The 106,357-nt window shown below is 49.9% G+C and overlaps 2 protein-coding genes across 7 annotated transcripts; one reads left to right on the top strand and one right to left on the bottom strand.

Moving 5' to 3' along the window:
* Nucleotides 1–3,301: 3,301 nt before the first annotated feature.
* On the top strand, nt 3,302–39,877 carry ZXDC (ZXD family zinc finger C). Of its 5 annotated transcripts, XM_036911606.2 has the most exons (11): nt 3,302–4,341; nt 7,754–7,906; nt 8,005–8,083; nt 9,018–9,148; nt 12,881–13,051; nt 16,154–16,836; nt 17,886–17,948; nt 18,580–18,664; nt 35,589–35,758; nt 37,155–37,256; nt 38,366–39,877. In XM_036911606.2, the coding sequence occupies exons 1-11, from the start codon at nt 3,390–3,392 to the stop codon at nt 38,438–38,440; spliced, it is 2,664 nt and encodes an 887-aa protein (XP_036767501.2). In that variant the 5' UTR covers nt 3,302–3,389; the 3' UTR covers nt 38,441–39,877. The 5 variants fall into 5 exon arrangements, 4 of the variants coding, with proteins under 4 accessions (XP_036767501.2, XP_057361721.1, XP_036767502.2 ...); XM_057505738.1 differs by lacking the exons at nt 35,589–35,758; nt 37,155–37,256; nt 38,366–39,877 and adding an exon at nt 22,948–28,153 and having other exon boundaries at nt 3,303–4,341; XM_036911607.2 differs by lacking the exons at nt 17,886–17,948; nt 35,589–35,758; nt 37,155–37,256; nt 38,366–39,877 and having other exon boundaries at nt 3,303–4,341; nt 18,580–28,153.
* Nucleotides 39,878–40,016: 139 nt separating this feature from the next.
* Nucleotides 40,017–97,000, bottom strand: CFAP100 (cilia and flagella associated protein 100). Of its 2 annotated transcripts, XM_036911612.2 has the most exons (15): nt 96,895–97,000; nt 81,523–81,603; nt 75,018–75,118; nt 72,893–73,085; nt 72,247–72,314; nt 72,007–72,170; nt 71,697–71,777; nt 70,903–71,084; nt 70,345–70,471; nt 65,517–65,559; nt 65,277–65,428; nt 43,554–43,689; nt 42,313–42,518; nt 41,333–41,426; nt 40,017–40,381 (listed from the first exon to the last, which is right to left on the bottom strand). In XM_036911612.2, exons 1-15 carry the CDS (start codon nt 96,941–96,943, stop codon nt 40,262–40,264), a joined length of 1,797 nt encoding a protein of 598 aa, XP_036767507.2. In that variant the 5' UTR covers nt 96,944–97,000; the 3' UTR covers nt 40,017–40,261. The 2 variants fall into 2 exon arrangements, with proteins under 2 accessions (XP_036767507.2, XP_036767506.2); XM_036911611.2 differs by lacking the exon at nt 81,523–81,603.
* Between the last annotated feature and the right edge of the window lie 9,357 nt (nt 97,001–106,357).

Raw genomic sequence — 106,357 nt, 5'->3', positions numbered from 1 at the left:
GAAAGCACCCTGGTCTTCACTGTCCATCTCCAGAACTTTTCCATGTTCCCAAACTGAAACTCTGTCCTCATTATATACTAACTCCCCATCCCACTCCCTCGGTCCCTGGCAGCCTCCATGCTGCTTTCTGTCTCTGTGAATGTGACGACCCCAGGGACCTCACAGAAGTGGAATCCCACAGGATTTGCCCTCTGGGGACTGGCTTAGTTCAATGAGCCTAATGTCCTCAGTTTGCTCCATGTTGTAGCCTGTGTCAGGGTTTCCTTCCTTTTTAAGGCTGAATAATATTCCACTGTATGGAGAGACCACATTTTTCTTATCCATTCATCCATTGGTGGACACCAGGGTTGCTCCCACCTTTGGGCTATTGTGAATAATAGTGGTATGAATGTGTTGGTGCAAATATCTGTTTGAGTCCCTGCTTTTAATCCTTTTGAGGTAGAGACTCAGAATGGGAATTGCTGTATCATATGGTAAGTCTGTTTAGTTTTTTGAGGAACTGCCATACTGTTTTCCACAGGGGAAAAGAATATTTATAATTATAAAAATTACTTTAAAAACACTCATGATCTAAGCCAAAATGAAATAGCGCCAAAGGGGGTAAAGTGTAAAATGGAAGTGCCCCATCTCTACCTCACTTCAGAGGCAGTGACAGGTACCAACTAGCAGTATCTGGTGTATCTTTCTAGCAACTTCCTAAGGAAATGTAAACACCTGAATATACATATAGTTTTGCCTCTTATGCAAGTGGGAGTCTCCTAAACCATGTTCTGCACTGATTTTTCCTAACAATATATATTTAGTGGTGACATACAGAACATAAAGGTCAGTGTTTTAAAGTGTACAAGTCAGTGGTTTTTAGTACACTCACTGTGTGTGTCCTCATCACCACTGTCTAATTCCAGGACATTTCCATCACCCCAAAAAGAAACTGTAGCTAGTAGCAGTCAGTCAGCTAGCTGCCTGTTCCCTCCATCTGTGGGCAACCACCAATATACTTTCTGCCCCTATGGATCTGCCTATTCTGGATATTTTGGATGAATGGAGTCATACGACATGTGGTCTTTTGTGTCTGGCTTTTTTCCCTTAGCATATATTCAGGGTTCACCCATATTGTAGCCTGTGTCAGTACTTCCTTTTTATGGCTGAATAACGTTCCATTATATCGATACCATATTTTGTTTACCCTCATGTCTGTTGATAGATATTTGGTTGTTTCCACTTTTTATATCTCCAATTGTTCTTATAATTATTATTCCACTCTAACTATTCACAGATAAACTTTTGTGTGGATTTTCTTTTCATTTCTTTTGGGTATTTGCCTAGGAGTAGAATGGCTAGGTCCTATGGAAATTCTGTATTTAACTTTTTCCAGGAACTTCCAAAGTTTTTTTCCACAGTGGCTTCCCCACATTACATTCCCAGCAAAAAAAATGTATGAGGGATCCAATTTTTCCACACCCTCACTGACATTTGTTCTTTTCCATTAAAAAAATATATAGCTATCTTAGTGAGTATAAGGTGGTATCTCCTTGTGGTTTTGACCTGCAGTTCCCTAATGACTAAAGAATTCGAGCATGTTTCATGTAGAAATATCTATTCAGATCCTTTGTCTATTTGTCTTTTTGTTGTTGAGTTGTAAGGGTTTTTAAAATATAATCTGGATAATAGAGCCTTATCAGATAAATGATTTGCAAAATTTTATCCCATTCTGTGGGCTGTCTTTTCACTTTCTTGTCAGTGTTCTTTGATTTAATTTTGATGAAGCCCAATTCTTTTCTATTGCCTGTGCTTTTGGCATTATGTCTAAACCATTCCCTAATCCAAGGTCACACAGATTTACATCTAGGTTTTCTTCTAATAGTTTTAGCTCCTACATTTAGGTCTTTGATCCATTTTGAGTTATTTTTTGTGCCTGGTGTGAGATAGGGGGGTCCAAATTCATTCTTTTGTATGTGGGTGTCCAGTTGTCCCAGTGCTATTTCTTGAAAAGGAGAGTCTTCCCTCCACTGATGGTCCTGGAACAATATATTTTTGGCATAAATTCATACATATAAAGATGTTTCCTATTCTATTCAATATTATTAATGTACCTTATTTTTAAAGTATTTATAATAAAGCATTGATTTATTCAATACATATTTACTGAGAGTCTTCGCTGCTGGCCTCTGGGCATAGAGCTGTGAATAAGACCCACACAGTTCCTGTCCTCAAGAAGTCTACATTCTAAAGAGGGACACAATGAACTAGCCAGGAAAGGGACAAATAAAACAATTGCTGCAAGACATAGGAAGCAAGTAAAAAGGGAGGTGGAGAAAAAGGGGCTGGGTAAGGGTGCACTTTGGAAGTGGAATGTACTTTGATGAAGGCCACCTAAGTCTTCCCAGAGGAATCTAAGACCAGCTGTGCAGTCTCTGAGGCTGGAACTAGCTTGGCCTGCTGGAGGAACTGGGAAAAAGATGGGGACGGTGGGCTGGTAGAGTGAGGGGTAAAGTGGTGAGAAATGAGGACAGAGAGGTGTGCACTGAGAGGGAGACCAGCAATGCCGTAAGATCAACTGGGTGCATGGAGCGGGCACACTTGATTTGCGTTTTTGGAAGATCACAATATCTGTATTACTACAATTAGAGGGGTGGATGAAGGCAGAGGACCAGCTAGCTACCTAGTTATTTTCCAAAGAACCTAGGAGTAAATAGGGGTTTGGATCTGGGTAATGGTGATATGAAGGAAAGTGGAGGGGCTGCAGATTGAATCTGGAGATGCGGGGCTGGGGTGCGGGGAAGAGGGCAACGGCTAAGCTCAGGCAACAGCGAGTTACAGCTGCCGGGTGCGAGGTTGTGTGGTTTCGAACGAAATGCAGCTGGAGTCTAGGCCAGGGTCCCATCACGGAGGCCCGCGTACCTGGAAGCCTGGGGGCGCTGCAAGGGCCAGAGGCCAGCAGCGGGCAGGTGGCAGGTCCTGAGCTCCCGGGGACAGTGTACGGCCTGGCGGTCAGGAAGCCGGCTGCTGGAACCCGGAGTCCACCGGCTCCCGCTGTGGGACCCCGGGCCAGGGCCTCGAGCTCTCTGCGCCTCAGTTTCCTCAGTGGTGAGCGTGAAGACGGTGGACTGCTATTACTAACCCACCACCCAGAAGAAAGGCAGGCTTGCTAAGTCAGGGAAGCGTCCGACCCGCGCAAGGTAGCCAGCGGCGAGCAGGCCCGGCGCGCGGCCCCGCGGCTCCGCGCACGCGCGGCCCCGGGGCGGGACTCCGGCCGGAAATCCGCGCCGGGCCTTGGCGCCGACCGGCAAGGGGCGGCCGCACAGCGCGGTGCACGCCTGGGCGGGGAGGGGCGGGGCGGGCCGCGCTTCCTCTGAAGCGGCGGCTGCGACGCCGCTGCTGGGCCCAAAATGGACCTCCCGGAGCTGCCGGCCGCCCCAACTGCGCGCGGAGCCCAACATGGCGGAGGCCCCGGCCGTCTCCGCCGAGGCCCGCCGCCGCCCAGCTCGGGCCCTGCGCGCCGCCGTTTGCTGCTGCTGCGGAGCTCCGAAGATGGCGGGCCGGGGCCGCGGCGCGGGGAGGCCCGGGCGGCGGCGGTGGGCCCCGAGCCGAGCCCGTCGCCCCCCGAGGACGGCGGCGACTCCTTCGTGGTGCTGCTGGAAGTGGCGCGCGGCACCGCGGCCGACGACCCCGGGCTGCGGGAGGCCGAGTCCTACTCTGGCGCGAGCCCCGCCAGCCGCCCGCAGCAGGGCCCCAGCGGCGCGGCCGCCGCCCCCGGGCCCTGCGCCGCCCTTTCGGGCACCGTCACCGTCAACAGCCAGGACCTGCTGGTGCGCTTCGACCACGGCGTCTTCACGCTGGCCGCCGCGCCGCCGCCCCCGGGCCCGCCGCCCCGCGGCCCGCCCGCGCCGCCCGGCAACGAGACCGCGAGCCCGACCGAGGGCCGCCGCGCGTCCCCGGGCCAGGGTGCGCCGGCCTACCGCTGCCCCGAGCCGCAGTGCGCGCTCTCCTTCGCCAAGAAGCACCAGCTGAAGGTGCACCTGCTGACGCACGGCGGCAGCCAGGGCCGGCGGCCCTTCAAGTGCCCGCTGGACGGCTGCGGCTGGGCCTTCACCACCTCCTACAAGCTCAAGCGGCACTTACAGTCTCACGACAAGCTGCGGCCCTTCGCCTGCACCGTGGGCGGCTGCGGCAAGAAGTTCACCACCGTGTACAACCTCAAGGCGCACGTGAAGGGCCACGAGCAGGAGAACTTGTTCAAGTGCGAAGTGTGCGCTGAGCTCTTCCCCACGCACGCCAAACTCAGCTCGCACCAGCGCAGCCACTTCGAGCCCGAGCGGCCGTACAAGTGTGACTTCCCCGGTAACCGCACGCCGCGGGCTGCGGGCGGGCTGCGGGCGGGCCCGGGGTCCCAGGTCCCAGGTGGCTCTGCCGCCAGTGCTGCGGCGTCGCCCGGCCTCCAGCCGCCCTCTCGGGATTTAAACCTGCTAAGCCAATAGTGAGGGACGGGAGCGCAGCACTTTAGTGTCTGTGTTTTAGTTCTTTCCGGGTGATTCGATCCCACACCTGCGTTGCCGTAGGGATTTTGACAGGGAGGTAGCACAGATGATCACAGCTGTCCTCCACGGTGGAGACAACATCTGTTTAAGAAAGTGACAGACGGTTCCTGGGTCTCATAACTTAGCAGTACTCAGTCAGCAGGTATTTACCAGGTGCTCACTCCGTCCAGGAGGCACACACGAAGCTGGCCGGCCGTGAGCCCTTTGGGCTGGGGGATAATAGTAGGTGTGTGGTGCATCACAGCCGTGCCTTTTATGCTTTTATTTCCTTTGGACTAAACAGTTTTGTGAAGTTCTAAAAACTATCCTCATTTTGTAGATGAGACTGAGGCGAACGGCGAGGAAGAAACCCAGTAGAGAGCTCTTTCTCCACTGTGATTGCCTGCAGTGGCTGGGGATGTAAGGTTCCAACACAGGGAGCTTTTCACCAGCATAGGCAGGGTTAGGTGCTCAGAGAAGGAGCACATGCCTCCATGGAGGAGAGACGGTCCCTGCCCGGGAAGGAGTTGGCTTGAGGGGCAGTGCGGGGGGCCGGAACCGCACAGCCAAGGCAGGGACTGGGCTGTGGGGAGGGGCCGGGGCAGGCAGGGGTGGGAGGGCCAAGGACAGGGTGAAGGACCTTTTGTGTCCCCTTCTGAAACAAAACTCAGCCGTGTGCCTAGCAGGCACGCAGCATGGGCCTACCATGTGTATCGATGTATTGCACATGGGCAGTGCTCTCTTGATAGTTGTATCCAATATAAAATTTGCTCATATATGGGGATTTTGAAAGGGTAACGTGAAAAACAAATATTAACAGGTTCTAACATTTTCCCACGTGATCAGGGACTGTCATGTGCATCCCTCTTCGTGGAGAACATGCTTGTAGGACACTGATTTGAAACCTTTCTCCGTCATACACTCCAGGAATTGACAGAGGCTTATAGACTGCCTGATCCCTAATGAAATGTACGAAGGGCATCATTCTGAGTAAAGCCTAGGAAGACGTGGGATCCAGCCTGCTCTTGGGCATGAGGTCCCCCCTGAGGGTTTTCAGTTGAGCAGGTTTGAAATGAGTAGAAGCAGGAGAGGGAATGTTCCAGACCTGAGTTTCCTGAGGGTGCAGCGGCTGGAGGCGGTGGGGATGGTGAGCAGGCTCCATCCCCAGGTAGGAAAGACCACAGAGGCAGGATCAAAGGGGAGCAAATGATGGTCCGCTGAGGCAGAGATTTATTTAGCCCATTCGCATTTTCCTGCTCCGAGTGTGGAGTCCACCAAAGTGGACAGTAAGGATTTGGAGGTGGGGCGGGGTTGGGGGTGGGCAGATTTACACCAAGAGGAGGCATTAGGAAGATGTTCTGAGGGGAAAGCAAGGACCCTCGGGCTGGTACATCCTGAGTGCTGTGTTTATCTTGGCGGTGAGCAGGCATGATGGTAGTATGCTCAGGGCTCTGAGAAGAGCTGCAGCGAAGACATCTGATAAGCATCTTGCAGCCTGGCATTTTCCACCCTGTTTGAGCACTGAACCTTTTTGTCAAAGGAAAACTTGGTGTGGAAAGTCTGGCAATTGCTGAAGTAGGCTCCTTTCTGGTGGCTCAGCCGGGGGTTGAGGATGGACGGGATGGAAAAGGCCATGTGAGGGAAGATGACAGGATGACCTCCTTTCACAGAGCAGGGAACTCTGCCATGGGCAGAAGGGAAAAGAAAAGCCAGATGACAGAGGTGGGGCTCTGTTGCAGAGAAGGGCAGAGAGGCTAAGTAAAAGTGCAGCATCACCCGGGGGTAGGAATGTCTCAGGTACTGCAACTTTTGTGGCTCTTCCAATCTCAATCCCATCAGACAGAAGTCTTAGCTTTTAGTATCTAATTTCTTTTTTCTTTATTATTTTTATTTTGGAATTGTATCATTTAATATTGATCTCTCAAGTTCTAAGAGCAGTAACTTTACCTTGTGATTCAAATTTCCTGTATTTGTAAAGATAATTGCATTTGTTAAGAAGCTGCCTGAATATTTTCTTAACTGACAAAGATCTCTCAGATTCCTGCAGTGTGGATCAAAAGGATATGCTATTGACCTGTATAATGGTGATAGGAAAAATTAACCAATATTTACTCCCATTTCAATAAGATGGCATCTTTTTTTTTCCTACCAAAATAAATAATGAAGGAGCTCATAATTAAAAGAAATCTTTAAAAAGACATGTGCCTGAAATGTAAATCCTAATGCTGGCATACTTGACACTTAGTTCAGGAAATCTTAATGTATGTGTTCCCACATGCAGTATCACCCAAGAACGTCTCATTCTGCAAGATAAATGCAGCTAGGAACACAAAATAGCAATTAACTAGGTTTCTTGTTTTAAGATTAATAAAAAGGATTGAAAGTCCTGATAGTATCTGCGGGCATTTATTTACTTCTCATTCTGGATACTTTAAATGCTGCTGCCTATTTAACATCCTAAGTAGTTTTAACCTTAAGTATGGATGCAACAGACAAAATCTGACTTAGGGTTTATGCATATATTGGAAATAGTTGACTTTCAAAGGAAATATTAAATTATTGCTGTCTGTCCTGCCATAAATCTCCTTCATTTCTGCATTCTTAGATTCCTTTCAAACATTGCTTTTATTTTTGTGTGTTTCTCTACTCCCCTACTCAGAAGAGGGAGGGAAGATTTTGGACCTGGGTGTGGGTTGAAGAGTAATGCTGCATCACTTTGGATTTACATCCATGATTCTGGACATCTGGAAGCTTGTTAAAAGTGCAAAACTGCCATCCCCATCTCAGTCAGAACTACTGAATCAGAATCAGAATTTTTGCAAGTTCTCCAGATAATTAGTACGCACATTAAATTTTGAAAATTGTTGGCTTTAGATGGTCCTAATATCTAATTTTTTTGATTGGTAGCATTGACATTTGAAGTCACAAGATGTATGCAGATATGTGCTACAGGACTGGGAGGAGATGGCTGTGATGGTGGGACTTTCTCTTAATCACTTGCTTCATCTCAAAGTCGCATCACAACAGGTGGCCTGCGTGTGCCTTATTGGCTGCCCTTAGCCACCCCTGATGTGGCTGTAACAAAGCCAGACCGTGGTCATAACTTCCTGGAGGTGCCTCTGATCATTTTCTGCCTTGCCTGCTCCAGTGTGAGCAGTGCCTTGAGCTGGTGACTGGTTGAGCCATGTTAGGTTTTTGTCAGGCCAGTGAGCAGGTTTTGTGTTTGTTTTGTTCAGGCTGTGAGAAGACGTTCATCACAGTGAGTGCTCTGTTTTCCCATAACCGAGCCCACTTCAGGGAACAAGAGCTCTTTTCTTGCTCCTTTCCTGGATGCAGCAAACAATACGACAAAGCCTGTCGCCTGAAAATCCACCTGAGAAGCCACACAGGTACCAAGCTAGAGCATGCTACAAAGCTTGGCTTCAAGTCCTGTCTTCGTAGTGGCTTGCTTTTATGATTCTGTGGTGTAATTTTTTTCTTTTCTAAGGGGAACGACCTTTTATTTGTGACTCCGACAGTTGTGGCTGGACCTTCACCAGCATGTCTAAACTTCTAAGGCACAAAAGGTAATATTTATGTTTTGATTGAATTATCTTTTGAAAATTGATCTGAAAACATATTTGAAAAAGTTGAATTGTCAGTAGCAAAAGCCTATGGATGAAGTATCTGTAGATATTTTAAGTTACTAAAAAAAGGAGCCCAGTGTACATAATGTAAGAAAATTCAGAAAGCTGTAAGAGAAAATACTCAGAATCTGATCACCCAAAGTCTATGTATACTTGTTTTTAAGTTTAATAGGTATGCTTTAGATGCAATTCACTATTTAAAAAATATGGATGTTGTACAGTAAGCTTTCCTCTGGCAAGGAAAAGCTATAAACTTTCCATCTTGGAGGGCCAAGTGCAGGTGCTGCTCTGCAATTTACATGTGTAGCACGTTTAATATTCACAACTCTGACTCTGATGTTTGTGTTCTCCCTACTGTGCATTGGGACCCGGAGAGGCTGGGTGGTTTGTCCCTGCTTGCAGCTGGGATTTGAGGCGTTTGATATAGAAATGTTACTGAGGAAAAAGACACTATGCAAGGGCTTGAGAGGATCTTCCTAGCATTGCAGCCAGTTTTTTTTGTGCGCACTTGCCCCTCTGTAGCTTTGAAAACTTATTTACATCAGGATTTCTAAGCTATTGATGAAATAGCTTCTTCAGTTCCTTTGGGACTCAGCTGTTCCTAGAGTGAAGCAGCACTAACTGGCCTGTGTCTGACTCTGAGGTCAGCTTAGTCATTAAAGTAGAATTTCTAATGACAGGGTAGCTAAATGCAAATCTGCTCACGTGGTTTGGAGACAGAAATGAGACTTTCCGAAATGTATCGGTCATCTTTTTTAAATGCAAAGAGTTTGTAGTTTGTTATATTTTGCAGACTTCTAGACAAAGAATCGCCTCTGAGGCCTGGTGCCCCCAGGTTGGTGAGTAGTCAGTGTCCCTGTTTCTCTGCCTGCAGGAAGCACGATGACGACCGCAGATTCACCTGCCCTGTGGAAGGCTGTGGGAAGTCATTCACGAGAGCAGAGCATCTGAAAGGCCACAGCGTCACCCACCTGGGCACAAAGCCATTTGAGTGCCCTGTGGAAGGTAGATATGACACATGACTTTAAGCTGTAAACTAGCCCTACGTCCACAGTAATGTTGCGAGTTTAAGTTGTGTGAAAGTAAGTTTTAGTTGCTAAAAGACAAAGCGAGTATAAATTGAAGCATGACATTTACTTGGCTGGTTTTTAGTTAATTGCTGTATCTTGGGAGTAGTTTATCAATAAGAGCAGGCTTCAGATCAGACCGGGTTTGACTCTTGACCCCACCTACGTGCTCTCACCGGATCTGTGGGTCTAGTTACCTGTTTAATTTGGTGTGGCTGTGAGGATTGGGTGAAATAATAGGTGGAAAATGCCTGTTTGGGTACTTGGTATGTGTTACGGACTCAGTAAATGGCAGCTACTCATGCTGCGATTAGACAGTGAAACTAGGCTGTCTTTTTAAAAGGATGTTAGGTTTATTTTTCTCAAAAACATGGAAGGCATGCTGTATTCCTCTTGAGTCTGCATTTGTCCTGGCCCTGCTCCAGTGCTGCATGTGAGTTCAGGGCCGGCAGGGCCAGGGCCAGCTTGTGAACTGGAATCCTGGTTCCACCCCTCCCTAAGTCAGTGATGTCAGGAAAGCTTCTCTTGGCCTGTTTCCTTATCTGGAAAAGGGGATAGTAAAGACCCATTTGAAGCCAGACCAGCTTCCGGGATGTAATGAGTGTAGTGCAGATGCCACACCCAGTTCTTCCTCTCATCAGAGCTGTGGCCGGGCTGTGGCAGACAGGTTACATGCAGGCGCTGTGGGGCACAGAGGAGGTCACCCAAACGGTCCGGGGCTGCGGGGCCGCGGGAATGTCCTCCCACTCCGCTGAGAGTGAGGAAGAGCTCGCTCGGGGTGATGGAGGCAGAAAGGCCACGTGGGGCACCTCCCAGAGCTGCCAGATGAGTGGGCTGAGCCCTCGAGGTGGGGGCGGTGATGGGCTCGAATCTGAGGTTGGGCTCCGTCTGGCTTCCTAGGGAGAATGGGCTGGTGGCAGCATGGGTTTGCCAGTGGGAGGGGAGAGAAGGCACAGATGAAAAGAATGAGTTAGAACTCCATGGTGTCGTGACGGATTTGGAAGGTGGGGCTGTGGGAGAGGCAGTCATTGGGGTCAGTGTCTCAGCTGAGAAGGGATGCAGGGCAGGGGGTGGGAGGAAGAGCTACATTTTAGGAACCCACAGGCTTTCCAAGTTCAGATGCTCAGGGACGGGGAACTATTGTTGGGGGTGGGCGAGGCAGTGGGCAGCACCCCAGTCACCATTTAAGCCCTGGATGTGGATGCAGTTCTCAAGGAACGGTGTGAAACAGAGGGCAGCATACTGGAGTGATGCAGAGCAGAATGCTGGCATCAGACTGCCTGGGTTCAAATCCCACGGGGCCACTTGAGTAATGCTGTGACCTTGGACAAGCAGCTCAAGCTCTCTGTGCCTCTTTACTCGTCTTTAAGGTAATAGTAAAACCTCCTAGGGTTGTTGAGGGGGCTCACTTAGTAAGTTTAATAAAGGGAAACAGAACATCAGTAGATGTCACTTACTGTTGGTAGCATTGCTCTTAAAAATGAAAGGCCCTCAGACAGAACCCTGGGGACCGCTGCAGGTCCAGGTGGGAAAGCAGTGGGGGCACCCTGGGGGTGCCTGAGAAGGAACAGCAGGTGCGCAGCGCTGGGCACTGAGGCCAGGAGGGGGGTCAGGAGCAGAGTCGGTCCCCGGCGCGGGGCTGCTGTGGGGCCGGGAGGACTGGGTGGGCCCTCGCCTTCTGGGGGTGATGAAGGGCCAGGGAGGGGTGGCCATGGAGCGGGGCTTACCTTTGTCTTTTGGGAATTGCAGCCTTGAGAACTTTGAGCTAGTCTGGGCGCTGAGATGCCTGCGGGGAGAGATGCAGGAATTGGGGAATGGGGGACCCAGCAGTGGGTGGTGGGGGTGGGAGGGTAGTTTGGGAACTTCCATCTTGGGAGTGGGGGTGAAGGCAGGTGCCTGGGGGAGGGACCCAGAACCCTTTCTCAGATTGGCTGAGAGTCGGTAATTCTTGAGTCTGGGTGATTATACCATTTTTTTTCTGTTTGTGTAGGTGTTTAAAATAGTAAATAATAAAAAGTTAAAGTACATATTAAAAATTAAAAAACAACCACTCACCTTTGGCATAGTAGCAGGAGGAGAAGGAGAGGATGGGGTGAGGGGCGTTGGGTGTGTATGGGGACACGGGCTTCTGGCAGGAGTGTGGTGGCTGCCCTGCTCTCGTGGGCCCGTCGGCGCGTCTGCTCTGTGATCTGCCTCTGGAGTCCTGTGCCAAGTGCCAGCTGGGAAAGGGGGGTCGAGGCGTTGTGCGTCCCATGCTTCCCTTGCAAACAGTGCCCCCAGCGGGGACACTGGAGGCATCTGTTCTCTTTGTTGTGTTTTCCAAGTGAGCCTGACTTGTACACTAGTTGGAAGTTTTGTTTGAAAGTAAAGAAAGTTCGAAAGTCCTCTCAGAGGCAGCCGAAGCCCTCACTCACCTGGTTGTATCGTCTCTTTGCAGCCTCTTTTTCTAAGATAGCCCTCCTCCAGGCCCCAGTGTCCAGCAGTTCTGGATGAGCATTCCAGGAAGGTGCTGGTGGTGTCACGATGCCCACACCGCTTCCCTGGGCACTGTGCACGTGCTCCAGCACGGCACTGCTTGTTTAGTGCTGTGAGGCATGCATCGTTTCCAGTTCACGGGAAATAAAGGAGGCCCACAGAAGGCAAATAAATAAGGCCACCTGGCTCATGGGTCCAAGCTACATTTGGGATCCAGCCACACTAGCTCCAGAGTCCGGGCTATGTCCCGCTGCCCCTCGTGGCCTCTGTGCCTGTGCTGAGCGGCCCCTGGCCCAAGGGCCCTCCTGCTCTGCAGTGGGAGGCCCCTGCTGTTTGTCAGGGTTCGTTCCTCAAATGCCACCTGCCTCCCGAGACTCCTCCTGTCCTCTCCAGAGGTGCCAGCTTCCTCTCTTCTGGAACCACAGTGGCGTTTGTTCTGCCATGTGTTATGACAGCTGGCTGTTCCCACATCCCCACCAGCTCACAGTCTGGAACTGCCAAGAGCCCCCTCCCTCGTCAGCGTCCCTGAGGCATGAAGCGCCACCAGTAGGAAATGTGGGCATGAAGGAGTGCGGCTGTGGCTCGGGATTTGCCGCGTTTCCCTCTGATGCACACACAGGCTTGTGGTCCTGCTGACTCCGGCTAAGCCGTGCATTGTCAGCAGGGTAGCATCAACCCCAGCAGCTCTGTGCTCCTGTTTAGGGCTGTTTGCTTGGTCTCTCTGGGCATCAGTTTATTGGCAGTTAAATGAGAAGAATTGGCTTTGATGGTATGTTGAGATAGTTCTGAACAACAAATTTCATGGGATTATGGTTGTCTTTATAGCGGTAGCTTAATAGACGTGATTAGTATTGATCGTTAGCAGTGGAACGTTTGAGGAATAGTTTAACGCTTGGTCTGACATCCTCTTCCCAGCAGTCCTGTGTTGGTGGTGGACAAGTACTCCCAGAACTAACATGTGTGATGTCACGTGCCTTACCCAGAAATGGCGTGGGTCCTCAAATCTTTAAAACAGTTTGCCTCTGCATGTGATCCCTGGGGTGCTGCCCAAGGGGTTTTTGGTGTCTGTCCCTGCAGGTGGCCAAGGCATGGGCATGTACTGTCTCATGATTCTGATGTGACATGGGAATGTCAGTGCGGGTTCCTCAGGAATCTTGGGTTTAACTTTTAACACGTACCATCATTTTGGTTCCAGGGTGCTGTGCCCGGTTCTCCGCACGTAGCAGTCTCTACATCCACTCCAAGAAGCACCTGCAGGACGTGGGTGCGCCGAAGAGCCGATGCCCGGTCTCCAGCTGTAACAGACTCTTCACCTCCAAGCACAGCATGAAGGCCCACGTGGGCAGACAGCACAGTCAGCGCCCAGGTGTGCTCCATTTCCATCCCGTTAGGGTGCTGCCGGATGTGCGAGCTCAGACAAGCCAGAGCATGTCACACTGGCCTCAGCTCCTTTCAGGAGCTCCGCTTCTAGGTTAAGTTAATCGAGTACAGTGAAGCCTTATGAGCCCATGGCCCGAGGCTGCCGAGCTTGGTGGCCTCTTGGATCTCTGACCCTATCTCCTCCCCCTTTTTCTCAAGGCTTCCCTTGAAGAATGCTCGGTCTTCCACTGCGTTGGCTTCCCTGGTATGTGTCTCCTAATGGTCTCCATGTGGCCTTTGTTGTGGATTCTGAGGTGCCTCCCCACCTTGCCGTCCTCTCCAGGTCTTTCTAAGTGTTCTCTCTGGGCCTTCCCTTCTGTCTCCTCTCTTCCACCTCACTGCCAAGTTGCCTTCACGTGCTGAGGAAAGTCCTTGAAGACCAGAAAGAGTTGTGCTCTGGATGTGGATGGGGCGGGGGTGTGAGGGCCTGGAGAGGGTGGGCAGAGGGGAGCCGCCACAGCAGGCCACCAGGGCACCCCGGGCACATCGGAGTCCTGCCGCCTGTCCCTCAGAGCTCATAGCGCCCTGCTCTCAGGCGTGGTGGGGTTGCTGTTTCTGGCAGGCCCAGCCAGCTTCGTGTACTGAGTGCACTGCCGACCCCGCTCACTGTCCTGTGTGACAGGCCGCACCAGCCTCGGGGTGCAGCCGCGTCCCAGTGGTGTGATCCTGGTAGGGCATAGGTCTGCGAGCCCTGGCCTCCTCGTCTGTAACACACAGAAGAGAGTCTGAGCAGTCCTCAGGCTGAGCTGTCAAAGTGCCGAGAGCAGAGCTTGAGGCCCAGTGTAGTTCAGTGGGCATGTGCTCTGGCGTCTTCTGATCAGGCCCTTTTTAGATGTGGTCACTGCTTCACTCGTTTGGCTTTAGCAATAATCTCCATTCTGCTCTGTATTTAAAGAAGCTGTCCTTCAAAACTAGGGGTGTTGAGGACTCCACTCCCGTGAGAAGCTGTTACCTCGGCTCCCAGAGGCCAGTTACGGGCCTGGTGCTGGTGCTGAGAGGCCCTGAGCAGTGGGCCTCCTGCCTCTGTCTCTGCTCACACTCTCCTGTCCCCGCTCTGAGCTGGTGCCCTGTGCCACTGTGCCTGGGCCTCACCTCGCTCCTGCTCTTTTCCCTGGCCTGTCCTGGCTCACTGAGAGTCAGCAACGCTCCTTCCAGCTTTCCTCAGCCTCTGAGGCCAGGGGGGCTGTTTCCCAGGCTCCACTCTGCTGGTGTGGTGACATCGACTTACTTGTGTCATTTACCCTGCCTCATGTCAGGGCAGATGACCAGATGGCGTCTGTGCTCACTCAGGAGATGGCGGTGCTGGGAGCGTCTCTGTCGTGGACCAGCTGTGCCAGGGGCACTGGCAGGCCCTGGGTTGGCTGTTTGAGCCCCTCGCCGTGGTCCTGTGTAGGGGTCCTTACTCTGTGTCGCTGACAAGCCAGGGTGGACAGAGCTGGACTTGCCTGGGGTCACACAGGCAGGGGGTGCCGGAGCAGGGGCACAGTTGTAACCTTATGCTAGGTGGTCTCCTAATTAACATTTATTGAGTGATTTTTGAATCTGGCCCTGGCACAGGGCAGCTGTCCAATAAATGTGGAATTAACAAAATGCTAATTAGGAAATTTATGAACAAGTTGGCATCTATTTGCACTGAGCTTGTTATTCCTCATATTTTCACATGGCGCTGAATCCTCAAGATAATTGGGAATTTTGGGGAAGTTTTGAAAAGTTTTTCCAGTTTTTAATTTCTTTAAAGAATCACAGCCATTTTCTTTCAGAATGTTTCATTGAAAGTAGGAGATACTTCTCAGAGAAGATAGATTCTGAATTTGGTTATTTATCTGGGGAGTAGATTTCTCTCTTGGTTTACATTAGAAATATAATAGGCACTCTGGCCTGCTGTTCACAGTGGAAAGTATGAGTTGGGATCAGCCAGCAGTTGGTGTGGGAGGACTAGAGCCAGACTAGAGCCCTTGGCCAGGCACCGGCACACTCTGAAAGCCGCAGGTGGAAACTCCTGGGGGGCATGACGTCAGGCCTTGTCTGGCTCCTGTGCGGGCTCCCTGTGCTGCTTGTTCCATTTGCCTAGTGGTCGAAGAGTCCTAGGATTTGGGCTGGCTGGTGTACCTGTGTATAAACCCCCAATTAGATACTCATAGAAACTTTAAAAAAGTATGTCAATGTACTTTTTTCTCCCAAGGGTGTTCTGATTACTTAATTTACATAATTGCATCACAATCAAATTTTTGAAGACTGTTCGACCTATAATTAAATATAAGACTGAATGAAGAGGGATCTACGTGAATTATTTCTACTCTAATCATTAAGTGCTGCTTAAGGGCCATGCTCTGTGCCTGGTGCTGAAAGGACAAGGGTGGGTCAGACAGACTCCACTGTCAAGCTGACCATAGCCTGTGGGGTGGGAGGAGTATTAGAGGTTAGAAATAGGACAGCGGTGGGAAACGGGAGCCCCTCGGGGAAACAGCTCACCTGCCTGGTGTCTGCATTCTCTGCAGCTTCCTGGACAAGGCCCTTCATCCTAGCCCAGAGCCAGACCAGCCAGGCCGATCTGTGTACCCACTGATCACCCCCAAATGACTCAAATCCATTTTGGAGTAGTAGCTAGTTGTGGAGTGGGGTGTAGAGTTTAGTGAGACATGAGCTGACACAAACTGATTCCAAAAATATCCATAGAGCCAGAGTTCAGCTTGTGTCTGACTTCTGAAGATTTGAGTTCCATGGGAAGTTTTACAATCTTCTCGGGTAGCAGCTGTGGTATAGTGAGAAGGTAGTTAATGTGACCTTAGGAAATGATATTTAGACTCTCAAGTCATTTCCTGTGTCTGGAGGGCTCTTGTCAGCTCAAGGGTTGGAGACTGTACGGAGGATGCCTGACCTGTCATCAGGCAGTTCCTCCCAGCAGCACGTGGCCACCTTTGATGTGCCAGGCCGTGGGGACAGCGAAGGACAGCATGTCCTCCATGGGTCACTTGCTAACACCTTGAGCATGAACAAAACTTCTGGTCTGCCAAGGGTGTGAAGTAACTGGAGTGTATTCCCTTTTCAGATCTCTACCCTCAGCTCGGAGGTCCGAGTGCCCTCACGCCCAGCAGTGGACTCAGCAGCCCAGGCCAAAGTGAGCTTAACAACATAGACCTGGCTGCCCTCTTCTCTGGTGCACCTGGTGACAGTGGGGGTGTGGTGGGGGCCTCGGAGGAGGTGCTGGACTCCGGGGTCCTGACTATTGACGTTACTTCTGTGAGCTCCCTGGCAGGGAACCTCCCTGCTAATAATGGCTCCCTAGGGTCTGCGGACCCGCTGGTCTTGGTGACCCAGGGTGACATGCCTCCAAGCCTAGACAGCCCTCTTGTTTTTGGGACAGCAGCCACAGTTCTTCAGCAGAGCAGCTTCGGCATGGATGATGTGCAGACCGTAAGCGCAGGAGCATTGGGCTGTCTGGTGGCCCTGCCTGTGAAGAGCTTGAGTCAGGGTCTGCAGACTCTGGCCTCCAGCAGTAATTTAGCTGCAAACCCCACCATACTGACCCCTTCAAGCAGCCCCCCGGGCAGCACTAGTGCTCCAGAACTGCTGACTTCAATCAAAGTGGAACCGGACTCACCCCCCAGCCCCAAGACTGTCAGGCAGCAAGAGCAAAGCAGAGGGGTGCCCCCATCTGTGCTCTCCAGCCTCGAGAAGTACAGTCCCCAGGAGGACACCGGGCTCGGTGCCGGGACCGGCAGCTTCTATTTGGTATGAGGTGCTCTGTTCAGTCAACACACAGCTCACTTTTACACGCACTTCTGAGGGTGTTCTGGACCAATCACTTCTGTACAGACGTTTCCCACTGGCTTGTGAAGGGATGGAGCGCTGGACTTACAAGTCTAGAAATCTGAATTCCGATCTTGAGTTTGGAACTGACCTTGAACAAATCACTTAACCTGCCTGAGCCTTAAATTCTCACCTACGTCTAAAATGAGGGGGTTGGGCTAGATGATTTCTAAGGGACTTTTGAATTCTGTGGTAATGTGCTTCTTCTCTTGAAAAAAGTGGGGGTGTTTCCTAATGTTGGAATGTTCTGCTTTTGTGCTTTTCACGTAGTAAGTCCTTAGGCTTACTGGTGGCTGGAGGAAGCGGATTCGCAGCTTCAGCTGTCTGTAAAGGTTTAATGGAAACTTTAAAACCATTCAAAAAAATTTTTTTTAATTAGAATTAACAAGAAGAAAGGGAGTAGTAGCTTGTGAGCCTTTGTTTCTGGGGGAATTATAAGGGTATTTCTCAATTTTGAGGCTCAACAGTTAATATACTTTAATTATATTTATGTCAGTTTATACATTTAATATAACTTAAAATAATTTAAAGATTCTTGAGGGAGAGTCTGACTTTTTCCTCAGTGTCAGATGGGAATCAAATAGGTTTCTTCTTTGTGGCCCAGGTTAAGTTTGGTGGTGAAGTTCATCTTGTTCACACCATTAAATCTTAACTTTACTTTGGTTTTTTAAAAAACTTAAATCTTTTGAATTCAGGCTCGGTCATGAACGACACGATAACCAATCTGCCATGGAGCCAGCCATCACCTCTCTGAGCCTGAGGGAGCTCAGTCTCGGGCGCACCCCCCACCTGCTGGCGGCGCAGTGGCAGTGCCCAGGCGGCCCACGTGGTCGCTGAGTGGGCGGGTGGTGGGCAGGGGCGTGGGGGCTGGGGAGCAGGCCTCCCCCGGCACCCGCACATCTCCAGAGCAGCAGTGGGGTGGAGGCAGGAGGAGCACTGTGACCTTGACCCCTTGTCCGTTTTCTCACCAGCTGTGTGGTGCTGGGCTGCCTCAGTTCTCTGAGCACAGATGGTGTGTGGCGGATGGGTTACAGGTATGCCACGAGCTGTTGAGGGTCGTGCTTTTTTTTTCTGTATGATAATTATTGAACTGTTTTCTTACAAAACATTCTCCAGTTGACAGTCATGGGAGTCCTACTTGAGTACTGTCTGGCTCCCTCAGTAAACTTCCTGAGTTCAGTCACCTAATTATGATTTTGGTGTGTAAGACCTGAGTCGGCGTTTGCCGCCAGAGCGGTCTCTGCCATGGGCACGTGAACTCGGCCCTCCCAGCCCGGCCGTACAGTACCGTGGCATGTTCTAGAAATGTCGGCAAGCGCTGCAGCTAATTAAGCCTGAATCGCCAAGGGAAGGCTGGTCATTTGTTTTGGACAGCAGAGAAGTTTTTAACTCATTTTATAATTTGCTGTGTAAAATATTTTAATACATCTTAGACTTTGGAGGAATAAACTTTGCCTGTCTGGATAATAAAATTATGTGCATTGTTCCAACTTGGATTCTGTTCTGCTGTCACTATAACTGGATGTAGCATTTGATCTCTGAGCCTTTGCTGGAGACCCTCAGCTGCCTGTTGAGGAAGCAGACTTAATACCTCTCAGTAGTTCCCTTGCTATCCTTACTGTGCCATCTGGATCAAGTGACTGACACACTTTTCTTTGGTCTCAGGAAAGTGGGGGCTCAGCAAGAACTGATTCCCGAGCCATTCAACTAGCCAAGGAAAAAAAGCAGAGAGGAGCTGGGAGCGACGCAGGTGAGGCTGTGTGTGCCGCAGCGCGGGCAGTGCGGGCGAAGCCACTGGGGCCGCCCTGAGGCAGGAGGCACGCAGCATGGCTGTTATTTATGGTCTGAGTGCCCTTTCTGTCAACTCCTTAGCCTTACGTGAACTTAAGGGAAAAAAATTGCCAAATTCCCAGCATCCATGTGGACGTGACAGACTGACCTAAAAATGCTGCATGTAGGTTAGCTGTTACAGACTCCAGTGTCTGTTACCTGGTGGGCTGCTCAGGTAAAGAGCAAAGACAGGCATCAGAGAGGGGGAGAGGGGGCCCGGTGCTTCCTGGCTGCTGGCACCCGACCTTGGCTTTGGAAAGACCGTGAGGAGGGGGCTGCCGCAGAGCTAGCCCCTGGGTGGTGTGTGGCAGTTTAGATACCTAGTTCAAAGTTACATTGAAATCTCCTAATTTTAAAATATCAGCAACTCCTTTGATTTTTTACCAAACGTTTAAGTGGACTGAACAAGACCTGCTGGTTTGTGGCCTAGCGTATCTGTCCTTCCTGAAAATGGGATAGTGGGACACGGCACTTACGGGAAACAGCAGCAAATCCTTTTGTAAAGGTAACAGTGACTTCTTTTTAATTTATGTCTCATTTTTCTTATATTTATCTAAAATTTATTTTGAATGTATCAAGGGGTATGTGTAGGATTAGCAGTATCTTTTTATGTCTTTCTGTTCTTAATATTGTGGCTTCTCATTTAAAATAATAATTCCCTATTGTCTGTGAATCAGGTTTCTTAAAGCAACTGCTGCCCTGTAATGAATGTGTCCATGTCAGTGCTTATGGTGACTGAGGGAGGGTCACACCCCCATGTGTGATGTGGCCATGTGGACTCTAAAGAGACATAGAGCATGTGGTGGTGGCAGCAGTCTGCAGGGCGGAGGGAACCAAATGTTTTCATTTAACCCAATAGGTCATTTCCACTTGAGGAGAGGGAATACTGCAGACTTTCAGGTGTACCATGTGATACTGATTGCTTGCTTTGGGGTAGCATCTGTAGAGGTGGTTTTATATTTTTACTATTGCTTTTCTGAACATTTCAGCATTATCTTTAGAAAGAATAAGGACACTTAAAAAACATAACCAGGTAACTTGTCAACTCTTTAAAAATTAATGGTTTTCCTTAAAATCTAGCAAGCGTTTAAATATTCACTTATCTCAAATGCTATAAATGTTCTTTTGTAACTGTTTGAGTCAGTATCCAAATAAGGCTCATATATTACTATTGGTGGATATGTTTGTTAAGTCTGTTTCACATATACCGGTTTCTGCATTGCTGTCCTGTGATTTGTTGGGGAGTCTGGGTGGTTTGTCACGTTGGCCTGTCTGGACTTTGCTGGGTGCATCACTGGTGTCGTTGAACAAGTTCCTCTGTCTTCCATGTTTCCTGTAAATTAGTAATAACATCTAGAGACTTGATCTGACTGAAATTTGATTCTGTGTGGATGTGTGTGGGAGGTTAGCAAAAGTCATTTGCAGGTGGTGGGGGCTCTTTCAGAAGGTCCTGATGTCTCGTGGTCAGTCTGTCTGTCCTGTGTTGTTAGGAGCCGTTGATGACCAGTGACTTGATCTATAATTCCTTCGGGGTTGCAGAAGGATGATGTTCTGTCATTCCTTTCTCATCACTAGCTAGAAGATTTCTGTAAAGAGCAACTTCTCCATTCTCTACACTGCAACATAGTTCTTACAGGAAAGTCAGGATAAATGTCTGAGTCCTTTTCTTTATCAGTTTGCAAAATGAGGAGCCAGTTTCTTAGCAGCCTGCAATGACAGTCAAAATATATATATTTTTTATTTTGTTATTATTAATCTACAATTACATGAAGAACATTGTTTACTAGGTCCCCCCTTCACCTAGTCCCCCCACAAACCCCATTATAGTCACTGTCCATCAGCGTAGTAAGATGTTGTAGAATCACTACTTGTCTTCTCTGTGTTGCACAGCCCTCCCCGTGCCCCCCCCCACATTATACATGCTAATCGTAATACCCCCTTTCTTTTTCGCCGCCCTTATCCCTCACTTCTCTCCCATCCTCCCCAGTCCCCTTCCCTTTGGTAACCGTTAGTCCATTCTTGGGTTCTGTGATTCTGCTGCTGTTTTGGTTCCTTCAGTTTTTCTTTGTTCTTATACTCCACATATGAGTGAAATCATTTGGTATTTGTCTTTCTCTACCTGGCTTATTTCACTGAGCATAATACCCTCTAGCTCCATCCATGTTGTTGCAAATGGTAGGATTTGTTTTCTTCTTATGGCTGAGTAATATTCCCTTGTGTATATGTACCACATCTTCTTTATCCATTCACCTACTGATGGACACTTAGGTTGCTTCCATTTCTTGGGTATTGTAAATAGTGCTGTGATAAACATAGAGGTGCATCTGTCTTTTTCAAACTGGGCTGCTGCATTCTTAGGGTAAATTCCTAGAAGTGGAATTCCTGGGTCAAATGGTATGTCTATTTTGAGCTTTTTGAGGAACCTCCATAATTGTTGAACTAATTTACATTCCCACCAGCAGTATAGAAGGGTTCCCCTTTCTCCACATCCTCGCCAACATTTGTTTTTGTCTGTCCTTTGGATGGTGGCGATCCTTACTGGTGTGAGGTGATATCAAAGTATTTTTTATACACTCATTGATTTAAACATTTGAGAGACTTTTAATGGAAATAGAAATCTGGAGCCTGCCAAGTAGCCTTCCTATGTGAAGGCTGTAGAAGAATTTCCGTGTAGGTGCAGAGGCTAATGTCCTGCCCCCACATCTTCCTGGAAAAGCCCTCTGAAGTCCTGTAACAGGCCAAGAGATAGAGAAGTGTACATGTAGGCCCACTGTCCCTTTTCCAGAACCCTTGGGGCCACCTGTGCTTTTCCCCCTGACATTTCATTAGAATTTTAGGCTTGAAGAAAAAGTGTTTCCCTCACTGGCAGTGTTCTGTGGGTATTGGCACCCCTCTGTGTCCCCTAGTTGAGGCCCTTTGCCCAGCTCTCCCTCCTGCCAGCCTCTCCCGCCCTCAGAGCGCATTCACCCGAGCTGAGGGGGAGCCCTGCTGCCATCTGGTTAAGTGGTCCGCAGGCTTCTTCTGCATCTGATCAGTGTCCTGCTAGTGTCCATTTCCTGTTCTGGGATCCCGTCCGGGACCCCAGGTTGCATTTCGTTGTCAGAGTTCCTTCATCTCCTGCGGTCTGTGGTGTTGATCCGCCCTTCCTTGCCTCTTCAGTGCTTTTGTGAGTCCATCACCCCAAGGTGCTGGGATGTCCCTCCGCCTGCACCTGTCTGATGCTTTCTCTTGAGTAGGCTGTGGGAAGGAATTTTTGGAGCCAGAAGTAAGGTGCCCTTCCATGGCATCTTATAGGGGTGCATGCAATAAACATGACAGGTGATGCTAACCTTGATGGCTTAAGGTGCTGTCTGCCAGGTTTCTCCATTGTAAGTTTGTTTTTCCAGCCATAATTAAGAAATACTTATTTTGAGGTAGATAGTTTGAGATGGTGTGCACATCTCGGGTCTGCAAGACCATCCTCACTTCTGATACCAACTGCAAGTTAGAGGGTCTCCAGGACCACTCTTGGGTTCACTAACTCTCTAGAAGGGCTCAGAAGTCCCCGTTAGGGATTGTTGCAGTGAAGGGTACTGCGTAAAGCCAGCCAAGTAAAGGGGGCATGGGACAGGCTTCAGGAGAGTCCTGAGCTCTAAGTTCCTGGCTGGGGTTTCCCTGGAGCTGTGGACCGTGTTAACTTCTCCCAGTGTGTGACATCACGCAGTACTGCCACTCAGGGCGCTCCCCCAGGCCTTCCTGTGCCGACGTGTATCAGGGCAGGATTGCATAGAGGTGGCTGCCTGACCATGTGGCTGATTTAGTGTCCAGTGCTCAGAGGTCCTGCCGCCATGACCCAACGCCCCCGCTGTAAGTCGCATTATCAGACTCCCTGGGATGGCCCTAGGCCTGCGGGTAAACAGAGATACAGCTGCCAGGCAGGCTGTTCCAAGGACCTTGGGAGCAGGGGGTGGGGGGCAAAGGCCAGGCCAGGCCAGGCCATCCTTGGCAGGGTTATTCCATGTACCCTGTGGACACCCTTAAACCTCCCACGAAGTTATCACTGAGGGGTGGGTTAGCCTGTGGCAGTGTTACTGTGCTGTTTAATGGCAATTTCATTTTTCCTCATTCTTGTACATTTATTAATTAGAATTCTTCTGTAAGGAAGAGCTGCCCTCTATTCAGTTACAACAATACAAACTCAAAAATATTTGTTTCATCCTTTAGGTTATTATAATGAATACTGGATCATAATCAATATCATCAGTACTTATTTTGCTGCTTACGTTGTTCCAGCTTTGGGCCCTGGCAGCTCTTTTGCTTGGATTCTTGTGTCCTTTTGATGGGACCCCGTGTTTTCCTTTGTGGGGGGCATTTCCTTCCTTGTACTGCCAGGCTCATCTTGCGTCACCCCTGCTGCAGCCCTGCTCCTCCTATTGAAGGGTGGTGTTAGGAACTGAGGTCTGGGCGCTGGGGTGCACTTGCTGCCCATTGCTCCCGGGGCATCATGCCGTCTAGGCGCTGTCGGTGGGCAGCGCTAGGAAGTACAGTTCCATAAGGCACCCTTTGGAGAGTTTGCTGGTTTGTCTCCACACCGCTGCATAAAGTGAGTATCACTGTAAAGCGAGTTAAGTGAGCGTTTTGGCTCCTGAGCACGTGGGAAGGTTCGGTACGTGCTGTACTGTAGTCTGTCATGTGTGCAATAGCATTATGTCCAGAAGACAATGTGCACACCTCAATGAAAAACGCATTATTGCCAAGAATGCTGACCATCACCTGAGCATTCAGGGAGTCATCACTGATCATGGGTCACCATAACAAACAAGGTGAGGCAGTTTGAAATACTGTGAGAATTAACAAAATGTGACACAGAGACATGAAATGAGCAAATGCTGTTAGAAAAGTGGCACGGGTAGACTTGCCTGATGGAGGGTTGCCACAGACCTTCAGTCTGTAAACAAGTGGTACCTGCAGAGAAAATGAAGCACAAGCAAAGTGTGCCTGTGTATTAGCCGTGCTTGCTGTGTTTTGAATCACAGTATTTCACATTTTAGCATGGTTATGTGGTATGTATGTTCTGTCTTAACATGTCCAGTTACTATGTCAGTACTGTGTCAGTGGGATGTATTCACTTAACTGGGATCAGACAAGACTGTAAACAGCTTCACAGGAGCTTGGGTCAGGTGTTGCTGCTAAATTATTTTGGTTCCAACTGGGAAAAATGTGAGTTTTGGAACTCTGGGTTTTGAGATTGTGATTAAGGGATTGTGATTTAACAAGTCCAAGAATAGAAGGGTTATGGGCCTATTAGTGGAATTAAGTCATTTAAACATTCGGGACTTTATTGTGTGTGTAGTTAAGTGCAAAGTGTACATGTTGATTCTTAGAAAATTTGCAATCTGAGTGATTGGAAATAGAAGATATGGTCTAAAATCCATGACGTTTTCCATTGGGTCACTATTGAGTGTAGAAAAAATAATGTGCCAGTTTCTTTATCTTTGGTATCAAGGTTCTCCCCTCAAAAAAAACAAGAATACTTTTATGAATATAAAAAGTGAAGAGAAACTTCTATTTTTCAAGTTGAGAGTTAGCAAAATAAGCTTTTTAAAAAAATATAACAAACTTAAGAATTAAAAATGAGTGTGTACTTTTCTGCAAGGGGCAGGGGAAGGAAAGAAAGTAGAATGCTTACTGGAAGAGATAGTCGGCAGCAAAACATGGATCTGTGTGACAGTAAAAGTGGAAGTGAGCGTGACTCCCCCGACTTCCCTGAGTCAGAAAGCAGAACCCCAGCTACCATGTCTAGAAGAGGCACATCCTAGATGGAAATACTTAAGAAGCTTAAAATTAAGATAAAACAAGAAGCAAACAAAAATCCTACTCAAGGTGAATACTGATTCAGAAGTGCAGGATCTAGAGAAAACAGTAGGAGCAGAGAAGACCTCCCCTGTTTTTGGTTGTGTTTCACATGTACTCAGCAGAAGTGTAAGATGGGTTAACCTGTATGTGAATGTTCACATGGAACCTTGCAACTTTATACTGTATGTATAAAGTAAAAACTGATGGAAATCTAGGAGAATTGGATAAATAAAAATGTAGCAATATTGGAAGTAATTAAATAAACTCATTACTGCAGATCAAGCAGAAAAAATAACATATGAAGGATGTTTACAATGGGATTAATAAAAAGTTGACTTAATAGATTTGCCTGCATGATCGTGGAATGTTTTTATAGAAATGAGGCTGTCAGGAAAACCATAACAAAACCTCCAGGCAAAGAAAAACAAGCAACTTGGCAGTGCATGTTTTTTACTACAATGTAAAATAGAAGGTAAAAATTACTTGGAAAACAAAAGAGAACTCAAACTCCTGGGTGAAAGAAGAAATAAAAGCTAAATTATAAATTCTTGTAGAAAAAAATGGATAGTTGTGTGGTTCTGAGTTTGAACTCCTAGGCAAGCAGCTCTCTGCTTCAGTTTCTCCTGTAAGATGGCAATAAAGCACCTACTTGGGATTCTCATGGGGATTAAATGATACAATACAGTTAAAGTGCTTAAAAGCACTCCATGTCAGCCAGTTATTGTGTGTAAAGGGATGTGGCTGAAGCTAGATGCAAGTGTATGCTGTGAATGCCTTCTAATTCAATAAGAGAAAAGCTAATGGAATAAGTTGGTATTTCAAGATGGAAAAAGAACGATCTGAGAAGAGTCAGAAATCTGGATTTTGATACTTAAATGTGACAATGTGTTCAGTATTTTAAAATACACTGTGTGTGGGCCAAACAAAACATCCTTAGTGGATACAGCTCCTAGCCTGCCAGTTTCTACCCCTGTCTGAGAAATTTTACCAAGAAAAAAAGAAAAGCACAAGCAGATTCCACAGATTGATGTAAATTGTATGTTAATAAATTGGGAGTGCTTGCCACAAAATGCATAATTTTCCAGGAAAACAGAAATCACCATTATTCAAAAATAAGGTTAGAAACAATTCCACAGCCCTGCATGAAGTTAGTATTTCAGGGATTGCTCAGCGCTTATACAGGTTGTGCTCCATGCAGTGTGCACAGTAAATGGTGTTCCAGAGCTCTCTGGAAAATGGGGTGCTCCCCGTGGTCTAGGTACCAGAGGCTGACTAGGGTGCCCCAAACAGAGGGCTGTGAGTGATGATTTCTGAACACAGATGGGCAGTGTTCTCAGTAAAACACACTTAGTGCCTGGCAATGTGTATAATCTGATATTCTGACCAAATGAGTTTTTAATCAGAATGGTTTACTGTTAGGAAGTCTGTTACTCCACTTACCACAATAATAGGTCACGAAGGACTTTATATTTCTCAGTGGATTCTGTATTAATTTAAAAAGTTTATGTCTATCACTGCTGGAAATAGGAATGTAATAAACGTTTTGTAGCCCAAACTGAGCCAACATCATACATAGTGGTTGTACACGCACACCGGCTACTCTTGACACTGTTGCCATGGATGCTTAATGTTGCCCTGAGGTTCTTGCCATTGAAATAAACCAAATAAACCAAGAAAAGATAAGATGGACCTGTAGGAAGAGACAAGCAGTAGCTCAGATGATCTTGACTGTTTATTGGGAAACCCAAAAATCAACTAAACAGTGATTAGGACTTATGAGGTAGTTAAATGACCTTTTTATAAACTAAATATATGACCACCAGGAGTGTCCTCTGTGACATCAGTAGCTGGTTAGGAAATACACTGGAGAAAATACCTCATTCACAATAGCAACAAAAGTTATGAAATACCCAGGAGGAACGTTCACAAATGGGCAGGACCTGAAAACCCGACTGGGAGAGAAGAGCGAGTGCCCCTGAAGGGGTGACGCCCTCCCACGGTGCAGGGCCGGGCCCTGGGGGCCCTGCTCGTGTTCCGAGTAGAGGTGGGGCAAGAGCGTCCCACCAACAAGGAGAACGGTGGGGCGGATAGGAGAGGTGAGCAGGGGAAGAGTGTGGTGGCTTCCCGTGTCAGGCAGGCAGGCCGGCGGTGGCCGCACAGACAGGGTGGTGCTTGACGAGGTGGCCCGAGGGCAGAGGACAGGCCCGGGCCCCTGGGCGTGAGGGCCTGGGCTGAGGCGCTCAGCAGACGCTTGTGTTGCCCGAGTGACTCACCCCAGGCCGGCGTTTTCTGGAAGCATCAGAGCCAGTGAGAAGCTAGATGGTTCAGGGCCTTGAGGTCGTTGGTGGAACTTCGTCTTTCACTCAGGTGGGAGGAAATTAAAGGCATAATCAGGAGAGTGACATGATACTTTTAAAAGGATCATTCTAGCTGCTTCTCTGAAGAGAAAGCACAGGGGCAAGGAGAGCAGGTCAAGGTTTCTTGGTCCCCCAGCAGGAAGACGAGTGGCTGCGGTCTGTGGTGCCTGCGTGGTGGGGAGAGGTGGATGAACTCTGGGCCTGCCTAGACCTAGGCGACAGCCAGCGAGATGTACCGACAGCTGCGGGGCCACGAAAGGAGGAAGGCATCGCGGGCATGTGGGCTCTTCCCATTTAGACTCCCAGGAGGCTTCAGAGCATTTGTGTAAGAGCCTAGGGGCGAGGATTCCTAAGGAAGCGTGGAAAAACCAGCCTCAAGGATCTGCACGGCTCAGCAGGACATCTCACATATCCAGCTATTAAATCTGGTGGTACCAGTGCCTCACAGGCCGGCACACTGACAGCTGAGGCCACGCTCCTGTGTGTGTAAAGCTGTATCTTCAGGTTACTGGCAAATGAGTGATGGCCTTTCAGGGAAAAAGATTAAAATTCCAAAAGGTGAAAGATGTAAGGGTTTTTCTAAGCATAGAAAGCACGATAATAGCCAACACTTTGTCCTCTTCCCTGTGCCTTACTGTGTCAGCTCGCATGTAACCCTCGCGGTAATCCAACAATAGACGCTCGCTCCAGCCCCTCCTCTTCAGCTGCACTGCCGAGGCCGCCCGCCCCAGCTTGCACACCACTGGCACAGACGCCAGAGGGGCGCGCAGACCCGGCCTTGAAGGTCAGTGGGCACTACAAGGTTTCTAAATGAGCAGAAACAGTGTGAGACTGTAAGAAAGCTGAATAACCCTGGAGAAGAACGGATATGGGGCTTGAGCAAGTGCCGTGCAGAAGGTGGCTCCCCAACTAAGAGGAGGTGTCTTCCCCACCGTCAGAGCGCACTGGGTGCTCAGAGGAGGAAGTCGGCCGGCACAGGTGCGTGGCCTCGCGCTCTGCAGCTGAGCACCTCACTGGGGGCCGAGGGTCACTTGGTAATGTTTCCAAGAGCCAAAAAATATGTGTCGTGTTCAGTCTTGCTGTCACATTCATGGAATTTATCCCAAGAAAACGTTGCTATCTATGTAAAGGCACGTGCAGCTGCCGCTCAGTGCCCAAGTGTATTATTAAATGTTTATAACTCAGATGCGCACCAATAAAGCTGCATACTTTGTGCATATTTTTGGTGAGTCATGTTTGTAAGAAAAGCTGGTTGTGTTGATAGACATATTTGTGTCTGTATGTGCATGGGGACAAAAATGGTAGAACACATCAATTCATTAATAATTGTTTTTTTCTGAGTGTTAAGATTATGGATTTTTAAAATAAGTTTTCATTATTTTTATAGTTTGTGTTTGGGAATACATTAATTATAGAACTGAAAAATGCATGTTAATCCCCCCATTTAAACAGAGCTAGAGCAGGTGCCCCCCTGGGGTAGATCCAAGTGGAGGTATTTTGAGTTGCACCTGGGGCACTTGGTTGGGCTCCCCAGGTGCCACCTGTGAATGTGTGATCTAGATCCGTTCTCCTCCCCCAAGGACGGGGAGAAGAGAGCAGGAGGGAACAGGTCACGCCCGGCAGTGTGGGGCAAGTCCCTGCCGCTAGAGTATTTGAATGAATAACTGGATTGAATTGAGCTCTAAAATCAAACCAGTGATCCAATTTTTATTATATCTCTGTACGTATTTTTCATATTAAAATAAAAACCTCTGGGCTCCTCCTGTTCTTGCTGCTGCTGCAATGAGCTCACCACGCTGGGCGGGGGCAGGAGGAGGGCTTATCTCCGGGGAGTTAGAGCTTCGTGGCTCCTTCTAGGATGGAGTTCTAGTAACACTGACGTGGCTGTCGGGGCTGAGGGAGTCTGTGAAACCCCTCAGGTGGGCTTGGATGGGGGGGTCAGCTGCAGCTGCAGGGATGCTGCCCCGGTGCTGTCAGGAAAAAGGTGTCTGAATCACTCGGGCTTTCCGTGGGGCCATTTAAAGAGCGAGGGTTTGGTGACAGCAGGCTCCTGCGGCTGCGGTCACAGGTGTGCCCCACATCCGTGAACAGGCTGCACCTGTGCCGTGAGCGGGCAACGGGGATTCCTCAGTCCTGGTCACACAGGCCTGTGCCCTGCTTCCTGCCAGCTGTTAACTAGATTTCTTTCTGGTAACTTCCCCTTTTGTGGCTGCTTGTGCTGTTCGCTGCTGCAGGCCCACCCAGCTCCTCATCTGTCCCCTCAGTGGTCACCTGTTCTCCCTGCAGGTCGGCTTGTTCCCTGTTCACTCTTGCCCTCCCACCTTGCTGTGGAGTGGCAGCGTGGAGGGCCGATCTGGTGGCATGGCCGAGAGCCCTGTCTGGCCCATCCCTGGCCCTCGGGAGGAGGCCTGTGTTGGCCACGAAGAGCGATGGGCTCTGCCATTCCCGTGAGAACTGGCTGTCCTTCCGTGCTGGCCTAGCGAGCCAGTGCGCTGATGGCGCCAGTGGCGGTGTCTGGGGTTCAGAGCACCAGTTCTGAGGTCAGGAATGGGGGCTGGGGCCTGCTGCCCTGGTGGCAGTGGCCTTGAGCAAGGTCTGACCTCTGGCTGTTTACAGGGAGACAGTACAGGACCTGCCTTTCTAGGTGGCTGTGAGCATACATGCAGGGATTTTTGTAAAACAGCGCAGTACTGACTGAAAGACACAGAGATGGGTTTAATTAAACATGTTTTGCTCATTACAAAACAATAAAAAAATTTGCTCTACTTCTATATACATCATTTAACCTTTAGTTGGAACAAAATAGGGAAACAGTGGCAGGGCTCGGTATGTGGTTTAAGCCCCTGGCCCTTGGGGTCCAACGTAGGGACAGCACCCTGGGACTGGAGGCCCCCCTCCAGAGGCCTGCCCTCGCTGCCCCCTGGAGCCCGGGCTGCTGTCCTTTGCCAGACAGATGCTTGGCTGGTCCTGAGTGCGCCCGGGACATCCTCTGTCCTGCAGCCTGCCCTGGTTGCTCTCGCTCTGGGGGTTCTGTGCGGCCTTTGTATGGGAGCTGTTGGACTGCCCTTCCCAGAGCTGCCAGTCTGCAGGGCTCCCAGCCAGGATAGGCTGGTGGGAGCAGAGGGAGGAAGGAGGGCTGGGGCCTTGCTGTCTCTGCTCTGGGGGTTTCACAAGGATGGCCGTGTCTCCCCTGTAGTCCCGGCAAGAGCCTGGGTGGTAGTTCTGGCTCTGGTGATCAGTTCCTTTTCTGGGCTCTGGGTTGCTGGCATCTTCCTGCTGTGCTAGCCAGGCTGTTTGCCCATCGTGCACCATCACTCATGAATCCCATTCATGCAGTTGCTCTGTGTGCAATACCTAGAGAGTTCCCAGAGTCCTGTGGGATCCTGACTCAGTCCCCAACCACGAACGGTTTCTCAAGGGCGCTGACTGCATATTGGCCTCTTATGTTTCCTCAAACCTTGCTCAGGGCCTCATGCAGCGGCCTCCTTGATGGTGTTTCTAGGGTACCCTCTACTCCTGCATTGCATTTCGATTCTGGGTTTGCCCTTACATCCCCGAGAAACATACACACACCTGCTAGGAACACAGCAACCACAATCTCTGTGGTAAGGATGGCCAGCACAGCACCAGCCCCGTGGCCATTCCGTCTGTCTGCTGATGGCACATTCCAGATCAAAGCTGTCAGTCAGCACACATGGTGCTCCACCTGCCGGAGGCATGGCAGCTGACTGCACCTCACTGTGGACCCAGCATCCTTCCGTCTGCTGCTGCTTGTGGTCCTCACAGCAGTCCTGCAAGGTGCAGGTGCTGAACCCGTTTTCTAGACGAGGCTGTGGCACAGAGAGATAAACTAGACGAGGCTTCCACAGCCAGTGGGTGACAGGACCAGGAGTTGAGCCTGAGGCCGAAAGGCTCCAGAGCCTTCACTGAGCCTGTTGGCTGCACTGTACACAAGAAAACTGTCTCACCATGAGCAAGTGGAAACTCCCAAATTAAGTACGAACACTTGGACTTGATGGTTAGGTCTTGTCCAGGGGCCCATGTGGGCTGTGGGCAGGCAACTGTCAGCATGACCCACTGCATCAGACAACCAGAGAGCCACGGTATCTTCACTGAGGCCACACAAGGCACTTGATAAAACTCATCGTTCCTGATGTTTAAAAACCACACATCTGCATCAACTAGGAGCGAAAAACATTTCCCTAATAATAGGAAGTCAGACAGCATCATTTTCAAGGGGAAGATGCGTCCCCATTACAGCCAGGAGAGGGCAGAGAAGCCAGCCATGCAGTGATAGTGGACACGTCCATGGGGAGGGGAGGTGGTCAAGTAGGAGGGAGTGATTGCCTGTCGACGGTCACTAGCAGGTGTAGGAAACCTGAAGGCATAGACTCAAATAATTAGAAAGGAGGATAAATAGGTAGCTAAGTGTACAATAAATATTTGCATATATCATGTTACTAGCTTTTCTATTAGAATAATCAGAAGAAAATAATGAAATAGATCTCTCCTCGTAATGCAATGGAAGTAATAATGTATCTCAGGATCCCCAGTGACCAATATGCTGGGCCTGGATTAGGCCCTGTTGGAGGCCTACCATGTATGTATGTGGAAATACTTTGTTCTTAACTGTGAATTTACATCTTGTATTCAGTTCCTTTAAAATCCCAAAGGAACTTAGAAACACCTGTCAGTGTTATGTTCACGTGGAGGAATATACCTTAGTGAAAGTCTCCATGCAGGCTTCGAGCGAGAGAGCCAGGTGGGAGGCCACTGTGCCGGTGACCTTAGCACGCTGAGGAGCTGGGGGACAAAGGAGGCCAGTGCCCTGGGGGCGGCTGCTGCCCAGGCCCAGGTGGGACTGAGCTGGAGATTGTTCAGTGAATGGTTCTGGCAGATGTTGGACAAAATAATGCTGGGTTTCTTACACACTTTCCCTTGCAGCCCCACCACGCAGAGAAAACCATTCTCAGTGTTGTGATACTAAACATTTTCCTACATGTATAAACTACACCTATTACTTATTTTGGAGAAGTGATGCAAAAATTTTTTTCTGCTTTTGCAATTCACTTGAATATTTTTCCTCGTGAATAAGTTGTTACAGTACACCTTTGTAGCGGCTGTATAGCCCAAACATGTCAGGACTGTAAGAATTAAGCCCAGTGCCCTCCACTACCCTTGAGATTAATGAGTCGAGTCTGCCAGCCTTAGGAGAGTTGGGGAAATACTCAGAGTTGCTGTGGTTCAGTGAGGAGCCCCCCAAGTTTTCATGGTTCCGTGCACACCTGGTGGAGGAGCGTGAGACGTCGTGGCCGGTGGCGTAGAGGACAGAGGGCTGAGGAACACTTGAGTCACCTTCAGTGCAGACCCGCCCTGTGTGGGGGCAGGTGCTCTGGTCAGTCCTGAGCGGTTCTGTCACTGTCAGCGATAGGAGCATGTTCAGTGGGTCTTCCCAGTGGTCGTGCCACTGTATGGAGGACACTTCATGCAAGCCAATCTCGGCGCTGCTGTCATCACTGCATTCCCAGCGGCTCTGAGGTGAGTCCGTGGGGGCTTGGCCACGCCGTGCCTGCACAGCACACCCTGCTATTAAATGCCCACATGTAGAATTCTCTCTTTAGGGACACATACTAGAAACTTATTGGGTGGCTGGTTTCATGCTCTTTCCCCACTCTTTGAAGTTACCTAGCGCAAATCAGCATTTTGGATAAATGTGGGGTTGAAGCAAAATTCACTTCAGTATGAATACCACCTTGCACATTCATTACATCGGCCATGCTGCATTTAGTGCCACAGCATCTTCTACAAGTGGGGGCTCAGGGCTGCGTGGCCATTGAGGGGTCATCTCCATGTGGAGACCGCTTTAGCTGGCCTGCGAGCTCCATAGATAGACCCACTTAACTCAAAAAGGGCCTAATTAACTTGTAGGCCAACTTAAATGTTGGTGACAAATGTGGGATCATTTAACAGAACACCCTGCCCCAAAGGCTCTAACAGGTAAAGGTGTTTTTCCTCTTGACTGGAGGCTGCCCTCCCGGCCAGCAGACGCCCAGCATGCAGGGGTCAGGTTCCCCTCTTCCGGCCTGCTTTCTTCCCTGGCAACCTTGTCACAGATGCCCGTGGGCAGTGCCAGCCTGGCTCCGGACCTTGGGTGTAGAAGCAGACCTTCGAGGGGCAGGCAGGCATGGAGAGCTGTAGGGGAGGCAGCTTTCTGGTGGTCATCTTCCATCCACAGTCTTCCCTAAAACTGAGTTACCTGAGAAGGCGCATCTGAGTCCACGAGTCCCACAGGTTTTCTTTCGCACCTGCCCTTCTGCTTTCCAGACAGTGAGTCGTGTTCCTAACCAAGCTTTTACCCCTGGGCAGCATCCCATAGTTGGTGTAAAAGCAAACAAAAGAATCTTCCAGGGAGCCACACCCAGGACACCACAGTGCTCGTTTCAGGGGAGCATCTTGGGTGGATTAACACAGGCATCAACCCTGCCACCAGCTGCTATTGCCAGTTCACCATTTGTTGTGCAGCGATTTTCCTGGGGGTGAATGTTGAGATGTTCTGAACTGATGCACATTTTCAGTACACTTTTGCTTTTAATATTTCATAATTATCCAAGTTTATAATATGTTTTGTTACCTTGACTGGGTTTGCATTGCTAATTATTGCAGCGTTAACTCAGTTTTTCAGATGAATTTTAACTACTAGAAAGTACGTTTAAGTACATTCTTAAGTAACAGTTCAGTTTCTGTACATATTTCTATTGCGGGGAATAAATATACAAGAGCGATAAAAGGCTTCAAAGCGTAACAGTGCATTCAGGTCCAGCTCCAGGGGCAAGTGGGATAGCACACACGCTCAAGGGGAGTGAGCTTCTAGCTGTTCACAGCAGAGCGCGCAAATTCCACCCTCAGCACCTCCCTCCTCACCCTAGTCCCAGCTCTCTTCTGTGTCTGGAAGCATGTAGAGCAATTAGGAGAACAGGGAGAAGAGCCAGAGCCAATCCAGCATGAGGGCTGCTGGGCTCCCGGAGGCAGAGAACCAGGCAGGTGGGACAGGAGAGGAAGCACCTGGGATACAGTGGAGCCGCGCTTCCTGTGCCGCCTCAGACTTGGCCCCCAGCATCCTGGTCAGTAATGGCATTTCAAAGGCGAAGAACTCAGGCCCCCAGGTGGAAAATACCAGGCTGTGCGCAGGAAGGTGCGGGGCCGTTTGCGGTGCCCCCCAGAGCTGCCTGGTGCCAAGGGATGTGATCCAGGCGTTTGCTACCTGCCGGCTTGTCTGGCGAGGATGGAGGCCACAGACATGCTCGGGCATGAAAGCTCTGCAGGCGTGCGGGGCTGTGGGGGACCCTGCATTTGGAGTAAGGTCCAGCCACCTGTGAGAAGAGCAAGATAAGCAGTGGGCATGCTGTGTGCAGATAGTGGGTAGCACAGCCCTGGGCTCGTGTTGGCATCGGAGCCCTAAGGTCTGCTGAGCCAAAGACTGCCCTTCTGTGCACTGGAGGATCTGTGCTAACATGCCAGCTTAGAGTACAAACCTTAAACCAAGACTCCAGCCTCTTGTGGTTTCCATCTTTTTTAAGTTCAGAGCAATTAGAAATGTTCATGAAGTATTTTCTAGAAGTTTAGCAAATCCTTCACTTAATTCTTTTCATTTTGTTAAATTCAATGTAATTAAATTGAACACTTCTACTAAGGTTAACTTGTATGATATTCATTGTGAAAATATCTCTTACCCTGGCAGCTGGAACTCCATGGTGTCTCCCGTGAGCTGGGCACTGTTCCACACTTACCAAACACACTTGCTTAGTCCTCCCAGAACTTCGAGGTGGGACTCTTACTCCCCTCTTAGAGGTAGGGAACTCTGAGGCTAGAGCTCAGGTGGCTTGTCCAAGGTTAGGCCACAGAGTCAGGACAGAGCCAGGATTTGAATCAGGGCCATTGGTCTGCACCTCCGGGAGACCTGCTGCTCACAAACCATGTGTGTCTCAGAAAAACCCTTGCTGGGTGTTAGGATTTATGTCTGTCTGCTTTGCACATCATTTAACTTTTTTTAAAGTGTATTTTTATGAAACGCTGCATTTTGCAAAGGAAGCTGGACTGAAACAGCCTGAGGGACTGGGCAGCTATTTGGCATGTGCATGGGTGTCTAAGGGGGATGCTGTGGCCTGCTCCCTTCCCTCCATCCTTGTCCAGGCCTGGTTGCCTGCCCTCAGTGGCTCAGATCTCCCACGTGCCTGGACCTGTTGGATGGGAGGTTAAGGAAATCTACCCTCAAGAAATGGGTGCTGAGGTCCTTGTGATTGCTGTCTGTCCAAAGATGCGTATGATAAGTTGCTAAACTTTTCATCAGAATCCTGCCTTCTTTCTGCCTCTTCCCTTGTGACTCTTTCTGTCAAGTGGTTTTTTAGTCTGCAGGGCTGTGCAAGTGATGGGGGGCTGGTTGTCTCTCCAGAGCTGTGCAGAGATGGGGGGGCCGGATGTTTCCCTAGAGCTGTGCAGTGACGTGAGGCCTGCTGTCTGCCCAGAGCTGTGCAGTGATGGGGGTGCTGGCTGTCTCCCCAGAACTGTGCAGTGTGACAGGGGGCCAGCTGTCTCTCCACATACAGGGGGCCCAAGCAGCACAGTGCATGTAACGTGGTCTATGTTTCATTTTAGGAGCATCAGAGTCTACGCAGAGAAAAATGAAAGATGACAGAGTCAGCCCTCCCTGCTTCCACGCAGGCCAGAGCGGTTGGTTGTGTGGGAGCCTCCTCGTGCCCAGCGGGGCTCTGCCAGGACCAGCTCCGGCAGCTGGGGTGCAGTGTACCCAGGCTCAGCTGCTGCACGTAAGAGCCAGCGAGCCGGGAGGAGGCTGGAGGGCCGGGTCACACCCCGCAAGTGTGACTTCCTCTCTGCTGCCCCCGTCCCTGCTCCCGAACCATCCCAGGTCCTGTTTCACGTACTAAGTAATCTCTCAGCTTCTCCCTTCTTGGTGTCCTGTGGCTGCACTTTTCCCAGCTTTCACCTTTTTTAGGATTGGTGCTTCTGCCTAGGGCCTCCCATAGCTGTCCTGCAGCTCTTTGGGGCTGCCGGGCCAACTGCATTCCGGCCCTGAGCTTGTGTCCGGCCACGTGGCCGCCTTGGAGCGTCTGACACCCACCCTGCCTGCCCCTCCCAAAGCCCTGCTTCCCTTCTCAGGGTAGGTGAAGCAGCTTCATCAGGCAGCGTGGTCACCCCCGTCTCTGGGGACTGATCCTGTGCATCAGAGGCTATAGCTTTGCAGGTTAAAGGGGCTGGCTTTCCCCTACCAAGGGAGCCCCTTGAGGGTGGGGCTGCTAGGTCAGAAGTGGGGACGGCAGGGCCAGCAGTTGGGAGACTGCAGGAAAGCTGGTTCCACTGGCAGACAGAGCTAGCTGGCAAGAGAGTAGCAACTTTTTTTGAAAATACACCCAGCAACAGATGTACTTTGAGGCAGAGAAACCTGGGTTTTCATTCTTAATCCTTCCCCTACCAGTTAGTACAGTCTTGGGCAAGTACTTAGGCTCTCTGGGCCTCAGTCTTATTGTCTGTAAAATGGGAGTGGTACTACTCAGTGTTTGGCCAGAAGGTTCTCGAGGCTGTGGAAGCATCTGGAGATGCTGATGGTGGCCGTGGGTGGCTGTGGGCTGGATGTGCAGACGGAAGGCAAACCAGTGTGCCCGTCTTCATTGAATGCTTAAGGCCTGGGAGCCTCCCCGTCGCTGGGAGACCTGCAGTCTCTCTGGCCGCATCCAGCTGTACCATGGTGGAGCTGGGGCACAGGCGTCTTGAGGCCTCTGGACAGCATCGAGGGCACCTGAGGATGGTGCCGGGAGCCTCTGGCAGAATTCAGGAATAAGCCACAGAAGGGAAGCTGGCACTTGTGTTAAGGGGAGGCACTCGAGTGGAGAGAGTGCTGGAAAGTTCCAGAAGGGCCTGTGAGGGAGGAGCAGCCAGATGGCAGGTGGTTTGGGCCCACTTGGACTGCTGGGCCTCAAGCTGGCACCCGGGACCTGGGACCAAAGTGCGAGAAGGAAGGCCAGGAGGAGGGGCACGCAGCCCCCAGGCCCTGATACCCACTGCGGCTGTGTCCTTAGGCCTCGGGCAGCCGGGTCTGCCTTGCCTGGAATTTGTTCTGCTGGTGCTGCAGGACAGTGTCGTCCGGCCTCTGAGGTGAGGAATAGTGCCGCCCTCAGCGAATAAAACCTGCCATTGCCTCCCCAGGTCAACCGCGCAGGAGGAGAAACCTTGCCAATGGTGCTCAGCCTGCAGCCTTCCACCCTCCAGCCTCTGTTTGCCGTTGATTTGCCCATCTATGTCCTCCAGGTCTGGACTCCTTACCACTCTCTGGGTTTGTTAGTAAGACTGTCGGGAAGTTTCTGGCTTCCTAAAGCTTGTCCCTGAGGAGGGCCTGTGTGGAGACCCACTGGGGTGGTTGCCGGACAGTTTTGCTGCTTTCTAGAAAAAGGTGGGTAAATGACCAAGAAATGAAAGGCTAGGAATGAAGCCCATATTTCTTGTCATTCTAGCTCCTAATTATAAACAAGGTGGAATTAAATATACTCTTCAAATACTTTATAGGTAGAAATTCTAGTCACTTTCTCCTATGAGAAGTAGGCTTGCTGGTTTTTAACCTGTAGGAAAATAGACCCAGACAAATTAAAGTAAGTGGTTAAGCTGAGTTTAGGTGGCAGCACATAATTCAGATTTGGACATCAAATAATGAAAAGTATGTAGCTTATAAATTTTTTAACAGTTTGGCTAAAATATATATGTATTTTAAAAATCTATAAAATAGTAATTTTACTTTTCTTGTATTCAAATTGGGCCATTCAATATTTTCCTTAAGGTCCAATATAAATACTGAACGAGGCACTGGCATGAGGGTGTGGGTGGAGGCAGCTGGAGGCGGGTGGATGGGGGAGCAGTTTGGGAGCATATATGCAGAAGACCTCATAAATGTCTACTCCATTCTGTCTGGCATTCCCACTCGCAAGATCGTTCCTAATGAAATCCAGTATTACACAAGTAATTGGCCAAAAGGTGTTTGTTCATCAAAGCTGCGAATCTAATGATGTGGGGAGGTTTCTTCTGGCAGGAGGAGGAGGGTCAGGTCGGTGACGGAGGCCGTGGGGCGGGCATCCTGGTCAGCCATGCAGACGGGCACCTAGTAACTGGGGAGATGCTTCCCACCTTCCAAGTGGGGAAAAAGGGCTACAGGTTAAATAAGGACAAGCTTGCAGAAAATGTACAACACAGTATTTAGTTCATTTTCCTTAATCTTGTTTATATTAACATTTTTGTCTTCAGGAACACGTGTAAAATAAGGGGAAAGCAGGTTTTTGATGGAGACAAGTGGAAGCACTTCCTCCTGGTGGGAGGGTGGTGCTGGTGGCCAGTGGTCCTGCCCCCTCACTTCTCTGCTTGGTTTGCAGGAGGTGCCACCTGCAGCTGGAGAGGCTGCGGGGCCTGAGGACACGCGCTGTGCAGGGAGCAGTGACAGCCTGTGAGACCTGCAGTGAAGGGGCGCTGGGGGTGCTGCCTCCAGCCTGTGTCCCCCAACTCCGTTATGTGCTCTTACAGGCCTAGGGGACCCCACTTGATTTCCGTTCAGAAGGCCAGCCTAGTTCTTTAGAGACTTGGGCACCTTTGTAAAAAATGTGTTTTCTTTACATTTTATCAGGACCTAGTTTGGGCTGTACTGTTTGAACCCGCCTGTGTGAGCAGGGCTTCTGGGGGGCAGGACGGCCGTCAGAGAAAATAGTGGCCTTCCTGGGCTTGGCCACGTGCTGGCCAGCCTGGTCCCATTCAGTCTGAGCCGTGGAACATGCGCTGCATTTTACAAAGTAGACGTGTAGGAAATGGGGTGGAGTGCAGGTCCCCCTGGGGCTCTCAGCTCCCATAACTTGACATTTGGCCTGAGATTTAGAAAGCCCATTTCCTGTCCTAAAGCTGCCAGGCCCTTCCCCAGCCCCTCGAGGTCATTTGCAGTTGGGTTGATTTTTGTCACACTGTAGGGCAGAAGTGGTCCTTACATGACAGTGAAGCCAAATTGTAATCCGTGTCCTGGAGGCCAGACGGGCAGGGTGTAGGGGGACGATGGTGAGGGTGCCAAGGGAGGCAGTCAGCACCCCCAGATTTAGAGCTGCATTTGGGGATGGTAGAGTTAAAACTTTAAAGATCATTTTTCCAAATTCTGTAATTGGGTATTAACGTTTAATAGAACTTGACAACAGTTTGCAAAGTAAGGTTCTGAGCACTCTAAATGACATGTGGGACTGTTATAGTGGCATGTCTATGTTTTCTGTTGAGGTTGAAGATGTGTATTTTTCCAGCACAGGGTCTGTCATTGCAGGAGATGACTTGATGACCTGGTACATATTTACTTTTGAATTAGTGGACTGGTCAGGGTCACTCAGAAATGCTTTTCTCTTTTTCTTTTTTTTTCCTCTCATGCCTTTGGAAGTGTATATTTGTTTACTTAGATACTATTGTGGCTCTCAGATTTGGAATCATCCAAACTCTGCCTGTGTGGATTTCTTTATGGCTTGGGAATGACCCCAGCGTTTGATGGTGACCCCCGTCTTTGTCCTGCTCAGAGGTGCTGTCTGCCAGGATGCTTCCCCATTCAGACAGACTCTGGACCCATTTACAAATAGCTCCTATCCTCAGGGTCTGTGCTGTGCCACGGACTGAAGCACCTGGGTCATCCAGGACACCCCACCCTCGACAGGGCGCCGAGCCTGTCTGCGAGGGTGGCCTGCTGGCCACACCACACTGTCTTGCTGATGGAAGGGGCGTCTGGGCCATGGGAATGTTTTCTCAGGAGATGTGCCCCCCAGTGACTGTCCTCCACGAAGTGATTGGTACTGGAAGGTACTGAGCTTTCCTGCTGGCAATGGGCCCAACTCTTAGTGCAAATGAATAAAAGTTTTTGTACAGTTGCACACTAATGACAGTGCTTGGCTTAACTCAAGTTCCTGTGTGTGCAGTGTTGCAGCCACATCCTTATGTCGGTGGGAATGACCCTTCACCTGTCCAGGCTTTCTCGCTTGCCTTTACCCGGGGTCCAGCCCTGCCCGCACTGCAGTGTGGATGGGGTTCTTGGTCAGAGCCCGTCCGAGGAGCCCCAGTGGGGCTTAGGGTTCATGATGAAGGGGTTGCTGGCATTGGAAGTGGAGTCTGCCTCCTTAAACAGGCTTCAAGACAGCAAAGAGCCATTGAGTTTATTTCCCATGAGTGAGGAAATGCACAGCAGGCGACCCCGTGGGCACACAGGCAGCCGGCCCGCCCCTCCCTGGGCCTGCCTCCGGCTGCCGTCCAGCAGCCTGCTAGGTGAAGAAGAACAGCTGCTCCTCCTTGTCCTTGTCCTTGTCCAGCAGCCTGCGCTCAGGCTGCTCCTTGGGTTTCACAGTGGGGGGCCGGGAGCGGCCCACCAGTCTCCTGCCTCTCTGCAGGGGAAGCGGGCGGAGTAGTGAGCCTGCGCTCATGGCCTCACTGCTCCGGGGGCACCGCCTAACAGAGATGGCAGGTACCTGCCCCGTGCATGCCAGGAGGCGTGTGAGCCGGGGCTGGGCTCTGTGGACCGTCCCGGCCTCTCTGCTCACACCTGCTCAGCCGGCAGGCCCAGGCCAGAGCCGCTCTGAGCTGACTCAGCAGTGAGTCTAGCTCTGACAAAGCCTGTCCCTTGGGCACCATCCCCCTGGCTGTGTCAGGGTGGGAGGCCTGGACACAGATTGGGAAACACTGGGCTAAACGGAGGGAGCACACCTCTTTTGTTCTGGTGGTTGTGGAGGAGGCCCTGTGGCATCCACCATTCCCCACGTGACTGGAAAGTAAGGGTCAGTCCCAGGGAAAGCCCATCAGCCTTGTTTGTCGTGCTGTGTTTAGGCTTGGACCTGCTTTGCAGACCTTGCCTCCTGTTGCCAGGGCCAGAAGGCGAGTGGCTGCTCCAGCTCATTCACTGTGGCTGTCAGGGGGACCTAGTGACAAGTGGTGAGCTTGGCCTGAAGTCTGGCTGGAGTGCAGATGGTGCATTGGAACCCTGTGGGGGCGGAGCTGTTTGTACCAGCTCTCCAAGCTGAGAGCTGGCGCCTGGGCATGGCTGGGACGGTACTGCTGGGCCACTCACTGACCAGGTGTGTGTGCATGAGGGCTGACAGCCCCAGGGGAAGACTCCAGGATGCAGGTCCCAGGGGATCCGCAGGGGCGGCAGGCTGGGGAATGGCAGACCCCAGTGTGCGTTGGCCTTGCTCTGACGGCCCTTTCTCCCCCCAGAACCTCCGCGGTAGTGTCAGCTAATGTGAGCCAGGGTCACATGCAAGCCCTCGGCCCCTCCCAGCCCTGCAGGGCCTGGCCGAGGGACCCTTCCCCGGCAGTGAATCCAGCACTGCCCTGCCCACCTTCTTCCTGATCTCGGCCTGGGCCCGGGCTCTGGCCCGCTGCAGACGCTCCTCCTGCAGCTGCTTCTGCAGCAGAACCTTCTCCTCCCGCAGCCTGGGTGGCAGGGGTAGCAAGAGATGGTGAAGTGCTGGAGGGTCAGGGTCAGGGGGGTGCCCTAGAGCTCCTTCCCAGCTCCTTCCCACATAGCCCCTGTCAGGCCATGGCCTCCTCTTCGGAGAAAACCCCACTCCTCCCCCGCCTCCCCTGCCAGGTCAGGGCTTGGCTTCTGCTTCTGCTCCTTGGGGTCCCAGCTTGGGGGTCCTGTGGGAGACCATGTAAGGGGCATCAGCTCGTGCCCCCAGGAGGCGCAAGTTCCTAGTTCCCCTCCCTGGTCACTGATCCACCTGTCCATGGCTCCCCCATTGTCACCCTTGAAGGCCCAGCACCTAGTCCCCTCCTGTCTGTACTTGGGGCATCAAACCTCTGCCCAGTGGCCGCTCCCAGCTGAGCCAGGACACAGGGAGGGTCCTGTCCTTGTGGGAGGCAGGGGGCTGTTTGCACGGCTGTGACTCAGGACTCTGCCCCAGAGTGACCGGCCCAGGCAGCCCACAGGCCTCTGCACTTCTCATGCCCCACGGGGTCTGTGGGGAGCTTGCAGGCCCCTTCAGAGGGCAGGCCGTGGCCCTGGGTCCAGTGTTCTGACTGCTGGCTCTGCCTGCCTGCCTTCCCCCACCTGCCACTAAACCCCAGGCTTCCCTCAGCTGCTCCCTGAGGCTCTGCCTTCTGTTCCCAAGCCCTCACGATCCAGTCCAGACAGGAAATGGCCATTGCTGTCCCTTGTCCTTGGGTGATGTCCTGTCTACACCCTCCCTGTGGCTTCCAGGCTCCCTGACTCCACAGCATCCCCCACTCCAGAAGAGGGGTCGCCCTCATAGCCCCCCAGGCCCCAGCTCCCTGGTTCTGGGGTGTGGAGGGTGTCCCCCCCACTCAGGGCCCTCACCTCGTGCGCCGCTCCTTCTCCTTGGCCCTCTCGGCCTGCTCCACCTTGTTCTGGGGAATGTGCTCCAGGTTCTCGAGCAGCTCGTCCAGCTGCTGCTCGATGACAGTCAGCATCTGCACGGTATCCAGGCTGGACTCCTGCTGGTTGCTGATGCAGTGGCGGTACACGTCCAGCACCTTGTGGTGCAAGCTCTCCAGCAGCTTGTCCTGCGAGTGGACAGCCTCCGGCGGGGTCGAGCAGGGCTCTGCCCGCCCCCACCCACGGCCACCAGGCCCAGGGCCCTTACTGCCACACAGCTGACCTCCCAGAGCCCGCCCAGCGCACGCTAGGTGCTCAGGAAGCATGGGGCAAGCAGAGCTGGGACACCTGGACTTCTCCGCGGCAGCACTGCCTGACCCCCGCACCCTCCTGTGTTTAGCTGAGTCCTGGTTCCCAGCCCCAACAGGCTCAGCATGCCCTCCACAGCACAGTCCCCTCCTCCAGGGAGCCCTCCTGTTCTGCCTTTGCAGTGACCCCAGCTGTCCACAGGACCACGTCCTACAGTCTGCTTTCTGTGTGGCACTGAGCAAATGAACTCCCCTCTCAGCCTCTTCTGACATTAAGACAGCAGTTAACACCCCTGGCTGCACAAGTGGGTGTGATTTTAAACAAGCAGCTAGCAGAAGGCTCAGGCCAGGTGGGCACAGCTGTGCCCAGTGAGGCCTGGCAGACGCTGATGCACTGGCCTGCACATGGCAGCATCCTGTGTCCCTAGCCTGGTGCCTGGCACACAGTTGCTGCTCCACAAGGATTCGAATGAGTCAGGGAGCTGGGTGCACGCCCATGGTCCCGGGGGTGCTGTGAGGGTGTGGGGGGTGGGGGTCCACTGCCCAGAGCACCCCTGGCTTGCTGTGCCCTCAGGGTTTTCTCCCCCTCCCAGCCTGGCTTGGGTAGGGGCTCTCTCAGCAGGGTCACCTTCCAGACAAGTTGTGTGTGTTAAGAAGGAGACATATTTGTTGAATGAGAGAATGAAAGGAGGAGGTGTGTTAGCTAAGTGGACATGGGGTATAAATACATGGGGTGGCTCCAGCTGGAGGCCTCAGTCAGGGCTGCAGAGCAGGGAAGGTGGGAAGGGGTCCCGGGCAGCCCCGAGCATGGCCCTGCCTCAGGCCTGGCTTTTCCTGCTGTCCAAGCTGTGGGCCCTGGGCCTCCTGCAGGTGCCCATGCATGGAAACCCTGGCGCCCCACACTCACTGGCCTACCTCATGAGCACCCTTGTACTTGCCAAAATGGAAGACCCGGGCTTTCAGCTCTAGCTCGGCGGCTGTCTCCTCCTCCTTGGCAATGGACCGCAGCAGCACAGTGATCCAGTGCTTCAGCTCGTTGACCTCCTTGTCCCTGGATGGGGGACCGGCAGGGCCCCCCTCAGCGCAGCCCTGGGCACTTCACCTCTCTGAGCCTGGCTGCCACTTCCTGAGGGCTAAGGGACCATGACTGCCAAGTGCCCTTATGCCCAGGGTCAAAGGTGCTGGTGAGGTGCCGGGGGAAACTTCAGGTCTTTAACAAGCAACACTAAAAACCCCAGCCTTCTTGAGGTCTAATTCACATACCATACAGTAATTATAAAATGTACAAGGAAGTTTTTAGTACATTCACAACGATGCACAACATCACCACGATCTAATTTGGGAACATTTTCAATACCCAGCAAGAAACCTGGGACCTATTAGTGGCTGCCCCCACCTCCCTTGATGACTTTGTGTCTCTCTCCTGGACAATCATAAACACGGAGTCATACAGCATGTAGCCTTCGTGTCGGGCTCTTTCAGCATAATGCTCTCAGGGTCCACCCACGTGTGGCATGTGTCAGAGCTGCATTCCTGTCTGTGACCGTGTGACAGTCCATTGTGAGGACGGACTACACTGGATGTATGCATCCATTTGGGGACGTTTGGGTGGTTCCACCTTCTGGCTCTAGGGAATCTTGTTGCTTGGAGCATTTACAGACAGGTTTTTGTAAAAATGTGTTTTCATTCTTTTGGGTTTATCTTTAGGATTAGAACTGTAACAATCAACTTTGAAATGGCATCATTTAAAAGGTAATTGTAAATAAAAAAAGATCTCATACTCATGGATGACACTGACCCATGTTGGGGTTTCCCGAGCAGAATGCCCCGTGTTAAGGGCTGGCATACCCTCCAGTGCAGGCAGCTGCACTCAAGTCTGGGTCCAGGTGACCATCTGGACATGTGGCCCCAGCTCCAGCAGTGCCTGGGAGGCCTAGGTTGCCCCCTCTGGCCGCCCCCACGGTGATCTGGTGCTCTCCCCATTGATCTTAAGCAAAGCACTATGGACTGCTGTTCTTTTGCGCACTGGGGTTTCCGTTGCCTGTCACATGGACCACCACAGGGAGGCAGCCCACAGCCCCCACAGGCTGCACCCCTCTGGCTGTCTGGCCCCCTGTCCTGGGCTGATGCACAGAGGCCAGTATCCAGAGAGGCCACACACACCCCAAACCCACCTGGGCCCTGGTGGGGCTCATGCAGGCTGCCTGGGACAAGAGGAAACACTCTCAGGCCTGGCTTCCTTCTGACCCTGAGCACCCACTCTAGATGCGCTGGCTGTAACCTGTGTTCCAGTACATCCTTCATGTTCATTGGCTCACCTGGTAAGTGCAACCTCGCAGCTGGCTCTGCTGCTTTGTCTTCTTGTGAATGGACTAGGCAGGAGAGGCAGGGTTTTATTTTGTTTTACTTGAGGGAGTTGGAATAAAAAGATACCCTTTCCCCTACTAGTTCTCTTAAATGTAAAATTATTGGGTCACAATCTCTCCTCAACTAGACCGCACTGCCAATTTCCAGAACATGGAGGCACGAAGGACATGCTGCTCTGTGTAGTTTGCCCTGCTCCTCAGAAATGCAGAGTCTAGGCCGCGCCCAGGATCTGCCCAGAGTTTAGCAAGATCCCCGGGGATGCTAATGCACACAATCCAAGGAGCACTTTGCTGCTGAGAAAGTGATCTGGTTTCTCCAACAAGGGGTCTGCAGCGGGACCAGACAGAGAGACACCCTATAGATTGGAAGCGACTTAAAGACAAAGCCAATTGCCGAGTGTGATCTTAGTTGGATCCTAATTTAAACTAACATCTTCAAAGTCGACTGTTTATGGATTATGGATATGCAATATGAGTGATTAGGGTTTTTTTTAGATGTGATGAAGGTATTGTGGTTATGTTAAAAAGCCCTCCTCTGGACTGCAATATTTACAGGTGAAATGATACAGTGCTTGGAATTTGCTTCAGGACGCTCTGGGAGATGCGGAAGTGGGTGGGGTCTAGGTAAAAGGAGACTGGCTAGGCGCTGATCAGTGTTGAAGCCGGTGATGGGATCCTGGGGACTCATAATGCTATTCCCTCCACCTTTTTATATGTTTATATGTTTGAAATTTTCTTAGCACTGTTGGGCTGAATTGGAGAAGTTATTAAAATTTTTTAAAAAGATAACAAGAAAGAGGGCCAGGGGACATAAGCACCTCAGAACATAGAAACAGAAAATTTGTTAGACTAGTATTAAAAAAAGAAAAACAGCAAGTGCCACCAAGTGTGAATACAGGTCGTTCAGAAGACCAGGCATTGAAAGTTGCCATATTCTTACAGGAATAGCAGCAAAAGTAATAAAAATGAAATACTTTTAAACAGGAAGATGGCCGAGTAGGAAGCACCAGGACTCTGGCTCCTAGCAGGGTAACAACTGCACTGGCAGGATCTGTCTGATGGAATCACCTGGAACTCTGGAATCTCTTGAAGGGTTGCAGCTTCCAGGGGAAGGCTTGGCATCAAACTGTGCTTAATTTCGGTCAGTTTCAGCTCCCAGCCATGTGGCAGGCAGCTGGGCGAGGCCCTGGGAGCAGTTGCACATAGCCTGGGGGAACTAGGGTATCTGGTCCTCCAAATCCTGGGGAATCTGTACTCTGATCACCGATTGGTGCTTCCATCACAGAGGTGCACAGAGGCGGCAGCCATTGTGGCACTTCCCTCCTTGTTGCAAGCCCCTTCTCATCTGGCTGAAGTGACTGCCAAAGGACTTAAAGGGCCAGTGCTCCTTTTCACCTCCAGTTTTCTTGTTCCCCTTTGAGAGTCAGTTGTTAAAGACTAAGGACATTGAAAAACAACAGCATATACAGGGAAAATTAGAAAGTGATCATGCATGCCCAGGGAACCTTAAGTTTATACCTCAGGCTGATTCTAAGCACAGACAGTTCACAACATTCAAATAAACAGAAACAAAGAATGCACAGAAAACCTGGGGATAGGGAGAGAATCTGATCTGCAGACTTACTACATTATTAGATTCAAATGTTCAGTGTTCAACAAATAAATTGCAAGTCATACAAAAAAACAAGAAAGTATGGCCCATTCAGAGGGAAAAAAACAGAAACTGTCATTAAAAAAACCTAATGGGAGGTATACTATAAAACTGTTAAAATAAATGTCTTAAAAAGATGCTCAGAAAATTGAAACAAAAATGTTCAAAAAGATATATGCGCCCCTGTATACTGCAGCATTATTTACAATAGCCAAGATATGGAAGCACTGAAGTGTCCATCAATAGGTGAATGGATAAAGATGGGGGATATATATATACACATGATGGAATATTATTCAGCCATAAAAAGGAACGAAATCTTGCCACTTGTAATAACGTAGTTGGACCTAGAGGTTATTATGCTAAGTGAAATAAGCTAGAGAAAGACAAATTCCATGTGATTTCACTTACACATAGAATCTAAAAAAAAACATAAACAAACATGAAAAACAAACTAGAAATAGAGTAAATACAGAGAACAAACTGGTGGTTACCATGGGGAAGAGGTTGGGGAATGGGCAAAACAGGTGAAGGGAGTAAAGAGGTACAAACTTCAAATTATAAAATAACTCATGGGGAGGAAAAGTGCAGCATAGAGAACATAGTCAATAATTCTATAATATCTTTGGTAGCAGAAGGTAACTATACTTATCATAAGCATTTCATAATGTGTATAATTGTTGAAGCACTACGTTGTACACCTTTATGTCTATCAGCTATACCTCAATTAGGAAAAAAAGAACTAAAGTAAGATGTGGAGAAAGTCAAGAGACTGATGTGTGAACAAAATGGAAATATCAATAGAGATAGAAAACCTCAAAACAAAAATATTCTGAGGCTAAAAATTTCAATAACTGAAATGAAAAATTCACTAGAGGTATTCAAAGGCAGATTTGAAGAAGGAGAAGAAAGAATCAGTGATCTTGAAGATAGGACAATGGGAATTACTGAATATGAGGAACAGAAAGAAAAAGATTGAAGAAAAGCAAACAGAGCCTAGGGAATTGTAACTCCGGGGAGAGGAAATCCCAGGGCAAAATACCTCTAAAACCGGAATCAGTCAAAGGGAGAAATAAAGTTTAAAACCTGTTTACTGCTTACAAACTGCAGTCCAGGATCATCTCTTTCCTGTTAGGGCAGAAACAAGCAAAAGACCTCCCCCTAACCTCTCAGGATCAGATAAGCCCTTGGTCAGCTAGGTAATTACCCATTGATATGGAGATGAACTATTCTCTCCATCCCTGAGGAACGCCTGTTGATATGCAGATGCACTAAAGCCAGGTGAGACATTCTGGAAATATTACAGTTTTACCCAGGAATCCATGGGACACAAAAAGAGGACCAATATACACATTGTTTGAGTCCCAGAAGGAGAGGAGAGAAAGAAAGGGGCAGAGAGAGTATTTGAAGAAATAGTGGCCAAAAACTTCCCAAACTGGATGAAAGATGTGAATATAAACATCTAAGAAGCTCAAGGATCTCCAGATAAAAGGAAATCAGACAAGACACATTATAATCAAAATCTCACAGGATAATCAAAAGTCAAAGCCAATGAATCTTGAAAACAGCAAGAAAAGCAAATCACCACATACAAGGATCCTCAATAATATGATCAGATTTCTCATTAGAAATTTTGGAGGCCAGAAGACATTAGGTTGATATATTCAAAATGCTTAAAGGAAAAATCTGTCAACAAAGAATTCTGTATCTAGAAAAAGAAGTTAAGACATTCCTAAGTAAACAAAAGCTGAGAGAGTTTGTGATCACTAGACCTGCCCTGCAAGATATGCTTGGGGTAGTCCTGCAAGGTGAAATGGAAGGACACTAGACAGTATCTTGAAGTGTATGGAGAAATAAAGATCTCAATAAATAAATACATAGGCAATTATAAAAGCTAGTATAAATGTAACACTGGTTTGTGACAGTACTTTTTTTCTATATGACTTAAGAGATTAACAGATTTAAAGAAAAAAGATAGCAATACTAGCATTTACATTAATAACTCTTTGGTTACTAATTCCAATTCTCCTTTTCTCATAGTTTAAGAGACTAATGCATTTAAAAGAATTATTAGTTTATGTTTTGGGGCACACAATGTATGAAGATGTAATTTTGTGACATCAACCAAAAGGGGTGAGAGGGAACTGTAAAGGAGCAGGGTTTTCATATGCTAAGGTCTAGATGGTGTAGATTGGTGGTATAGATGGTAAGGTGGTATAGATTCAAATTTGAATGTTATAACACTAACATGTTAATGTACTCCCCATGGTAAACACAAAGAAAATAGCTATAGAATATCCACAAAAGAAAGCAAGAAAATAATTTAAACATTTCATTACCAAAAAATTAACTAAACCCCAAAGAAGATAGTAGTGAAGGAAATGAGGAACAAAAAATCCCACAAACAAACTGTAGGGCACATATAAAACAAATAGCACAATGACAGAAGTCTCTCCTTATCAGTAATTACTTCAAATGTAAATGGGTTAAACTTTACAACCAGAAGATACTGGCAGAATGGATAAACATATGATCCAATGATATGTTGTCCACAATAGACTTACTTGAGATCCAAAGACAAAACAGGTTGAAAGTGAAAGGGTGGAAAAAGATACTCCATGTGAGAAGCAACCAAAAAGAGAACAAGGGAGCAATGGTAATATCAGAGAGACTTTAAATCAGGAAGGTTACTAGAGACAAAGAAGGACATTACATATTAATAAAATGTTCAGTATGGCAAGAAGATGTAACAATTATAAACATTGACACATGTAATTACAGATGATAAAAATTTATGAAGCAAAAACTGACAGAATGGAAGGGAGAGATAGTTATATGATAACAGTTGGAGTTATCAAAACACCCCTTGCAATAATGGATAGAACAACTAGACAGAAGACAAAGAAATAGAGGACTTAAACATCAAAAATACACCAACTGGCTGTAACATGCATACACAGAATACCCACCAACAGCAGTATACACATCCTCTCAAGTGCACATGGGACATTTTCTAGGATAGAACCATATATTAGTCACAAATTAAGTCTCATAGAATTAATATCATACAGAAATCTTTTGTATAAAGTTAGAAATTATTAACAAAAGTAAGACTGGAAAACCTCACAAAATTTTGAAAATTAACACACTTTTAAACAACCCATAGATCAGAGAAGAAATCACAAGGGAAATTAGAAAAAAAAAAACCATACCAAAACTTATGGGACCCAACAAAAGTGCTAAGTGGGAAATGTATAGTTATAAATGTATGTAATTACATTTAAAAATCAAGAGAGTTCTCAAATCAAAGACCTAAATTTATAACTTAAGGAACTTTAAAAATAGAACAAACTGAACCCAAGTCTAGCAGAAGGAAGGAGATAATAAAAGACGAGAGGAGAAAAGCAAAATATAAAATAGATAAACAGTTTGTTCTTTGGAAAGTTCAACAAAATTGACAAGCCTTTAGCTTAGATGGATTAAGAAAAAAAAACTCCAATTACTAACCAGCAAAGAAAGTGGGAACATGACTACTGATTCTACAGAGAAAAAAAAAAAGGATTATATGAGAGTACTATGAACAGTTACCCACCCCAAAATTGAATAACCTAGATGAAAGTGACAATTTCCTAGAAACACAAAATCTACCAAGACTAAATCATGTAAAAACAGAAAATATGAATAGACCTGTAACTAGTGAGGGGACTGTAATAGCAATCCTCAAACTATTCCAGAAAAATTGAAGAGGAGGGAACACCTCTTAACTCAACCTATGAGACCAGCATAATCATGGGATATGAAAAGCCAGTCAAACACACTATACAGAATATACTTAGGAACATTCATACAAAAAAATCAACAAAATATTAACATGCAGAATTCATCATCATATTAAGCAAAATTCACATATTAAAAGCATTATACAGCATGACCAAGTGGGACTTATTTCTGGAATGCCAGGATAGTTCGACATACAAAAATTGGTTAAGGTAGTACATCACATTGAAGAGAAAGAAACACAGGATCATCTCAATTGATGCAGAAAAAGGATTGGACCGAATTCAACCCTCCTTTATGATGAAACACTCAACATAATAGGCATAGAAGGAAACTGTCTCCACATAATAAAAGTCACATATGAAAAAACCACAGAAAACATACTCAGTGATGAAAGACCAAAAGCTTTTCCTTTAAGATCAGTAATGTAGTAAAGATTCCCACTTTCACCACTACTATTCAACACTGTACTGGAAGGTTTAGCCAAAAGAATTAGTAAGATAAAGAAATAAAAGGCATCCAAACTGGAAAGGAGGAAGTAAAATTATCTCTGTTTGCAGATGATATGATCTTATATTTAGAAAACCCTCAGGACTCCACAATGAAGCTGCTATGTCTAATAAATTCAGCAAAGTAGCAGGATACAAAGTCAACAAAAGCAGTTGTACTTCTGTTCACAAAAAATAATCTGAAAAGGAAAACACAAAATAATGCCATTTACAATAGCATCAAAAAGAAGAAAATACTTAAGCATTAACCAAGAAGGTGAAAGACTTGTACAGCAAAAAACTACAAAGCATTGCTGAGATTAAAGAAGACATAAAGAAATGGAAACACATCCCATGTTCATAGATTAGGAGACAATATTATGAAGATGTTAGTATCACCAGAGTGACTTACAGATTCAAGGCAATCCCTATCAAAATTCCAGTGACTTTTTTGCAGAACAGAAAAACTCCTAAAATTCACATGGAATCTCAGCAGACCCAGAATAGCCAAAACAATCTTGAATAAAACAAAACTGGAGGACTCACTCTTCCTGGTTTCAAATCTTACTACAAAGCTACAGTAGCCAAAACAGTGTGATGCTGTTATGGCAGACATATGTACTGATGGATAGAATAGAGAGCCTTGGATGTATGGTTAAATGATTTCTCAAGGGTACAAGACTTTTCACTGGGGAAAGGACAGTCTTTTCAACAAATTATGCTGGGAAAACTGGATCAGCTACCTTTCCATACACCATATATAAAAATTAGCTCAAAATGGATCAAGGACCTACATATAAGACCCAAGACAACAAAGCTTTTAGAAGAAAACAGTGAAAATTTACATGGCACTGGCATTGACAGTGGTTTTTTGGATATGACATCAAAGGAATAGGACATAAGAAAAAAATACAAATTGGACTTTATGAATATGAAAAAAATCATGCATGAAAAGACACTGTCTGCAGATTATAAAGAGACAGCCCAACAAATGGGAGAAAATATTTGCAAATCATGTATCTGTTAGGGTATCAGTATCTAGAATACATAGAGGGCTATTAAAACTCAACAATAACAACAACAGCAAAGACCGACTCAAAAATAGGCAAAGGGAGATGGATTAAAGATGGTGACATGAGAGGAGAGACAGAGGCTTCCTCCTAAGTCTGGATACAATTAGAAAATATAGTTGGCACAACTAATCCCGAGAGAGCAACAGGAAAGAGGACGGCGTCAGACTGCACACACCTGGAGAAAAGAGCAGACCTCACCAAACGGGGTAACGAACCAGAGCTGTGGCTCCGCAGGACCCGAGCCCTTCCCCTACCCCAGCTCACCAGCGGGACAGAGAGAAATGGAGCAGGGACGGAGTAGAAGGCTTGGGACTGCTGAATACCTGGCTCCGGAGATCTGCACTGGGAGCACAAACCTACATTTCATGGTGATTTCATGAGACTCGCATGACTACTGGGTTGGAAAGTTAATACAGGCAGAGATCCTGGGGAGACTGGGATTCTGGCCACTTGTGGAAAGCAGGGATCCATATCCGGCTGCTCTGGGACAAAAACTTATACCTGTGTGCCCGGCCCACTGGCTCAGGCAGTGGAGACAGGCACAGCAGCCAGAAGGCAGAGAACAGCTCTTTCCACCCCCCCAGGCACCAGTACCACTCCCCTGTGACCCCAACATTGCTTCAGGGGCTGAGCAGCTCCAGAATAGAGCTTCTGGACACTTGAGGGCGCCATATACAAACATGAAACGCCAAAGGAACCTTGTCCACAGTAAAATTGTTAATACAACTCCTGAGAAAGATTTAAATGGTATGGACCTTGTGACTCTTCCTGAAAGGGAGTTCAAAATAAAAATCATCAACATTCTAATGGAGGTACGGAAAGACATCCAAGAACTCAGGAATGAATTCAGATCAGAGATCCAATCATTGAAGAGCACAATGGAGGGTATTAAAAGCAGGTTGGATACGGTGGAGGAGATAATAAATTAAATAGAAACTAGAGAAGAGGAATAAAAAGAAACTGAGGCACAGGGAGAAAAAAGGATCTCTAAGAATGAAAGAATATTGAGAGAACTGTGTGACCAATCCAAGCGGAACAATATTCACATTATAGGGATACCAGAAGAAGAAGAAGAAGAAGAGAGAAAGGGATAGAAAGTGTCTTTGAGGAGGTAGTTGCTGAAAACTTCCCCAATCTGGGGAAGGAGATAGTCTTGCAGGCCATGGAGATCCACAGATCTCCCAACACAAGGGACCCAAGGAAGACAACACCAAGACACATAGTAATTAAAATGGGAAAGATCAAGGATAAGGACAGACTGTTAAAAGCAGCCAGAAACAGAAATAAGATCACAAACAAAGGAAAGCCCATCAGGCTAACATCAGACTTCTCAGCAGAAACCTTACAGGCCAGAAGGGAGGGGCATGATGTATTTAATGCCATGAAGCAGAAGGGCCTGGAACCAAGATTACTTTATCCGGCAAGATTATCATTTAAATTTGAAGGAGGGACTAAACAATTTCCAGATAAGCAAAAGCTGAGAGAATTTACCTCCCACAAACCATCTCTACAGTCTATTTTGGAGAGACTGCTATAGATGGATGTGATCCTAAGGTTGAATAGCTGTCACCAGAGGTAATAAAACCACAGTAAAGAAAGTAGAATAGTTAATTATGAAGCAAATGCAAAATTAAATTAACTATCCCCAAAGTCAATCAAGGGATAGACAAAAAGTACAGAATTTGATACCTAATATATAAAGAATGAAGGAGGAAGAAAAAGGAGGAGAAATAGAAAAGAACCTTTAGATTGTGTTTGTAACAGCATACTAGTGAGTTAAGTTAGACTCTTAGATAGTAAGGAAAGTAACCTGGAACCTTTGGTAACCACGAATCTAAAGCCTGCAATGGCAATCAGTACATACCTATCGATCATCCCTCTAAATATAAATGGATGGAATGCACCAATCAAAAGACATAGAGTCACTGAATGGACAAAAAAACAAGACCCATCTATATGCTGCTTACAAGAGACTCACCTCAAACCCAAAGACATGCACAGACTAAAAGTCAAGGGATGGAAAAATATATTTCATGGAAACAATAGGGAGAAAAAAGCAGGTGTTGCAGTACTAGTATCAGACAAAATAGACTTCAAAACAAAGAAAGTAACAAGAGATAAAGAAGGACATTACATAATGATAAAGGGCTCAGTCCAACAAGAGGATATAACCATTATAAATATATATGCACCCAACACAGGAGCACCAGCATACGTGAAACAAATACTAACAGAACTAAAGGAGGAAATAAAATGCAATACATTCATTTAAGGAGACTTCAACACACCATTCACTCCAAAGGACAGATCCACCAGACAGAAAATAAGTAAGGACACAGGCACTGAACAACACACTAGGACAGATGGACCTAATAGACATCTACAGAACTCTACACCCAAAAGCAACAGGATACACATTCTTCTCAAGTGCACATGGAACATTCTCCAGAATAGACCACATACTAGGCCACAAAAAGAGCCTCAGTAAATTCAAAAAGATTGAAATTCTACCAACCAACTTTTCAGACCACAAAGGTATAAAACTAGAAATAAATTGTACAAAGAAAGCATAAAGTTCCACAAACACATGGAGGCTTAACACCACGCTTCTAAATAGTCACTGAATCAACGACCAAATTAAAATGGAGATCCAGCAATATATGGAAATAAATGACAACAACAACACAAAGCCCCAACTTCTGTGGGACAAAGTGAAAGCATCTTAAGAGGAAAGTATATAACAATCCAGGCATATTTAAAGAAGGAAGAACAAACCCAAATGAATAGTCTAACGTTCAATTATCAAAATTGGAAAAAGAAGAACAAATGAGGCCGAAAGTCAGCAGAAGGAGGACATAATAAAGATCAAATAAAGATCAGAGAAGAAATAAATAAAATTGAGAAGAATAAAACAATAGAAAAAAAATCAATGAAACCAAGAGTTGGCTCTTTGAGAAGAAAAAAAAAAATAGATAAGCCCCTAGCCAGACTTATTAAGAGAAAAAGAGAATCAACACACACCAACAGAATCAGAAATGAGAAAGGAAACATCATGATGGACCCAACAGAAACACAAAGAATTTTTAGAGACTACTATGAAAACCTATATGCTAAGAAGCTGGAAAACCTAGAAGAAATGGACAACTTCCTAGAAAAATACAACCTTCCAAGACCTACCAAGGAAGAAACACAAAATCTAAACAAACCAATTACCAGCAAAGATATTGAAGCGGTAATCAAAAAACTACCCAAGAAAAAAAACCCCAGGCCAGACGGATTTACCTCGGAATTTTATCAGACATACAGAGAAGAGATAATACCCATTCTCCTTAAAGTTTTCCAAAAAATAGAAGAGGAGGGAATACTCCCAAACTCATTCTATGAAGCCAACATCACCCTAATACCAAAACCAGGCAAAGACCCCACCAAAAAAGAAAATTACAGACCAATATCCCTGATGAACATAGATACAAAAATACTCAACAAAATATTAGCAAACCGACTTCAAAAATACATCAAAAGGATCATACACCACGACCAAGTGGGATTCATCCCAGGGATGCAAGGATGGTACAACATCTGAAAATCCATCAACATCATCCACCACATAAACAAAAAGAAGGACAAAAACCACATGATCAATGATCATCTCCATAGATGCTGAAAAAGCATTCGACAAAATCCAACATCCATTCATGATAAAAACTCAACAAAATGGGTATAGAGGGCAGGTACCTCAACATAATAAAGGCCATATATAATAAACCCACAGCCAACATCATACTGAACAGTGAAAAGCTGAAAACTTTTCCTCTGAGATCGGGAACAAGACAGGGATGCCCACTCTCCCCACTGTTACTCAACATAGTACTGGAGGTCCTAGCCACGGCAATTAGACAAAACAAAGAAATACAAGGAATCTAAATTGGTAAAGAAGAAGTTAAACTGTCACTATTTGCAGATGACATGATATTGTACATAAAAAACCCTAAAGACTCCACTCCAAAACTACTAGAACTGATATCAGAATACAGCAAAGATTCAGGATACAAAATTAACACACAGAAATCTGTGGCTTTCCTATACACTAACAATGAACTAATAGAAAGAGAAATCAGGAAAACAATTCCATTCACAATTGCATCAAAAAGAATAAAATACTTAGGAATAAACCTTACCAAGGAAGTGAAAGACTTATACCCTGAAAACTATAAGACACTCTTAAGAGAAATTAAAGAGGACACTAACAAATGGAAACTCATGCCATGCTCTTGGCTAGGAAGAATTAATATCGTCAAAATGGCCATCGTGCCCAAAGCAATATACAGATTTGGTACAAGCCCTATCAAATTACCAACAACATTCTTCAACGAACTAGAAGAAATAGTTCAAAAATTCATATGGAAACACCAAAGACCCCGAATAGCCAAAGCAATCCTGAGAAGAAAGAATAAAGTGGGGGGGGAATCTTGCTCCCCAACTTCAAGCTCTACTACAAAGCCACAGTAATCAAGACAGTTTGGTACTGGCACAAGAACAGAGCCACAGACCAGTGGAACAGAATAGAGACCCCAGATATTAATCCAAACATATATGGTCAATTAATATATGATAAAGGAGCCATGGACATACAATGGGGAAATGACAGTCTCTTCAACAGATGGTGCTGGCAAAACTGGACAGCTACATGTAAGAGAATGAAACTAGATCACTGTCTAACCCCATACACAAAAGTAAATTCAAAATGCATCAAAGACCTGAATGTAAGTCATGAAACCATAAAACTCTTAGAAAAAAACATAGGCAAAAATCTCTTGGACATAAACATGAGCGACTTCTTCATGAACATATCTTCCTGGGCAAGGGAAACAAAAGCAAAAATGAACAAGTGGTACTATATCAAGCTGAAAAGCTTCTGTACAGCAAAGGACACCATCAATAGAACAAAAAGGTACCCTACAGTATGGGAGAATATATTCATAAGTGACACATCTGATAAATGGTTGACATCCAAAATATATAAAGAGCTCACACACCTCAACAAACAAAAAGCAAAAAATCCAATTTAAAAATGGGCAGAGGAGCTGAACAGGCAGTTCTCCAATGAAGAAATTCAGATGGCCAACAGACACATGAAAAGATGCTCCACATCGCTTGTCATCAGAGAAATGCAAGTTAAAACCACAATGAGATATCACCTCACACCAGTAAGGATCGCCACCATCCAAAAGACAAACAACAACAAATGTTGGCGAGGTTGTGGAGAAAGGGGAACCCTCCTACACTGCTGGTGGGAATGTAAATTAGTTCAACCATTGTGGAAAGCAGTATGGAGGTTACTCAAAAAGCTCTAAATGGAAATACCATTTGACCCAGGAATTCCACTTCTAGGAATTTACCCTAAGAATGCAGCAGCCCAGTTTCAAAAAGAGATATGCACCCCTATGTTTATTGCAGCACTAGTTACAGTAGCTAAGGTAAGGAAGCAACCTAAGTGTCCATCCTGCCTGCATGGACTCCCTCCCTGTAAGGAAGGGAGCCCACCTTGGGCCTCTGTGGCCCACATGCTGTGCCCCCTCTGCTGTGCTCAGTGCTTTAGGAAGCTTTAAACCCTCAGTTTGTTTCCTAAAGTAGATGAATGGATAGAGAAGATGTGGTACATATACACAATGGAATCTTATTCAGCCATAAGAAGAAAACAAATCCTACCATTTGCAACAACGTGGATGGAGCTAGAGGGTATTATGCTCAGTGAAATAAGCCAGGTGGAGAAAGACAAATACCAAATGATTTCACTCATATGTGGAGTATAAGAATAAGAACAAAGAAAAACTGAAGGAACAAAATAGCAGTAGAATCACAGAACCCAAGAATGGACTAACAGTTACCAAAGGGAAAGGGACTGGGGAGAATGGGAGGGAAGGGAGGGATAAGGGCGGGGAAAAAGAAAGGGGGCCTTACGATTAGCATGTATAATGTGGCGGGGGCATGGGGAGGGCTGTGCAACACAGAGAAGACAAGTAGTGAGTCTACAGCATCTTACTACACTGATGGACAGTGACTGTAATGGGGTTTGTGGGGGGGGAGCTTGGTGAAGGGGGGAGTCTAGTAACCATAATGTTCTTCATGTAATTGTAGATTAATGATAATAAAATGAAAAAAAATAATGGGTAAAGGACCTGAACAGACATTTCTGCAGAGAAGATATGTGAATAAGTACATGAGAGTAGGGAAATCAAATAAGACTACGATGAGATACCACCTCATACCCATTAGGATGGCTACGATAAAAAAAACCAGCAAACAAGTGTTGGGGAGGATGTGGAGATACCGGAACTCTTGTGCCCTGTTGGTGGAAATGTGAAATGATGCAGCCATTGTGGAAAAACAATACAGCAGTTCCTCAAAAAGTTAAAAATAGAATTACCATATGATTCAGCAATTCCACTTCTGGGTGTATACCCAAAAGAATTAAAAGCAGAGTCTTGAAGAAATATTTGTACACTATGTCATAGCAGCTAATTTCATAATAGCTAAAACATGGAAGCAACCCATATCCATTGCTGGATGAATGGATAAGCAAAATGCAGTGCATACATACAATGGAATATTATTCAGCCTTAAAAGGCAGTTCTGGCACATGCTACACGGATGAACCTTGAGGACGTTATAGTCAGTGAAGTAAGCCAGTCCCAGAAGGACACATACTGTGTGATTCCACTTCCTTGAGGTCCTAGAGCCATCACATTCATAGGGACAGAAAGTAGAAAGGTGGGTGCCAGGGGCTGATGGGGTGGTGGGGAAAGTTAGTTTTTAATAGGTCTAGGGCTTCAGTTTTACAAGATGTAAAGAGTTTTGGGGATGGAGGTGATGGATGCACAATGGTGTGAATACTTAGTACCACTGATCTGCACACCTGAAAATGATTAAGATGGTAAACTTTGTTAAGTAGATTTTACCACCCTAAGAAAGGGAATAAACTGAAAGAGAGACCCTCTTCACTCCACAACCCCAAGCTCAGTGCTCTGCGGGACCCGGCACGTAGGGTCGGGGAGGAAGTGGGCGGATGCACTTAGTTCTGAGCCTTTACAGGGAGCTGGCGGTTTGTCGTCATTGTGTGCTTGAGTGTCTGGCTTTTTCTCCTCCCTCTTCATCCCGGGGGGCTGTGTCCGGTGGGTGCCCCTTCCCCTGCGCTCAGCCCAGCCTTGCACAGTTAGTTCTCCCCACCACTGAGTTGGCTTTCGCGTCCCCTCCCGTTCGTCTGTCGTCCTCTGCTGGAATTCCTCCCATGTGCCACTTGCATGCGCTCGCCCTGGACTCCGGGCTTTGCTCCTGCCGTGTCACCACCTGTCCTCTTCCTCCGAGTTCTGGGGAGCTGGCCCTGGCGTAGCATCGCTCCCTCTTCTGCGCTGATTGCCAGTCACATCTGGTCCTCACTGTGGTCATGGCCTTAACCCATGTGGGGTTTCCTGTGCCCAGATGGGTCTCTCCAGTGGCAGGTGTACAGCCTCATGGGGAAGGAATTAAGATGTTTCTTCTAATTTTTGCAGTTTCTACATTTACTTGGATTGTCAATCACATCCCCTTAATGATGTATTTTCTTTCTCATGCTTCCAGTGACATTTTACTGCTTGCTTGTCTTTAGAACAGGAAGTCAGTGCTAGTCCAGCACCTGGGACTTACAATGAGTTGGGCCATTTTAATTGAGTGTCGGGTCGAAGCCTGGGCTGGATATGTAGGTAGCTTTCCCTGAGCTGTGGCGTCTTATTTCCGTTGGAGGGGCAGCCGTGGGTTGCAGGTGCCTAACGTAGCTGACACAGGTCTCCCTCAGCCAGAGGTGGGCGCCGGCAAGCACTTCTGGTTGTGGCGCCTCATGTGTGGCTGGCTCTGTATGGTGGCCCCAACTGCCCCAAGACTGGTCCTTACCTCCCCCTCTGGCTCGTTGCAGTGATGGGCTGTCTGGGTTTCTGCTGGATTCCTTCTCTCATTTTCTAATTTGCTGGTTGGGCTGGTCCTTCCAGAAGGAAGGTTTGCATGCCTTCCAGGAAGGCATTCAGGCTTCATTTCTCTGCTTTGTTCCCTTGTGGCAGAATCCAGGAGGGGTCGGACACCCATCCTCAGCTTTCACCTCACCTGACCACTTCTGCTTGTCTTCTCCCTGGTCCGTTCTTCCCTCACGCTCTGGCTGCTGGGAACACAGAACTAACTGGTGCTTAGACTCTGTAGCTACCCCAGCCTGCCCGGGGTCCTCAGAGGTCCTGGCCCGGGCTCCCACTGGCCCTCCCTGGAGAGATGGGGCCTGGGTGTCACAATCAGACTGCAGCAAGGTGGGCAGAGAACAGGACAGGACCTGTATAGTAATATTAAGCCACCATTTGGGGTAATTTGTTATGCAGCAATAGATAACGGAGCTGGTTTGCGCACTGCAAATTAGTAATGTAGTGGGCATTTTCTGGTGCCTGACTTCTCCCCTCAGCATGATGTTTGTGAGGTTCACTCATGGTGTTACCTGCATGCAGTCTGTTCCTTTTATGGCTGAGTAGATCTCCATGGTGTGCAATGGCCCCCTATCATAATACCATGAATCTATGACTATATTCCAGCTGACCTTGAGATGGCGGCGTTGTGTAATCACTAGGGTCCTTCTAAATGGAAGAGGGAGGCAGGAGAGACAGTAAAGAATGCCATGTGAGAAAGACTCAACTGGCACTGCTTGTTTCAAAATGGAAAGGGTCCAAGTAGCACTTAGAAGCTGGAAAAGATGACATGAGGCTTCTTTCCAACCTCCAGAAAGTAAAGCAGCTCTGCTGATACCTTGATTTTTAGCCCAGTAAGATCCACTTTGGAATTCTGGCTTCCAGAACTGCAAGAGCATAAATGTGTTTTGTTTTAGGCTCTCCCTTTGCAGTAGTTGGTTAGAGCAGCAATAGACATTTAATGCACATGGTATAGATACAGCACATTGTGTTTACCTGCACACCTGCTGACGGACATGTCGATTTCCAGTTCTTGTCTAGTATGAATTATTTTTCTATGAACATTGCTGGGATTTTTTGGTGCACTATCTCTAACACAGCCATTCTTTCTTCCAGTGTTAGAACAGACCACTCACTTATCGTTGTACTTTTTAGTAGAGACTTCATTTTTAAAAACAATTTTACAATCTCTGTGCCTTCCACTCATAGCAAAATTGAGTGGAAGGTATGGAGATTTCCCAGATATCCTCTGTCCCCACCAACCTCCCTCATTACTGACATCCTGCACCAGAGTGGTCCATTTGTTACAAATGCTGAGCCCATGCTGACACATCATCAAAACCCAAAGTCCATAGTTTTACTTGAGGGCTCACTCTTGGTGGTGTGCATGTGATGGGTTTGGACAAATGTACAATGATGCATACCGTTACAGTATCATACAGAGTATTTTCACTACCCTAAATATTCTTTGTGCTCCATCTCTTCGTCCCTCCTTCCCCTTAACTCCTGTGAACTACTGGTCCTTTTATTGTCTCCATAGTTGCACCTTCTCCAGAATGCCCTACAGTTGGAATCATACAGTTTGTAGCCTTTTCAGATTGGCTTCTTTCACTTAGTAATGTGATATGCATTTAAGGTCCCCTTGTCTCTTCATGGCTTGGTAGTTTTGGATAGTATTTTTTAGTGCTGAATAGTATTCCTTTGTCTAGATGGACTAAAGTTTGTTTATACATTCATCCACTGAAAGACATCTTGATTGCTTCCAAGTTTTGTTAATTATAAATAAAGCTGTTATAAACATCCATGTGCAGATTTTTGAGTGGATGTAATTTTTGACTATTTGGGTAATACCAAGGGATGTGATTGCTGGATCATATTGTAAGAGTATGTTTAGCTTTGTAAGAAACTGCCAAACTGTCTTCCAAAATGGCTGTGCCATTTTGCATTCCTGCCAACAATGAGTGAGCATTCCTGTTACTCCACATCCTCATCAGCATTTGGTGGTGTCAGTCTTTTGGATTTTGGCCATTCTACTAGGTGTAGATAATCTTATCTCATTGTAATTCCTTAATGACATCTGATGAACATCTCACATGCCAGGTTTTCCATCTGTACATATTCTTTGATGAGGTGTCTGTTCAGGTCTTTGGCCCACTTTTAAATGAGACTGTTCATTTTTCTTACTGTTAAATTTTAGGAGTTCTTTATATTTCAGATAACAGTCCTTTATCAGGTATATATTTTGCAAATATTTTTTCCCAGCCTGTGGTTTGTTTCCTCATTCTCTTGACATTGCCTTTCATAAGGCAGAATTTTTAAATTTTAATGAAGTCAATCTTTTCAATTATTTCTTTCACAGATTGTAACTTTGGTATTATATCTAAAAAGTCATTACCAGACACAAGATCATCTAGATTTTCCCCTAAGTTTTCTTCTAGGAGTTTTATAGTTTTGCATTTTACCGTTAGGTTTGTGATCCATTTTGAGTTTGTTTTTGTGAAGGGTGTAAGGTCATCTCTATATTCTTTCTTTTTTATTTTTTGTATGTGTAAGTCCGGCATTTATTGAAAAGAATATCTTTGCTTCTGTGAGTTTGTTCAAAGGTCAATTGACGGTGTTTGTGTGGTCTATTTCTGAGCTCTTGACTCTGTTCCATTGATCTACTTGTCTATTCTTTTGCCAATACCACACATCTTGATTAGTGTAGCTTTATAATAAGTCTTAAGTTGGCTAGTGTCAGTCCTCCAATTTTGCTCTTCCCCTTCAATATTATGTTAGCTGTTCTGGGTCTTTCACCTCTCTCTATAAACTGCAGAATCAGTTTGTCAATATACACAAAACAATTTGCTAGAATTCTGACTGGGATTGAATTGAATCGATCAAGTTGGGAAGAACTGATATCTTGACAATATTGAGTCTTACTACCCATAAATATGGAATGTATCTATTTGTTTAGCTCTTTTTTTATTTTGTTCATTCAGAATTGTGTAGTTTTCTTCACAGAGATCTTGTTCACATTTTGTTTGATTTATACATAAGAATTTCATTTTGGGAGTTGCTAATATAATTGGTATTGTGTTTTCAATTTCAAACTCCACTTGTTCATTGCTGCTATATAGGAAAGTGATTGATTTTTGTATACTAACATTATATTTTGTAACCTTGCTGTAATGGCTTACTAGTTCCAGGAGTTTTTGGTTGATTTGTTCAGATTTTCTCACAGATAGTATCATTTGTGAACAAAAAGTTTCATTTTTTTCCTTCCCCATCTGTATACAAGTATCTCCCACTTTCTGAAACTTTGGGTTAGGCCACTTAGCTTTTGTTAAAGACCTACCTCAGTACCTGTTTTCCCTGACTGAAAGAAATATGAAGAGGATTTTTGCTTTTACAAAAAAAGGTGAAAAACAAAAATAGCATTCAGCATTTGCTTTGCAGTGAGCTGTTACATGGGCAGCACGCATGCCAAGTATGAGAGTGGCCATGTCCAGCCCCTCCCTGGGAGTCACACTCAACAGCGGCAGCAGGCCACTGGAGCTCTGAACTGGGTCTCTGAGTGTCTGTGCCTTACCTCGACTTATTTTGTGTGTCCATTAGCAAGATGTGTCTCAAGGTATCAGAAAAGCCTAAAAGAGGTTATTATTTGTGCCTGCAACCCTAAAATAAAAATTTTTCATATAGAGAATGGGAATTGCTCCTTTGCTTTGTATCATTTTGGTTTACAAAAGGTTTCATATGTATGTGCTACTTTTGGATAGTGGAGAAACCTGTATATTTTATTTGCTTTTCTTCTTTTATTGCATTAACGAGGTCTCCTGGTAAGGTGTTGAAAAGCAGAGGACATCTTTGCCTTGTTCCTGATCTTAGCAGGAAAGCATGATGTTAGCTTTAGGGTTTTATCAAGTCAAGGAAATTCTGCTGTATTCCTAATTTATTGAAAGTGTTTTTATGAAAGGGTGTTAAGAGTTTATCACATGCTTTTTCTGCATCTATTGATATGATCATGTGATTTTTCTTCATTAGCTTGTTGATGTGACTGATTATATTAATTGATTTTTATATGTTGAATCAGCCTTGCATACCTAGGAAAATCCCACTTGGTCATGGTATATAATTCTTTATACATTGTTGAATTCAGTTGATATTTTGCTGAGGGTTTTTACATCTATGTTTATGAGAGATGCTGGTCTGTGGAGTTAGAAGTACTCCCTCTGTTTCTACTGTCTGAAAGAGACGGTAGAGAATCGGTGTAGTTTCTTCCATAAACATGTGGTAGAACTCACCAGTAAACCATCTGGGTTTGGTGCTTTCTGCTTTGGAAGATCATTAATTATTGGATCAATTCCTTAATAGATAGACCTATTCAGATTATTTGTTTTATATATTTTAAGTGTTTATTTTATGTATATATGTATATACTTATTTACTGAGAAAGGGTGGCTGAGTTCATGGAAGTAAAATGTGTACAGACTGTGACTCCCTTGGAGATAAAACGTCAGTGCTCTTCGGGCTGGCGCAGCTATGCAAGTGGCTCAGCTGGCCGATGACCGACGACCGACAGCACCTCCAGGATTCTGCCATGTACATGTGTGTGTGTGTTCTTTCATCAGGTTCTTGAAACCTGGCAGGTTACCTGCTTCTCCTCAGCTCATCTTGCTCTGTCTCTGCTGCCTCCCAGCTTTCTGGGAAACACAATCTTGCCCAAATGATGGTTTCACATCATTCTGGAGTCTCCTGCTGGGAGAGCAGGTGCCAACAGGACATGGACACTCAAGAACATGGCTCCCCTGGGATGTCAAAGCCTTGGGCCAGCTTCTACCTCAGGGCATTTGCACTTGCTTTCCTTTTGTGTGGAGCCCTCATCCAACAGATCTCCATGTGGCTTTCCCTTGCTCAGAAAGTGCCTGGCTCAAATGACTCTCCCCTGCCTCCTCCCATCTGCCTCAGACCCCTTACATCATTCTGTTTTCCAGCGAGCATGTGTCAGTACCTCCAGGTTGGATGTGTGGGCCTGTCTGTGGTTTGTCTTCCCCACTGAACGTTAGCTCTGTGAGGCATGGCCTTGCCTTATCCTTGCAGGGCCTGACCCAGCATGCACCAGACGCACCCAGGTGGCAGGTCCTTGGCGATGTCCCACCCTGGGTGCAGGCTGCTCCAGGGCAGGGAGGGGACCAGCCCTGTGTGGCTCCGCCCACCTGACCCTGGGAGCGGCCACACTGCCCGGCTCCCAGTGTCTGTTGGCAGTGGCAGGATGACAGCCAGTGCTGGAGCCCACCCCCACCCATCTGGTTCTGGCACAGGACCTACATGCGTGTCTGGGTGTTTCTCAAGGAGAAGTTCAGCTCCTCCAGCGTCTCCTCCGTCTCCTGGGTGTTCTGGATCAGTGAGAGGTTCTTCTCCTCTAGCTCTGTGAAGATGTCCAGGAGCTGCTGGGGCTCCGTGAAGTATAGCTCCAGCTCCTGCAAAGGGACCCATGTGTGCAGGCAGGCTGGGTGGGTCTGGGGGGGACCAGCTCCCACAGCCCCCACGCAGAGTGGGGCCACTGACCTCCCCATCGCTGTCTGTGTCCTCATTCAGGGTGGAGTTTGACCTGTAGAGAGACATGGGGTCAGGGCAATGCTGCCCAGCCTGGGGTGCAGAGGTCTGATGCAGGGTGTCCAGCCACCACAGTGTAGACGCCTGGCATCACCAGAGCACCTCCCCCCCTCCCATACTCCTCATCCCTTCATCCAGCCCACCAGTTAACCTGGCATGGGCACCAGACACCTCCTGGCCCCACAGCTGTCACACAGCAGCCAGGAGATAGTTTCAAAATTCAGTTAGCTAATCTCACCCCAGTTAGAATGAATCTCAGTCTCCTCCCTGGAGCCTGCGGGATTCCTGCCATCCTCTCTGTCTCTGCCCTCATCTCACCCCTGAGGTTACTCTGCCCCTACCCTACCAGCTCCTTTTCTGTCTCGCCAGGTGCTGACCCCACCTCAGGGCCTTTGCACCTGCACCTCCCACTGCTACAACTGCCCATCCCCATTATCATTCTTTTCTTAACAACTACCTTTGGGCCCTTCTCTGCCCACTGCCCCTCTCTGTATTTGGTCTTGGCACTTGTCCTTGATCTCCCTACTCTTAGGTATCCTGTGACATTCAGAGGTTTCTCTGGTTGACCATGAGCACCCCACTGTCCCCTGGGGTTGACAGAACCCATTTGACAGGGGCAGGGATCATCCTGGGCCCACCCACCCACGGGGTGCATGAAAGGCTATGTGGGCTTTGCGTACTCAGTGTGGGGCCCTGGAGAGCCCTGCTGGATGGGGACCTGACCTCGGCAGACCTCTAAACCTGCTTTCATCACCTCTCCTGGCCTGCTCTGGCATGGGCCCCTGCCTGGATGGGAACGTTCCCCCAGCCAAGGAGCAGGTGGGCAGACTCACAGCCAGAGGAACCTGGGCTGAGGCCTGACACATGCCAGGCCCCGAACTGCCTGCAATGGGGAGGTGGTAAGTGTGCAGAGCCATGTGGGAATCCCATGGGGGAGCCCTGGAGGGCTTCCCAGAGGGGCCACAGTAACAACTAAAGCACTCACCATGCCTGTACCTTGCACAGTATACACACTGATGTGCATTTGGCAAATGAAGAACATGCAATTCAGAGAGTGAGCCAACTGCCCAGGGTCACCTGAGGGGCATGGTGGGCCCGTAATGTGCATTTCTGAGAGTCTACCTTCCAGATGGACATTGCCTGGTGGTGGGCTAGATTTCAGGCCCCACTTGCTCTCTTGGCTGAGCGCCTTATGCAGTCCACAACCTGCACAGCTGTACTCAGCAGCCCTCGTCACCTGGCAAACAGATGCAGGAGCCCAGAACAGTGGGATACCAAACCTCTCCTTTCAGGGACTCTCCCTATGTGGGGCCTTGATGGTGGGAGCTCCAGGGCTGAGGGGCAGCCCAGGCAGAGGAGCCATGCACATCTAATCTCTTGGAGCCTCCATCCAACACCAAACTGGAAATAACAGCCCCCACCATCAGGCGTTACAGCGATCAGAGGAAACCCAATGCATGTGCCTGGCCCACCAACAGTGGCCAGTCTTCTCCACAAGGTTTGGCCAGGATGCATAAAGATGAAAATGAGCTTGGAAATTGGTAGCACTTGGGTCCCTTTCCAGCCCAAGAAGCAAGTTCAGGACATGGGAGGTGTGCCGAACATTTGGTGGGGGACACCTACAGGAGCATGGAGCTTTGGAACAGGTTGGAGACCAGGGAGGGAGTGGCCAGGCCACTGGAAAGAAGGATGGACAGAGGTTGGAGCATAGAAGGGATGAGAAGATACAGAGACCAGGAAGGAGAGAAGGGGAGAGAGTGAGGGGGAAGCCCCCGGGCCACCCACTGTCCCCATCCCCACCACACTCATCCAAGCCCATAAACAATAAAGCCTCCGGAAGCCTAGAATATTTTAGGGACTTTGGGGTTGGCAAGAATTTCTTAAATAGGATAAAAAATGCACCAAATGAAAAAGCAAAGGTTGGCAAACTACTCAAAAGATAACATTAAGAGAGTAAAAAGACACAGACTGGGTGAAGATATTTACACTATGCCTAGTACATAAAGGACTGGCATCTAGAACATACAAAGAACTAACAGAAAACCAGAGGAAGGCCAATTCAATAAAAATGTTCAAAAGTTGAACAGACACCAAAAACGACATCCGAATGGCCATCATATTCATCATCAAAATCGAACTGAGATACCACCCCACCCCTGGATTTCCTACTTTTCTGTCTTCCGATTGACTGCCCCTCCCAGGCCTGGCCAGTGCCTACAGAGTAAAGGATATGCCCTTGAAAGTGATTTTCAAATGTAAACGAGCCAGTCCAGAGCCCACATCCATCCCAAGCTCACACTTGGGGCTGCTATCCCCCCGTTTCCAGTCACCCCAGGGCCAGGTACCAGACAGCTCAGGACAGTCCCTGTGCCCCAGAGGCCTGAAATTATTCAAGCTAGCCAATCCTCGCCTGCTCACCTGTCTCACCTGTTCCTTCCCACGGACACCATAATAAAGGCTGCAGCACTGCCTCAGCCTCCTGACCCATGCTGGTGCTTCCCCATGTGGCCCAGGAGGCCGGGCATGCCCCCTCCCCTGGGAACCTTGTAAAAACCCCGTTTCAGTGGCAGTTGTCTCCTGGTCCATTGGCCTCACTGACTTCAACTTTCCTACCAGTGCTATTTTAACACAACCTGCCAGAATGCCTGGAATGAAAGGGACTTACAATACCGTGCTCTTGTGCCTGCTGCTGGAGTGTAAAAGGGCAGCTGCTATGGAGGCCGCTCAGCAGAAGCTGCTGAAGCTACACCCACACCCACCCTGAGTGCCAGCAGTTCCACTCCCAACAGAAACTGTGCTCACGTGTAACACAGGGCTCATTTATAAACGGTCAAGATTGTGTGCAGGGCAGCTTTAATCAAAACAGCCACGAAGTGGAGACAACCCAGACGGGTACCCACAGGAAGAGTAGGCCGAGATGTGGGCTTCCTCAGCCCTGGGATACCAAACAGCCCCAGTGCAGGTGGCCTGCTGCAGCCCACGCTCAGCCTGAACAGCAGGACGTGCCTAAGCAGGCCAAATCTGAGAACAGGGAGCATATCCCAGGGCAATGGAGATCAGAACAGTGGTTACCTCTTGGGTGTGGGGTTGTCCCCTGGGGAGGGCGTGAAGGGGTTCTGGGCACCAGGAATGCTTTGTATTTGTATCTGGGTGTGACTAGGTGTGTAAAAACCTATGTGGTCATGTAAGATTTGCTCATTTTGCGGTACGTCAGTAACACCTCAATGTAAGAGAAAAGCAGTGAAAGAAGGCCCAGGTCCCGTCACATCACTGCACTGCTGAACCCCCTCAGCCCCCGTGGGTCCTGGGCCCACAGGTGGACTCTGGAGCTGGAGCCAGACCCATGCCTGTTTCCTTGACAGTCGTGGCCCCTCAAGGCTGCTGGGGCTCAGGGTGGCTGAGTGGGAGGAGCTGGGGGACAGGGGAACGAGGCGGGCAGGGGCTGGCTGGGGGCGGGCAGCGGAGACGGGTCAGGAGGTCTGTCCTGTGGTCTCTCATCATGGCTGGAGAACGTAGCAGGCGTATGTGAGATGTTAGGGGCATTGTAGGAGGAAATCAGAGGGGTGCCTTAAAGATACTTGGTGGTCCCAGAAGTGGGGATGGTGGGGCTACGGGGCAAGAGTCACTGGAGCTGGAACTTGCCCCCCAGCAGGGGCTGGGCCTTCAGTCAGAGCATCCAGGATGACTGATGGAGCTGTGGGACACTGGAACAACTCTGTACAGCTGGCAGACCCAGCCCTGAGCCCCCACAATGGTGGATTTTATATGTCAACCTGGCTAGGTCAAACCTTATTCTAGATGTTTCTGTGAAGGTGATTTTTAGATGAGATAAGCAATTAAATCAGTTGACTCTGAGTAAAGCAGAGGTGGTGCTTCACCCTTCAGTGTGGTGGGCATCCTCCAACACTCGATAGAAAGACTGACCTCCCCAAAGAAGAGGTGACTCTGCCCACTGACTGCCTTTGGCTCCTCTTCTCCGGGCTCCAGCCTGTGGTCTGCCCTGCAGAATGTGGGTTTGCCAGCCCCTAATCACACGTGCCAATCACTCTCTCTCTCTCTCTCTCTCTCAGAGCTCCCCACAGGGCTCTCCAGCCTTCCATCCCTCTGGCCCAAGGGGGTCCAGACTCCATGGGACAGGTCAGCACCCTGGCAGTGGCCCCAGCACTGGGGAAGCAAATGTATAACAGCCATCTGAGTCTGTGGTCGGTGACCCCCACATTCACACACTGTGACTATGATTACCACCCTGGCCAGGGGCTGCAGGGGCCACCAGGGAACCTGGAACCCTGGCTGAGAAGGACAGCATCTGGATAGACTCCTGGCTATGTTGCCAATAGACAAAAGGGAGATGGTGCAGGGTCAGCAATCTTGTGACAGGAAGGATGGGTATAAAAGTCATCTTGGCCTGTATTTAAGTTGAATCATAAGGAGATGCCAGTACTGTTTTGACCACAAAAATAGCAACATTATACAGTGCCCTTTGATTCTATGCGCCCGCCTGGCTGTCTATCCTTCACATTTGACTGTCCTCATTAGTACCCAAGGAGGCTACCCGGGCCTTAAGTTTACCAAATCAGATAGAAACAAACATTGAGAAATGCTTAGAAAACATCTTTGCAGGCTTAAGTCAGATGGCACACCCTCAGATTTGGGAACAGCCTCAGCTCATGCCCTCCCCCTCAGGAAGGCTTGGCCTGTCCCAAGTACCCTGGCCTGCAGCCATCATGGAGGGCTCCCCACTAAGCCCCAGATGCCTCCTTGGCCTGGCAAGCCCACTCACCCTTTGGAATCCAGCCCACTAGCAGTGCTGGGCTGGCTGGCCTGCTGGGGGCTGATGTAGCTGCACTGGGCCTGCCCCAGCTGTACCACCTGCAGAAACTTTGAGGGCCTCTTTGGGCCCTGACCATCTGGAAGAAGCAGAGAAATGGTTTCCATGTGCCCCAGCCCAGGCGGGGCCCCTCCAGCCTGGGGCAGCCTCGTACCTTTAGAGCCTGACTTGCTCTTGGTCCCTGGTCCTACAAGAAGCAAGGGGGGAGTCCCAGGGGGCTTTAGCTGGAGCCAGGCCTCCAGTGACTCTGCTTGGGGGCACAGGGTTCCCCAGGACCCTCCCAACTGTCTGCCCTTTAGCTGCAGAAGGCAGGAGGTGCATGGGAGGAAAGCCCCTCGGGTTTGAGTTGAGAGCCAGCCACATCTTCCCTGAGCAAGTGCTGGGGCGGAGCCACGAAGGGCTAGCTACCCCTGGCTGGAGCTCTGCAAGGTACGGAAGGGGCCTAGCCTGTGGCCTGTCAGCTGAGCACCAGGCATAGGTGGGCTCAGGGAGCCCCTGCTTTTCTGTTACCTTTGTCCCCAAGTGTGGGGAACACAGTGCTCTCTTTGGGGGCCTCGGTGACCTCCTTGGCCTTCTTGAGAGCTGAGTGCTTTCTCTCCTGTTCTTCCAACCACTTCTTGGGCGACAGCTTGTACAGGAAATCCTTGTAGGCTTTGTAATGGTGCAGAGTGTCTTCAAATTTGGAGATTTCACTAGACCAGGGAGGGCGTGGGTGAGACCAGGCTCCGCCTGCTGGGAGGCCCCTCCAGAGGCAGCCTCTCTGCTTGGCCAGGCCGGGCACTCCTTGTCCTCCTGGCTGACAGACAGGGGAGGGAAAGGATGCCCACCCTTCCGGGGACCAAGGTGGAATGCACCTCCCAGAGTCAGAGCCCTCTGTGACTTTCAAGTTTCAGTAGAACCCAGGGGACCGTCCGCCCGTCAGGGTGGAGCCAGGGGTTCCCTGGAGCCCAGTGGGCCCTGCCTCCTGGTGGCATGCCCCTGAGTCTCTCTAGGCCTGTCACCTCATCTGTAAAATGGGCGGCAGCCGCCCGCAGGCCTAGCAGCCCCTGAGAAATTGAGGTTTCAGAAGTGAAGTGACGAGGTTTGTGCTCTGCAGGGCTCCCTTGGCTACAGGGGGAAACGGGGAGGTGGGGGCGGGGGAGGACTCCAAGCCAGCCTTGGACCCAGTCTGCCCCTGACGGTACTTTTTTTTTTTTTTTTGGTACCGTTAAAGTACAATTACTTGAACAACATTATGGTTACTAAACTCCCCCTATTATCAAGTCCCCACCACATACCCCATTAAGGTCACTGTCTGACTGTACCTTTTGATATTCATTATCTGGGTGGTCAGATCCCTGATCTCAATGATCTTCTCCATCTTAGCTTTGGTCTCTTTCTCGGCGCTGGGGGGTGGGGTGGGGGCAGGGAGCCAATCGTAGACTGTTAAACTGGGGCGTCCACACTCCCTCAGGCCACGCTGGGGGTGGGGGAGCTGACAGGGGCCTGGGTCAGGGTCAGGGTGAGGGGCGGGGGCGGGGTCAGGGCGGGGCGTGTCCGGGCCGGGCGGGCCCGGTGTGCACACGCCCGGGCACTGTGGGGGCGGTGCAGAGCAGCCTGGGGCCGCAGGCTCACGTGCTCAAGGCCTGCCCCGAACTGCGGTCACTGTCCCTGAGGAACTGGTCGAACTGAGAGGCCGCCTTCTCCAGGGCCTTCTCGGCCCGCCGCAGCTCCGCCTCCTCCCCGGCCGCCAGCGTCTCCAGCCGCTGCATCTCTCTCCGCTTCACGTCCAGGGAGTACTGCGGCCACCAGAGCGCGAGTCACACTCCTTGCCGACGGGCCTGCTGCGTTCCCCGCGGGCGCAGCAGCGCCTACCTGGATGAGGAATTCCTGGCGCTTCCGGTGGATGTAGTTGTTCATGTTTTCAGGGTCCCCCTTCATTTCTGCAATGAAAGAAGGGAGGCTCTGAGGGCGGAGGGCGGTGGGCGAAGGAGGGAGGACGGGCACCCAGCCGGTCAGTGCGGGGCCAGTCAGCCGCTCCCGCGGCAGGGCTCCGTCCCGAGTGAGCCCGGGGCCGTGGGACATAGAGCTCCGAGACCAGCAAAAGGAGCGAAGGCTCAGCTAATGTATTACACCCTCCAGGGTGGGGGCGGGGCCAGGTGGGAAGTCCTTCCGTGTGTCCGCCTTGAGCCTCTCTTGCTGCTGCGCTCTTCTCACCTGGAATGAGACCGGACAACCCCCGCCCTGGAAGTGCCACCCAACTGGACTTAATAGGGAAAATCCTTTTGGCCAGGACCGGAACGGCGCGGTGAGAAAAAATGGGGCAGTGTGATCTCTACTTGGGGTGCCCTATGCCCCCAGGCCCCAATTTGGGCAGCATCTAAGTCTAGACTGCCAGGTTTAAACCGTGTAGGAGGAAATTAAGCTAGGCATCTGGGCAGCCCTCCGGAGTGCAAGCAGAGGAGCAGCACAGCTGGGCCAAGCACGAAGGCGACCCCACGTCGGGGCCAGGGAGCGGCACCTCTGGTCACGGAGAGCTTCCAAGCCCTGTGGTCTTGGACGGCGCGCAGCCGCTCCGCCTCGGCGCGCACCTCCTGGTCCTCCGACTCGTCCTCCAGCTGCAGCTCGCGCCGCAGGCTGCTGTGCCTGGCCGACACCTTGAACGCGCAGGTCATCTTCTCGTGCACTCGCAGCAACTTGTTCTGCTCGCGCTCCTGGGGGCGGGGTCGGGCGGGGTCGGGCAGGGCCAGCCTCCACCCACCCGCGCCGCGCCGGGACCAGTCTCCTCCCCTCTGCGTGGCCCGGCCCTAGGGTCGCGGGGGCTTGTTTTGGGGGAGGGTGTGCACACTTGGCCTGGAGGGTGCACTTGGAGGGGGTGCACACGCGGTGGTGACTTGCTAAATCGGACAACTGGAGGTTCAGGGAAAGTGGCTCAAACTCAAAACCCTGTTTGATCTGTGATTTCCATAGTCGGTATTGGCAGCCACGCGGTTGTTGGGGGCCTGCTTCTCTCCACCTATTCCCCACAGTGCTGGGGGCTCCCGCTGCCCACCCCAGGGCTGCAGAGCCCCACAGCCCTTCACTTGGGAGGGTCCCGGATGGGGGCGGGGCTCTGCCTCCCGGAGGCTTGATGGAGGCCTCTGGCTGCAGGGGCCCCCCAGCCCACCCGATCAGACAGGCCGCACTGTGGACTCTCGCCTGGCCCTGGTACAGGCTTTTCCAGGGTCAGTTCTATTTCCGGCTGGCCCCTCCAGCTGCTAAAGAAGACTGCTTGGGGACAAAGCGTCTGTATTGGGGGAATCGAGCCTGAGGCCACTAGTCTGCATATCCGTGTATAATAGCAAAGGCGGGGAAATGTCACCCGTCAGGGCCCCAGTGGCAGAAGACACTGCATTTAGAAGACACTGGGTAGCTGCTCCGGGTCAGTATTTGGGGTGGGCTGGCAGTGGGGAGGGGTATGAGATGGGGGACTGAGCTGGAAGTGGGATAGGATTGAGGTTGCAGGGTTTGGCTGGGTCACGGGAGGGGTGTGCTGTGTTTGGGACAGGGTGGGGGGGGGCTTTAGGAAGAAGGTAGAGGTGCCCGGTACCAGGGCTGGACTGGGAGAAGAAAATCAATCCTGTACCGGTGAGTCAGGAGAAAGGGCTCTAAGGAGAAAGGTAGGGGTGTGTGTGTGTGTGTGTGTGTGTGTAGAAAGGGCTCTAAGGAGAAAGGTGTGTGTGTGTGTGTGTGTGTGTAGCCCATCCCAGGTTACAGGTGGGAGGTGTTGGGGGTCTGGAGGACATGCCCTTGACCGTGGATTGGGTTTGCAGTGGGAGCTGTGGCTTTAAGGAATCTCAGATGCTGAGCCCAGAGTTGAGGGGACAGAGTCAGCCCAGGAGGGAGCCTGGGACAGTGGCCATGCCTGGGCGTTGGCTGTGTGTCCCAGAAACGTGGCTGGTGCTGGCTGCTTCCAAGTGGGGACGCCCGCGGGGTGCATCCTCTCTGAGCCTGGCTGCAGTGAGCCTCACTAGCGGGGCTGAGGTGGGGATGGGCTGTTTGGGCACTTGGGCTCCTGAGAGGGGGAGGCAAAAGAGACTGCTGGGGCGCAGAGAAGGCAAGGGCCAGGGTCAGGGCTGGCCCCAGGACTGCCAGACCTGCTGAGGGTCACACGTCTGTGTGTGTGTGTGTGTGTGTGTGTGTGTGTGTGTGTGTGTGTGTGTGTGTGTATCTGGCCTCCGGGAATTCCAAGGAGAGGAATCACACAAGGTTGTATAATAGTTGGGGGTGGGCAGGGGGTTCTTGGGGGAGGTGAGAGGATCCCTGAGTCTGAGATGGCATTGAAGGATGGGGAGTCTCAGGAGGGGATGGCATCTCTCACAGGCAGATGAAGGTGTGGTGTCCGAGGCTGTGACCGCAACCCTCGAAGAAGCCCACCCTGACACAGGTCCAGGAACAGTGGGGATGAATGTGGGTGAGGCGGTGGGGCAGGTCAGATGTGAGAGGTAGGCACAGTTTCTGCTGATTTTATAGGAAATGGTGAGCCGTTGACTACTCTAGAGGCAAAGAGTCACCGGAGGAAAGTGCTCTTCTGAGAAGGGCAGTCTGGCTGCTGCTTATGTGAGGGAGGGGAGAGCTGCAGGCAGGCCTCACTCCTGGATACTCACTGAGCGAGCCTTACTCTGCTCCTGATCTCTGAGCAAGAAGAAATCCACATCCTCAGACATGTGGAAAGGGTTAGCTGAACGGTCGGGAGCGGCCACAGACACTGGGGAGGGAGATACCTCGTTGGAGAGATGAGCCGGCTCTTCCAGGCAGTGGTCTGTGCCTCTGGGGTCCTGGTGCCCTCCCAGCCCAGCGCTGGGAGCTTCCAGGAAAGCACAAGCCAGTGGTGAATGTTCTCTTGGATCCAGCCATGCCTGAAGTTCACCCCTGGACCTTCCAACTCCATAAACTCACCTGTCTGGTTTAACCTAGTGAGACTTGGCTTCTGGCCCTGGCACCTGGAAGACACCTCAGGAACACAGCCCCTCCTGTGTGTCAGAAATCTGTTATGTCCCTGACCCTCTGTCCTATCCCATTTCCAGTGTCGGGAGGGGACTCTACCCTCCACTTCTGCAGAGGAGGGACAGGAGAGGAGGGAAGCAAGAGCTGTATGTAAATGTGGGGCCTGGTGGCAGGGGTCTGCTGATGCTGACCGGAGGCAGGGGGATGGGGCAGGGCCAGGGGTGGGAGGCAGTCTAGGTGCACAGGCTTTGTCTTTACAGGAGTCTCATTCTCCACAAGCCTCCCAGGGTGAGCCTGCACTTTGGGGTGGAGGTGAGGGTGCGGCTCAAAGTGTCTGAGGCCTGGGGAGGCAGGGCAGGAATCTGGGGGGTGGGACCTGCCAAGGACCCCAATTCTGCCAATGCCCCCACCCCAGGTGGCAGGGAGGACAGAACCCAGAGGGCACCAAGCTGGGGGCTTAAAAATACAGCTGCTTTCTCCCTCTACCATTGATTTAGGAGAAACTCCATTCATTGTAAAAAAAAAACAAAACACTAAACAAAACAAAAAATTCTAGAAAGTAAGAGAGACTATTATTTTAAAAACTCTACTTTGATAACATTTCTGGGGGTATTTTTTCTAGTACTTTTTCAACACACAGTTTTAATAATTTCATATCTTCCTTTAAAAATCACGTCACCATCAGCAGCTCCCTGTGAAATGGCTAATTCTTTGTAAGCCTTGTGAGCAGACATTAAGGGCTGTGGTATCGGCGGGCACTGGCCAGGCATACGTAGTAGCCACAGCCGCCCTGGGTTTCCGCCCTGTGCCATCACTGACTGGCTCTTTGGAACCAATATTCTGGAGGGAGGGTAGAGGCCAGGGGCTGGGAGCAGTTTCCAGGCTTCAGAAACTTATGTTGACTGCCTTCCTAGAGGTCTGTCCCATTTTACACCCCCCACCAGCAGAAACAGGTCACCGCTAGAGGGATCAGAGTGTCTTAATGGCTCTGCACAATTTGCTGATTAGTTACCGAGAGGAAAGGAGCTTTGCTCAGGGAAGCCTGGCTGCTTCTGCCTTACTCAAGCCATCAAAGAGAACATCAGTTGAAGTGAGAGGAGCTGGCATTACCCCTCCAGTTCGACCCCAGAACATCACTTGAGCATTCCTGCCTGGGACGCTTCGTCTACATCCCCCCGTGAAAATTCATAATGGGAAACCCCAGTAAAGTGGAGTCAGGAGCCCACGCCACTCCACGTCAGTTACAGGAAGGAATCATCAGCTGCAGGTTCCCCCCACAGGGGAAGCTGGACACTGCAGCTCCTAAGAGACCAGGGACGGGAGGCTGTCCTCACCCTGAGCCCCTGCCTTTCTCCAGGGCAGTTTTGTTCAGAACAATCCCTCCCAGCTCCCTCCTGCTCCATAAGACAATATTCTCCCACTTCTTTGGTTTGATTTGCCTATGGTTTTGCCTTAGCTTAACACATCCAGGATTGCAATCCTTTGCTATTCCTGAATAAACCCATTTTTGCTGGTAAAATAACTTCTATTTTTAACACTGTCATGAAGAGGGGTTGGAAGCCCAAAGTCATGGGCATTCTACAAAATCGTTGTACTATTCTTCCAACTTTTCTGTAAGAATCAAATCCTGTCAAAATAGTTTCAAGACGTGAGCTATGGTCAGAGTGAGAATATAGGCAGATCATGTGCCCCTCGGCCCAGCAGATGGGAGGAGGTCATCCAGGGCCTCCAGGCAGAAACCAGCCTGGCTTCTGGAGGAGGGGCTGGCCTGTGTGTGGGAGAGATGGCTCAGCACAGCCCGAGGTCCGTCAGAGACCTGTGGACAAGAAGGACAGGTGGGACAAGGTTCACGCAGCACGGCATGGAAAGGGGGCTGTTACAGGCCTCATGTGTTTGGTTAGGAGAGGGGACCTTATCCCATGCCTAATAATGATTTCCCTTTCCGCTCTTTGATTCTGACAGAGAGATTCTGGAACGGATGGCCCAAAGGCCTGGCTGTCAGCTGCACAAGGCCAGGGAGGTGGCCGGGGATGGTGAAACCAGACATGGCCTTCCTCCCCCATGAGGCCAACCCCACACCCCAGAAATGACATAACGTACATTTAGAAATCACAGGCAGCTCTGGGCAAAAGGGATGGTGCTGGTAGAGGAGAAGAGTTAGGAAGCTTTGGAACAAGGAAGGCAGATGGGGTGGGGTCAAGGGGCGTGGGGGAAGGGGTGGCTCTGGGCAGCCGAAATGAGGCAGAAGGGGCGGACAGAGTTGCTGCGGCCAGTCCCCTCCTCGTGTCCTCACCCCACTCCCTCCCTCCCTGTTCCTGGCCAGCAACCCAGGGCAGAGGCATGTGCGCTAAATTCAGAATCATGAGACTGAGCTGAGTCGGGCAGGTGGGGGCAGTCAGAGCCTTAATGCCCCCAAACTGGCCAGTGGTGTGAATGGGCCACACATCCCATGTCTCCACCAAAAAGAGTATGACAGTTCGCAAACATGGGCCCAACTGAGGACTGTATGGGACCTGATTTCCATAACAACCCCATGAGGTGGGAATTATTGTTGCCCCCAGTAAGGAAACTGAGGCACAGAGGGGTAAGAGGCTCACCCGAGGCCACGGAGTTGTATGTAGCTCAGTGGAGATGGGCTTCCACAAACAGAAATTACATTTATAATCAACTGGGTAGGAAATGTTTGCTATTGATGTGAAAGTAATCATGTGGCATGTGAAGGTGAGCCCACAACTGCAAATGGCATTCGTTTGGAGCAAATCATTCCAGAAATGCAAAGTCTGTTTAACATTGCAAACATAGCGGTGTAACACACCCCATTAACAGAACAAGGGAGGAAATACCCTTGCAAGGGGTTCAGTAAAAGGATTTGATAACATTCAAAACTTATTTGGAATAAAGTCTTAGCAACTTAGTTATAGAAGGGGACTTACCCAATCTGATAAAGGGGAAATATGGGGAGCTGAGTAATGGCCCCTGAAGATGTTGCACCCTAAACCCCAAACCTGTAACTACACATAGTAAAGGGGCCTTAGCAGACATGATTAAGGACTCTGAGATGAGAGATGATTCTGGATTATCCAGATGGGCCTGAAATAATCACGAAGGTCCTTATGAGAGGGAGGCGGGAGGGTCTGAAGCAAAATGAGGAGGTGTGACAACAGAAGCAGAGGCTGGAAGATGCTGCTGGCTTTGGAGATGGAGGAAAGGACCGTGAGCCAAGGGACGCAGGTGGCCTCCAGGAGCTGGAAAGGAAAGGGACAGATCCCCCCTCCAGCCATCTGAAGAACACAGCCCTGTGGACACCTTGATCCTAGCCCATTTCAGATCTTTGATCTCCAGAACTGTAAGACAGTATAGTTGTGTTGTTTTAAGCCACTGGTAGGAAATGAATACAGGAATCTAAAGAAACCTCTAGGTGGAATATTGACTGTTTCCCTCAAGATTAGGAAGGAGGCATGGATGCCTATTCAATATTGCGCTAAGGCAAGAAAAAGGCATAAAAGGTACAGGATTGGAAAGGAAGGGAAGATAATGTCTCAAGGTGACAGGACTGTATAGCAGAAAATCCAAAGAATCTGCAAATAAAATGGTTGCCATTAGTGTAGAGATGGTTTGTAAATCTTACTGTGAAATGAAAGCAGAACTTTTAGAAGATAAATTAATGGACATCTTCATGACCTTTTGATTTAGCAAAGAGTTTTAAAACAGGACATAAAAGTACAAATCATAAGGAAATGATTGGAAAATAGAACTACATTAAAATTAGGAATTTTTGTTCATTAAAAGGCATTTCCAAGAGATTGAAAAATTCCCCAATCCACGGAGTAGGGGAAGGTATTTACAGTTCTTAAAACTGGTGAGTGACTTGTATCTAGAATATATAAAGAGCTTCTAGAAATCATTAAAATGAAAAGACAGACAAACCAATAGAACAGTGAACAGAAGCCAGGAACATGCATTTCACACCACAGATTCATCAATGGTTCATAAATACATGAAAAGGTGGTCGTCCTTGTTGGTCACATGTGACACGAGATGCTAATATATATTCAAAGGGTCAAGTATTGACAGCATGCCAAGTGTTGGAGAGGATGTGGTGCATCTGGCACTCTCACATCTTTTGGTCGGACTGTGACTCGGTGTAATTGCTCTGGAAAACTGTTCAGTGGTTTCTACTAAAGTTAAACGTGAGCACCAATTCCACTCCTTTGTATACACCCAGGAGAAATGAGTGCTCATGACCCCCAAATGGCATGCACATGAGGGTTCATTGCAGTACTGCTAAAAACCAGAAACAACTCAAATATTCATCAAATCAGGAAAGAATAAATATGTTTTTGGCCCATGCACACAACCTAACATAGCAGCAACAAAGGAGGGACCTCCTGCTTCCAGCACCTCTCAGACATGATGTTGAGTAAAAGCAGCCAGAAACAAGAGAGGATAGGGTGTGATTCCATTTATGTGAAGTTCAAGAATGAATGACATGATTCTGTGGTGATGGCAGAACAGGAATTTCTGTGTGGACAAGAATGTTCTAGATGGTGAATGGCTTGGGGTACCAAGTTGTATATACCTTTGTCAAAATGTATCAAACTGTATACTTGATATTTGTGCATTTCACCGTATTATGAATTATATGGTGAGGAAACCAAGCCAAACCCAGACCCCTCACCCTTAGTGTGACGAGCAATTCACAGCATTCAGCATTCACACAGCATTCATGGGCTGAAGAAACTGCTGGGTGAATGACTGATGGGAGCTGTGACAGAGGGTCAGGCAGACACCCCCTGAACCCACTGATCCCCACATAGCCAACAACAAGGTAGCGGGATGCCCACGCAGCAAGGATTCTTGTGGACGAAGTGGAATATGGATCCTATCAGGCATCTGGGGTTAATGTCCAATGAAAGGAAATACGAGAAACAGAGAAACAGTTTCAGTGACAGACACAGGCAGGAAGCAAACAGACGCACACAGAATAGGGGATAATCTACAGGATAATTAACACCTGTCACGACACAGACAGTGGAAGGAGGTTGGGGAGGGGCTCTGCTACATTAGAAGAGACTGAAGATACTTAGATCTCATTTGAATCCTGATCTGAACATACCTTCCATACGAGGACACTGCAGAAGTAATTGGGTAGATATGACAGTGGACAGGTTAACTTCATTGTGGTCTCACCAGGAAACATCCCTATTTCTGAAAAAATGCCCTCTGAGGTGGGTAAGGATGAAATGACATATCTGGATTTTACTTTAAAATATTCTGGCAGGGACAAAAAGAGAAGGACAGAAGGAAGAGGTGGAACAAATGTGGTGAAATCTCGTCCATGTCCCCTCTGATGGTGGGCGTGTGCATTTACTGGGCTTTAGTCTCTACTGGGAAGATGTGGATTTTCATAATGGAAAGAAAGAGGAAATGGGGGGTGAGATGGGGGTTGGGGGTCAGCCTGTGAAGGACAGGCCTGCACTGCCCAGCTGCACAAGCTCAGCAGAGGGATCAGACTGACTGTAAGCCTGCAGGCCATGGAGCAAGCCAAGGTGTGGCAGTGCGGGGGCTCAGAGCATGCTGCACAGGCAGCTGGCTGCCTACTCTTCTTTCTCCTAAGACTTGGCAGCCATGTGTCTAATTGGAAATGACACTTCTCAGCCTCCCTTGCAGATACAGATGGCCAGGTGACAAACTTCTGCCCAATGGAATGTAGGCAGAAATTACTGGATGGGGCTTCTGAGAAGGATATTTTCCCAGGAAGGGCTGAGCTGGCTGGTAGGCAGCTTTGCCCTTCCCTTTGCTCATTCTCCCTGTCTGGAATCAGACGTGATTGCTGGAACTGCAGCAGCCATTTTGTGACCATGTGGTAACCTTGGCATTGAAAACCCTAAGGCTAGAGATGGTGGACCAGAAAGACTTGGGACCTGGTCATCTGGACGATTTATCAGAACTCTTTGTGGAGCCCTGGACTGCCTCTTACATTTCCCATTACTGGAGGAAAAATAAATCCTACTTTGTTTACATTCCTATTATTTCATATCTCACAAACCCAGTTCCTAATGGAAACAGAAGCATTTTCCTCTGCCCTTTGCACTGGTGACTAGGTCTGCAAAGGGATGGTTTAACTGCCACCAACTCGGGCTTCTGCTCCAGCTTGAGGATTACCTTTGCCTTTTTTCCCATGTTTTGCCTTTTTTTCTTCAGTGCGTGGAGAACTGCTGTCCGTGGATGATCCCAGGCTGTTCTCTGGGGAGACACAACGTGAGGGCCACGGCAAATGACTCTTCAGTTCATGACGCCTGTGAACACAGCATGAGGCTGGGGAGAGACCCAGACACACTGGGGCTCTGGCACCAGCGTCCTCTCCTGTCTGTTGACCGGGCTTTGCAAGTCGCCCAGCTTCTCTGAACCTCAGTTTCCATGTCTGAGATGATCACACTGACTTTTTCTGGGGAGCTGTGAGCTGCAGCAAGGCCCCACGTGCATGTGCACCTGGTGCACAGGGGTGTGGTGCCTTCCCTTTCGCAGCCTTCCGTTTGCTCCTTAGGAGTCATGCAGGACCGTTTGATGGGGGAGCCATGCCCCTAAGCCCTCTGCCTACGGTGGGCCCAGAGCTTCAGCTGTGAGCCTGCCAGAGCTTCCCTAGGGCTGCAACCAAAGCCTGAGAGATCCCCATCTCCTTATTTTTCTCTCTTCAACTGGTACCCGCAGGGAAGGAGACATTTGGCCGGATTCTTCCTCCTACCCTAAGGAATCATCTGTAGCTTGGAGATACCAGGCTATGCCAGCCCAGAGGGGCAGCCAGTCACTGGCAGATGGGCTGGGGGCTTCCAGAGAGCCCAGAGATGTATGCTGGTGAGCAGCTCAGGGAGCCAGGCCAGCACAGAGGAGGGTGACCTGAGGGTAATGAGGGCAAAGGCATGGCCTGGGAGGTGGGGGACCTGACACTGAGGGACAGACTCTGAGCAGCTGGGCGATGGGGTGCATAAAAGGGAGGAAGAGAGGGGTCCTGAGGCTCTGGCAGGAAGGTCAGGGCCTGGGCCTGAAAATGCAAATACCTCCTGGGCCAAGCTGCATAAATATAATGGTAAAGGGGGGAGGCAGTAGAGGGTGCTGGGGCCTGTGGGAAACTCAGGTGCTAAGCTGCTGAATCATCCTTTTCTATCTTTCTTAGTAGCTATAGGGGAGTCAAACTTAATTAACCATATCATAAACTTCAGAAGATACCACTGTTATTTAAGTAGACCCAAAATAAAGCCAAATAAACCAGAGCCCTAACAAAATTGAACTTTATTCTTAATTGAAGAGGCAATGAAGATACATAGCAAAAATTTTCTAACAACGCAGTCTTGATGTGTCAGTGTGATGAAAAGCCCTCACTACCAGATTTTGTCTGTCTAACCAGAGGTATTTTGTGCACACACACTTAGGTGCCCCTTGCTTTTTTTACTAAACAAATGCTTCTGCATTTTTTTCACATGTCATAACATGGATGAACCTGAGAATATTATGCTCAGTGAAAGAAGCCAGTTATAACAGGACAAATACTGTATGATCCCACTTCAGTGAGGGCCTCAGGGTAGACACACTCCTAGAGACAGAAAGTAGACTGGGGGTGGTCCCAGGGCTGCGACAGGGAGTAGGGAGTGTTTAACGGCCACAGAGTTTCAACTTGGGAAGTTCTGGGGGTGGATGGTGGGGATGGTTGCACAAAAATGTGAATGTACTTAATGCCAGTGAACTGTACAATGCAAATGCTTAAAAGGGTAAATTTTGTTATGTATAATTTACCCCAAGCTTTTAAAAGTTAAAAAAAGAAATACATTTGCTCAGCTACTTAGCCAGGTCCCCTGGCCCTGAGGTTATTTCCAGTCTTTCGCTATTTCCAAACTTGTGCACCAGTTCCAAATGGAGCTGGACTGTTTTCCTGCACACCTGGAACTCTGCCGTTTGCCAGGTGACAACCGGCATCTCAGTGTGATTTGCATTTTTTAACTGCAGAGAAGATTGTGTGTCTTCCTGGATGTTAATGATCATCTAGGTAAGATGCTTCTCTCTGGGAATATCCTTTGTGCTTTTTTCTGTTGGTATTTGTAGTTTTAACATGATTCTCGAGAGCCTTTGTCAGTTAAAGGACGTTGGCTCAGCTGTTTGCCAGCACTGCTGAAAGTACTTGTCCTCCAGATGACCTGTCAGTTCCCTTTGGACTGTTTATTATATATTTTCCGTAGAGGACATTTTACTGTTTGCTTGGTGAGATGCTTTGGGGTGTTGTGCCTTGCCTAGAAAGGCATTCCCCATACTAAAAAAATCCATGCATTAAAAAAATTCTATTTTCTTCTGGTGTTTGAACAAGATAATATTTTTTAAATTAAAAAATTTTAAGAACATAAGCCTACTTCTAGATAATTCTCCAGGAAACAAAGAAAGGCAAGCTGGGTGCAAAAGATCCTTAATTTAAGATGTGATAAATATACACCCCTCCCCCCAGGCAATGGGGGACTTGGGGTGAGCTCCGGGCAGCAGTATATCCAGAATCACTGGTGCACGGTGAGAAGGAGAGGAGATGCCAGCTCTCTGGGGGGCCACCTGCTGACCCGCTTGTCCTCAGCCCAGCCAGTTGTCCCCATTTTCCTCCACAGAGCCACCTTCTCTGCACTAGGGGGGCTGCTGCCTCCAGCTGCAAGAGGGGTGGGTCCCCATGGTGGGATGCAGTCCTCAGCCATCTTCTTCTCTCACCCCAGGACTTAACACCTTAACTGCACACCACTGAGACCCCTCCTTGCTGCTAGTGCCCTCCTGTGCCCACTTTTCAGTCCACCTGCCCCCTGGCTCTGGGCCCCCTCCTTGGGGCCTTGTCTGGCCTCCTTGACCCCTTGCTACCATCCCAGCAAAGGATCATGGATTTCATTCTTCATGGGCTTTGCACCAGGGCACTCTGGAAATATCCCCTTGCTCTCTGGGCCCTCAAGCTCTTCAGAACTGCTCCTTCTTTCTTTCCAGGCTGGAAACGTGCCCAGGTAGGTCCCCCAGGCCCACAGAGGCCCTCCATGCAGGATCAGCCTCTCCTAGAACTGGCTGGAAATGGAGAAGCCCAGATCACCCAGACCCTGTGAATTAGTGTGTATCCTGACAAGCTTCTCAGCCAACTTGAATGTGCAGTGAAGTCTGAGAATCTCTTGAGCACGGTCCTGTGCTGATCCCAAGCTAGGCACTAGAGGACACAGAAACAATGCAAATTATGAGGATTTAACTGTGTCCAGCAGAATCCAACTAGAAGCAATTGGAAAAGAAAAAGAAAATCTTTCTTTAGAGACTTTCACTTGAATTTGCATTTGGGTCAAAGTTCTAATTCTGGTTACTGATTTTGTTCCATAACATGAGATTCTCTGATCAATTTTGCTTCCAAATAAGTAACCTCACTGTGTTATATTGCACACTGTAAATGTAGTCCACACACCCCAGCGCTGTGGTCTGACTGGCATGGGAGGAGATGGGTCGGGAGTACGGGTGCAGCTGCCTTCCTGCCAGGCCACCCTCCCTGCCCACACCATTGCTCCTTGAAGGACGGAGTGGTCCTCTGTATAGCTTCCTCTTTTGGGTTCTGGAATGTGCCCCTCAGTGCTTTCAGGCCCGGGGTGGGCAAGGTTCCTGCTGCTCACAGCTCTGCGCGCCCCTCAAGGCCTCCGCAGCCCCTGTGAACAGTCCCTTCCTTCCACATTCCTCCAGTCACTCCACCTGGACCTGCTGGGCTCCGCTGGGATTCTGATGACCACCCTTCCCCAGCTGCTGCCCCTTTCAGGCCACTGTGTCCCTTCTCATTTCCAGACACCCCTTGAGAGCTGGCCAAACTCCCCTCTCCACTTGCTGCCCCTGCTGGCCCCCTTGGGCTTCGGGCTTCACCTTTCACTCCACCAGGCTCTCCCCCTGGGGGTCCTGAAGGCCTCTCCAGGGCCTGTCCCTATGTGCTCCTTCTCGAAGCCCTGCCCTCTCGGCTCTGGTCTCTCCTGGCCTGTCTGGCTGCTCCCTTGTTCCCCTTTGCACACTTCTCCAGCCACCAGGGGTCTTCAGCCTGTGTCCTGGGCCATTCTCTCTCTCACCCGTGACCATGGCTTCAGTTCCCACCTCTGTGCCGCTGACACTCACATCTTCCTCTGCTCTCCGCGTCTGCAGGCTCCATCAACAGCTGCCTCTTCAGTGTCCATCTGGCGGTTCCCACGGGCACCCGAACCAGTGAGCCCCCCGAGCCCACCTGAGCCCCCTGCCGCCTCCTCCTGCTCCCCCCAGACCCACTCCTCCCTGTTCTTCACCACCTCAGCAAACAGCTCAGGATGCCCAGGGGTTCTTATCTAAGAGACTGAGTTTCCCTGGTGCTCCCCTCTCTCCCATGCCCACCTCCAATCAGGCCCGCGTCCCATGGACCCTCCCAAAAAGCACTGAATCCACCTACTTCCCTCCAATCCAGCTACTACCACCCTCATCTCTGCCGCAGTTCAGCTTCTGTGATTTCCTCTCCATGGGCCAAACCCACAAGTCTTGACCCCACACCCACCTTAGATCGCAAAACCGATTGTGTGTTTCCATTCTTCACAGCAGCCACCGCCTATGGCGGCCCCCAATGCCCCTGCCTCCTGGCACTCACGCCCTTTGGAGCCCCTCCAGCCCTGAATCATGGCTTGTGTGACTGACTGTGGTCACTGCAGAAGTGATGATGTATGACCTTTGAAGCAGGGTCAGAGAACACTGTGGCTCCGCCTTGCTCTCTGGGGTCACCTGCTCTGGAGAAGTCAGCCGCCATATTGGGAGGACACTCAAGTAGCCCTGCGGAGAGGCCTTGTGGGGAGAAATGAGGCCTCCAGCCAGCTGCCGTGTGAGTAAGCCTGCTCGGAAGCCCATCCCCAGCCCCAGTCAAGCCTCCCACTGACTAAAGATGAGACACCTGAGCCAGTATCACCAACCTGAGCCCCTCATAAATTCCTGACCCTCAGAAACTGTGAGCTAATAGATGTTTACTACTGCTCTAAGCCACTGTTTTGGGATACCTTGTTACCCAGCAATAGAGAATAGCACATCCTTTGATGGCTTCCCAGGTCTTGTAGGACCAGGGTCTGGATCTCGTGGTCTGGGAGACCCAGTGGGAGTTGCCCAGCCCCCTCCACAGCTTCATATCCAGCTAAATGATCCCTCTCAGCACCCTCTGGCCACCCTAAGGCTCTCATGGACCCTTGACCAGGCTAAGCTTCTCTGAGAGGCAGGCATTGCCACGTGCAGTCCCCTTTGCCCCTTTACCCCACCCTGGCCAAGCCCTCCTCAGCCCACACCTTCCTGTCTGCTTTCTCTGGGGGCCTCTTGACCCCTCATCCAGACCTCATGCTGTCCCAGAGAGGGCCCTTCCCTCCCATGTCACATCTGCCATTATTTAGGGGTCACCTTCCTTTACAGGACAGGGAACTCCTTTAGGGGGCACCTTCCTTTGCAGGAGACTCCCTGAGGACAGGCACACTAACCATGTCTTTTATTTCTTGTGTTTGATGCTCTGACCTCTAGGCCTTGCTGACCCTGGAGGGACTGACTCTCAGGGTTGGCCAGTCCCTAGAGAGAGTAAACTGGCCTAAGAGTGTGCTTTTCAAATGCAAACAAACCAGTCTGGGACCCACAACCCCACCATCTCTGTCCTGCTCTCACCCTAGGGGCCACCAGCCCCCCATCCCTATCACCCAGGGTCACATACCAGACAACTCGGGACAGCCCTGCACTCCAGAGCCTGACGTGATTCACGCCAGCCAGCCCTCGGCCTGCTGACCCAACCTCACCTCCTCCTTCCGTGGGACCACAGCCCAGGCTCTGCCCACAGCGTCCAGGCTCCCTCTAACTGCTGACTGACCTGGCACTTGCCCATGTGGCCCTGGGCAGGGTGCCCAGCCTCCTGTTTCCAGGGATCTGTGGGTAACGAACTGTCTTTCTGGGGTATCCTCTCATCTGTTGGCCTCACCATCCCGGAATGATAATGAGACCAACATTTTAAAGGAACAGGAACCACGCCTGTCTCATCCATCTCCGGGCCCCCAGCACCTGGTCAGTGACGATGACTGAGATGGCCCAGGCCTCTGCACGCCCATCCCAGGGGTCTAGGGTGCTGCTGAGGGACTTTGGGTGTCTCTGGGATGGAGGGGACAGGGCGTGGTGATGAGTCACTCAGCGCCTGCCTGGACTTCCCAGGTGCGGGGTGCAGATGCCTTCCTGGAGCCTGCATTCTAGACAGATGGTGAACAAAGGAACAGCGCTGGGTGGTCCTGTAAACAGGCCCAGGGGAGCTGGCATTGGAGCAGAAACCCGAGGGACATGACCAGTCAGCATGGGGTCACTGAGGCGAGAGAGAGCAGACAGGGCCCGTGTAGCCGTCCAAGCCCTGGACAGGGCGGTGTAATGAGGGAGCACATGGGGCAGTGCTGGAGAGGTGGCTGGGCTCCCGTGAGTCACAGAGGGACCTGGAATTCAGTATATGAGCAGTGGAAGTCACATGAAGGGCTAAGCAGGGGAATGGCGTGATGTGAGGTGATCTAGAGAGCTTGGAGGCTGGTATAGCCGCGCTAGGCTGGCGGCAGCTCACGGGGAGGTAGCCACGTTGGGCCCACGATGCTGGGGGACGGAGAGAAGGCAGGGCACCTCCCCGGCTGTTGACTGGGACACCTGGGTGACAATTTTACAATGGGATGTTCGCTGACAAGTGGGGAGGGATTGGAGCTCACTGTGTGCGTGTGAAGTTTGCCTGCTAAAGACACACAGCTGGTGCCGAGCAGGCACCCACTGGGCATAGGTGTGGAGTTTAAGGGAGGGTCCGGACTGCAGATTGGAATCGGGGGCTTATTTTCATGTCACTGAGATTGGAAAGTGTCCTAAATTCACTGTGGGTCAGAGGAGCTGGGATGTATTCAGCTCTGCTGTGCACACCCATCAAATGTGCACACATCAGGGCTCCCTGAAAACCCCGGAGGGTGACAACACTCTGTGGTTCGGAGGGACTCAGCTGGGAAACCTGTTAGGGTCAGAGCAACCCCCGCGCGGGCTGGATTAAGCCTGCAAAGAGGTCCCATGAACTGATTTCACTTTTTTTTTTAAATGTATACACGTGCGCAATACATACTAGGAGCCTGTGTCTAAATAAATCTAAAATAACTGTCTCATCATAAATACAATTCTAAGGCTGAGCTATTGTCAAGCAACATTGTTTTTTTCTTAGTGTCATATAAATAATACTCGTCTTAAACTCAGTGAAATGCAGCGCGGAAGCATGAGGTGAGGCTCCGGAGTGTCTGAGGACCAGCCGGGGGCAGGGGGACCTCACGGGGTCGGGGTCAGGAAGAAGAGCAGGGCAAGCGGGGAGTGGGGGCAGGCGGGCGGCAGCACCTGGGGGCTGAGGGGACGAGGGCGTGGAGGTGGCTGTCACCTGTTTGCCACTTGGCTCTGTATTTAGCTGACTCCCAAATCAACATGGCAGAGGTCTCCTAAAGCTAGCTGTGGTCTGACTCAGTGACCCCTCTTCTACCATATGGCAGAGAATCTCAGAGACACACGGAGCAATGCGCGGGCAGGCTGTTGGTGGTGGCTCGGATGGGAAAAGCAAAGCCTGGCAGCCGAAGTAGCCCTCAATAGAGGTCTAGTGAAAGCTGCTACGTCATGCCATGGATGGCGCTGCAAACTTAAAAAGCACAGAGCACGGCTGTGTACAGACTGAAGCTCTCTCACACCTGTGGGGGATGGTCGCACAGATCACGCCCACCGGCCTCGGCCTCAGGGTCCCGCATGGCGTGCTTGCTGAGGCCTCATCCCCTCCCCCACCCTCTGCCACAGCCACGCGGTCCCCTTGGGTTTTGCTCCCCACCGTCCCCCACCGGTCCCTGCCCCAGGACCTTTACACAGCTACCTCCTGTGCCTGGATGTGCCTCCTCTGGCCTTTTGCAGTGGGCTCTGGCTCTCTCAACTGCTGCCCAAGGGGTCCTCTCAGACGCCCCAGTCAAAGACTAGCACACACCTGGGTCCCAATACTCAGATCTGGGCCTCAGGAGGTGGGTTTGCCTACAGCTGTGCCTGCCACAGCCCCTGGTATCCAGTGAAAATATTCAACATATTGGGAGAAACAAAGACGTGGAGGGTGTGACCGTTCCTTCCCAATCCTGGGGTGCAAGACACGTCACAGGTCTGCACTTCTTTGCTTGGATGCCCACCCTACCCTGCAGGCAACTCAACTCCAGTCGCTAAGCACCATTGGCCCCATACTGGATCCTGGGCCTAGTGGAGGGTGGGAGTGGCCGCGGAGTCCTGCGGAGTACTGCGTGCTCGCTGCTGAAAGGCTGGTGATGCCAACATGCACAAGGGGAAGGGCAGGAGGCAGCGCAGGAGCGGCGCCTGGACGCCCTCCCCTCCCCTCCTTCCCTCTTCTCCCCTGCTCAGGGTACCTGGACCTCCTCAACTCCCAACTTACTCTGGTAAGTATGGGGAAAGGAGTGACGACCCCCACCACAGGCCCCCCATCACACATGAGCATGTCACGCCAGCCTCCCCGTACCTCCTACCAGTATCTGTGTGGTCCCAGCTGAGCACAGGAGCTGACATGAGCCCGCCTTGGCTCTGGCCCTGGGTGGCAGGGACAGAGCACTCAGGAGCAGAGCCGTTCCGGGGCCTGCATGAGGCGGGGCTGAGCCCGCTGCACATGGCACGGGGGAGCCGGGACCTCTGACAGGGCCAAGCTGCCAGGGGATTGCAGGGAAGGGAGGGCCCCTGAGTTTGCAGTTTTTACTCTTCCACAGTAAAACAGAAAATAAAACTAAGAGCATGTCTTATGTGCGGATAAAACCTATAAACTAGTTTGTGGAGCAGTGGCCCCTGGAATTCATCCCTCCCTTGGGCCAGCATCTGCGTGTCCTTGGGGGCCACCACTGCCTTCTCCCCTCCAGACTCCCCAGCGGCCCGTGACCCTGAGGACGGCCTGGCTCCCGTGCCTGCCCTGCTCTGTGTGCACAGATCTGCCCATGTAACATGAAATTTGCCAATTCACCTTAAAATATTTTTACTGTGATAAAATATAGTATTTGAACCACTTTTAAGTGTACAACATTAAAATGGCATTAATTACAGTCACAAAGTTGTGCAACTATCACACTCTGTATTTCCAAAATCTTGCATCTTCCCAAATGGAAACTCTGTCCCTATTAAACACTCACCCCCGCCCCTCCCCCAGCCCCCGGCAGCCCCTGCTCTATTCTCTGTCCTTAGGAATGTGACAACTCCAGGGACCTCACAGAACTGGTATCACGCAGTCTGTGTCCTTCTGTGACTGGCTCACTTCACTGAGCAGAACGTCCCCAAGGCCCATCCATGCTGTAGCCTGTGTCAGAACTTCCTTCCTTTGTGAGGCTGAATCATATTCCAGTGTATGATATGCCACATTTTCTTTATCCATTCAACTGTTAATAGACAGTTAGGTTGTTTCCACCTCTTGGCTATTGTGAATAATGCTGTGTGCAAATATCTGAGTCTCTGCTTTCAGTTATGTTCCATATATACCCAGAGCTGGAATTTCTGGATCATATAATTCTATGTATAATTTTTTTGTGGAATTGCCATACCATTTTCCACTGTGGCTGCACCAATCAATTTCTGTTCCCTTTAGCAGTGCACAAGGGTTCCAATTTCTCTACATCCTGCCAACACTTGTTACTTTGGGGCTTTTTAAAATTATTATAGCCCTCCGAGTATTATGAAGTGGTATCTCATTATGGTTTGATTTGCATCTCCCTAATGACTAATGATAATGAGCATCCTGTCCCTGCTTATTGGCCTTTTGTGTATCTTCTCTGGAGAAATGCCTATTTGAATCCTTTGCCCACTTTTTAAGTTGGATTATTTGCTTCTCATTGAGTTTTAGGAGTTCTCTATGTATTCTGGATATTCGTCTCTCGTCAGAGATTTCCTTAAATGTCTGGCTCCCTGTGGGTAAAATTGCAATATTTCCAGAATCTCTCACCTAGCTTTAGTGCATCTCCATACCAACAGGCGTTTCCAAGGGGTGGAGAGTAGTAGTCCATCTCCTTATCAGTGGGTAATTACTTGGGCAAGCCCAGCTTATCTGAACCTGAGAGGTTGAGGGGGGATTCGCTTGCTTCTGCTGCAGCAGGAGAGAGATGCCAGATGGCTGTTTTGTAAGCAATAAACAGGGTTTAAACTTTACTTCTCCCTTTGTCTGATTTCAGTTTCAGATAGGTATTTTGCCCCACTATTTCCTCTCCCGAGAGTTACACTCCCAAAAGGGTGGGGAGAAAAGATCCTGTCTCTTTAAATCCCCTTTGATAGATGTGGTGGGGAAGTCCTCCAGCCCCTGGGGGTCGAAATAATGACCGGCCTCAGGGCTGACCCCTCAGCAACAGACACAACCCCGGGATTTGGGGAGGACGAGGTCCTTGTTGCCCAAGCAGGCACCAGCAAGCCAGGCCACGTAAGGCATGAATGGGACCTTCAGAGCCCAGCAAAAGGGACCAGCCCAGGAAAAGCATTGCAGGGTATTGCTCTCCAGCTTCTGTCACCTCCACATCACTAGCCAAATCTGGCCAAACTCGCCCTGAGAAGCAGTCCTGCCTTTGTGCCCTCCGCCCTTTGGGAGGGCAGTGCACAGCCAGTCCAAGTGCACCCCATAAACAGGAACAAATGTTAGGGCCCTGGGGGAGGTGTGGGCTGTCCTGTGCTCGGCTAGAGGCTGGAGTCTAGAGGCTGGTAGCTGCTCCACAAAATGCCAAAACCCACCCACATCTCCCAGCCTCTCTGTCAAGTTCTGCCCTTGCACGTGTTTGACTAGCCTTCAGAGTTCCTATTCCCGGATTCTGAGAATTCCGGCCAGCTCAGTAGTTGTGGCAGTGGAGACACCGATTCTTGGATCTTCCCACTGTGCCATCTCTCAGGACGCCACCCCATTTCTAGATGTGTGTTCTTCCTTTGGATGCCTTGTAAATGGGACTGCTTTCTTAACTTCTGTGTTGGGTTGTTCATTGCTGGTGTGAGAAACACAAATAATTTTTGTGTCCTGATCTTGTACCCTGCGACTTTGCTGAATTCATTCATGAGCACCTGTAGTTTCTTGTGGATTCTTGGGGATTATCCATGTATAGGATCATGTCTTCTATGAACAGAGGTAGCTTCACTTCCTCCTTTCCCATCTGGATGTCTGTCATTTTCCTCTCCTTGCCTCAGTGCCCTGGCTAGACGTCCAGCACAGTGTTGAGTAGCAGCGGTGAAAGTGGGCATCCTGACCTTTGGAGAAAGCTTTCAGACTAAAAGAATTTTGCTGAAGGCCTGTAATGCGCCAGGCTCTGCGGAGATACAGAACACAAGACAGGCAAATAGCCCTGACCTCATGGGGCTTACATTCTTCAGAGAAGAGACAGGTAAGTAGGACAGGTGAGGCAGGTGGAAGGTGGGAAGTGCTAACAGGAAAAATAAGGCAGGAAGAGTGATACAGGGGAAGTGGGGGGGGTGCTCCATGTCTTAAACTGGATGTTCAGGGAGGCCTCACTGAGAAAGTGACATTGGAATAAACTCCTGAAGGGAGTGAAGGAGGGAGCCACAGAGAAATCTAGGGAGAGCGCATTCCATTGTGGGGAAGCTGGGGTTCCTCTGGCCAGGATCCTCACTGAACTTAAACCACCTGATGATGTAACTGACCTGTTGCTAGGCTACCACTTCCACACCTTTAGGCAATAAGCTATTACTGCGCTACATAGAGAGCTCTGCCCAGTGCTCTGGGTGGAGGCAGAGATGCTGGTGCTCGACCTACCGCCCGAGAACAAGCCGGGTAATAAACCCTTTCACCCCAAGAACGTTTTGCTGTCGATTCCTTTGGTCACACTGAATCCATAGCGAACATGCCCGGGGTGGAAACCCTTTGGCAAGACACCATGCAGGGGGACAGCAGTGCTCGCCTTGCTCAGTGAGGCCAGAGCAGCGGGAACGGCGAGACTACAGAGGGAAGGCTGCCCCTGCTGTTTCCCCAGACTCCGAGTGTGCACCGCCTCGGTATCCCTGACCTCTGCACCCTCAGCCTGGCTAGGGCCCCACACAGGAGGTGTGGCCTGCGTGGGCTCCTCACACTTGGGCATGAGGCTGGGCTTGGCTTTGCAGCCCCCCAGGTGAAGGTCGGCTCACTTAAAACTGTGTTTGCTAAAATTGCCGAATTAAACTACTGCATCCAGCCTCTCCCTCCTGTCCTCCCGTTCAGTGGTGGCCAGGGGGAAGACCTGGACATCTGTTCATTTACACATCTCTCTGGACCCTACGCCCTTCTCTGATGCTTCCAGCATGGGGTCTGTATCCGGCACAAGTGAGGCTCCTTCAGCAGGAATAAACTTTCCCAACATCGTCCTCTGATCCCTGTACCCACAGCCTGACGTCTTCGGAAATACATGTGGCCCCTTACTGAACACGCCCGCTCCTGGGGAGCCCAGGCAAGGCTCTGGCCTGGACATTAGAAGCCCCAGAGATGGAGGGACTGGCTGCAGGCCGAGTCTCCCCAAGCGGACTCTGCATTGGGGTGGTGTGCAGAGGGTCGGGGGCCAGAGCTCAGGGCAGGTCCTGCAATCCCCACCCCGCCAGCCCTGACTAGGAAGCCTTGGGGTCCTCTCTGGGCTCTCTGCCTGGACAAGCTCTCTATCGAGTGTCCTCTGTCCTCTTGCGCAGGGTCTTCAGGAGGCTGTAGGAGAACCAGCCCCTGTGCCCGTGTTGTAGGGAATGGCGTTCAAGTAAAAAAAGTCACAATTTGGTTCACACTCGCCTTCTGTCTCTTCCTCTAATGCTCCAAGCTCATCCACAGCTGCAGGCCTTTGCAGGGCCTCCCCACGGCCTAGAATGCCCTTCTTCCTCTTTCATCCTTCGGGGTTGGTGCTGACAAGTATCAAATGTCACCTTCCCTGAGGGGCAGACCCTGACCACCTCTCCCGCTTAAGTGAACCCCCCACCCCACCGCCAGTTCAGAGCTTCCTGCTGGCTTCCTCTCTACCACTTCTTGGCTGTCGTAAACATAGACTGGTTGTTTGCTTTCCAATGTCTGCCTCCCTCACCACAACGGGGGACTCCGTTGGTGTTACCCCTGAACCCCAGTACCCAGAGTGCGTGCCTGCATACAGCTGGCACTTGGTAAGGATTTGTGAGCTTAGAACAAACTCCAAGCTCGCTCCTCTGATGTCAGTACAGCTAAGTCTTTGCACAGACCCCCACCTGCCCCTCATTCTGAGCTGAGTCAGCATCCCCTTGCAGCTGGGCTTTGCACACTCGGGGACCTGCCTAGACCCTGGAGGTGGGGTCCTAACAGTGACAGGGAGACACTAATAATGGCGATCTCAGTGGGCTGCTGCCATGGGCAACTTACAGTGTGCTGGGCACTGTGCTGAGCCCCACACCTTACAGTAGCCCCAGGGAGCAGGGATTGCTCCCACCCTCCATGTACAGCGGCTGAGGCTCAGAGAGGTGACACGCTTGACCAGGCGTGTCTGACTCCAGCGGCCCTGCCCTCAGCCCTCTGGCCAGGGCTGGGGTCCACATGCTCTATCTGCACCTGGCCCAGACCCAGAGCTGAGCACCCTGAGCCCATCCTGGGGGGATCAGACTCTTCCTGGCTCCGACCTTAGTCCCTGCTCCAGCAGCTGGACCTAGGATGTCAGGCTTAGTGATCCTCCTGGCTTGAGCCCATGGCCAGGGCACCCCTACCCACACCGACTTCACTCACCTGCCTGGCTCAGTGCCCTTGCCCGGCCCAGCCTGCCAGTGCCCTGGGTCGGTGCACTTGGCTATGCCTGCCTGGCCTGGTTTCCTCCCAAATGCAGACCCTCAATCCAGACCAGGCCACTCAGCTCAGGGAGGCTTCCCGTTTGCATGTCACCTGCAAGGGAGGTGTTACACCCACTCTTGAGGCCCACAAGGTACCCCCTATCTAACCAACCCCCCCATACCATAGGATGAATCAGTATAGTTTATAAAGCTCTCAATTGTCCTGTGATAGTGTAATTAGATTGCACTGTTTGTGGCTTGTGTGTTTAGAATTTGCTATCTGCAAACATTTCAAAGCTATCTTTTTCTGGGTAACCCCATTTGAGCCTTTATTTTTCAGTTTGCTCTGGAGCAGAGGGAGTGAGAGAGAGCACGTGAACACACATGTGCACAGTGGGGACACCTGTTGATTGTAGCACGGGTTTGGAAAGAAGCTAAATGCTCATGACCGGTGGATGGGTTAAATGAGGTGTGACACACCCGCTCTGTGGGGTCACTATCCTGCTCAAAACACTGAGAGTATAAGGAACTCCGTGTATTGATAATGAGCGGTCTCTACAATATCTGGATTAATGGGAAAACCAAGGTGCGGGGAGCATGGTGCGTATGTTTGTGTGAGACGGGACAGCTGCACCTACATGTATTTCCTTGTGCATGCTCAGAGCATGTGTGGGGAGCGAGCGTGCTGGAAGAATAGGGGATACACTGGTGATAGTGGCCACCTCTGAGGAGGGGATACCAGGCGTCTGGGGACAGGTGGGGCTTTTCATAAGGGGGGATGCTGAACACACTTTTGAATTTTGAACCATGGTAATACTTTACCTATTCAAAAATAAAGTAAGTTAAAATCTAAGGTGGTTGAGAATGGTATTGCCCATTCTGCCCACTGCAGCCCAAGAGGCCCTCAGCCATGCCTCAGTGGCCTCCCTGCATGTCACCCAGTGGAGCACCTGGCAGCAAGCGTGTGGCTCCATAAGAGACAGGATGTGTCACACGAGGGCCTGGAGTGAGCTGTCTCTTCTTTTGGGCTCAGCCCAGAAGCCAGGCCATGGGGAAGCTGAGAGCCCCATCTCCAGTGTGGCCCCTTCCTCAAGGCCTGTTATGGAGTGAATTGTGTCCCTCCACAAAATTAATGCTTCTTAATATTTGAAATCCTAACTCCTAGCACCTCAGAATGTGGCCCTGTTTGGAAATAGGGTCATTGCAGATGTAGCCAAGATAAATCATGCTGGAGTAGTGTGGGCACCTGGTCCAGTATGACACCTGTCCTTCATGAAAAGGGGAAGTTTAGAACAGACACGCACACTGGCAGACTGCTATGTGAAGATGAAGGCAGAAATTGGAAGATGCTTCTACAAGCCAAAGAATGCCCAAGATTGCCAGAAAACCGCTAGCAGAAAGAAGCTAGGAGAAGGGCTGGACAGATTCTCCCTCGGCCCCCCAGAAGGAGCCGTCTTTGCCAATGACACCTTGATCTCGGACTTCCAGCCCCAACAACTGTGAGACAGTAAATCTCTGTTGTTGAAGCCACCAGTCCATGGCGGCACTTTGTCACTGCAGCCCTAGGAAATAAAACATAGGGTTTCTAGGGACTCTGGCAAACCTGTGATTTCTGCCTCATGGCCTGGTTCAGAATCACCTTAACCTTGATTAAGTCTAGAACACACTGTCCCAGGCTCCCAAGGCTGTCTTTGACTCAGGGAGCACCCATCCCAGCTCGGTACTTACTGTCAGGAGGCATGTCCTTGGAGACCATAGTAGACACAATCTTGGACATCTGAGCAGAGGAGTAGGGCTTTCTGCAAAACCTGACCTCTCCTAAAGGAGATTCCAACCTGGGGAGCAACACAGTGCTTGAGCCAGATGGTCCCCAGTCCCCAGTCCCCCCAGACCCTGGGTGGGTGAGAACAGCTGGCGTTTACTGCGCGCTCACCATATGGTCAGCTCCTCCCCCTTCCCCTCATATCCTCTCTTCCCTTTGACTTGGGTCTTCTGCCCTGGTTAATCTTTCTGTCCTCAGAACATGCCACCCGTGGTCTGCCTCAGGGCCTTTGCATTTGCTTCCTCCACAGCCAAAACATGTTCTCCCACACCCAGCTGAGGCGGGAAGATCCTCTCTCTCAGAGTTGAGGTCAGGTGGCAGCTCTTCCAAGAAGCCTTCCCTAACAACCCTGGTCCAAAATGGTCTCTTTTTTCCCACTCCATATGACTTCACTTTATTTCTTCTCTGCAATCACCACTATATGATTTATCATTTAAAAAACCCGTTTATTGCCCATTTCCACCCAGAATGTAAGCTTCAGGAGAGAAAGGATCTTTTCTGATTTGCAGTGAACATGCTCATCAAAGCGCCATCCAGGAGCTTCTTAACCACCCACTGGTGAGCTTTAAGGAGAGATTCAGGATGGTGTCCGAAGTCACACAGCCAGGCGGTGCCATAGCTGGGATTCCAGCCCAAGACTCCCTGACTCCAAAGCGTGCGTGCGCCCTTCCAGCCGCATTCCTGCGACAGCCCCCCGCGGAGAGGAATTGGTACCACAGAGGCGCGGGTTAGAAGGGCCCGGCCTCCCAACACCCCAGCTCGGCGGGGGAGGGGACGCGCCTTCGGGCCTTACAGCAAAGGATGCCCGAAGCCAGAGGGACAGGTAACGGCTAGACGGATGACCCAAGCACAGTAAAGAGGAAGGGGGGCTGGGGCCTTGCAAAGGGACCTGTCCAGGAGTCCGCCCGGGGCCCAGAGCGCACTCCGACCCCGCGCGCACCCACCGGCCCGTGCCCGCGCTCGCGCTCGCTCCGAAGACTGCGCCGCGGTTCCCGGCTCCCTGCGCTCGGGCGTTCGCTTTCCGTCGCCACGGCAACCATTCTCTGGACGCCGGGAACGTGACGTCACAAAGGCCTCGGCTGCCGGCCGCGTGGGGGTGGGGCCGGCGGGCAGCCTGTCCCGGGGCAGAGAGGTCCTGAGTCCCGCTGCCGCGGCCCGGGTGCCGCCGGGACAGTGCCCGCCCTTATATATGGCCTGAGGACCAGGACGTTCCCTTCGCCGTTCCCCATCCCGCGCTTCTTCTGTCTTTCTTCTGTTCTCTGATTCCTGAGATCAGCGTGCATCTCCAGATGCCTGTGGTGCAAAAACAGATCTGGTCCTGGACCTCGGTTTCTAGGGTCGGTTCTTAAAGTGTGATCCAGAGGCATCAGAAATGCTGGGACCTCCTTGGAAAAGCAAACCATCTCCTGAAGCAGAAACTCGGGGCACCAGTAATCCGGGGTGTAACAAGCCCTCAGGCTAAGGCGTGAGGTCCACAGATCCAGAGGGTGAATGAGATGTACAATGAAGACACAAGTGACAAATTCTTTCAGACAAAGGGGAGGGATAAGGTGATAAAGCTAAGGGGTCCGGTACAGATCACCTGGATTTCCCAGGCACCAATCGGTGCCATCTCCCTCAGACAGCAGGAGACCCCTCCTTGAGTTCTGACCGTGGTCACCAGTCCCATGCATCTAAGGGACTTACAGACTGACAAAGGCTGCTTGGAGCTGGGGCACACTCAGGGCTCTGTTATTTTGGGGACATTAAGGGGTCTCTGGGGAAGTCAAGCAGTCTGCAGGCCAGTAAATGGTGCCAGGGAGCCCCAGAAGCTCCTGGCTCTGGCCAAGGCTGGTGTAGGGGGTGGGGAGGCCAGTTCCAAGGGTGGGAAGGGGCTCCTGAGGATGGAAGGAGTGGGGTTCCCTGAATCGGCTACTGGAGGACTGAATCCCAGCCAGCAGGGTCTACAGTAGGCTGTGTACAAGGGGGAAGGAATTTTACTGTGTTAAGCCTTATATGTGATTTGTGCACATGTGTGCTGGGTGTATTTGTTATAGCAGCTAACGTTCAGTACCCTGATCAGACAAGTGGCTCTCCTTCACTCCCAGGATAGAGGCCTCTTATGCTGTTCACTTCAAGTCCTAAATGGTCTAGCCTCTGTCTGTCTCTGCTGCCTTCCCTCCCTACTGTCAGAGCAGCAGAACAAATTGCTGTGCACTGCGATTAGACTTCTGCAAGCCACCCGAAGCATTTTGTTAATTATTGACTGAAGTAAGAAAGTGAAGAGTTTTGAAATCATTTATCTCAAACACCAGGGGTTCTAGTAAGCCTTTGAGGACTCTAGAGAATAGGCAGCTCAAAGAAAAGCTACTGAGCATACTGCCAATTCATTGTCATTGACAGGTGAGTTTGTGAAGTGTTGTGAATTTCCTGTGAACCCTTACAGAGGGATTCTGTGGACCACTGTTCCTGTACTCAGCACAGATGAGCCCATTTCATGCAGGCCACGCTATGAGGTAGATGCTGTCATAACCCCTGCTTCCACATAAGGAGACCAGGTCACCGTGAGATTGAAAAAGGGGTCCAGGAGGACCAGGAAGCGCCAGAGGCAGGCTTTCTGGGCAGCGGAGCTCCATTTTTGCTTTTAGCCAGACACACTCTGCCTCTCACCTGGAATTGTTTCAGACTTGTATGCACGTTTCCAATACACTGTTGTGTAACAACAGTAAATAGTGATACATACACTTTGAGAAAAGCTCAAGAAGCCCAGAGGTGGACTTCATAATAAAGAGCTCCCTAGTCAACATGTGCATGCTTTGGCTGTCTGTTACTTAGAAGGTGAGAAAGAAAACCATCTAGGAAATGTGGCCGGCTTTGGAACTTTTAATCTTAGCATATCAAATCTAACTAGGAACACAGTTTGTGGGCTAAAAGCTCAGTTTAAAACTAAGGTTGATCAATGGAGGGATGGATAGATGGGTAGATACATGATGAAACAAGGACAGTAATGCGTTACCTGTGGGATCTAGGTGGTGGGTATATGGGTGTTCATTATGAAAGTCTTTCAATATTTTGTTTGTTTGAAATTTGAAGATCTTTGTAATAGATTGTTTGGGGGGAAAGTAGAAGATCTTCCTGAAAGTGAAATCTGTGTTTCTGATTTAATATTTCTTCCTCCTCAAAGGTGTATCAGTCAAGGTTTTGGGAACAGACAATAGAAATCAACTATAGCAAATTAAAAAAGAAAAGGGTGGGGGGGGCTCCCTGAATCTGCAGGTGGACAGGGAACCAGGTAGGGAGATGGTATGGCCAGGAGCAGAGCCCAAAGCTGGCTGCCGTTATATCTTGGTGGGGACACCGTGGTCTGTGATTCCGACCAGCTGAACCTGGGTCATTTGTCTGCATCTGATGTCTCATAGACAGGAGTCCAAGGGTCCCTGCTTCTACCCTGGATGCAAGGGAGGCTAAGGAAGAGCCCTCTGGTGGGAGGTGGGGGTCCCCCAACCCAGGAAGGTGGTCTTCCAGAAGGACAAGCAGCTTGAGTCTGCTCTCCGTGGCACGAGGTCTTGGGTGGCCCCGGCAACACTGAGTCTATGCCTTTGTTTCTCTTATTGCCTGCTTTGGAAATGTCCTCTATTCTGCTGGCAAAATACTCATTTCTCAAGACTCCATTCAGAGTGTGCCTCTCAGGGAAGCATCCCTGGAACAGACCTGTGTGCTGCTCCTGGAGGTCACAGCCTGCCTCCTCCAGATCCGCCCGTGATGTTTCCCAGGACCCCTGCCTCTGGTGGCTGTGTAGGTCCAGCGAGTGGGAGGCCACAGGACAGGAGATGTGGGGAAGCCAGGCATCTGTCCCACCCCTCTGCTTCCTGTGTCTCCTCTGGCCATGGCTGCCTTAGGTGAGCCTGCCACGGTTCCAGCTCTGGCCAGAGCCGTGGCTCCTGGACAGCAAAACAGCACCTCCTCACTCAGCCTGGGGCTTGTTCTTGCTAATTTCTGTCAGCCTCAGCCTCCCATCTTGGCATCTAGTTATGTGTGTTAATAGTTCCCTCTCTCCGAAGCTCCTTGAGGGCTTCTGTTTTCCAGACTGAAACTATTTTTCTGACTCCCACTAGACAGGGACTAGACACGATGACCAAAAGGGTGGGCTGTGGCCATCCTAGCTCTGTCCCTCACTGCTGTGTGACTGCGGCTAAGTTACTTAGTGCTCTGGGCCTCAGTTTCCCCATCTAAAAAGTGGTAATAATAATAATGACTGGCAGGTATACCTGTTTAGCACAGAACCTAGCACCTAGTTGGGTCTCAAATAGTGCTGTGTGCCAACATCAGTATATGTCAGAGGGGTGTGTCCGATGGAGAAGGTCATGCGCAAGCCTGGTACTGTGCAGCCTGCCTGCAGGGCATCCCAGCGGGGTTGCAGTGACCCCCATGAGGAAGCTGAGGGTCAGAGACATGGAACTGTTCGCCCAAACCACACATCCTGTAAGTGACAGAACCTGGGATTCAAACCTAGGCAGTCTGACTCTGCAGGCCAGGCTATTACCTGCCACCCCCAGCTTCTCCCAACAGCCTGGGGAGAGGTCAACCAGCTGCAAGGGCCATGTCATGGGGCCACGTCATGGGGCCAGGCACTGGAGGAGGCTGTGCCGATCACTCAGCCAGGCAGGGTCCCTCCCCAGCCCCACCTATACTTGTGGGCCCTGGGTGGCCAGACATCTGGGCCCACCAACACAAGCTGACCTTGGGGCCTCTCTCCCAGATGTGGTGCAGCTAACAGTAAATAGACCTGGACGACACGCGACATGTCCATGAATCCCTCTTGGATGTCTGGAGCCTTACGGTGACGCAGAAGGGAATCAGCCTGCAGCAAGCAGACACACAGCGGGGTCCTGGGGGACCTCCCACTCCGGACTGTGTAGGATCTAAATGGTAAGATGCCGTCCCCGCCTCTTGCATCCTGATTTCTTTTTGCCTCTTCCTTCAGCCTCAAGGTTTCAGGATATGGAGAAAGACTAAACCACATCCACTCCAGTCCACAGTAAATCAGGGCCTTTCATGGGCATTACCCACCGCGTGCACTGCTTCCCCTCTACCTGCTGACGTGGTCGTCAGCCTAGTGCAAGCTGTGGTCTGCAGTACCTCCACCTGCTGTGTGTCGGGGGAAGCTGCCAAGTCCTGGAAGTGAGTCTGAGGCACCATCCTTCTCGGGCCCCTCCAAGCCCCAGTGGCCTCACCTGACCTGGTGGCATCTGGCCTGGCATGCTTTTCATGTCATGGTCATCAGACTGTTTCCTGCTGGCTTGGATGAACAGATGATTTGACTGGCATCTGGGGCAAAAATGGGTGACTTTTGGCATCCACCTTTGACACAATCAAGGGAACCAATGTTAGTGGGATACTAAGGAAGGTCATGCCAGGGTAAAATTGGCTTGAATCATCCGAGAAGGCATCCTGGGGGTGACATCACCAGGCACGGGTTAAAGGATGCATAAGATCTAAACAGGCAGATATGGCCATGAGCAAGGGATTCCAGGATCAGGGGAGACTGTGAGCCCGTGTTCAGGAGCACGAGTAACCTCTGAGGCCGGAGTGTAGGGTGTGCGATGGGGAAGGAGGTGGTGGCCGGGAGAAGGCAGGGGCTTGCACTCAGGGAAAGGCCCATAGGTGCCTGCAGGTCACTGGGGTAGAAAGTCGTTGCAGAGAAGCAACTCCCCATGGAGGGTAGGGCGGGCAAAGCCAAGATCAGATTTGGTATTTAGTTAGATTTTAGCTTCATGGAAAGGATGGGCCCAGGAGAGCTACTAGAATGCCAAGCTAGAGATCATGCTGACTTAAATCAAGGTAGAGGTGTTAGGATGGAGAGAGAGAGGCCAATGTCAGCTCCACTGGGAGATGGGTGGGCAGCCTGGCTGGGGGCTGGGGGCGGCAGCTGGACTCAGGTGTTCTGAGTGGGTTTGCTGAGATGGGTATGGATGGGGTGTGCTCGGGTATCCTTTCCAGAGAGAAGCCACCTGGGGTGCAGTGCTGCTGGCTGGCAGGCCCCTGCTGTGGCACATTTGGGAGGGAGCACAGCTTCCCACTAAAGCCATGCTTTCCCAGGCCACTTCCAGCTGATAAGGCAAAAATTCTGAGAAGTCCTAAAATAAAGTGGCACCAGGGCTGGTGAATGGGGGCGAGAGACAGGGAAGGTCATTTGTCAATAGCCATGGGCCATAGCTTAACCAGAAACTCCACATTCCTGGATGAAGTCACTTCAAAAAGCATCTAGAAGGTCCCCAGGACCACTGCATCCACCCTGAGCCTGACTGGTGCCTGACCATCATCACCAACCAATCCATGTTTGCTTTGTCACAGCCAATGCCTGAGGGCTGTGAGAGCATGAGAGCCGGCCTGTATCAGCCTCATGTGGGACTCCACGAAGCTGGGGAGCTTTGCACCTGCCAGCCAAGGGAAGACTTCCTCAGTGCCGCAGCAGGGCTCTGCCCACCCAGTCTCCCTCCCTTCTCTGCCTTCACAGGATTAGACCTTCAGCGGGCGCAGCCGCGAGGCTCTGCCTGCCTACTCCTGCCCCCCACCGCCCTTTCTCCGAACAGGCATTTCTCCCAGTTAACCTCTTGTGCGTCTGTTTCTGTCTTGGCATCTGCTGCCTAGAGACTGCACTGGCATGGAGCGTGGGGAATGAGAATGAGGTGGGTGCCACGCGGAGCCGGCAGGATGTCAGGGCGCAGGTATGACGACCCAGGGCTGGGGTGGTGTGGAGGAACACCTGGAAGCGGGAAGAGACAGGGAAGAGGAGTTTCACAGCCGAGAGGGAAAGAAGGGGCAGAGGTCGGAAGAAAACCAGGCGCATCTGTGTGTTTGCAAGTCAAAGGAGTGGAGAGCTTAACAGAAAAGTGGACCCAGGATGATTCAGTGCGGGAAAGAATGGTCTTTTCAACAAGTGGCTAGAACAATCAGATGTCCACACGCACAGGAATGAGGCTGGGCTCCACCTGACACGTAACACAAAATCTAACTCAAAATGAATCATAGGCCTAAATGTAAAAGCTAAACTCTTAGAGGAAAACCTGGGAGTACATCTTAGTGACCTTGAGTTAGGCAATAATTTCTTAATAGCTCTGACACCAAAAGCACAAGTGACACAAACAAACGAAACTAGATAGAAGGGCCTTCATCACAATGACTTTCTTGTTATAAACAATCGTATCAAGAAAGTGAAAAGAATGGGAGAGAATATTTGCAAAGCAATAAGGGACTTGCACCTAAAATATATAACCAGCTCCCACAACTCATTAACTAAAATGCAAAAAATCCAATTAAAAAGTGGACAAAGGATCCAGACAGACGGTTCATCAAAGAAGATAAACCAGCTGCAAGAAGCTGTGAAAACAGGCTCAACCTCAGCAGCTGTCTGTGGTGTGTAAAGCAATGCCGCTTCACCCCCACTGGGGTGCCTACAGTCAAAAAGGCAGAGAGGATAACGCATGTTGGCCGGGATGGGGAGGAGCTGGAACCCTCGCACAGCGCTGGTGAGGCTGTAAGATGCGGGCAGTCACTGTGGAAAAAAGTCTGGTGGTTCCTCAAAAAGTTAAACGCAGAGTTACTACATGACCTAGCAATTCCACTGCCAGGTGTACATCCGGGGAAAATGGAAACATATCTCTACATAAAAACTAGCACACGAATATTCGCAGCAGCATTATCCGTAATAGCCAAGAAGTGGAAACAACGCGAATTTCCAGCAAGTGACGAGTGAACCATGCTCATACACGGGAGACCACTTGGCAGTGAAAAGCCGTGCTGACTGGACCGTCACGCAGATGAACCCTGAAAACATCAAGCTAAGTGCGAGACAGTCACAGAGGCCACACATGGTTTGATTTCATTTGCAACGTCCAGAAGAGGCTACTCCACCAAGACACAAAGTGGACAAGTGGTTGCCTGGCAGGGGTGGTTTGGGGGGAAATGGACAGTTTCAGGTTTCGGACATGCTGGGTTTCCACGGGGTGATGGGAGCTCCTGAATTAGATTATGGTGATGGTTGCACAGCTCTACGAGTATATTAAATACAGTTTACATGGGTACATTTTTTGGTATGTCAACGATATGCTATCTCCATAAATATATTAAAATACATTAAAAAGAGGAGGAAATGCTCTCCTCAAGTGGTTGAGAGATTGACAGCGTTTGTTGGATTTGCCAAAAAGACTGTTAGTGGCCTGGGTGACTGCAGTTCCAGGAAGTGCTGGGGGGTGATGTGGATGGGAGATGACAAAGAGGAGACACCAGGGTCTTGGCCGAGGCCCAGTCTTGTCCCCTTAAGGGTGGGGCTGGTGCTGCCCCCCAGTGGGACAGGGAGATGGGACTCAGCTCCTCTCCGCAGCTCCTGTGGAGTCCAGGTCCTCGAAGGCAGACCCAAGGCTGCCGCTGGGGAGCCAGCCACCATGGCCCGGGGCATGCAGTGGGCTGCTCCAGGTCAGAGGCCGAGCTTGGCGCCTGGTCTCCGCAGGCTTGGGGTGGGGGTGGGGGACCCAGGCGGTTCCAGGGACTGTGGTCAGCCAGAAGAGGGCTGAGACTCAACTAGGTTTGAAGGCATAGAGGAAACAAGAGAGACAGACAGACAGACAGACGGACAGATAGAGGGGGAAGAGAGGAAGAGAGAGGAGGCAGAGGGTAAGGGAGAGGAAGCCCACTTGGCTCCCAGGCCTTCTGCCTCTGCGGGGTCCTCTGCCAAAGCACTGGCCTCTGCCCCTGTCCCTTCCCTGTGCCTGGCTCATCCCCAGCTGCTCTTCACACATCAGCCTACAGATTGCTTGCTCAACCCAGCCTCCTCTGGGCCTCAATTCTGGGCTGGTGTGTCCTCACAGTGCCCTGTAGCCCCTTCAAAGCAATGCCATTTCACAAGGGACTCTGGGGGTGGGTGGGGGGTGTCACCTCTGCTGTGTCCTGTGACTTCCTAACCCCAATGCTTTGCATAGCACCTAGCCCACAGAAGGTGTACCACAAATATTTTGTCAAATGAGTCAAAGGATAGTGGGTACGAATGGAGGGAAATATATACATGAAAGGATTAAAATTCCTGGGGAGAGTCAGGTGGATGGGTGGAGAGAGCCTGTGTACATGGCTGAGTTATATGTCGGTGGGTGGGAGGGTGGTGTGTTGATGGGCGGGCATGCAGTGGGTGGGTAGATAGGTGGATGGGTGGGTAAGCAAGTAGGTGGGTGGGTGGTGGATGGATGGGTGAATGGGTAGATGAATAGGTAGGTAGGTGGTGAGTGGGTGGATGGAAGGATGGGATGGGTAGGTGGGTGAGCGGGGACATGGATGGTGGTATGGATAGCAGACGCCTGTGTGGTGGGTAGATTATAGGGGCGGGTGGCGTATAGATGG

This window comes from Manis pentadactyla, chromosome 1 (genome assembly GCF_030020395.1).
Source record: "Manis pentadactyla isolate mManPen7 chromosome 1, mManPen7.hap1, whole genome shotgun sequence".
In the NCBI taxonomy this organism is placed as follows: Eukaryota; Metazoa; Chordata; class Mammalia; order Pholidota; family Manidae; genus Manis; species Manis pentadactyla.
Note: the sequence above shows the minus strand (reverse complement) of the source record. Positions and strands in the feature narration are given on the sequence as shown.

Excerpts from the sequence above, each read along its gene's own strand:
- ZXDC (XM_036911606.2), top strand. The coding sequence starts at position 3,390 with ATGGACCTCCCGGAGCTGCCGGCCGCCCCAACTGCGCGCGGAGCCCAA. Across the intron at positions 4,342-7,753 it reads GTACAAGTGTGACTTCCCCG|GCTGTGAGAAGACGTTCATC; the intron begins GTAACCGCACGC and ends TGTTTTGTTCAG. Across the intron at positions 18,665-35,588 it reads AGGAGCTGGGAGCGACGCAG|GAGCATCAGAGTCTACGCAG; the intron begins GTGAGGCTGTGT and ends GTTTCATTTTAG.
- CFAP100 (XM_036911612.2), bottom strand. The coding sequence starts at position 96,943 with ATGTCCAAGATTGTGTCTACTATGGTCTCCAAGGACATGCCTCCTGAC. Across the intron at positions 71,778-72,006 it reads TCGGGGCAGGCCTTGAGCAC|CGCCGAGAAAGAGACCAAAG; the intron begins GTGAGCCTGCGG and ends CCCACCCCCCAG. Across the intron at positions 43,690-65,276 it reads AGAAACACCCAGACACGCAT|GGACAAGGAGGTCAACGAGC; the intron begins GTAGGTCCTGTG and ends TCCCCCATCCAG.